Consider the following 128184-nt stretch of genomic DNA (forward strand, 5'->3'; position numbering starts at 1 on the left):
ACTTTATATATCACTGGACCTGCCCTCATGCCAACTATCCCTCTTACCCATGCAGGGCCATTCCCACGGTTCCTACACCAAACTTCATCCTCAGAAGTAAACTGTGTGTCTCTCTCGCTTAGCAGAGCCTTGTGTCCAACATTGGTATTCCTGATGCTGTTTCACCACGCTCAACCACCCGGCATTCAAGGAAGATCAAATTTAATCTGGTGCGGAGTCTTTTCCCCATTAGTTACTCTACTGGCGCTACCCCTGTAGTTGCAGAAGAGTAGTCCTATAATCAAATAGAAACAGGACAATTTGCTATCTAGTGAAACTGGTAAATGATGGCCCCTTACCTGTGATCAGCACTTCAAGAATTCCATGTATTGCAAAAATGTGCAGTTTTTCTATTATCATCACCGAGTTTGATAAATGAACTCTATGCATGTCCAACCACTTTGAGTGAGCATCTACAATAACTAAGAAAATTGAGGCCCATGAAAAGACCTGCATAGTAGATGTGTCACCACATCCAGGATGTTTCTTTAAGCCTGCCTTCAAACTTTGAACTGCTCTTTCTGCCAGACTGTTGGATGACAGTTGATATGGAGCTGCCCCTATATGTCAACTAGCATTCGAATTTAGGAAATACACAAATTCCCTGCTGGTAAATGATGGCCCTTTACCTGTGACCAACACTTCAAGGATTCCATGTATGGCAAAAATGTGCAGTTTTTCTGTCATCATCACAGAGTTTGATAAATGAACTCTATGCATGTCCAACCACTTTGAGTGAGCATCTACAATAACGTAGAAAATTGAGGCCCATGAAAAGACCTGCATAGTCGATGTGTCACCAAGTCTAGGATTTACCCAGCCACTTCTATGTACGTGGGGTGGTCTGCTGGTTGTAATCTTTGGCCTTATTCGCTCTTTGGACACTACCACACCAGTGTGGCTATGTCTGCATCCAATTCTGGCCACCAGGCATGACTTCTCGCCGACATCTTCATTTTGGAAACCCCTGGATGACCCTGTGGAGTTCAGCCATTATCTGGCAGCGATCTTTGCTTGGGACAATCACTCTTGCTCCCCACGATAATGTTATCCCCTACTGTGATCTGACCCCTCCATGAAACTTTCAATGCTGGTTGTGACGGCCCTTTGGCAGTCCATGGACATTCCTGAAAATCTTCCAGCTATTTAATTAGGACATCACTCAGGCTGCCATTTTCTAATAGAAAAACGTTGAGCCAATAAAAATGAATCTTTCTCAACAAATTTCACCCCATCAAGTTTGGACCCGAGCCTTTTACTGCAATCACTTGTAACCGAGCCAGCTGCTTCTCATAAGAGACTGAAACCAAAGTTATACCCTTAATCTATGAAGGTTGCCCTTCAATCTAGCTGAAGCCTTGCGCAAACATAAGGCTTGGAGTCCAGAGCGAATTTTGTTAAAAACTGGTTCTACAATCACTGAAACATCCACACTGGTATCAACCTCCAATAAAATTATGTGACTGTTTAACTAGACATCGATTTTGATTGGTTCTGATTTGGATGTCGCTAAGCAATTTAACTTCCAAACCAGATGTAGCTGGGCTTTCCAGGGTGTTTAGTTTCTCCAATATAGAGTAGGCCACATTGGGTGCAGTGAATGCAATACACAAAATTGGAGGAAGTGCAGGTGAAATGCTGCTTCACCTGGAAAGACTGTTTAGGCCCTTGGATGGTGAGCAGGGAGGTTGTGAAGGGCAGGTTTTGCACTTTCTGCAGTAACATGGGAAGTGCTGTTGGAAGAAGGGGTGGTGTTGGTGGTCGTTGATTTGCCTAGGGTGGCCCACAGGGAACACTCGTGGCAAAATGTGGACAGGGGGAGTGAGGGGAGGATATTTTTGGTGGTGGTGTTCTGCTGGAGTGGCCTGAAATTGCAGAGAATGATCGTTTGAATGGAGAGGCTGAAAAATGAGGACAAGGGGGACCCAATCACACTGTTGTGAGTGATTCCATGTAGCTTTGGGATCCTTGCAAAACCTTGTTGAAGGCCTTGCTAAGGTCCATGTAGATGATGTCTACAGCTCTGCCTTCATCTATCTTCTTGGTCACCTCTTCAAGAAACTCAATCAAGCTAATGAGGCATGATTTCCCACGCACAAAGCCATGTTGACTATCCCTAATCAGTCCTTGCCTTTCCAAAAGTGTGCAAATCCTACTCCTCAGAATCCCCTCCAACAACTTACCCACCAATGATGTCAGGCTCATCGGTCTATAGTTGCCTGTTTTTCCTTGCAGCCTTTCTTAATCAAGGCACAACGTCAGCCAAGCTCCGGTCTGCCAGCACCTCACCCGTGGCTGTTGGTGATACAAGTATCTCAGCAATCTCATCTCTAGTTTCCCACAATATCCTGGGATACACTTGATCAGGTCTCAGTGATTTATCTACCTTTATGAGTTTTAAGACCACCTCTTCTGCAATGTGAACTCTTTTCAAGAAATTTCTATGCAATGTTTTCTATATCCTAACTAGCTCCTGTGTGAAAATGTTTCTTTTTGGAACCCTGATCACCCTTGCTTTGTTTTGCACATCACTTTAAATCTTTGTGGTCTAGTTCCTTTTATGAGCAGGAACAGCTTCCCCTATCTACTCTATCCAGACTGTTCATGATTCTGCAAACCTCTACCGATTGCCTCTCAGCCTTCTCTATTCTAAGAGGAATCATCCCAATCTCTTTATTCTATCCCTATAATTGAAGTTGCTCAATCGTAGAACCATCCTGTAAATGCCGTTGAATGTCGTTGTGACTAATGGAGTCAGATCACAGTCAAAGTTGCTGAATAAAGAATCACGTACAGTTTCAATTGAAGGCATGCAATTAATGACCAGTGAAGAATCTGAACATAATACCTGCCTGAGTGAGTGCTTTCTTGGGAGGTTGAGAAAAATGGCTACTTCCCAAACTGGAAAAGCATTCCTGATCACAGTAATGCCAAACCAGGGAACATGGATTGCAGCTTGCTGAAAGCCAACTACCTGGTCTTGTGTATAACTCCCCCCGCACTCTGACCATCATCTTCCTCTGACATCCCACCTCCCCCCAGAAAAAAAACACCTTCTCACTGATGTCAGGCTGCATCTCTTGCTCCAGCTCCTTATGGTAACCACTGCAATCTGATTGGCCAGCACCTGATCGACTGGCAGATTCAGGCATGGCAGGGTCTTTCTCATCAGGCATCTGGTATGAGGAGAAGCCCACTAGTCAGTACTTAAGTACCTGATTGGTATTTGATATGGTGGTGGGGTGACGGTGTTAGTCACTGTTAAAGGTGTTCGCCAGCACAGTGGCAAAAGCAATGAATCCCGTTAACGCATCTACCTACGGGGTTGGGGAGGTGGAGCAGTGGCAGGGTAGGTAGCAATTTCAGGACAAGGGTGCGTGCAGACCCTGAGTATTCTATGCGATAAGAGAGACAATTACACAGTCCTTGTCCTTCCAGATTGTAGTCATTGTGGGTTTTGACTGTGCTGTCTAAGGATCTTGAGTGAATTTCTGCAGTGTATCCTGTAGATACACTGTAGTACACACTGCTGCTACTGAGTATCGGTGGTGGTGATATTAGTGGATTAGTGGCAATCAAGTGGGCTACTTTGTCCTGGATGGTGGCAAGCTTCTTAATTGTTGTTAGAGCTGTACTCATTCAGGGAAGTGGAAAATTTTCATCACATTCCTCACTTCAGCTTTGTAGATGGTAGACGGAATTAATGATGAATTCCTTGCTGCATGATTCCAAGCCTCTGATCTGCTCTTGGAATCATAGTAGCTAGTCAGGTTCAGTTTCTGATCAATGGCAACCCCAGGATATTGATCATGGGGAATTCAATGACAATAATGCCATTGAATGTCAAGACACAATAGTTAGATTCTCGCTTATTGGACATGGTCATTGACTGGCACTTTTGTGACACAAACACCATCTTAAATCTTGGTATTTCCTAGGACACGCTGCATTTGGACCTTTCATCAAGATTTGAGTGACTGTGAGGTTGTGAGGATGTAGGCATAGCTGGCTGGGTCCAGAATTTATTGCCCATGCCTATTTGCCCCTGAGAAGGTGGTGGTGAGCTGCCTTCTTGAACTGCTGCAGTCCACATGCTGTAGGTTGACCCGCAATGCTCTTTGGGAGGGAATTCTAAAATTTTAACCCCATGTAAAGGAACAGCAATAATTTCCAAGTCAGGATGTTGAGTGGCTTGGAGGGGAGCTTTCAGGTAGTGGTGTTCCTATGTATCTGCTGCCCTTCTCCTTCTAGATAGAAGTGGTCATGGGTTTGGAAGGTGCTGCACCCATCCAGAAAAGTGGGGAGTATAACATTGCATTCTTGACTTGTGCCTTGTGGATGATAGTCATGTTTTGGGGAACAAGGAGGTGATCTGCTGTTATGGCCACTCTGTTTATGTCGTGAGTCCAGTTGACTTTCTGGTCAATGGTAACCTGCAGGATGTTGATGGTGGGATATTTAGTGATAGTAACATAATTGAATGTCATGGGGAAGTGGTGTCTCATCAGTGATGGTCATTGCCTGCCATTTCTGTGGCACATATGTTATTTGCGATTGGTTGAATCTTATCCAGATTTTGTTGCATTTGAACACGGACTACTTCAGTATCTGAGGAGTTGTGAATGGTGCTGAACATTGTATAATTATCAGCAAACATTCCTACTTCTGAACTTTTAGCGGAGGGAAGCAGCTGAAGATGGTTGGACCTCAATTACAATTCAGCTGCTGTTGACCGCCTACTGTGTCTCATGGATGCTAGTCACGAGTTGCCAGATCCGTTCGAAGTCTATCCTATTTAGCACGGCAATAATGCCACACAATAATGCCACACAAAAGAGGGTATTCTCAATGTGAAGGGATGACTTTGTCTCAGCAAGAATTGTGCAGTGGTCACTATTACTGGCACGGTCATGAGCAAATGAGTCTGCAGCTGGCAGATTGTTAAGGATGAGGTCAAGTATGTTTTCACTCTTGTTGGCTCCCTCACCACCTGCCGCAGACCCTGTCTAGCAGCTATGTTCTTTAGGACCCGACAAAGCTTGTTCAATAGTGCTGCTGCTGAGCTACTGTTGGTGGTGGACATTGAAATCCCCACCTAGAGTACATTTTTGTGTCCTTGCCATCCTCAGTGTTTCCTCCAAGTGTTTTTCAAAGTGCAAGATTCATCAGCTGAGGGAGAAAAGTACATAAAAATCAGCATGAGGTTCCTTGCCCATGTTTCAACCTGGAGACATGAGACTTCATGAGATCCAAAGTCAATATTGATGACTCCCAGGGCAGCTCTCTCCCAACTGTATACCATCCTGCTGCCACTTCTGCTGGGTCTGTCCTACCAGTGGGACGGGACATATCCAGGGATGGTGGTTTCTCAGACATTGTAAGGTATGATTTTGTATGTGTGACAATGTCAGTTTGTTGCTCGGCTAGTCTTGGGAGACAGCTGTCCCAGCTTTGGCAACAGCCCCCTCCTGTCTGTAGGGAGGTCTTTGCAGTGGCAACAGGGCTATTTATGCTGCTGTCTTTTCCAGTTCCTAGGTTGATGCTAAGTGGTCTGTCCAGTTTCATTTCTTTGTGGAGACTTTGTAGCAATTGATACAACTGAATGGTTTGCCAGGCACTGTCCGCAGGCAGTTAAGAGTCGACCACGTTGTTGTGGATCTGGAGTCACTTATAACTCAGGCCAGGTAAGGACAGCAGGTTCCTTCTTGGAGTACATAAATAAGTCAGATTAGTTTTTCTAACAATCAACAAGATTTCATGGTCATCAGTGGATTCTTAATTCTTGATATTTTTGATTTAATACATATTCTACCATCTGTCAAAATGGGATCCAAACTGAGATCCCTGGAACATTTGTGCAGAAAACCACTTCAAATAGCCATTGTATAGAGTAACATAGCTGATATTCTTCTTTTGCGTGTAATAAACTGTTACGCTATCTTATTAAAAGTACATTGGCAGTCTGTAATGAATAGATTCAGTGATTGACCACCACAATAAACAGAAAGAAAGTTAAACTTATGGTCCACCAAGATAGGCTGCACGCTGTGGTTTAACTTTGCAGTATCGCCATCAGCTATAGCTCTAATAATTTCTGGATACTAATGACATCAAGGGATAATGCAGGAAAGTGGAATTGAGGTAAGTGGTCAGCTATGGTGTAATTGATTGACCAGGTTGGCTGTATGCAATGGCCTACTTCTGCTCCTATGTTCCAATGGCAATTTCGATCAGTAGACATTGGGTAATCTCTCACTTCCAGTTCTGGCACTGGGACTTCAATGTCCTACATTAAATTCCACGGACTGTTTCTCACTTCACAGATAATGTATAAGCTGCTATGCTCTGATTTTCTTACAGATGTAAAATATATGTTAACATTCCATTTTTATGCTTGAACCTTAGATCTGGAACAGCTTATTCTAATAAACACTTGAGAATAATAAACTCACGCACAAAAACTGAAACATAATCCTCCTCTTCCCTTATTGGTTTAACATTATAGTTTCTCAAAGATGACTACATTAACACTTTTATTTAAATTCAAAAGCCAGCTGTCCTGCAAAACATTTCCAGTTTCTGTCAAAACAACACTTGCTCCTTCCACATTCAGTTGTGTCAAAAGCCACATTTATAATAAGAGTTTTAAGCTAAAGTGCAAGCTTTGTAAAGTGTTATGAAAGTGGATGGCACCCCAGCTACCTGTAGACACAAAACTGTTTAATAATCGCAGATACTTTCAATTATAATCATACAAAGGTCAAATTTCTTCATGGACAATGTACCTTAGCACTGAGTTAAAGTTTTTGCATCCAATAAGCTTTATGTATTATGTTAGTAACATAAGCTACATAGTGTAAACAGTGCTCAAAACTGTAATAATTTCTTAGAATTCAAACTGTATGTCCTCATTAGATGAAGCATGTTTTCAGTACTTTTTTTTTATGAGCAGACAACCGACCATACACTCACTGTTTGCAAACACACCCACATTTTCATTCTTCACAGGGTCACGATTTTCACAGAAGTCAAAAATTAGCATAAATACTTAGCTAAGCATTTGGGAATATTTGCGGCGAAAATAAACAGTGTCACATTAATTCTAATGCAGCAGGATATGAGAAACAAAGCAGATGTACATCTGCTTCAATGTCATCCATGTCCAAGGTGAATATTTGCATCACACAGTACATAGTAATTTGCCTGGCTGCGGTATAACTTGCACATATCTGTAAGTGCTGAACACAACTGCATTTTTCCAGAGTGGTCCGTATTTGACTAAGCCAGGCTTGCATATTGGTTTTGGCAATCTTCAAGAATTGCAAGGTCAACCATATACAGGGCTTTCTGTTGTCACAGGTTTTGTTCTATTCTCGAAACATCAGGGACCTTGGAGGCATCCCAGTCCTCTAAGTGAAGTGCCTGACAGGATATGTATTTGGACTCATGCCAATATCATACTGGTACAGCACTGGCTACATTTCACAGTTGCTGTGCTTGCAAATAAGGAGGTAGAAATTCATGTCCAGTAATATTGAATCAGCCACATAATATGCACCATTCAATATTTAATTCCAAAGATGACAATGAACTTCAGCTGCCTGCAGGCTAGTTGCTGGTTTCTTCCTGTCCATATTGTTCCAAGTGGCATACATCCACAGGGAATGGTGTGAGAGGTGCTGAAAGACATTTTGCTCACCAGAAGTCTTCTACTCAAACTATTTGCACCCATACACACATGATCAAACAGGGCTTCCACTTTCTAATGAGCACAAGAAGGAGAATGAGCACAGGCTAACCGAATATGGGCAAGCTGACTAGTCAAGCAGTAATTTAAAGGGTTGAAATGCTCTCTGCAAAGTGTATTATCAACAGAAGGTCTTCACTAAGCAAATTTGTGAGAAAACTGATCGCAGCAGGGTGTTGACATCTTGGGGGTCCTTTAGATAATGGAACCCAGAATGCTAACTGTCTACCTTCCAACGGCGGCACTCAAACAGTAGGTTAGTATCTTGTCAGGATGTTTCTTGTCCTGGAATGAAAGCTGAGACATTAGCCATCAGTTATTGTATCATGATTAGATCTATCAGTGTGCTGAAAGAGTTGGCCAAACATTCCATGCTGGAAAGGATAAGATCCAAAAGATGTGTCATACAGCGTAAAAACAGACCCTTCGGTCCAACTCATCATGCCATCTAGATTCCTAAATTAATCTAGTCCCATTTTCCAGCATTTGGCCCATGTCCCACTAAACCCTTCTGATTCATGTACCCATTCAAATGCCTTTTAAATGTTGTAATTGTATTCTCCTTCATCATTTGCTCTGGCAGCTCATTGCATGCATGCATGACCCTCTGTGTGAAAAAATTGCTCCTCAGCACCCATTGAAATCTTTCCCCTCTCACCTTAAACCTACACCCTCTAGTTTTGTACTTCCCCTATCCTGGGGAGGAGACCTTGGCTAATCACCCTATCCATGCCCCTCATGATTTTATAAACCTCTTTATGGTCATGCCTCAGCCTTCAAAGCTCCAGAGTAAATAGCCCCAGTCTAATCAGCTGAAACCCTCCAATCCCGGTAATATCCTTGTAAAGCTTTCAAGTTTAACAACATCCTTCCGATAGCAGGGAGATATAAAATTATTTGCAGTATTCCAAAAACTGCCTAACCAATGCCCCATACAGCCACAACATGAAATCTCAAGTCCTATACTCATTTACATACGAGATGATCAGAGGATTATATAGGGTGGACAGTGAGAGTCTTTTTCCGAGGATGATGACTTCAGCTTGTACAAGGGGGCGTAGCTACAAATTGAGGAGTGATAGATTTAAGACAGATGTCAGAGGCAGGTTCTTTACTCAGAGAGTGGTAAGGGCATGGAATGCCCTGCCTGCCAATGTAGTTAACTCAGCCACATTAGGGGCATTTAAGCAGTCCTTGGATAAGCATATGGATGATGATGGGATAGTGTAGGGGGATGGGCTTAGATTAGTTCACAGATCGGCGCAACATTGAGGGTTGAAGGGCCTGTTCTGCGCTGTATTGCTCTATGTTCTATGGTCTATGCACTGACCAAAGAAGGGGAACCAGTCATATCAGTTATATCTTCATATCTGAAGCTGAAAATCTCAGAAATTTTGACTCATACACAATTAGGTTGAGGAAATAGACCTGATCAGGTCTGTCTGGAAGACCCAAGGCAACTTTATAAAGAATTATAGAATAGATAGAACTCAGGTGGAGACCTTTCAGCCCATTATTTGTTGTGTTAGAACAGGAATTCATCTTGTGCTCGAGACAACTTTCAGGAGAGTGAGTCACGAGGGATCATCATTGTACATTTTTCTTTGTGTTCAAATCTAATAGGCTGACACAAGGGGACAGATTTTGAAGTAGGAAACTGACAAAGTCTGAAGTGTTGGTTCAAAAACTTTAATAAAGCATCACATGGCATAGGGACTGAGCTGCCAGTCATTACAAATCTGAGTCACTGACAACTTCAGATTCTGAACTGAAAGAAAAAGAGAGGCTGTTGTTCGACAGCAATCATTTACCCCATATACATTCTGTTGTGATCCCAGCTGATGATAATATTGGATAAGGCAGGTCCCAAGGTGAAACTTGGATTGATAAACCATACACTTTGTTTTTCTTTACATTTACCATGACAGGATAGAGTGGAAAATGTGAGGCTTTTACCTAGGGTGGAGGGGTCAATTACTAGGGGACACTGGTTCCAAGTGCCAGGGCTGTGGGGAGTTTAAAAAAGATGTGCGAGGCAGGTTTTTCACATAATAGTTGGTGAGTGTCTGGAATGGGCTGCCAGAGAATGTGGTGGAAGCACACAGAATAGCCACATTCAAGAAGCACTTGAATGAATACATGAACCAAAAGGGAATAGAGATATATGGATCCTGTAAGTGAAGACAGTTTTAGTATGGAAGGACAAAATGTGTTGGCGCAGGCTTGGAGGGCCGAATGGCCTGTTCCTATGCTGTATTGTCCTTGGTTTGCTCTAGTCAGTCACTGAATGCATTCACAAGAGGCTGCCAATGAATTTTAACAAAAGAACACGTCAAAGTTAATTATACTCAGAAGGAAAAAGCACAAACTATTTTACACTGTACAGGAACTATCTGAAATAATCTTATTATAAATAATGGAAGCATTGAAAGCAGCCTTAGAGAATCAAACTTACAGACCTTGAGAGTCAAGCCTCTGTGAACAGTTACCCTGTCTTCACTTCAAAGTTCCTCCATCAGGTTCCTCATTGGTTTCTGGAGCTTTCGTTCTTAATGGTTTCTAGATACTTTTAGAGCAAACACATGGGTTTCCTAAACACAACTTCTAGCCATTTTCTGGCTCTGAGCTTTTATTCTAAACCACTCAAAACATTTTCCTAAACTCTGACTCTTTTGAAGTCTCCTAATCTAACAGCACCTTCTGCGCATGTTATCTGGACTTCTGTATGATTTTGCATTTCCTGTCTCACAGTGTAATAGTTTTTCCTTCTCTTCTTCCCTTGTTTCTGGTGCGTTGAGCTGTTCACCTTAAGCTCTACTCCTCTCTCATTAAAAATGAACATATACATACTTGAAACACGCAGCACTGCTCATAGAACAATTCTAATATGAAACCAAAACTACGCTCTTTTCTTCTTAACACACACAGTATAGAAATGCAAACCAAACGTATATCATCAGGACATCATCCAAGCAGGTGGATACGTTTATTGATGGACGGCATTCTATTCTCTCACTGGGAAGCTAATCTGTGACCATAGGAATGAAGCGCTAAAGTCATGGAAATATAGAAAATAGGAACAAGAATAGGCCATTCAGGCCTACGAACCTGCTCTGCTATTCCATATGATCATGGCTGATCATCCAACTCAATACCCTGTTCCCACTTTCTCCCCATGGCCTTTAATCCTTTCAGTCCTGAGAACTATACTTCACTCCATATTGAAAACATTTAATACTTTGATCAAAATTGTTTTCTGTGGCAGAGAATTACACAGCTTCATCATTCTCTGAATGAGGAGCTTTCTCCTCGGCTCAGTCTTAAATGGCCTACCCAGTGTCCTGAGGCTGTGACCCCACCCCCTCTTCCTGTCCCAGTTCTAGAGGGTTACAAATGAACCAATGGATCTAAGTGGCAGGGGCTACACACTTTGCTCACGGCTGGTGCTGCCATTAGGAAGGAGGAGACGTTTCAAGTTTGTAATGGCACAAGAAAGAACATTGAGACATGCTGAAGATGTGTGTCCATTGTCTACATCATTCTAGGGACTGCTCTCCAATTAACCTGGTAAAGGTGCCATAGATAGTGGCTATGTGATTTGCACTGCACAGCATCACCATACAGACGGCTAATAACAAGAAGAAGAAGAGGTATCTGATGAGGAGCTCAGGGAGACACAGTCACATTGACCCATTAATGGGCTGCTGCCACAGAAGTAAATGCATGGGTGTCAGAGGCCCACTTTACACTGACCTGCCTCCAAGCACGTGGGCACTGTCAAGTGACATAAAACAAGGCTTATGCATTTTCCACGCATGGCACAGTGGATGCACCTGAAAACTCACAATGCTCTTCCTCAACCATCATACAGAGGCCTGCATCTCAATCTCTGAGCAAGCAGCTGGTATCCCTTAACCCATGATGTTACTCATACTGTCTGGAAGGGGAAAGATCAGGGGTTCCTCACACTACCTAAAAATGCACACGCTGAATAAATCAGGACAATATTTTAATGTGGCTCTAATATTTCTTCCTTAACATAATGAACATCAATATTCCATTACTGTGTGAAAGTGACCTGCCTGAAATGTTTCAGTGTGCTACCGGGGTGCTTCTCCGACGTGTACAGATGTGTTGTTGGGAGTAGCTACTGATCCCTTTCTGCTCAATCTGGTTTGATGACCATGACAGGCATCTTCTGACAATCCAGGGCTTAGCTGGGCCAAGAAGTTTAAATCCTCTGCAGCTGTTGTGGGTCATTGACAGATGTGTTGGGGAGATCCTACCAACTTTCGGAGCACCTTTCTCTGCAGTGTGCCATGTTGCTTCTCCCCTCCACTCCTCCAGGCCTCTCCGTGCAACATGGTCTTACCATGCTTCCCATTGCAACTGATGGAGTTTCCAGGCAGACTGACAATGCCCTACCTACAATAGCATTGTTGCAGTGAGCACCAGGACTTGCTGAAGGTTTGCAGCATTTTGTCTCCTAGGCCTGTCTCTCCAATAGGTCAGTTAGAAAGTTGGGCAGAGAAAATGAAGATAGAGTTTAATCCAGACAAATGTGAAGTGATGCATTTTGGGAGGTCAACCGCAAACTGTAAGTATACATTAAATGGCAGGACCCTTCAGATCACTGATAGATGGAGGGATCTTCCATTGCAAGTCCATAACTCCCTGAAAGTGGCAACATAAATGGATAAGGAGGTAAAGAAAGCGTATGACATGCTTGGCTTCATCAGTTGGGGGCATTGAGTATAAAAGTTGCAAGTCATGTTGCAACTGTATAAGACTTTATTCTGGTCACTTTCAGAATATTGTGTGCAGTACGAGCTCAGCACACTTTAGGAGGCACACAGAGGCTTTGGAGAAAATGATAAAGTGGTTTACTAGGATATTGCCTGGACGGGACCGTTTTAGCTATTGGAGAGGTCAGACTAACTTGGATTGTTTTTGCTAGAGAGTTGGAGGATGAGGGGGACCTGATAGAAGTACACTGAATTACGTCAGGCATGGATAAGGTGGATAGTTGGAGTCTTTTTCGGAAATACTAGGGAGCATAGGTTTAAGATGAGAGGAGAAAAGTTTAAAGGAGATGGGCAATGCAAGTTTTTACACAGAGGTTGGTAGGTGCCTGAAAGGCATTGCCAGGGGTGGTTGTAGGAGCTGATACATTAGCAAAATTTAAAAGGCATTTAGAAACACATATGAACAGGCAGGGGATCGAGAGGTATGGATAAGCGGGATTATAGAGTCATGGTGTCATCGAATCCTACAGCAAGGAGACAGGTCCTTCAGGCCAAATGGGTACATGTTGACCAAAATGTCCATCCACGCTAACCTCATTTCTCTGCACTTGGCCCATATTCTTCTAAATCTTTCCTATCCGTATATTTGTCCAAATATCTTTGAAATGTTGTTAATGTACCTGCTTCAACCACTTCTGCTGGCAGCTCTTGCTATGTGTGTTCCATTGTCTTTGTAAAAAAATTGCCCTTCAGGATCCCATTCAATCTTTCCCCCTTACCTTCAACTAATCCCCTCCAGTCCTCAATTACTTATCCCTGGGAAAAAGGCTGAGTGCATTCACCCAATCCATGCCTCTCATGATCTTATAGAAACTTCCACAGTCTAAGATATGCCCCAAAGTGATGCCTCTCCTTCTCAGTCACCCTCTGGATGGTCTTCCTGCTGCTGATTGCAGGGAGCTGTTGCCAGATGATCCACTCTTCAGCACGGGTGACTGTTTCCAAGACACAATGCAATGCGCCAAAGCAATGCCTCTCCCTCTCAGTCATCCTCTGCTGAATCTGTTTATAACGGAATCGTGGTTGACACAGACATGGTGGGCTGAAGACCCTGTTCCTGTGCTGTATTGTTCTATGTTCTAGTTGCTTTCATCAACATGCAGAATTGAATGCTGTTGGAGAGTGAGGGGTACTCAGAGGTCTTTTGCATTACCTGCCTGTTCCTTAATGATCATCCTTCGACACTTCTGCCATCTACAATTCGACCCCACCACCCAAGACATTTTTCCATCCCCACCCTTGTCTGCTCTCCGGAGAGACCACTCTCTCCGTGACTCCCTTGTTCGCTCCACACTGTCCTCCAACCCCACCACACACGGCACCTTCCCCTGCAACCGCAGGAAATGCTACACTTGCCCCCACACCTCCTCCCTCACCCCTGTCCCAGGCCCCAAGATGACTTTCCATATTCAGCAGAGGTTCACCTGCACATCTGCCAATGTGGTATACTGTATCCATTGTACCCGGTGTGGCTTCCTCTACATTGGGGAAACCAAGCGGAGGCTTGGGGACTGCTTTGCAGAACACCTCCACTCGGTTCGCAATAAATAACTGCACCTCCCAGTCGCAAACCATTTCCACTCCCCCTCCCATTCTTTAGACGACATGTCCATCCTGGGCCTCCTGCAGTGCCACAACGATGCCACCCGAAGGTTGCAGGAACAGCAACTCATATTCCGCTTGGGAACCCTGCAGCCCAATGGTATCAATGTGGACTTCACCAGCTTCAAAATCTCCTCTTCCCCCACCGCTTCCCAAAACCAGCCCGGTTCGTCCCCTCCCCCCACTGCACCACACAACCAGCCCAGCTCTTCCCCTCCACCCACTGCATCCCAAAACCAGCCCAGCCTGTCTCTGCCTCCCTAACCTGTTCTTCCTCTCACCCATCCCTTCCTCCGACCCCAAGCCACACCTCCATTTTCTACCTACTAACCTCATCCCACCTCCTTGACCTATCCGTCTTCCCTGGACTGACCTATCCCCTCCCTACCTCCCCACCTATACTCTCCTCTCCACCTATCTTCTTTTCTCTCCATCTTCAGTCCACCTCCCCCTCTCTCCCTATTTATTCCAGAACCCTCACCCCATCCCCCTCTCTGATGAAGGGTCTAGGCCCGAAACATCAGCTTTTGTGCTCCTGAGATGCTGCTTGGCCTGCTGTGTTCATCCAGCCTCACACTTTATTATCTTGTTCCTTAATGACTGTCTAGTTGTCACCCATTCTTGCATATTCTTTGGCAGATCGCATCCATTAATTCTACAAAGCTCTCAACTTCATGGTTTTTCTGTTTTGAAGAAGAGTCACTGGACCTGAAACGTTAACTCTGATTTCTGCCCACAAATGCTATCAGACCTGCTGAGCTTTCCCAGCAATTTCTGGTTTTCTCTCAAACTCACGGATGCGTCAGAGTGATGTCAGCTGCTGCTGAAACTCCAAAATTCAGGGATCAAGCTGCTGCAAATGGCAACATTTCCTGCACGTGAGTGTACAGTGCACAGAAAGCATTTTGGAGTTCCCCCAAGGCATAATATGTGCACCACTTACCTGAAAATAAATCTTGTCACTATCAATAAATATTCTTGCCACTAATAAAACTAACATGCTGTATTGTTGAAATCTGAAAGATTTCACACACTGTGCAAGGATCATTAGCTTCCTTCAAAGGGACAACACGCTGGTGGTGTTGTCAGTTCCTTTCTTCCAATTGATATCTGTCCAAATGATGTAACATGATTTGCAAACATTTTGCATGCCCAAATAGATATTGGTTTTAATGCTCAAACAAGCCCCTCTTTCTCATTCTGTTCTTAGCATCAGTAAACTTACGTTGGTGTTTTGGTTATGAACCTGTCTGGTCGGCTTTGCTGCATGAGGGTTGTTTTCAAGTTTCATTTCACAGGCAAGACTCTAAAGGGTGACTTCACCATTGATATCAAAGTACCTCAGATTTAGTGCTCACTACAAGCTGAATTTTGGCATTTTTTTGCTCATTAGGAGATTTTGAACTTGTCACTTAAACAACAAGGAGGAAGTGATTCTAAATTTCATGCCATATTTTCCCACATTTTGCTATTGCTCATGCCCAAGGGAGCAGAAAGTGCCGTCCTGCTGATACAATGCAAGTGAAAGCCGATTCTTGCTCTTTGCTTCAACATGACCAAACAGCCATTGATTGAGTTTGCATAGAGATTTATACTCTGACAACAGATTGGGCAAGAATTGACTAGGTAAACTCATAAATCGAGAAAATTATTGAACCGCCTTCATATCTGTTGGCTTCTGCATAATACTTCACATAATTGGAAATGTTATAGCACACAAACAGGCCAGTCAGCCCATCATGCTTGCACATTATTTTTGTCCACTGTCCTTTGAATGCCTAATTGTACCTGCCTCCAACACACTTCTAGGCTTTTCATTCCATACCCTAATTACTTGCTGAGTGCAAAAGTACTTCCACACTTCACTCTTGTTTCAATTGTACATCACTTTTAAATCTATGCCCTCTTGTTCTTTTTCCTTTTATGGACAGGAACAGTTTCTCCCTATCTACTCCTTCCAGCTTGCTCATGATCTTGAAAATCTTTACCAGATCACATCTACTTGGCATCAGTTATCTTTGGCAGATTTTTCTTCTTCATATTCATCTGCTAATCTAGAATGCAAGTGCAGCAAGCAATTAGAAAGGCTAACAGAATGTCACCATTTAGTACAAGGGGAATTGAATACAAAGTTTGGGATGTTAAGTTTCAGCTGTACGGGACACTGGTGAGACCACATTTGGAGTATTGTATTCACTATTGGTCAACTTATTTAGGAAGTAAATTTGCTGGAAGCAGTCCAGTGAAAGTTTACCAGACTAATATCTGAAATAGAGATATTGTCTTATTAGGAAAGGTTCAATACGCTAGGCTTAAATCCTCTGGAGTTTAGGAAAGTAGGAGTGGACTTGTTAAAATCCTGAGGGGTCTTGATAGGGTAGATTTGGAGATAATGCTTCTCTTATGACAGAATGTAGAATGAGAGATCACTGAGTCCTTTAAAAATAAGAGCGCACATTTGAAACCAAGATAAAGCTAGTTATTATCTTTTAAAGGGTGAGCTTTTACATCTCGCTTCCCAAAAAGCTGGTAGACTTAGAGTCTTTGAAGGTATTTTAAAGCAGAATTTGATAGATTTTTGCTAAGTAAGGAGGTGAAAGGCTATAGGATCATGGATTTGATGTTACAGATCAAGCATGATCCCTCTAAATGGCAGAGCAGGCCTGAGGGATAGAATAGCCTCCTCCTTTGTTTTCCATTGATAGGATATGGGCTTCACTGGCTAGGTTAGCATATATTCCCCATTTCTAAATGATCTTGAGAAGGTAATGGTGAGCTGCCTTCTTGAATTTTTGCAATCCGTTTGTTGCCATTAGGCAGAGAGTTCTAGGCTTTTGACCCAACTACAGAGTTTTATATCTGTAAGCAATCTCTAGCATCAGATTATAATCATGATATGTGATGGCTTTTTGTGATTGTATCTACGCATCCACAGAACAACAGGTCATCCCCACACAATGGGGAGACGATGGCCTTATCGTATTACTGCTAGTCTGTTAATCCAGGGACACAGGTAATGTTCTGGGGATCCGGGTTCGAATCCTGCCATGGCGGATGGTAGAATTTGAATTCAAATACTGAATTAAAAGTCTAATACTGACCTTGAATTGATTCTGTGGTAGGTTCACTTGCCAGGCTGGTTAGTTTGCAGATGTTTCATTGCCCTGCTGGGTAACATCATCAGTGCAGCCTCCAATGAGGTGTTGTTGTACTTTCCGGTAGCTATTTAAACTCTGGGGTCTGTTGGAGTTGAATACCTCATTTCCAGTTTTGTTTTACTGTGATATGTATATAGGGTCTAATTCTATGTGTTTATTGATGGCCTTCTTGGTGGAGACCCAGGCCTCTAGAAATTCCTGTGCTTGTCTCCAGTTGGCCTGTCCTAGGATCCTGACATTATCAAACTGGTGGCTCTCCTTGGCTGTATGTATGGAGACAAGTGAGTATCAGTCATGTCTTTTCTTTGCCAGTTGGTGTTCATGTATTCTTCCTGTGGCACAAACATTACGTTGGACAGACATGGAGAAAACTGGTTGCAAGAATTAATGAACACCAACTGGCAACAAAAAGACATGACCGATACTCACTCGTCTCCATACATACAGACAAGGAGAACCACCAGTTCGATTGGGACAACAGAAAGGGCAAAGGCCAAATGGAAACAAGCACAGGAATTTCTGGAGGCCTGGATCTCCATAAGAAGGCTACCAACACTTCCAAAACGGCATCCTGAACATAGTCAGAAATCTATTGTTTTCAACTAAGTTCTTCGACCAAAATCCATCCTTAGCATCCACCGTAGTATAGTAAAGACTTTTGACGTGGTGAGTTTCAACAGAATCTCTCAATGGTCGGCAATGGGGCCTCTTTAACTCTTTATTGAGTTCATTTGAATCTATACACAATCTCAGATTTCCAAGAATTGTCACTGCTGCTATATTGCTAATCAATTCAAAAGGAATTATCTCTTTGTTGATTACTCCCTTCTCACCAATCTCCTTTATCTTGTCCTTCTGGCTGGATTTGAGGACCGATTGACCTCTCCTCGGGACACATTTGTTTCAGTATGGCACTTACCAAGACCTGTGAATGCATCTTTATGTTCTGTTCACACGTTGTTGAACACCCCATGCCTTGGTGTCATGGAAACTACTCTGTCTTGTCTTGTATATGGAGGGTTACCAGTACAACATTTTAACTTGGTTCAACCAAGACAAGAGGTTTTTGTTTTGTGTTGACTGAAACTCTCTCTTTCTGCTTTATTAGACTCTCAATTTAGCTTGTCCTTTTGATGTGGTCATTGTTCCCTGACAGAACATCAACTTTATCTTTGATGCCATGATGTTCCACACAGTCTCCATCTAACACTCCACAACAATTTGATGCTCTTCTCATGTATTTGTCATTGCAACAGTCACAAGTCACAGCCTGCTCTAAAAGGTAATGGCATCAAAATGTTCTAGAATGTAGAGTAATTTGTCATTTGATCATCATCCAACATCTAACCAGCAATGGTCTTGTGTGCATTTTGTTTGCTTCTACTTAGCACAACACTAGCAAAGTGGTTTAGCTACTTGGAGTTTGAGTAGTGCTTTTCCCACATTGATCTGATTATTTTTCTTCAACATAAACACATTTTTCTTGCACAACATAAACATCCTGTAACTCTGGTATTTGATCTTTTCCCCGGCCCTTTTGAAAGGTGTCCACCCTTTCATCGTTGACTTGCACTTTTAGCTGGCTTGGATTGCCACAGTGCACGGGTTCATCAGTCCTCACTTTGATATTCTTCAACTGTTGACAAGCTACATTAGAATTTCTGCACATGCAAATAACTTCCTTGAGGAGAGACTTCTCTTCTCTCAGCAGACAGGCTCTCACAGCAGAAACCTTTGTTACTAAAATATTTCTATCTCTGCTGATTTCATCCTTCCATGGTCTGAATTCACAAGATACAGCTGGATACCTCAGTGCCATCACGTCCTGCTCAATATTCTCCTTCTCTTCCAGAGTTCTACTGTTCAACATATAACATTCATAAATGACATCGGTTGGGAGCTCAAAGTCTTCAATGTCTCAAAATTTCAATGTCTGGCTTTTCTACTTTTCAGAGAGATCTAGACGCAGCACACCTTGTAGAATGCCTACCCCTTCAATGATAACAGTTGCTATCCTTGTTTGTTTGAGCTTCATGTTCAGAACATAGAACATAGAAGAGTACAGCACAGTACAGGACCTTTGGCCCACGATGTTGTGCCGAACTTTACCCTTAACCTACGATCTATCTAAACTCCACCCCTACTTTATATTATCATCCATATGCCTATCTAATAAACGTGTAAATGCCCCTCATGAGGCCGATTGCACTACCCTCTCTGGCAATGCATTCCACACCCCTACCACTCTGAGTAATCAACCTACTTGTGACATCTCCATTATATCTACGGATAATAAAGTGTGAAGCTGGATGAACACAGCAGGCCAAGCAGCATCTCAGGAGCACCATTATATCTACATTCACTCACTTTAAAACTATGTCCCCTTGTAATAGCTACCTCCACCCTAGGAAAAAGTCTTTGGCTGTCCACTCTATCTATACTTCTGATCATTTTGTACACCTCTATCAAGTCAACTTGTGGCAAACTTATCATTCTGCCATCAAGACTGAAAGAAAATACCAATGTTATCTCAAATTTCCTTTCATATCCCTCAAAGCCACATTGGAAAATTCAAAGTCAAAATGACTCACTTGGTTGGCGATATCCCATACCAAGTTTCAGTCCAAAACTTTATTTATCTTTTGATATTTTTTGCTTGGTTACTAATGCCAGCTCAGTCATCGCTAACAAAATCCATTCAATCTCTGTTACTCTCTCCTGACACCATTTTCCAATTGCTGAGTGAAATGACTTATGCTGAAAAAGATAAAAGGTCACAAGATTATGACAAGTTGAAGATACTAAAATTTATGTCCAAATAATCTTCACACAATTTAGGGAGTGCTATTATTTTAGCCCCTCAGTGTTCATGAATGCAGATGCAAAAACACCATCTTTCCTTAGGGGATTATTATAACAGACTTCATTCCTCCCTAACCTCTCACAACCTCTTTCCATTTAATTATTAACAACTGATAACATCTACAGGTCCATTTGCAATTGTATCTTAAAGATTCTCATAACCAAACTACGAACACTGGCCACCGGAGGCTAAGAACCCTAACAACCAGTATATGAACCGGGTAAATGGCAGGAAACAAACCAGAGAACATCTTTCCCCTCATTCTAATGAACAACCCATTTGCATAGTGGAGATAACAAGGTGTAGGGCTGGATGAACACAGCAGGCCAAGCAGCATCAGGGGAGCAGGAAGGCTGACGTTTCAGATCTGGGCCCTTATTCAGAAAAAAAATTGAAGAAGGGTCCAGACTTGAAACATCAGCTTTCCTGCTCCTCTGATGCAGCTTGGCCTGCTGTGTTCATCCAGCTTTACACCATATTATCTCAGATTCTCCAGCATCAGCAATTCCTACTATCTCTGAATCCATTTACATAGCAGTTGTCTTATGGAAAAATTGTACAATGTATACATGCTGATGCCTTGTGTGATTTCAGGAAGGAGTTGACTACAGCTAAAGGGATCAAAGGATATGGAGGGAAAATGAGAACAGGGTATCAGTTTGAATGATCAACCATGGCAAGAGCAGGCTCAAAGGGCCGAGTAGCCTGTTCCTGCTCCAGTTTTCTATGTTTCTATGAAGCTGCTCGATGACTACATGGTTTGTCACCATTGTCCATCTGCTCCCTGACAACATGGAAGTCGCAGTAATGACAAGTGGCTTCATCACTGACGCATTTCTCATTTGGACCGGTGTCAAGCAGGGCTGCATCATTGCCCCAACACTGTTCTCAATCTACCTCATGGCAATGGTTCACCTCACTGCTAGCATGCTCCCTGCTGGAGTGGAGCTAACCTACAGAACCAGCAGGAAATTATTGAACCTCTGCTGAAGCCAAAATCATCCCAACCAGTGTCATCAAGCTGCAGTACACAGACGTCGCTTGTGTGTATTTGCAAGTTCAGAGGATGTACTCCAGACCATCATCAGCACCTTTACAGATGCATATGGCAGCAGGGGTCTCACCCTGAACATGTGCAAGACAAAGGTCCTCTACTAACCTGGCCCAGCATTGTGGAGTGAACCCCTGATCATCGAGGTCCACGAGAAAGCCTCAGAGAAAGTTGACCACTTCAAATACCTCAGGAGTGTCTTGTCGGCCAACGCAGGTAGTTACAAAGAGTTCCAGCACCGCCTTCAGTGTGGTAGCATCGCCTTTGGCCACCTGAGGAAAAGGGTATAAGAGAAAAATAACATTAGATCCAACACCAAGCTCAAGGAATACAGAGCTGTGGTGGTTCCCACCCTCCTATATGGCTCTGAGACGTGGACTGTGTACAGCAGACACCTCAAGGCACTGGAGCAGTACCACCGACGCCACCTCTGCAAGATCCTGCAAATCAACCATCCATGACAGCTACGATCGGCTGAGATGTAATCCACATGACTGACACAAGACTTCCCACATGGGTGCTGTACTCCCAGCTTCAAAATGGCTGGGGAACCCCAGGCAGTAAGGGTTAAGGTTACGGTTAGGGTTAATCTGGCATTCCCACAGACATCTGGGAATCACTGGCCCAAGATCATCCAAAGTGGAGGAGGAGCATCTGGGAAGGTGTTGAGCACCTTGAGGCTTGCTATTGGGAGAAAGCAAAAGCCTTGTAAAAACAGCAAAGGGAGCATACTGCCACATCAACGCCTCACCCACCCCTTCAGCAACCACCTTTTACCCAAGTGTAACAAAGCCGGCATTGGTTTGTACAGCCACCCACACCCGGAGAATGGGACACAGTCATCATCGCCTGCGTCCTGAGAATGGAAGAGAGTCATCCTTGCCTGCGAGGGACTGCCAATGCTGGTGATGACTCAGTGAAAAGTATCCTGGAGCATTATTCCTGGCAAATCAACCCCTCTGGATCTCCTCCAAAATCAAAAGGGAAACACATACTGAAGATGTTGGAAATCTGAGCCAAGGATGGACCCATCTACCACCATCTGTCCACTACCTCACCTTGGCACCTGGAAATGCTGACTACCTTCTTTTTGTCTGCTGAGTGATTTATTTCCCTGAAAAAGCTGCAGGGACATGGCTTAGAATCCAGATGCTTTTGTGTCACTGTGCTATGAATTGTGAGCTTCTATTTTGTTCATAATGTGTCACTGGGCTTGGATGGTGTCGCGAGATTTGCTGAGGCGTTGGAAGAAAGAGCAAAAGTCCCGCTATTTATAGGAGGAACTGCTGTCGTGGTTCTACTTCACTGTACTACTTCACTAAGCCAAATCCTCCCGCCAATATTAACCCTCCAAGACTGATCTACCAGTCGAGTTTAATTGAAATAGATCCACACAACAAACATTTTACAAACCAGTCTTATCCATCAGCAACAAAAGTGACTTGAAGCAAGTGTGGAAGGGAATTTCAAAATTACAAGGTAAAAGTAGAGTTTCAAACTTATATTTGACGCTCTGCGCGCACTTTCGGGCTATGATGTTTAAATGATGCTTTTGTTACATGTCTGATTTAACATTTCTCTTCATAAAACTCGAAGATTAGGGGTGTAATTGTGTCAGAGAATGGAGAGGTCGGTTTTGGAAGAGGAACTTGCAGCATTTTAGAAAAGATGTGGGCAGCTGCAAAATTGGATCTTTTTCTTCAAAAAAATTATTTTTTTTTACAATTCATTTAATTAACTACAAATGCAGTAAATATATAAGAACCCACATTTTGCAACATACAGAGGCGGGAAGTTGAGAAATCCTAACGTGTTCCATGTCGGGAGTGGGGGGGGGAAACGTGAAGATCAAACACCACGTTTTCATTGTCTTACTGTTTTAAGTTTAATCATACCTAAAGGAATATTTGAGGAGAGGGATGGCAGCTTCCATGTTGTCTCTCACAACCTGAGGATCTTTCAGTGGGAACTCCAGGATGGGTGAAAATTTCAGTTTTTTCCATCATCGCCAAGATTGGAAACGGTGATGTGTGTTGAGCTGTTCTCCATGACGCAATATTCGGCAATTCAAATTTCTTTTTTTTCAAACTCTTGAGCTCGTTTGAAGATCCTTTTATAAGCAGAGCGACAGATTTTACTGCATTTTGGGGTCAGAGCAATTCGCCAGATTCTGTACATAGGGACCTTTCACCACTGGGATACATCGATAATTTCACATTTCTTTTGTATTTTTGTGTCTTCCTCTGCACCAAATACTTGTATTCTCTCCCCTGAGAAAATGGGATACACTCCGAAGAGATAGCAAGGTTGGCTGGGGACAAGGAATGACAGATTTCAGCTATGTGGATAGATTGAAGGAGCTGGGATTTCCTTTTCCTTAGAGCAGGGGGAGTTTAAATAACCATTTGCTAGAGGTGATTTTTTAAAAATAGATAATTAATGGGGAGTCGGCATCCTGTTTCCCTATCTCAATTTTCCCTACATAGCTTGCTCAGCCATTTGATAGAGCAGTTAAGAGTCAACCACATTGCTGTGGGTCTGTTGTCAAATATAAGCTGGACCAAATAATTCTGGTGGATTTCCTCCATTGAAGGACCAAATGGCTTTTCACAAGAATCAACATCATGGTCATGATTCCTGAGTCTGGCTTTCAATGCCAGATCATTTTAATTGAAATTAAATTGCATCAGAACCTATGTCCCCACAGTATTAGCCTGCACTTCTACATATGTTGTTAACATTGCCACTTCATCACCACCATTCCTGAACAGCAGCATTTCAAGTCATGAATGGCTCTGATAAAAAGAAACTGGGCCAGATTCTCCAGGTGGTAATCTCAGCCAGATTGTCACTGCACCCCTTTTTTCCCTGATGACAGAAGGTAGCTCTGCTCTTTTTTTCCCTTTTATTCGTTCACGGGTTGAGGGCGTTGCTGGGTCGGCCAGCATTTATTGCATAGAGGATAGTTATGACGCAACCTCTTTGCTGTGAGTCTAGAGTCACATGTAGGTCAGACCAGGTAAGAACAGCAGTTTCCTACCCTAAAGATATTAGTGAACCAGATGGGTTTTTCCGACAACGGGCAATGGATTCATCATTAAATTGTTAATTCCAGACATTTCTGAATTCAAATTCTACCAGCTGCCATGGCTGGATTCGAACCCAGGTCTCCAGAACATTACCTGGGTCTCTGAATTAACAGTCCAGCGATGGTACCAGTAGGCCATTGCCTCCCCAGGAAGAGATTCTGCTCAGATCTCCCTCAGAAATGTAGATCCGTTCTGACAGCTCTTCCCTAGTATAGAACTGTCTGAGGAAGGCTAACCGCAGTCTTTTTGTATGAAATGTAAAGGCCTTGACAACCATTTTGTGTGCTGCTGTCAAAGGGCAAGTGTTCTAAGGTAAGTATAGTTTTAGGATGCTGGGAAGGTAGGGTGCCCAATGAGTAATGGGTAAAATGCCAAGTAAGTAGGGGACTACTGGATAGGGTGTCAGATGGTAAGGGGACAGGTGAGTTCTACAGTATTTAGGGTTGGTTATGATGGTGGGCATGTTGGGTCTGGCTGGGTGTGAGGATGGTGAATGACGTGTCTGGTGCTGTTTGTGTCCAACAGTGACAGGCTGGATTAGGTTCAGCAAAGGGAGGGAGCTTGTTGGATTGGACTGGGGAATGGGTGGTTGTTGGGTAAGGGGAATATTGGGTCAAGTGGCAGCAGTGAAGGCAGGCTGGTTTGGGCGTCCAATCCAGGGGAGAGGGGTTTTGAATGTGGATTGAGGTGGAGGTATCAGCTGTCCAGGGTTTGTAGATTCTGGTTGTCAGATCCTGGGAGGGGATGTCAAGTCACAGTCTGGGACCTGGAAGGCGTCTAGGGAAGATGTGGTTCCATATGTGTTTTGTAAGTATGGAGTCAGTTTAACAGTCTTAAATACCCATTAGAAACTATTTTACTTAATTTAATCAGAACCCTCTGATTTGAATGGAGACTTACAGAGGATTCCAGGGGTACAGGAATTGCCCAGTGGAAGATTCAATTTCCCAGGCAGCTCCTCCAGAATGTGCTACGGTGGGGATTCTCCCCATGTGCAACTCTCATCTACACTGGAATAACAACTGTCTGGCCATTGTGAACACTGCAGCACTGTTTAGACTGGCAGGAATGTTAGTAACCGGAGGAAGCAAATTCAGGCTGTACAGCAAAACAACCATGAGTGCATTTTTTTTACATTCAATGGATGGGTATTCAAAGGAGGGTCTTAATTAATTTCAAAAGTAATATGGATTATTACTTGAAATTGATTTTGAAAAATACAGGTGCTCCAGGAAAATAGAACTAATTGAGCAGCTCTGAAAAGAGATGACACATGCACAACGGTGTAATGTCCTTCTAAGCTGAATCAGTATATGGTATCAAAACTCTGTACGCTTTTGTAGCAGGTTTATGAAATTAAACCTCAGATAGGAGCTGATTCAACATCTTCACCATCTTTATGGCAAGGAAGGAGCAGTTTTTCATCTCCGACTGAAGGGTAAATGCAGCATAAGTGTTTTGTTTGGATTTCATAGCACATATTTTATGTTATGAAATTCAAGCTTTAGAATATCTTTTGATTCATATATGTTCATTTATCATACAGAAGCTCTTGCTTACAAATGAGGTAGTTATGGGTGGAACTACTTCAGAATAAGACATTGCAAAAAAAAAAATTCCTGAAGAAATGATTATGTAGAGTGCTGGGACTCAGATTGCATCAGATCATCTTGTTTCGTTGTATCCATTCGGCTCTTGAAATGTTGAAACTATTTTCACTGGAGCAGAGCTCAGTAGAAGTGTATCTCATAAAAGAGTTTGTAAACTTTTGTTACTCTTTATGGGGTGAACGGGAAAAGGTTACTTTAAGAGGGATTTCTAAATATCCCTGTTATGAGGTCAGCAGAAAGTTGTTTGTGCAGTGTAGATAGAGTAGACAGGAAGAAACTTTTCCCCTTGATGGAGGAGTCACAGACGAGAGATCCTAGATTTAAGGTAAGAGGCAGAAGGTTTAGAGTTGATGCGAGGAAAATCTTTTCACCCAGAGGGTGGTTGGAATCTGAAACACACTAACTGGTAAGGCTGGTAGAGGCAGATGCCCTCAAAACATTTAAGAAGTATTTAAATGCGCATGCCAAGGCGTACAAGGGTATTGGTCACGTGCTGGAAAATGGGATTAAAATAGTTGGTTCGTTTTGACTGGCGCAGACCTGATGGGCTGAAGGGCTTTTCTTTCTATGCTGTAGATTCCTAGGATTAAATGAGCATTGTTAAAAGCATGCAAAGGAGATGGGAAGACAGAGACCATTGTAACTTTTAAGAGGAGAATGATAAAAGTAGAGTAGAGACTGTTGAAAAAGACGAGATTACCACTCTCTCCGTGACTCCCTTGTTCGCTCCACACTGCCCTCCAACCCCACCACACCCGGCACCTTCCCCTGCAACCGCAGGAAATGCTACACTTGACCCCACACCTCCTCCCTCACCCCTATCCCAGGCCCCAAGATGACTTTCCACATTAACCAGAGGTTCATCTGCACATCTGCCAATGTAGTATACTGCATCCACTGTACCCGGTGTGGCTTCCTCTACATTGGGGAAACCAAGCGGAGGCTTGGGGACCGCTTTGCAGAACACCTCCGCTCAGTTCGCAACAAACAACTGCACCTCCCAGTCGCAAACCATTTCCACTCCCCCTCCCATTCTCTTGATGACATATCCATCATGGGCCTCCTGCACTGCCACAATGATGCCACCCGAAGGTTGCAGGAACAGCAACTCATATTCTGCCTGGGAACCCTGCAGCCATATGGTATCAATGTGGACTTCACCAGTTTCAAAATCTCCCCTTTCCCTACTGCATCCCTAAACCAGCCCAGTTCATCCCCTCCCCCCACTGCACCACACAACCAGCCCAGCTCTTCCCCCCCACCCACTGCATCCCAAAACCAGTCCAACCTGTCTCTGCCTCCCTAACCGGTTCTTCCTCTCACCCATCCCACACTCCCACCCCAAGCCGCACCCCCAGCTACCTACTAACCTCATCCCACCTCCTTGACCTGTCCGTCTTCCCTGGACTGACCTATCCCCTCCCTACCTCCCCACCTACACTCTCTCCACCTATCTTCTTTACTCTCCATCTTCGGTCCGCCTCCCCCTCTCTCCCTATTTATTCCAGATCCCTCTCCCCATCCCCCTCTCTGATGAAGGGTCTAGGCCCGAAACGTCAGCTTTTGTGCTCCTGAGATGCTGCTTGGCCTGCTGTGTTCATCCAGCCTCACATTTTATTATCTTGGAATTCTCCAGCATCTGCAGTTCCCATTATCTCTCACATTTTATTATCTTAGATTATTTGAATGTCCTCCATTAATCTTGTAAACGTTTGAGTTTTTGTGCTTAGAAGTGGAGCAACCTTCCACTCCATTTCCCACTCTAAGTTCTCTCTTCAAAATGAAACTTCTCGCTGCCCACATAGAAAAGATTACTCACACAGTAAGCATTAGTTTCAATGAAAACTTCCGTACACCTCAACACAAAACAGTTCTCCCCAACTGACATAATAAAATAAAGGTAGTCGTAATCAAATTAAACTTTGTACACATCAATATGTATCAAAGTCTTGCATTTAGCTTGCCACCAGCACACTTCTAGCTGTGTATGCAGTATAGAAAAATAAAGCAACAGTTTTCTGTTTGGTTTCCTGTTCTTGGTAACCCGAGCCTTTCTTAGAGATTAAGAATTCGTAGAAATGCTCTTCAGACTCTTAGAAACAAAATTTAACTTAACAATGTTCCAGGAAGGGGACGGTGTCCAACAGCAGGCAGGCAGCCCAAAAGTACAATGCAGGCCTGGTCACTGCATTTGGATCTAACTCCCGGATTTGACCCAATTAAAATGAGCAAGTTTGATGATGACACACTTGACTAACATTCAGCTGCACTATTTTAAGTGAAACTGCAAAGATATTAGTTGTTGGATTGCAGAGATGGGATGGGGTGGGGGCAGGTGGGGTGGTTGAGGGACCAAGTGAACTAAGTGTTGTTATGAGTTTTACTGTGCTGAGTATATGCCTTGTTTCACTGATGCCTCCCTGAATTTAATGCAATAGTGTTCAAGTCCCTGTAGGACGTCCTCTTCCCTGTTATTAGGAGAAAATAGCCTGCCACTGAAAGCAAGAGTGTAGCAAATGATTGCTTAAGAGATCAGTAGCAGAAGTATGCTGCCACACTCGAGATTCAATGCTGAAAAATTTTGATGGCCGAAGTGGGTCAGGAAACTGTGTGCAATTAGTACATTCAGCCGCATCTTGGCACCGCACTCCTGCTGCACATCTTTTGATCAATATTTTACCAAGCTTTAATGCTTCCTCTGAATCACTTTACAATATCAATATCCTTTATATTGTCACGTGCCCTATTGTCCAAGTACGCTGAAAAACTTTTATGATTTCTGCCTTCTTATGGCGACATCTTAGGTATAATTCTCAGATACAGCAGAGGGATAACAGTAATTGCTTAATTACATAGTTCAAAATAAGTTAAATATAGGAATATATTAAGGGGTTAACATTACCATGTTCTATGGTAAGGATTGCCCCCATAGTCCGGTCTCTGTCCAGGACTCACTGCCTGTGTGTTGCTCCAGGGGCTGCTTCCCGTGTGCTGCTGTGGAGCTTCTTCCCCGCACTGCACCAGGCTCACAACCCATGTGCTGCTCGTGTGTCCTGGGGCTCACGGATGCACCTCCAGGCCCCAGTGTGCAAGGGCACACAGCTCCCGCCGGTTCTCCGCAAGTCTCGGCCTGCTGGCTCCAGTCCTGTGCAATTCCACACGCTTGGGGTGAAAGGGAAACAGAGAGGGAAAGCAAGTAAAGGACCTGGCGAGCAGAGGAGCTCCAACCAGAACATCCTACTCTGTCACCATCTTGGAAATGAATACTTAAACCTCCTCACTCAGCCTTCAGAAGACAACTGTATTAGAGGTAATAGGAACTGCAGATGCTGGAGAATCTGAGACAACAAGGTGTAGAGTTGGATGTACACAGCAGGCCAAGCAGCATCTTAGGAAACTGAAACGTCAGCTTTCCTGATCCTAAGATGCTGCTTGGCCCGCTGTATTCATCCGGCTCTACACCTTGTTGTCTTGCACTATATTATTCCACTCAGCAACCTACATTGCATGGGATGATTGTTTAGGACTGAGGTGAAGGTACACCTCTTCGTTGAAAAGCTTAGTGACATTCTATCACAGAAAGTTGAGGATGCTTCGTTGTTGAATACATTTCAGGCTGGGATAGATGGACCTTTGGACTTTCAGGGAATCAGCCCATCAGGAAAGGGTGGGAAAGTGGAGTTGAAGCCATAATTGAGTTAAACAGCAGAGCGACCTCGATGGCTCAAATCCTGCTCCTGTCTCTTGTGTTCTTGTAGTCTCATTTTCGCCTGCTGCCTTGCAGTGGTCTTCTCAACATTGATACATGATGATATGTTATGCTAAGCAATGGTTTGCTAGAAAGGGATGATTGGGGGATTGTAGGCCTGCTTTGAATTGATGGAAGAAATTATTGTGGAGGGGGGTTGTTGTATGTGTAACAAATGGATGCAAACCAAACGCTACCATTATATGGTTACCCTGACAATTACACATACCGTAGTTCATACATTGGCTGTGGGACATTCCTTTTCTGGCGGGACTCTGCACTATTAACTTCTTGTGAAAGTCATAACCTGGATAGGTTCCTGTGGAATGCAAGCCCTCATGACCATGCTGGAGGGCTTGGCTGGAGCACACTGAGGGACACCAACATGTCTGTCAACATACGCGAAGCACATCTTCAGCATCCCGATTGCTTGCTCAATAACATATCAGATCGTCATCTTGATCGCATTCTCACACTCCTGGCCTTTTCTATGTTCAGGTTCCTCATGTGCCATCAGCAGCTATTTTCTGTAAGTGTGTAAAAATATCAGGGAGAGTGGACTGAGGCAAAAGCTTCACGGAAGGTAGTTGGGAATGTCGTGTACGCCTCCATAATCAGGATTGCACGCTAGCTGTACGTTGATGGAGTAGAACCTCTTGCATTTCACAATCAAGCTGGAGTCACTGGGAGTGGTGGGGGGGGTGGTGGGTTGACCTTCATTGCTGGGCATATGCAATCAGTGATGCCCATCATCTGTGGGAAACCAGCCACAGCTTCAGACATCACTTGTTCCTAGCATCATCCTGGTATCATCCCTAGCACAGTGTAATCATTGTTCAGCCCTGGAAAACATGACAGTGGGCACCTGTTGATGCATCTGTGGGAAACCAGCTGTGAAATCCTGCAAATATTACTAGCTTAGAGCTAGCCAAGAACTACAGATGCTGGAGTCAGAGACAACACATTGAGGAACTGGAGGAACACAGCAGGCCAGGCAACATCAGAGGAGGAAAGTCGACGTTTTGGGTCAGGACCCTTCCTCAGAAATGGGGAGGGGAAAGGGAGCTGGGAAATAAATAGGGGAAAGGGGATGGGTTGGGGGAATGTAGGTGATATAGTGATATGTGGGTGCAGGTAGAGAGTGGTAGAGGTTGGTCAATGGGATAGATGGGGCAGATAGATGGGAGAGAAGATGGATGGGTTGTGTCAGGTCAAGGAGGCGGGGATGAGAGGGAGGATTGGACATAGGATGAGGCCGGGGGTGGGGAGATTTGAAACCTGGTGAATTCTAGTTTAGGCCATTGGGATAATAGGAATAGGTGGAATATGAGGTGCTGCTCCTCGAGTTTGTGTGTGGCATCACTGTGGCACTGCAGGAGGCCCAGGAAGGATTTGTCACCCAGGGGATGGGAGGGGGAGTTAAAATGGTTGGTGAGCCAAAGGTATTGTCAATTATGGTGTATAGAGCGCAGGTGCTCTACAAAGCAGTCTCCGAGTCTCTGCTTCATCTCACCCATATAGAGGAGGTCACGTCGGGACCAACAGATACAGTAGACCACACTGGAAGCTGTACAGGTGAACCCCTATTGGACTTTGAAAGTTTGCTTTGGGCCTTGAATGGAGGTGAGAGGAGAGGTGTAGGGGTAGGTTCAGCACTTCCTGTGTTGCAGGGAAAGATGCCAAGGATGGTGGGGCTAGTGAGGAGTGTGGAGTGGACAGGGAGTCACAGAGAGAGAGATCCCTTCAGAAGGCAGATAGGCTTGGGGAAATGTATCTTTGGTCTTGGGGTTGGATTGTAGGTGGCGGAAGTGGCAGTGAATGATACACTGAATGCAGTGGTTGGTGGGGTGATATGTGAGGACCGGGGGATTCTGTCTTTATTTTTGTTAGGCGAAGGAGGAGTGAGGACAGAAGTGCAGGAAATGCAAGTGATGTGGTTGAGGGCAGTTTTGATCACCAGAAGGGGGATGTTGTGGTCCTTGAAGTAGGAGGACATCTAGGATGTCTGGGTGTGGAATGCCTCATGTTGGGAGCAGATGCGGTGGAGACAGGGGTTTGGGAATAGGAGATCACATTCTTTCAGGAGGGTGGGTGAACGGAGATGTAGTCAAGGTAGCTATGGGAGTCCATGGGCTTGAAATAGATGTCAATGCAGAGACGGTTACCGGAGATGGAGACGGAGAGATCCAGGAAGGGGAGGGAGGTATCGGAGATGGTCCAGATGAATTTGAGGTTGGAGTGAAAAGTGTTAGTTACATTGATGAACTGTTCAAGCTCCTTATGGCAGCACAAGGCAGCACCAATACGGTGATCAGTGTAGGGGAGGAAGAGGTGGGGGATGATGCCAGTGTAACAGCGGAAGAGGGACTGTTCCACATATCCTACAAAGAGGCAGGGGATTTCACAAGCTTCAAAATCTCCCCTCCCCCTACTGCATCCCAAAACCAGCCCAGCTCGTCCCCGCCTCCCTAACCTGTTCTTCCTCTCACATATCCCCTCCTCCCACCTCAAGCTGCACCTCCATTTCCTACCTACAAACCTCATCCCACCCCCTTGACCTGTTCGTCTTCCCCAGACTGACCTATCCCCTCCCTACCTCCCCACCTACACTCACTTCTACAGGCTCCATCCCTGCCCCTTTAACTTGACTGTTTCCTCTCCACCTATCTTCTCCTCTATCCATCTTTGATCTGCCTCCCCCCTTTACCTATTTATTTCAGAACCCTCTCCCCCTCCCCCTTTTCTGATGAAGGGCCTAGACCCAAAACGTCAGCTTTTGTGCTCCTGAGATGCTGCTTGGTCTGCTGTGTTCATCCAGCTCCACATTTTGTTATCATAGTTTGGACCCATAAAGGTGTCCATAGCCACCCTCTTAGTCTGTAGGAAGTGGGAGGAGTTAAAGAAAAAGCTGTTAAGGGTAAGGATGACTTTGGTTAAGCAGATGAGTGTGTCGGTAGAGGAGGACTGATCGGGCCTGTGAGGAAGAAATAGAGGGCTTTTAGGCATTGGCATGGAGGATACAAGCATTCAGGGATTGGATGTCCATAGTGATGATGAGGTTTTGGGAGCCAGGGAATTGGACGTTTTGGAGGAGGTGGAGGGTGTGGGTGGTGTCCCACACGTAGGTGGGCAGAGGGGGGAAGACAGAATCAAGGTAAGCCGATGTGAGTTCAGTGAGACAGGAGCAGGCAGAGACAATGGGCCGGCTGGGCCAGTCAGGTTTGTGGATTTTGGGGAGGAGATAGAACCAGGCGGAGCAGGGTTGGGGAATGATGAGGTTGGGTACGAAGTCACCTGAGGTGATCAGGTTGTTAATGCTCTGAGAGACAATGGTTTGGCCCCAGCCCTCCCCTATTTATTGCAGAGCACTGTTCCCCCTCCCCATTTCTGAAGAAGGGTCAACTTTCTTGCTCTTCTGATGTTGCCTGGTGTGCTGTGTTCTTCCAGCTCTACACTTTAGATCTGAGGACAATGATGACTTTGACAGCTCCATATAATGTGCACCCATCTGATCCACTTCTCTGTGAGCCTTTGCCTAGCAGGCTACGAATGTCTGGCACAGAGCCGTGAGACCCTGCCAGGTCCACAAAGATGACCTTCTGTCTGCACAGGCCATTTTATGGATATTGACTCTTGTGGCCTGCACATCTTTGCTCACTCCTTCTCCGCTGTGGAGTGGCAAGTTAGAGGACATGTCTTGTCCTCAATGAGAAACCAAAGAACTGCAGGTGCTGGAAATCATAAACAAAAACAGAAATTGTTGAAAAAAACTCAACAAATCAGGAAACACCTGTGGAGAGAAAGCAGAGTTAACATTTTGGGTCCAGTGACCTTCATAACTGATTGTGGCTAGGAAAAGATTGGTATATATGCTAAAGAAGGAGTGGGATAGTCAGGAGGAGTAAATGATAGGTGGGGATGGAGCCCAGAGATAGAGAAAAACAGCTGGGCAGACAATGCAATATGACGACTCAGCCTGGGAGAATGAATACTTGCTAATGGGGAATGCTAGTGGCTAACAATGGGCTGGCTATAGTAGCAGCCCATATGATAACAAGGCTTGGAGTGTAAGGGTTGTGATAAGGACACGGGAGGAGGTGCTCAGGCCTTAAAATGATTGAATTCGATACTGAGTCCAGAAGGCTGCAGGGTCCCCAAGTGGAAAATGAGATGCTGTTCTTCCAGCTTGCACAGCTTCACCAGAGCACTGCAGCAAGCCTGAGACAGAGACGTTAGCCAGGTAACAGTGTGTGGTGAAGTGGCAGGCAGCTGGAAAATCGGGGTCATTTGTGTGGACAAAAAGTAGGTGTGCATTTTATGTTGCTGGCTGATGGTCTTCCTACTGTTTCTGATACCTTTTTCTGCTGTTCTTGCTACTAACAATTATGTTGGTCATCTTGCCCATTACCCAAGGTCCAAACTAACACAGCACAATCAGCATACATGCTGATCAGCTATTTATGATGGCAACCCCAAGAACAGACATACAGACATCCCACGTGAAAGTAACTTACAAAACAATGAAACAAGCAAAAGCAATTATCAGAACAAGCATTATGAATAGAAACTCTTCACAAACTAGGTGAGGGTACAGCTAGAGGATTTAATTTCTTTTTTTGCCAATCATTTCTTCAGCTATCTCACATTATGCTCACCGTTGAGCTCCAGAAAAGTCCAGGAAACTTGTATAGCCATAATTGAATCCCAAAGTCCCTGTTACGAGAGCTCGTAATAAGTTATTAACAAATTTAACTCTCTACTTGCTCTCTTGAACGTGTTGCTAGCATGCTGTCTAATGTGCTGTGCAGGCAAATGCAAAAATCAACAGAATGATGTCAGCTTTCCAGGTGCATTGTCAATTCTGTGCATTTAACGCCATTCCCTCTTAAACCACACACACTCCACTTCTCCAAGTGACCCCACTGCCTGTCTATCTCCTCACAAGTGTGAATATGAGTAACAATTTTACAGGGTAAAACTCCATCTTTGCCAAACATACAAATAAACTTTAGACTTAGAACTTCTTGTGAACAGATTCACTGGAGATCAGCTCCAAACTGCACATATCCTGGGCAGTTCAGTTGTGAGGCTTAAGCTGTGTACTGCACTGCTCTTCAAAAACATTTCAAAGGTTGTTCAGTACATTGGCGTATCCTAAGGCTTATATAGTACAGTTATTTAGTAAGTCACTATGTAACCATACGTCTTTCTTGCTAACATAATTAGTTGGTGTGTTGGGAGTTTATACTTCACTTTTTAAAAAGCCTGTACTTCTTGCTACGATTGCAATACATAAATTATTGACTTTATTACCCCCTTCAGGAAGTGAGTTCAGATCCCCACTACTCTTTGAGTGAAAAAAAGTTCCTCAACTCTCTTCGATAACAAAGCGTGGAGCTGGATGAACACAGCAGGCCAAGCAGCATCTCAGGAACACAAAAGCTGACGTTTCGGGCCTAGACCCTTCATCAGAGAGGGGGATGGGGAGAGAGAACTGGAATAAATAGGGAGAGAGGGGGAGGCAGACCAAAGATGGAGAGAAAAGAAGATAGGTAGAGAGGAGAGTGTAGGTGAGGAGGTAGGGAGGGGATAGGTCAGTCCAGGGAAGAGGGACAGGTCAAGGAGGTGGGATGAGGTGGTAGGTAGGAAATGGAGGTGTGGCTTGAGGTGGGAGTAAGGGATGGGTAAGAGGAAGAACAGGTTAGGGAGGCAGAGACAGGTTGGACTGGTTTTGTGATGCAGTGGGGGGAGGGGAAGAACTGGGCTGGTTTTGGGATGCAGAGGGGGAAGGGGAGATTTTGAAGCTTGTGAAGTCCACATCGATCCTCAACTCTCTTTGCTCCTTAGCTCTCCCCTCAGCTTTCCATCATTTAGCTTAAATTCATGCTTCCTAGTTGCTGGCCCATCTGCTAATGAGAAAAAAGTGCCTTCCTATCTGACCTATCTAACCCCTCATAGTTGTACACACCCCTATCAGGACCCCTCTCAATCTGCCCAACTCCCAAGGGAAACAACCCTGGCCTTTCCAATCTTTCCTCACAGCTTAGACTCTCTAGGTAACTTTTGCGCTCTCCGTCGTGCAATCACATCCTTCCAATAAAATGGTGACTGGACTGCATACGGTACTCCCGTTGTGATCTAAGCAGCGTTTTGTGCCATTCGAGCATAGCCTCTTTGCTGCTACAACTGTGGCATTGTTTCACTCATTGCTCTGTTATATCAATTTACTATCACTCTTAATACAATAAAGAAAAGACTGAAAGCTGAGTGGTGCCCTTTCTTTTCTTACTATTTCCCCCTGTCTCATGCATTTTTGATAATGGGAACTGCAGATGCTGGAGAATCCAAGATAATAAAGTGTGAAGCTGGATGAGATGCTGCTTGGCCAGCTGTGTTCATCCAGCTTCATACTTTATTATCATGCATTTTTGATCAACCTTCAGAGAGCAGTCATACATTTTGTTTGGGACTGGGAAGATAGTTCTGAGGCCAGATTCTGCTCCTGTTATTAATCCTCCCCTTGGACTGAACAATGTTAAAAAAACACACACACAATAAATTTACTGGGCATACATCAGACAGGCAAGATGGACTGCATGATTCCATGATGTAGTCATATTATAGTGTCATACATCACAGGAACAGACCCTTCGGTCCAACCAGTCCATGCCGAGCGTAATCTCAAAATAAGCTAGCCCCACATGCCTGTTCCTGGCCCATATTCTTCCAAACCTCTCCTATTCATGTACTTATCTAGGTGTTTTTTAAGCATCGTAACTGTACCCACATCCACCACTTTCTCAGGAAGTTCATTCCACACATGAGCCACCCTCTGTGTAAAAAAATTGCCCTCATGTCTTTTTTAAATGTCTCATCTCTCACTTTAAAAATGTGCCCCCTTGTCTTGAAATCCCCCATTCCAGGGAAAAGGCAACTACCATTAACTCTATCTATACCCCTCATCATTTTATAAACTTCATAAGGTCATCACCTAACCTCCTACGCTCTAGTGAAAAACTTCCCAACCCATCTAGCCTATCATAACTCTGACCTTCCATACCCGGCAACATCCTGGTGAATTTCTTCTGAACCCTCTGCAGTTTAATAATACCCTTCTTATAACAGGGCAATCAGAACTGGATACAGTATTCCAGAAGAGGCCTCACCAATGTTCTGTCCAATCTCAACATGACTGTACAATTCCTATACTCAAAGGACTGAGCATTGAAAGGAAGCATGCTAAATTTTAACAGTGGGTGCTGGCATAAATTGCGCACTATCAACTTGTCTGTTACTAAACATCCCCTGAATACCGGGTGGAATTTGTTTTTACTTTCCTTTGGAAGATTTAGTGTCAGTATTTTCACACCAGCGATTTTACAGCCCCACATCTCCGTTAAAAACTGCCTTAAAGATGGGATGATATGATGGTCCCGCCTGGCTGCCTGACTCTAGATGTAAACTTTGAGCTCACTGAATCTTTGGCAAAAATCCCTTTCTTATCCTGCCTGCTCTCGATTAAAACAATTCATGGGCCCACGAAGCTTAAAGAAACCCCCTCATTCTGAATCCAAACCATTAGTCATTGGGTATTTATGGCACTGAAAGAGGCCATTTGATCCCATCAGGTTCATGCTGACTTTTTGTAGATTGATCTAGTTATTCCCATTTCTCATCTGTCCCTCTAACCTTACAAGTTATTTCCGTCCAGACTGCTGATCTGATTCTCTTTTGAAATTATTAACTGTCTCTGCTCCATCACCCTCATTAGCAACAAGTTCCAGGTCATTACTGTAGACTGTATAAAAACATTTTCCCTCACATCCCTCCTGTGTCTGATAGCCAAAACCTTGCATCTACACCCTTTAATTCTAGGACCATCAGCAAATGGGAACAGCATTTCTTTGTCTGTCTTATGTAAACAACTACAGTGTCCCAAACCTAACCTTGTCATTAAAGTCCCTCACTCTTGGAACAGTCTGGTGAATCTCCTTTGTAGCCTCTCAAGGATCCTCACATCCCTCCTAAAATGTGGTGACCAGAACTGGACTCTAGTTGTGGCCTGACTAGAACTTTATAAAGTTTCAATGGAATGTTCTTATTTATGCAGCCCAAGATCGCACAAGTTTTCTAACCATCTCTCAATATATCGTGGCACCTTAGAGTTAGGAGCATGAACTCCCAGGTCTCTCTGTCACTGCTCATTCTGTGGAATTGTACTGCTAACTATATACTTTCTCTCCCTCTGCCTTCCCTTCTGGGGTACAGCAATGTCCACCATCCTCTAGTCTGAAAATTCCCTCCTGTGAGTGACTTACATTGGTGGGAGTGTGAGAGTCAGGAGGTCATGTTTGATTTACGATCATACAACAGTACGATCTAGTGGTATTATAATATTATTATATCATTTTTGATCTGGACCAGATGCTCACACAAGTCTTTCCGATGTTTGCTGCCTTAATTTAGTCAAGACCAAATGAGCAAACATCTGGCCAGACGCCACACACACAGATAATTTATCTTTATATTACAAGGGGAAAACACTCAACGAATATTGATAAAAGGCTCCCATTAGCACAGAGTTTTCATTTATTACTTTAAATTGTATAGAATGCCAAACAAAATATTATCGTTTTGCTTTTTTTCTGTTGCAAAAGTTATCATTTCCACCCATTTATTATTGATGTGGAATTTCCCTGCAGAGCTTGCATATTATAGTTTCACAGAAGTAAAAAGTAAAGTTGCCATAGACTTACTGAACCATAAGAGTGTTCTGTCATTAGAGGGTAATGATTGGCAATGATTTCACGTCGGCCAAGGGGAGAGGTTGAAAAAGAGAGTCCATCTGAGTGGCATCAGCTAGTGTGGGAATCAAACCTGCACTGTTGGAATCACTCTGTGTTGCTAACCAGCTGTCCAGCTAACTGACCTCTCATACAAGAGTAGAGTGGAAATGTTTGTTCTTATCGGGCAATCCTCTGACTTTCCGAGACACTGAATTTGCTTCCAAACCATTAAACAGCAATGAGTATCACAGCCACACACAACGTCTCAGCTATGAATAGCATATGAAGTGTGGGTCATTGTCATTGACGAAGTGCACCGCTACAGTTTAAATGTTTCCACAGTACAAATATCCCACTTTATCCCTGCATTTCAGTCTAAACTGATTCAATTTATCATGTTATTTACATTTAATGTCTCCATTGAAGCATTACTACCCATCAAATATTGCATTTAGAAATTTATGTATATTTGTAATTATGACATTTATTTTAGACTGCCTATCAGAAGTGGAATTAGAGATTTATATATGTAATTATGACATTTACTTTAGTCTATGCATATTTCAGTTTTGCTTACCAAAACAAACAAGATTGTAATGTTCAACTTTAATAAAAGAGTCATCAGTAGATTTACTGTTCAGAACTGTTATCGCCAATAGACGTAAACATTGTGAATTTAGGGGACGAGAAAGCTGAGATTCAAAGACTTAGATATGTGGGCGGACGAAAGTAAGCAAAGCTAAACTTATGCAGGTTGCCATGTGACGTGGGGCTCAGCAGGGTGCAGATGAAAATTTCAGTGATGTATCTTCCTGTTCCACGTTAGTATGTGACGGCTGAAAAACCCCAGCGCCGATAGGGGAGAGAAATTTCCAAAACAAGGTGCTGGCCCCTGACAGCGGGGAAGCTATGCTTTGCAGCGTTTAAATGGAGCAAATGAATGAGTTCATCTTGAGATTGTTGCTAATTTTAGATTGTTACATTAGGAAACAAATTAGTCACATGATTGGTTAGAGTAGTGGTGATACGGTATTATAGTCACATTTTGAATACAGACTTTATAACCATACCTATTTGTTTATAGCGAATAACCATAGCAATCTATTATGTAGTGGCATTATTAAACTGAGTAACTTTCCAGTAGCATTATTCATACTGCAGTGCCAACATCTCTAAATATTCACACCTCATCACCAGTTTCAATTTTAGCTTTGCTTACATTAGTCCCCCTTCCTAATTAAAATCTCAATTTCAGTTTTAGGTCTATAATTTCTCTCCTCCCAGCTTCACATTGGATGTAATTCAAATGAAAGCAAAATCCTCTGAAACAAACAGAATGCCAGAGAAGTTGACCAGTCTAACACGTGTGAAATGAGAAACAGACTTAACATTTCAATTCTGGTATGACTTCTTCAGGATTGAGAGTCACATCAGACTCAAAACACTAACTGTTTCTCTCTCCACAGGTGCTTGCTAGACCTGCTGAGTTGCTACAGCAATCTGTGTTTAGCAATGTTTATGTTATTTGCATATAATGTTTTTGATTGGTAAATCCACCTTTTTTAACTAAAGTTTAACATTACAATATTGTTTGTTTTGATAAGCAAATGTGAAATATGGAATGGGCTAATATAAATGTCATTGTCACAAATATTTGTGAATCTTTCAATGGACTGCCCGATGACCAGTAATGCATCAATTAAGATGCATAAATCTAAATAACAGGCTAAATTGAATCAGTGGAGACTTGAATGAAGGAATGGATGAGACACCTGTACCATAGCAACGTTTTGTTTTGGCTATGGGTCTACAGGTTGCCATGCCATTGTTACATTGTCTACAGTGAAGCATGTGTTCTACATTTCATATGCTGTGCTGAGAATTGGTGTTTAGCTGTAATATCTATTGAAGTTTAATGGCTCGGAGGCCAGAATATGTCTTTGTATAATAAAATGAAACACGGCAGTGGTTTTGACATACTGCAAATAGAAAAAAAAATTTGAGCAATCACAGTGCCGTTGCCTGCATAGGAACACTATCCATTTTTATTCACATTTCAATCTGGATGGTAGAGGTTTAGGTTTTGGAAGGTACTGTCTTTGGAGATTTTCTGCAATGCATCTTGCAGATACAGTCCACACAGCTGCTACTGAATGTCAGTGTTGGAGGGAGTGGATGTTCAAGGTCCTAATCAAGTGGAATGCTTTTTACTCTTCTCGCAGTAATCCTCACCGAAATGAATGGAGGCATCTGTGAGTCGGCGGTTCCTGGCTTTATGTTGAGGGTCACCTCCCATACCAATCCAAGGTGTTCGGCTGTGTGTTCTGGTTCACGGGCACTTTGCCTTTGCAGTCTGGGTACTGACTCACAGCCAGTCCTATAGGTCTATAACAGCCAGTCTGATGGCTGGGGTGGGCTAGGGCTAACATAGTCAGGGTGATGTACAGCTATTGGTCAGTGGTTTGGCCATTTCATGCCTGGGGCTGTTTGGGTCAGTTTGTTGAAGAAGATGGACCATGGTCAATCTGTTAGGTCTGCTCCTGCCCCTCCCTGTGCAGGGTGACAAAGTCCCTGATTGCCAACCCCACCTCTCCTGCTCGGAGCTGAGCAAGTAACTGGTCTGTGATGGTCCTCCAAGTGCCAGCAATCTGGGACAACCTGCAGAGCTGTCCCAGTGAGGAGCTTCTACATTTTTGAGGACTTGTGCTCCAGAACCTGCCACTCCCCTAATCAAGCTCTCCCAGTACCGTTACAACACTGTATTTGGAGTGACATGGTGGCTCAGTGGCTAGCACTGCTGCCTCACCTGGGTACAGTTTCAGTCTTGGGAGACAGTCTGCGTGGAGTTTGCACATTCTCCCCTGTGTCTTCGTGGGTTTCCTCCGGGTGCTCCGGCTTCCTCCCACAGTTCAAAGGTGTGCAGCTAGATGGATTGGCCATGCTAAATTGCCCACAGTGCCCAAGGATATTTACGTTAGGTGGGTTAGACATGGGAAATGTAGGGGAATGGGTCTGGGTGGGATGCTGTTCAGAGGGGCGGTGTGGACCTGTTGAGCTGAATGGCCTGATTCCACACTGTAGGGATTCTATGACCTACCTGACAATATGGAAAATTACCTCATTATGCCACATACACAAAAAGTGTACCTGAGTCCACACACCCTGATCTTTGTCATTCATTTCTCTCATTGCACCTTATCAAATTCTCTCTGAAAAGCCTTATGTACCACACCACTGTATTGTCCTTCTTCATGTTATTTCTTCAAATAATTCAGTAGGCTTCAATAAACATTACATTTCTTTTGGGAAATCCATTGTATTTGATTTTGTCCTTCTTGAAGTGTTTTGCTAACTGATATTTTTCTAATTTACCTTCTAACACTGATATTAAGTTAGTTGGTCCAAGACTTCCTTAGCTTTGTTTCCCTTACTGAAGATATCAACTGCTTGACCTGTTCTCCAGCCCATTAACTCCGTGTTTCTTTTTCTGGTGAAGTTTTACATGTGGATTCAAGTCGAGTACAAGTGATTATTTTGTATTCATCAGTGGAATGTGGGTATTGCAGGCAAAGCCAGTGTTTATACTTCATCTTGAATTGCCTTTGATAAAATGGCGATGAGCCACCTTGTTGAACTGCTGCTCTCAATATGGTAATAATGCTTCAATGGAGCTGTTAGTTAGGGATTTTGAAGGTTTTGATCCAGTGACAGTGGAGGAATGCTAATAAATTTTCAAATCAGAATGTGGGTACGAATCAGAGGTGAAAATTGCAGGTGGTGGTGTTCCAAGCATCCTTTGCCTTTGCCCTTCTCTGTTAAGAGAGAATGGGTTTGAGAGATGCAATCAGAGGAGCTTCACTGAGTTGCTGCAGTGCATCTTGTAGATAGTACACATGGTCAGTGATGATGGAGAGGGTATAAAGTAATGAATGGGGTTTCAATCAAACAGGCTGCTTTGTACTGGGAGATGTTAAGCTTTGTGAGTGTTATTAGAGCTGCACCCATCAAGGCAGGAATGTATCTCACTATACGTCTGACTTATGCCTTGTACATGATGGACAGATACTGGGGAGGCAGGAGATGAGTAAATTACTGGGGAATACTCATCCTCTGAACTGCTGTTGTGGCCGCTGTAGCTGTGTGCCTGGTCCACTTCAGTTTCTGCTTTTGAGTGACTAAATTGATGCTTTTCTTTTCTGAAAATTTCTAGGCATTTGCCCGAATTAAAAGGAAACAATAAACAGGTTTATTATAGAACATAGAACATAGAACAGTACAGCACAGAACAGGCCCTTCAGCCCACAATGTTGTGCCGACCATTGATCCTCATGTATGCACCCTCAAATTTCTGTGACCATATACATGTCCAGCAGTCTCTTAAATGACCCCAATGACCTTGCTTCCACAACTGCTGCTGGCAACGCATTCCATGCTCTCACAACTCTCTGCGTAAAGAACCTGCCTCTGACATCCCCTCGATACTTTCCACCAACCAGCTTAAAACTATGACCCCTCGTGCTAGCCATTTCTGCCCTGGGAAATAGTCTCTGGCTATCAACTCTATCTATGCCTCTCATTATCTTGTATACCTCAATTAGGTCCCCTCTCCTCCTCCTTTTCTCCAATGAAAAGAGACCAAGCTCAGTCAACCTCTCTTCATAAGATAAGCCCTCCAGTCCAGGCAGCATCCTCGTAAACCTCCTCTGAACCCTCTCCAAAGCATCCACATCTTTCCTATAATAGGGCGCCCAGAACTGGACGCAGTTTATTTCAATGTAATCTCTGCACATTGTTCTTTGAAATGCTGAACATTTTTGTTAAATCCTTTGCAGTTCTTACATTCAGCAAAATTGTCATTCAGCAAGTATACAGAATAGATGCTCCTAACCTATATGTTTAACAGTTGTACGAATGTGTTGTCGGCTGTTCCTCATCTCTCTTCCTAAGAGGATATTCTGCTGCAGAGAATCATCTGCACATTCCAGCAAACCAGAGTGATTTAGTCAAATGTTAATTTTGGGTTTCTTGTCTTCTGAGTCTTTAACTGAAGTTCTGTTCCACTGTTATTTTCATTTATTACACAGAAGAAAACAGATTATTAATAGAAAGTTTGATCTTACTCTGACTAGCCAAGAGATGACGCATTTCTTTTAAATGTGCTGTTTCTCCTTTCACTGATTAATGCTGTCATGTGTTAGTCTGAACAGATTGAAGTAACTGCAAGACCAAATTGAAAATTTTTGGTCAGACATCTGCAGTTTTCCAAAGGCTGAACTGGACGTTGGAATGGATAACCTGGAATCTAAAGGTGGCTCCAAAATCAATGACTCTACACTGGGTGGACTGCAAAGGTACATATTTATCATCTACTCTTTATATGCGACATAATTGCTAATGTCTTCACATGATTTGATCATTGTTGCCAATTCTATTTATAATTTGTCTAATAATATTCATATCAGATATCAAATTAATTTTATTGAAAAGAAAGCACCAGTTATTCAAAATTGTACTGCTCTAGATTCTCAGAAAAGTTAGTTTCATAACATGGATACTGACTTAATCATTTTTAACAGAATTGCTTTGTTTATTATGGAATGAGAATTCTCAAGTTATTTGTTTCTACCTAACAACGATGCTAAGCTAATTAATATTCAGAGAGTTGGATTTTTTAATTCATTCATGGGATGAGGGTACTGTTGGCTAGTCAGCATTTATTGACCAAATAGAAGTTCAGAGTCAACCATATTGTTGTGGGTCTGGAGTCACATCGAGGCCAGACTGGGCAAGGATGGCAGTTTCCTTCCCTAAAGGATATTAGTGAGCCAGGTAGATTCCCACCCCCCAACAATCAACAATCAGCAATGTCACAATTAGACTCTGGAGTCTTCTTTCCAGAGTTTTATTGAATTCAAGTTCCACTGTTTACCATGATAGGATTTGAACCCAGGTCCCCGCAGAACATTACCTGTGTCTCTGGATTAGCAGTCCAGTGATAACACCACTAGGCCATCACCCCCCCCCACCACCCCCGAGTAACCCCCATTATGGAGGACGTATGTTGCATCTTTTTCAGTTATGTTTTCTTATTAGAGTTTTAAAACAGTGATTTAAAACACCGTGGTATATGATTTAGTATGTTATGTTAGAATTGCCAGTTCCCTTTTGAAAAGATTAAAGGATTTGTCCAAGTTCAGTGTTATATTATGTCATTTGCAATCATTTAGGGACATCTAAAATGCAGTTTAACTGATAATTAGGGCTGTTAAAAGATCACATTGTGTAATAGAACATGGATTTAAGTGATCTTTTTATTTTGGTGTTCCAGAAAATGTGATAACGCTGATTTTGAACGTACAGTGTACCATACAAGCAGTGATGAAGGAAAGAAGGAAAATGTAAGTAGCCAATGATCTCGAAAACAGGGTGTCGGAACACATTTGCCACCTCCAAAGGGGAGGTTGCAAAGTCAGGCAGTAGTGACATAGATATTCCTTAAGGGAATGGTTGTATTGCAGTTATATTACCGGACTAGTAATCTGTGGTATTTTCCCAGATGATCACTTGTCAGTATTTGCCACTTCTACCTGTGGTACTGGATAAGGGTTGTTTGAGGTACTGTGCTCCCACCTTTATCTTTGCTTTGTCTTGGGTCTATCTAGTGATTAATGGTAGAGGATATTAGTCTGCTTGAAACTTGTTGGTCTTCCCACGTGAAGAGTGTTGCAGACTGCCCCATTCCAAGGTCAAGTTCCATGCTGAGAATCGTATTAAAGCTCGGGACAGCTGCTGCTCAGGTGCAGTGGGAAAAGATTGCCTTCTAGGGCCTTTCTGCCAACATATAATGGGGGCCTGTTATGTTCTTTTTTCAACAAACTCATAGCCTTAGTGGTAATGTAAACAGTTTCCTTCCATATTTATAAAATGCCTTGCTTTGCTGCAACTGGATTAATGCTATAACGAGGAATGGCAGAATTCCACTGGATTTTCTGTAAAGTCTGGATTCAACTGTTTGGACCCTTTGTATTTATTTATGGATAATTTATGAATAAAGTATATTTTTGCAAAAAGAAACAAGTATCAAACAAAGAGGCACTGTTAGGAGTTGATTAGGTTTATTGAATGATAGCAAGAAGTACAATATTTGGTCAGGAATAATTACCAGGACCTTAGGGAGCTGGTACGGGTAGATGCTCACAGACTGTGTGTGACAACAGTCAAATGGGTGGATCCAGTGTAACATGAACAGTAACCCCTTCAGAGCCATTACTTTACACAACACAATGCAGAGCCCTGGACAAGCAATATGGGTGTCACAGAATCCCTATAGTTTGGAAAGTGGCTATTCTGCTCATTGAGTCCATACCAACCCTCCAAAGAGCATCCTACTCAGATCCAATCACCATACTTACCTTGGCTAACCCATCTAACCTGCACATCCATGGATGCTGCAAGGCAATCTTGCATGACCAATCCACCTCATCTGCACATCTTTCGTCTAAGGGAGAACGCCAGAGTACACCAAGGAAATCCACATAGACACAAGGGAAATATGCAAATTCCACACATAGTCACCCGAGGTTAGGATTGAACCTAGGTCCCTGGTTCTGTGAGGTAGCAGGGCTAACCACTGTACCACCCTGTTTTATGGCCTGCTCATTAACTCACATGGTGCTAAGGATGTGGAAACATTGCCGTTCTTAACACTGAGGTATTATTTCAACAAAGGAACCAAGAGTCCTGTCCGACAATCAGATCGGATTAACCACCTGGTCATGACAAGGGTTAGGAGATCACGGGAGGAATCATGTTTGAACACTCCCCTGTTAGTAAGGGACCTGGCAGTGAATGGGACAATTTGTAAATGATCCAGCAGAGGGGTGTGAGGGAGATGCTGTACATGTTTACGAAGGTGAGACTCTGCACTTAATTGGAATGTAGGAGCAGAATTTCTACATTATTGCAGAATGGCGAGATTCTTTCCTTGATCCAGTGAGTGGGAGAATCTGAAGATATTTGAGGGGTAGGAGAACTCTGCATGCAATCAAAGTATGGGAGAATTGTGTAGATGATCCAGAGTGGAGGAGCCTCTGTAGATGAATGGGGAATGCAGAGTTATTGATATTCTGCTCACTTCTTTTACTGATCTTGAAATCTTGAGTCATGCAGACCTTTGCACTGCCACCAGCTAAAGCACCCTTCCAGCAGCACAGACTTTAAAAAATCCTCAACTGTGATCGGTAAGACCTAATACAATTAACAATCCAAATTCACATAGAACAGTGAACATTGTAATTGCTAGCTATCTTATAAAACACACAAAAAATGTTGCCCTAGTGCTAAAGTTAGTTTCTGAATCCTTTTCATTGTTCTGTAAATTGTTCACATATGTAAACAAATAGAGGTTATAGCATGTTCTTTATAAATTATGTATCATGCAACAGAAGATGGATTAACCCTTCATGCAAATCAAATATTTAGTTGAGATATTACACTGAACCTACACTAGAATGTTCAGTTTGCTTTAATAATTTAGTTACATTTCATGTAATTTACAATGTTTAAAATTAAAATTTAAGATGTAATTGTGTCAGTTTATACATGAGAGGCTTGTTGAGCCAAATCCTATTTGTTAGACAAAGTCACATTAATGCTCAATAACAAAATGTGAGGCTGGATGAACACAGTAGGCCAAGCAGCATCGCAGGAGCACAAAAGCTGACGTTTCGGGCCTAGACCCTTCATCAGAGAGGGGGATGGGGTGATGGTTCTGGAATAAATAGGGAGAGAGGGGCAGGCGGACCGAAGATGGAGAGAAAAGAAGATAGGTGGAGAGGAGAGTATAGGTGGGGAGGTAGGGAGGGGATAGGTCAGTCCAGGGAAGACGGACAGGTCAAGGAGGTGGGATGAGGTTAGTAGGTAGGAGATGGAGGTGCGGCTTGGGGTGGGAGGAAGGGATGGGTGAGAGGAAGAACAGGTTAGGGAGGCAGAGACAGGTTGGACTGGTTTTGGGATGCAGTGGGTGGGGGGAAGAGCTGGGCTGGTTGTGTGGTGCAGTGGGGGGAGGGGACGAACTGGGCTGGTTTAGGGATGCGGTCCAATTGGCCTGCTGTGTTCATCCAGCCTCACATTTTGTTATCTTGGATTCTCCAGCACCTGCAGTTCCCATTATCTCTGACACATTAATGCTCTCTCTGTTTTCTTCAGTATGCAGGATCAACTTCCATGTATATGTCTGTGTTTAACCTGAGCAATGCTATCATTGGCACTGGGCTCTTAGGCTTGTCGTATGCAATGGCCAATACAGGGATTGTACCATTTGTGTAAGTATCAAATGTAATTGTTGTCCTTCATTCCTTTGGATGATCAAATTAACAGTTCCTATTATTTTAGTACAATCAGAAAGAAACATGATCTGTTCAAACCCTCAACTCACAGCATTACTTTGTTGTTTGGTGAAGAGGTTATTGTATTTTTTTGTGATTGATAACGTTTGCTCATTGGCAAGTTTTATATTTTTTGATACCATGGCTTTAAGTCACAAACTGTATCTGAAATTTTCAGAATGCATTTTGAGGTGCTGTGTAGATCAAGCACATTGCATTCACAGCTCTGCGCAAACAATTGCTTGCTTGCTGGTCCTGCATATGGTTGGAAAACCTGTGATGTTTTGGGGGCGATTCCGTCTGCTCAGGATCGAGAACCATCTTGGGTGTGGATACACTAAATGTCTCAGGTGTAGAGTCTGCTGACAAAGTATGGCAGCTTTTCTTTCTCATGATGAATTACAACAAGGCATCTTTGAACTGTGTGAAGGCCAGTCAACACATGGCAATCCAATTTGCTGAATTATGCCACAGCATATCACAGGTAATCCTAGTAAAGTGAAATAATTTAAAACATGTGTGAAGGTTAAGTTTTAATTTAATAGACAGTATTCCATTCATTTAATTTCTGAATATTTTAATGAGAAGTGGTACTTGAAATTTACTGAACTGTTCCAGAGATGCTGATTTAATCAGTAAATTGCTTAGCAGATGATAGAGTTGTCAAGACACATATAAGAAACAAATGAAGATTGATGAATCTAAATTATTTGAATGTTGAGCATCTTAATAAGTAACATTAAATCCAAAGCCGGAAAGTCCACTCAAGCTTTTATCATGATGAAGTACGTAAAACAAACAACACATCTTGCTATTTATGGAGAAAGTGAAAGCCTGCATTCAGAGCTTGCCAACACATTATCATAACTGACCTTGAACACACTTGGCTACCTGCAGACTAGCTGTTAATTCTCCTTCAAGAATTATGGGGGATTAAACAAAGGTTTATCTCTTTAAACTTACCATAGTGTCTAGGCCCTTGGTAGAGCAAATGCCTTCAGGTCACCTACGCATATCTGTTATTGTTTTAAGAATGAAGGTGGTGAAAAAGGCTGTTTAGCCTATCTATTCTGATGTATTGAGGATCCCATGACTATCTTTGACAATTTCCATATTATTACCACTTCCTTTTGCTGAATCTAATGTTGAGCCAGTTCCCCTCTTAATGTTCAAACAGCTCCCATCTGTGATTTCACTGTAACAACTCAGAAGGCAGAATCTTACTGACAGAACTGTGAAAAATGCTTCAATGTATTTATATTCTAGGATCTAAATTGGCATCCCACGGTATCTTATTAGGTTTTGTGACAGTTATTCAAGTCAATACTTCTGGTATAGTGTTTGTTTTAAAGCAGCTCATTTTAATATCAAAACGGATGTATAGCTCATGGTTATCAGCTTTAATTACCATGCAAGATGTTTATATTCACCTATTAAATGTCTAGAAATCTTTATAAATAGAAATATTAAAATAGGAGCAGGAGTAGGCTATTCAGCCATTGAGCCTGCTGTACCATTCTTTATAATCATTGCTTGTTATCCAACTCTGCCAAACTTGTTCCTGCTTTCTCCCCACACCCTTTGATCCTTTAAGCACTACAAATTACGTCTAATTCCTTTAAAACACGCATCCTTCTGGCCTCAACCAGTTTCTGTGACAGGGAATTCGCAGGCTCATCACTCTCTGGATGAAAAATTTTCTCCTCAACTCAGGCCTAAATGGCCTATACCACCAGCACCATCCACCACCCCGCCCCCCCAAACAGGTTCTGGACTCCCCCGTCATCGGGAACATCCTTCCTAAATTTTCTCTCTGTAATCATGTTAACATTGTATAGGCTGCTTTCAGATCCCCCTCATTCTTTTAAACTCCCATAAATATAATCCCGACGATCCAGTCTCTCTTCACACATGTAAATGCTGCCATTCCAGGAATCGGCCTGGTGAGCCAGTGTGTCACTCCCTCCAAAGTCAGAACATCGTCACTGGATATAGAGATTTAAACAACACACTCGGCGTGGTTTCACTGACACCTATGCAGTTGCAAAAATAGATCCCTACTCCTGTACTTGAATCCTCTCACTGTTGAAGGCCAACATACCATTTACCTTTGTCACTGCCTGCAGCACCTGCAAGCTTACTTTCAGTGCCTGATATACAAGGACAAGCAGGTCTTCTTACAACTCCCCCTTTCCCAATCTGTTGCCATTCAGATAATACTCTTGTCTTCCTGTTTTCTGCTACCAAGTAACCACACATTTATCCACATGATACCTGATCTGCCTTGTGTTCGCCCATTTATTCATCTTGTCCAAATCACATTGAACTATCTCTGCATTTTTGTCACAGTTCACCTTCTCACCGGCTTTATGCCATCCACAAACTTGGAGATAGTACATTTAGTTCTCACATCTAAATAATTAATATGTATCGAGAACAGCTGGGACCCAAGTGCAGATCCTTGCGGTACGCTGTTATTCACTGGCTGAAATTCCGAAAAAGGCGAGTTTGTTCTTACTGTTTGTTTCCTGTCTGCCAACCATTTCTCTCTCCATGTCAGTGTACACTACCTCCAAAATTGTGCACATCAGTTTTAAATGCAAATGCAGTGTTCCACTAAATCTTAAACTTTATTTTGCAGATTAATATGTATATAGCCTGCAAACATAGACTGTCTGTTTCTAGTATCTTGATCAGAATTATTTGTCAGTATTACAAGGAACAGGGCAGAATATGATGTACGAATAAAAATATAAAACTGCCTATCTAAAACTGTGCCATTAATAACAAATGCACTTGTTGTTTCCCTTTATTAACTCTTGTTATCCATGAATTATTGTCTACAATCATGGTAAATGTTATTTTCCACAATAACCCAGTGCCTTTCTCTTGATAGATATTAGTGTGAGTTGGGAACAATTGGACCTATGTTCCTGATATTTTAAATTAATTGTAAAGACAGCAATTCCCAATCATCTGTTCTAGTTGATTCAAAAAATCAGTGCTCCCAGTGAGGGCCAGCCCTTCAGGGAATGTATTTTGGTTCTTTGTGGCAGTGCCTTGGATGATTAACCCTCCATGATGGGAATACTGTATCAGATAATCATCTAAATTAATAAACAATAAAAATTTACACCTTTCTTTCCTGCAGGCTGCATTGCCTAAGCTTCCTGCTGAACGTATTTCAGATTTTCATCTGATAAATATTCAAATGCCCCAGTTTTACCAATAGTTTCATCTGTGAATCTCTATTTTCTACATGGAATTTAAGGCATGTGGATGCATCTTTGTTGAAAAAAGGCTTATCAATTTTCAGCGGTGAAGGTGTCATAAAAAAGGTATCAGTACTAATTTTAAGGAAAGATATTCATGTATTGGAAGTAGTTCAGAGAAGATTTACCAGACTAATCCCTGAAATGAGCAGATTGTCTCATGAGGAAAGGCTAGGCAGCCTAGGCTCTGGAGTTTAGAAGAGTCAGAGGGGATTTAGTTGAAACATATAAGACCCTGAGGGGAGTTGACCAGATGGATCTTGAAAGCTTGGGGACCGCTTTGCAGAACACCTCCGCTCGGTTCGCGATAAACAACTGCACCTCCCAGTCGCAAACCATTTCCACTCCCCCTCCCATTCCTTAGACAACATGTCTATCATGGGCCTCCTGCAGTGCCACAATGATGCCACCCGAAGGTTGCAGGAACAGCATCTCATATTCCGCTTGGGAACCCTGCAGCCCAATGGTATCAATGTGGACTTCACCAGCTTCAAAATCTACCCTTCCCCCACCGCATCCCAAAACCAGCCCAGTTCGTCCCTCCCCCCAGTGCATCACACAACCAGCCCAGCTCTTCCCCTCCCCCCACTGCATCCCAAAACCAGTCCAACCTGTCTCTGCCTTCCTAACCTGTTCTTCCTCTCAGACATCCCTTCCTCCCACCCCAAGCCGCACCTCCATTTCATACCTACTGACCTCATCCCACCTCCTTGACCTGTCCGTCTTCCCTGGACTGACCTGTCCCCTCCTTACCTCCCCACCTATACTCTCCTCTCCACCTATCTTCTTCTTTCTCCATCTTCGGTCCACCTCCCCCTCTCTCCCTATTTATTCCAGAACCCTCACCCCATCCCCCTCTCTGATGAAGGGTCTGGGCCCGAAACGTCAGCTTTTGTGCTCCTGAGATGCTGCTTGGCCTGCTGTGTTCATCCAGCCTCACATTTTATTATCTTGAAAGCATGTGTGCTGTTTTTGGCAGAATCCAAAACCAGAAGTCATCATTTAAAAATAAGATGTTACTAATTTAAGTCAGAGATGAGGATCAAAAAAAACCCTGAGTTTTGTGAACCCTTGGAATTCCCTTCCTCAAAAAGCAGTCAATGCAGAATCTTTGAATATTGTTAAGGCAGAGGTAAATGGAATCTTTTTTACCAAGCAAAAGAAAGATTATTGGGCGATATGTAGGAATGAGGTTAAAATAAGATGGTGCTGCAGGTTCAGAAGCCAAATGGCCTGCTCTTGTTCCTTGCTCATGTGCTCATTAAAAGTGTAATATTTGCACATACCTCTTCTTTTTCTGCTCTGTAGCTTTATTGCTTTTAAGGGCCCCAATTATTCTTTGTCTGTTATTAACATATTTAAATTTTTGTGTTTTATTGTATCTCTTGCTCCTTTTTACATTTCACCATAGGTACTCTTTCTGGCAATTTTAACATTTTGATGCATCACTTGATCTCTCATCCTTCCTGTTCATAGTCACAGATTCGTACAGCACAGAAACAGACCCTTCGGTCCATCCGGTCTATGCTGACCATAATCCCAAACTAAACTAATCCCACATGCCTGCGCTTGGCCTATCTCCTCCAAACATTTTTTATTCATGTACGTATCTAAATGTCTTTTACATGTTATAACTGTACCCACATCCACAGCTTCATCTGGAAGCTCATCCCACACACAACCCACGCTGTGTGAAAAAAAATGCCCCTTCTGTCTTTTTTAAATACTTCTCCTCTGTTCCTTAAATTTTTTTAAACTTTTTTTTCTCCTATTTGGGCCTATATTTGATCAGGTTGAAGGATTTAACTTGTTTTGATTTTGATTGATTTGATTTGTTATTGTCACAAGCATCAAGATATTGTTTTGGTGCTATCCAGATAAATAATACCGCACATAAGTACACCAGCGTAATAGAACAGAATGCAGAATACGATGTTACAGCTACAGAGAAGGTGCAAAGAAAAGCCACCTTCAAGAAATGAGAGGTCCATTTATAAATCTGATAACAATGGGGAAGAAGCTGTTCTTAAATCTATTGGTACATATTTTCAAACTTTTGTACCTTCTGCCTGATTGAAGAGGGTGGAAGAGAATATAACCAGGGTAAGCGCGGACTTGATTTTGTTGGCTGCTTTCTGAAGGCAGTGGGAAGCATGGACAGAGCCAGTGGAAGGAAGGCTGGTTTTTGTGGTGGACTGGGCTGTGTTCGCAGTTGTCTGTAGTTTTTTGTAGTCTCAGGCAGAGCAGTTGCCATACCAAGCTGTGATGCATCTGGATAGGATGCTTTTTATGGTACATCTATAAAAATCAGTAAGAGTGATTGTGGACATGCCGAATTTCCTTAGCCTTCCAGAAAAGTATAGGCATTGCTGTTCTTTCTTAATGATAGCATCAACATGGGTGGACCAGAACAGATTGTTGGTGATAGTTACTCCTAGGAACTTGAAGCTCTCAACCATCTCCACCTCAGCAACATTGATACAAACAGGAGTGTGTCCATCACTCCACTTCCTGAAGTCAATGATCAGCTCCTTTTTATTTGCTGACATTGAAGAAGAGCCTCTAAGGTCTCTATCTTCTTTCTGACTCAACCTCATTGTTGTTTGAGATCTGATCCACTACAGTGGGGTCATCAAATTTGTAAATGAATTTGGTGAAGGATGTGGCCACATGGTCATGAGTGTAAAGGAATATAGTAAGGAGTTGAGTACCCAACCTCGCAGGGCACGAATGTTGTGGGTTATTGCAGAAGAGGTGTTGTCACCTCTCCTTACTGGTTGCAGTCTATTGGTCAGAAAGTCAAGGATCCAGTTGCCGAGGGGGAACAGAGTCCACAGTCTCAGAGTTTGAAGATAATCTTTGGTGTTAAACCAAATAACTACTTGCTTATATTTCATCTGCATTTTTTCAAATATATCCTCAAAAGCATACTCTTTTTGGTTGACATTTTCCTTCCTGTGTGTTTTCTCAAAGCGTTCTTTCTATTTTAACCCAGGTGAGTTCACAACCAGCCTGCCTAAAATTTAGCTGTTTTCTTACAAATTCAGCTGGTGCTGGCAACCACCAGCTTTTTTTGGCTAATACTGATGACAGTTGTCAGGATGCCTTTATCTTGTAGCAATCCTACACACACACACACACACACACACACATATACACACACACACACACACACTCACACGGTAATAGTGCAGAAAATAAGAGGCTGATTGTTGAAAATTGCTATCTCCGAGCTCATCATTTCAGCCTGAAATACTGTACAACGGCCTTCTCATTGACTCCAATAGCTGACCCATTCACAATTGCCAATGAAAATTATCACAAATTACTCAACATATGAACAAGGTTCAAGAGCAGGCCACACAGTCCTGGAGCTTGCTCTGCCATTCTGTAATATCATGGCTGATCTGATTTCAACCTCAACTCTACATTCCTGCTTACCACTGATAATTTTTCCCCTTGATCAATAAAAATCTATCTATGCCTTAAAAATATTAAATATTTTGCATCTGCTGCCTTTTGGGGAAGATAGACTCACAATCTTCTGAAAGAATATTTTTCCCTTACCTCTGATTTAATTGGGCCACCCTTACTTTTAATCAGCATCCTCTAGTTCTAGATTCTTCAACAAGAGGAAACATCCTTTTACAATCACCCAGTCAAGTCTACTCAGGATCTTACATATATCAATTAAGTCACCGCTGACTCTTCTAAACCCTAGAGGGTCACCTGTGTAGCCTTTCCTCATAAGGCAATCCAGTTATTCCAGGTATTAGTCTCTGAATTGCTCCCGACAAATTAGCATAATTCAGTAACTATGGTGAACAGTACAATACACATTATTCCAGATATGGTCTCACCTGTATAACCTTCCTACTCTTGTTTTCAATTTGTCTCACAACAAAAGAAAGCATTCTGAGTTTTCTTGATTACTTGCTGTACCTGCATACTAATCTTATTCAATTCTTGTTCTAGAACACCCAGAGCTCTCTGCATCTCAGAGCTCTGCAACCTCTCACCATTTAGATGACATGTTTCTATTTTATTGCAGCTATAAATGAGCAATTTCACACTTTCTCACATTGTACTCAATATGCTTTGTGTGTGTGTGGTCGCTATACTGACTTGTACCTAGATTTCAACTTTAAATTGAACCGCATTTTATCTTTTACCGTCAATGTGAACACTTTACTGTTTGGGGTGTCGACACTTCCAGCATCATTGCTTTGTAGCTATTTGTGGATTTTTTGTCTTTAGTTTAAGTTTAACACATAGTGTAAGTGTAATTATAAGATGCAAGACAATGTTTTTAAAAAAACAGACGCAGCTACTATTTCATGATTAAAGTAAATCTACCACCTTCTGCTTGTGACGGTGTCAAGGAGGAGATTTCCTCTGTACCTTTAATAAATAAGTCACTATTCTGAAATGCACGACATTGACAATTGACAACCAAATTTAGGAGCTATCCTTAGAGAGTAGCACCCATTCAGATTTTTTTTCGTCTTCACCACATGTTAATCCAAGGGATGGGATTAAAATCAAGCCAATTTTCATTAGCCTGAAATCAATGTAGAATAGGAAAGCCATGTGCTCCACCACTGAGGGTAAATCTGTGTGTCTTTACCAGTTGTATCCAGAGAGAATATCAGCATGTTGCATTGTAAGGTACTTGTTAGACCATATCCGGAGTACCATGAGCAGTTTTTGTCCCCTTTTTAAGGAAAATATTTCATTCCAGGCAGTTCAGAGAAGGTATGGAGGGATTGTCTTATGAATAAAGATTAAACAGGTCCGGACTGTGCTCACTGGAGTTTAGAAGAATGAGACGTTATATCATTGAAACACGTGTCTGTCTAAATGCCTCTTAAATGTTTGAGACAAAAGTCTATCTCCCACTGTCTTTCTCTGTTGCAATGTGAACAAAGTCTCAGATTTTACGATGTAATTCATTAGAGCAAGCAATTATCCTTGTGCTGTGCAACAACAAATAACACAGACTTTCCATTTGGCTGATATTTTGTCCTTTTAGTCAAGAAAATTAGCAGATTTGTATCATGGAATTCGGAGTATTTTGTTTGTGTTGGATAGGATACAGTGTTAAAAGTCTGAATCGTGGTTGCAACACACCTCAAACCTGTCCATCTTCAGTTTTAATGGCGATAGGATGAGAGCCAGGTGATTTCCACGCCAAGGAGGCAGGTACAGAGCATACATGCCTCATTTTTATTCACAGCTTGCGATTTGACACTGGAAGGCAAGGTTCCTCAGGCCTTAGAAAATCTGTCTTCCACACTGAGCCTGAGAGGGAAAAATTACAGTAATAATTGGAAATGAACTTTCTAGTCATACTAGACGTCCACTTGGAAGTATACAACACTGCTGAGACCAGTCAACGTCATTTGATGGTTTTTACTTTCTGTTTGTGCCAGCAAACAAGATCAGCAAGTAAACACTGTTTCACTTGCCTGAAAAATCCACTATGTTTGCTTGGACAGCCATCAATGACCAGATTCGTCTCTGGTTCCCCCTCCCACCACCTATGACACCCTCCCCCACTAAGTCCCCAGACTTCCCACTCCAGCTTTCCCTGGCAACCAGTTCCAGTTACTAAAGTGTGAAGCTGGATGAACACCAACCTCAGGGAACCTCTCTCCTACTGCAACTCCCTTGTAATCTCTTACCTGTCCGTCTTCCCTGGACAGACCTATCCCCTCCCTACCTCCCCACCTATACTCTCCTCTCCACCTATCTTCTTTTCTCTCCATCTTCGGTCCGCCTCCCCCTCTCTCCCTATTTATTCCAGAACCCTCACCCCATCCTCCTCTCTGATGAAGGGTCTAGGCCTGAAACGTCAGCTTTTGTGCTCCTGAGATGCTGCTTGGCCTGCTGTGCTCATCCAGCTTCACACTTTATTATCTTGGGTTCTCCAGCATCTGCAGTTCCCGTTATCACAGTTCCAGTTACTGTTCCCTAGTGCCTGACCTATCCCTAGCCACTATCATGCTGCCCCCCAAACCCGCAAACTTGCCCCACCCTTGTATAACTCCTTGGAATCAAAAGCCTGGTGCCTGCAGTCAGAACACAGACCCGTCCAGTTTGGGTCTGGCATGCACTGCCTGGAAATGTGGTGAAAGGAAGGCATTCAAGGAGGCATTTGGTGATTATTTGGACATAAATAATGAGCAGAGATGTGGAGGAAAGGCAGGGAATTAGCACTGGGTAATAGAACCAGAATGGGCATGATGGACTGAATGGTCTCCATGTGTACCATAACAATTCTGTGGCCCTGCAGTCTTCTCCAAGCTACCTCCTGACACTGCAGAGTGAGCCAGATGTCCAAGTTCCACATGTTCTGTGCCCCAGTATCCACCTGAAGTGAGAACCATAGGTCTACTGCCTCATTAAAGAGAGTCTGGTGGTGGTTTAACCTGAGGGTTACCATGCACCTATTGCTTGGATGGCACAGTGGCTCAGTGGTTAACACTGCTGCCTCATTGTGCCAGAAGGGCAGGTTTGTTTCCAGCCTTGGGCGACTGTCTGCGTGGAGTTTGCACATTCTCCCCCTCTCTAAGTGAGCTTCCCCCGGTTTCCTCCCACATTCCAAAGATGTGCAGGTTCTGTGGATTGGCCGTAGTGCCCAGAGATGTGCAGGCTAGGTAGAGATGCAGGGTGGGAATGTAGGTCTCGGTGAAATGCTCTTTGAACTGTCAGTGTGGACTTGATGGGCTGAATGGTCTGCTTCTACACTGTAAGTATTCTGTTCTATGCTTCTACTGTAAACACACCAAGTGAGTTAAAATTTTTCTTTGTTTCAGAAATTACATTCTGGTCTCATTGCTTTTTCTTTCACATTGTATTAATGAAAAGAAGTTCGCCAGAATTCAGGAATAGCCCTTTCAAATTCATCCAGAGGAGAATTATAGCAATTATTTGGCAGTGATTTTAACTTTAGCCAAAAGTAGAAATTGTTCAATATCAAATCATGCACTTGCCATATATCTCTTTTCATTTTCATTTCAGAAAAGTGAAATGAAATGGGTGGTTGTTTCTATATTACACATGTTGACATTGTTGTCCTAAGTCAAAATTACCCCATGTTTTCTAAATTGATTGCTAAATGAGGCATGTTTTCATTCAATGCTTAAAATAGAGGAAGTTTAAAAAAAATTGAGCAAGTGCTGCATAGCTTCATTCATGATTTAAACAGAATTTGATTCATTTATTTTCTTTTACAGGTTCCTTTTAACCATTATCACCATGTTGTCACTTTATTCTATTCATCTTTTGCTCCAGATTTCAGTTTTAACAGGTAAGACAAGTTAAGTTTCTGTCAGTGTTTGGCATCAGAATTAATTGCTAAATTGCTTGGTGCCTTCATCTTTCTATGCTATGACAAACTACCACTAAAACAATCTTCAGTTCTGGCTTTGAAAATTGCTGATTCATTTTGGCCATATGTGGCAGATATTCGCATATTTTAAATTCCTGTCAGGAAGCACATTGCCTACATTCGGAGTTGCACACATTTAATATATGACAATGGACAAACGTATGTCAGAGTCTAAACGTTCTACATTTTCAGGCACCACAATCAAAAATATTGTTCATGCTGTCATGTTTTTGTTTTTGATCTGTGGTGGTGATTGGAATGAGGGCCAGGTGGATCTCATTGAATATGAGATCCTTGATTAGGGCTGGTAACCTGGTCCAATCAGGGAGCCCTGGCTGACAGATATAAACAGGAGATTCAGCGAGCCTCTTCATTCTGCAGACTGGCTTTGAGCAGGGTGGTCAGAGCCCGTGTACTATACATGTGTAAATAAAGGGTGACTTGGTGATGGGATACTGGCCTCTGTGCAGTTACTTCGGATCAAGAATGTGCAATAATAATTTTGTTTTCCCTTTAAATAACTAACAAGTTAAATTAACCTCTGAAGGAAAGGCATGCAATAAAGAATAATAGAAACTCATGTTTCTGAAACTATACTGAATTATTCCTAAATCAGTTCTGAAGAACAGTCATACCTGACTTGAAATGTTAACGCTGTTTCTGTCTCCACAGATGCTGCCTGACCTGCTAAATTTCTCCATGAATTTCTGTTTGTTTTTTAACTGCTTTTATAATATGGTTGAAAGCACTGAAACAAAGTACTTGCTACAAATTAAAATCACAAATGTATTGTAGGGGATAACATATTAGAATGGATAGAAGATTGGCCAGCTGGCAGTATACAGAGACTCATAACTAGGCCTTTTTCAGATTGGCAGGACATTATGCGTGGAGTCCACAGGGGTCTGTGCTGGGGCTTCAACCTTTTACAATTTATATCCTGGATAATATTCTGGGGACCTGGGTTCGAATCCTGGCAGGGCAGATGGCGGAAGTTGAATTCAATAAATATCTGGAATTAAGAGTCTAATGATAACCGTGAATCCATTGTAAGCCCCTCTGGTTCACCAATGTCCTTTAGGGAAGAAAACTGCCATCCCTATCTGGTCTTGCCTAGATGTGACTTCAGACTCACAACAATGTGGTTGACTCTTAACTGCCCTCTGGGCAATTAGGGACGGGCAAAAAATGCTGCCTGGCCAGTAACGTCCTTTTCCTGTGAATGAATAAAATAAAACACTCTTCTGGCAAAAAGGGGAAAGGGGCATTTTCTTCACTATTCTTAGTGAAATTATTGAAATGTGGAGCGGTTATGTATATAATCTGTGTAGTCTGATGTCATTAATGTAAATGAAAAAGTACAATAAGTCATAAAATGACATCAATAATATATCAGCAGTGATCCTTTGGAATGGCTGGGGGGGCCAAACAAACTGCTCTTGTTCCTATATCTTATGGTCTGACTAATGAGGCTGAAGCTGCCAATTGTTGGAGAAAATATCTGAGCATTTTCATATTTGCGCCAAACATTTAACGTTTTTTCCATCAATGAAACTGTTCTTGCATTTAGGTTCCATGGTATATGAAACATTGGGACAACGTGCATTTGGCAGACCTGGGAGACTAGCAGTATTTGGATCAACGTCACTACAGAATGTTGGAGGTAATGCAGAATTATAGACATTTTAGACACTGGTGTTAACATTCAGATCTCTATTTGTTCAGTTTTGTTTCAGTCTGCTGACTATTGTGCTATGTATTCACATTCTGTACTTGGCACATCAAGGGCTTTCTAGCATCTGATTTTAGGAGTGGCAGTTTAACCTAGATAAATGTGAGGTACTGCATTTTAGAAAGGCAAATCAGGGCAGGACTTATACACTTCAAAGTAAGGTACTGGAGAATGTTGCCTAACAAATAGACCTTGGAGTACAGATTCATAGTTCCTTGAAAGTGGAGTTGCAGGTTGACAGGGTAGTGAAGAAGGCATCGGGTATGCTTGCTTTTATTGGCCGGTGCATTTAGTATGGGAGTTGGGAGGTCGTGTTGTGACTGTACAGGACATTGGCTAAGCCACTTTTGGAATACTGTGTTCAGTTCTGGGTCTCCCTGCTATAGGAAGGTTGTTGTGAAACTTGAAAGAGTTCAGAAGAGATTTATAAGGACGTTGCCCAGGTTGGAGTGTTTAAGTTAAAGGGAGAGGTTGAATAGGTGGCGCATTCGAAGCTGAGGGGTGACCTTATAGAAGGTTGGACCAAAGGGTCTATTTCCGTGCTGTATGAGTCAATGACTGTATATGGCATGGATAGGAAGAATAGCCAAGGTCTTTTCCCTAGGGTAGGGTAGTCCAAAACTCGAGGGCATAGCTTTAAGGTGAGAGGGGAAAGATTTAAAAGGGACCTAAGGGGAAACTTTTTCACACAGAAGGTGGTGCGCTTAGGGAATAAGCTGCCAGAGGAAGTAGTGGAGGCTGGTACAATTACAAAATTTAAAAGACATTTGGACAGGTACACGAATAGGAAAGGTTTAGGAGGATATGGGCTAAATGCAGGCAAGTGGGACTTGTTTAGTTTGGGAAACTTGGTCAACATGGTTAAGTTGGACTGAGGGGTCTGATTCTGTGCTGTATGACTCTATGACTCTACTCCACTCATTTGGAGTCATAGAGACATATACCATAGAAACAGACCCTTCAGTCCAACTCATCCATGCAAACCAGACATCGTAAATTAATCTAGTCCCATTTGCTAGCATTTTGCCCATATCCCTCTAGCCTCTTTCTACATATTTCTAAATCTTTCCTAAATCTTTCTCCCCTCACCTTACAAAACATTCCGTCTACTTTTGAACCACCCCACCCTCATGAACAGACCTTTGCTATTCACCTTATCTAATAAATCATTATTTTATAAACCTCTATAATGGTCACCCCTCAACCTCCTACACTCCAGTGAGAAAACTTCCAGTCTATCCTTATAATTCAAACCTTCCAGCCCCAGCAACATCCTGGTAAATCTTTTCTGAACCGTCTCCAACTTTATAATCTCCTTCCTATTGCAGGGCGACCAGAACTATACATAGTACTCTAAAAGTGGCCTCACCAACATCCTAAACAACCTCAACGTGACGTCCTATCTCCTATATTCAATGTTAATGGAGTTTAACCTGCAGGATTCTGTAATGATCTCACAGTGAAAGCAGCATTAAGCTGGGAACAACCACAGTCTGATTGAGGTCTACATTTGGTTTGCTAGGGAGAAAAGTATTTTAATCTTAAATAACAGCACTTGTGTGGCAACAAAAGCTGAATGATTGATATTCTAGGCTAGGCTATAGATCAATCGAGAAGCAATGGCAGACATTTAACGGATATTTCAGAACATTCTTATTTTCAAGAAAAATTCTAACAGGAGGACCCAATATCCATGGTTTATTAAAGAATTTGAACAAGGCATCAGACTTGTAGAAAAAGCATATAGAACATAGAACAATACAGCGCAGAACAGGCCCTTCAGCCCTCGATGTTGCGCCAACATAGAACAGAACATAGAACATAGAACAGTACAGCACAGAACAGGCCCTTCAGCCCACAATGTTGTGCCGACCATTGATCCTCATGGATGCACCCTCAAATTTCTGTGACCATATGCATGTCCAGCAGTCTCTTAAATGACCCCAATGACCTTGCTTCCACAACTGCTGCTGGCAACGCATTCCATGCTCTCACAACTCTCTGCGTAAAGAACCTGCCTCTGACATCCCCTCTATACTTTCCACCAACCAGCTTAAAACTATGACCCCTCGTGCTAGCCATTTCTGCCCTGGGAAATAGTCTCTGGCTATCGACTCTATCTATGCCTCTCATTATCTTGTATACCTCAATTAGGTCCCCTCTCCTCCTCCTTTTCTCCAATGAAAAGAGACCGAGCTCAGTCAACCTCTCTTCATAAGATAAGCCCTCCAGTCCAGGCAGCATCCTGGTAAACCTCCTCTGAACCCTCTCCAAAGCATCCACATCTTTCCTATAATAGGGCGCCCAGAACTGGACGCAGTATTCCAAGTGCGGTCTAACCAAAGTTTTATAGAGCTGCAACAAGATCTCACGACTCTTAAACTCAATCCCCCTGTTAATGAAAGCCAAAACACCATATGCTTTCTTAACAACCCTGTCCACTTGGGTGGCCATTTTAAGGGATCTATGTATCTGCACACCAAGATCCCTCTGTTCCTCCACGCTGCCAAGAATCCTATCCTTAATCCTGTACTCAGCTTTCAAATTCGACCTTCCAAAATGCATCACCTCGCATTTATCCAGGTTGAACTCCATCTGCCACCTCTCAGCCCATCTCTGCATCCTGTCAATGTCCCGCTGCAGCCTACAACAGCCCTCTACACTGTCAACGACACCTCCGACCTTTGTGTCGTCTGCAAACTTGCTGACCCATCCTTCAATTCCCTCGTCCAAGTCATTAATAAAAATTACAAACAGTAGAGGCCCAAGGACAGAGCCCTGTGGAACCCCACTCACCACTGACTTCCAGGCAGAATATTTTCCTTCTACTACCACACGCTGTCTTCTGTTGGCCAGCCAATTCTGTATCCAAGCAGCTAAGTTCCCCTGTATCCCATTCCTCCTGACCTTCTGAATGAGCCTTCCATGGGGAACCTTATCAAATGCCTTACTGAAGTCCATATACACCACATCCTATGAACTAATCTAAGCCCCTCCCCCGACACTGTCCCATCATTATCTATATGCTTATCCAAGGACTGTTTAAATGCCCCTAGTGTGGCTGAGTTAACTACAATGGCAGGCAGGGCGTTCCACGCCCTGACCACTCTTACCTAATTGCACAAAGGTGAGTGGCAGGTCAGATGAGTGGACAGAACATAAAGAATGACTAAATCAGGAAAATAAATTAGAGTACAAGAGGAAGCTCGAAATGTAAAAACAGATAGCAAGAGCTTCTCAATATATTTATAAAGGAAAAGAACAAAACAACCAGGAACAGGAATAGGCCATCTGGCCCTTCGAGCCCACACCGTCATTCAATAACATCATGGTTGATCCTCTCGTGAGACCAGTTTCACTTATCCAACCTCTCACCATAACCCTTAATTCTTCTATTGTTCAAAAAATTACCTATCTTAGCTTTAAAAACATTCAAGGCAGAGGCCTCAACTACTTCACTGGAAAGGGAATTCCATAGACTCACTACCCTTTGGGTGAAGTTCCTCCTTAACTCAGTCCTAAATCTGCTCCCCCTAATTTTGAGCCGAGCCCTCTTGTTCTAATTTCACCCACCAGTGGAAACATCTTATTCTGCTTCTATCTTATCTATTCCCTTCATAATTTTATGTTTCTATAAGCTCCCCCCACATTCTTCTAAATTCTAATGAATAGAACCTGAGTCTCCTCAGTCCTGCCTCATACGCCAAACTTCTCAACTCCAGGATCAACCAAGTCAATCTGCTCTGCACCCCCTCCACTGCCAGTACATCCTTTCTTAAGTAAAGAGACCAAAAGTGAACACAGTGCTCTAGGTGTGGCCTCACCAGCACCAAATACAGCTGCAACATAACCTCCCTGTTTTTAAACTCAGCCCCTCTAGCATGAAGAACAAAATTCCATTTGCCTTCTTAATTACCTGTTGCACCTACAAACCAACCTTCTGCGATTCATGCACAAGGACACCCACATACCACTGCCCAGCACCATGCTGCGATATTTTACTATTCAAAAATAGTCCTTTTTACTGTTATTCCAACCAAAATGGATGACTTCACATTTACCAACACTCACTTGAACTATTTATATCCCTCTGCAAACTATGAGAATCTTCTGCACACTTTGCACTACCACTCATCTTAGTCACCCGCAAAGTTTAACACTCTACACATGGTTCCCAACTCCAAATCTTCTTTGTAAATTGTAAACAAAAGAGTAAATAAAGCAGGTGTTGGTCCTTTAGAGTGTGATATTGAGGAACTCGTAATAGGGAAATGGGAAGGAAGTACACATTCGTTTTGCTTCTGTCTTCCTTATAGAGATTATAAAAAGTGTTCCAGTAATAGCTGTAAATCAGAAAGTGGAAGAGAAAGAGAGGAACTTGGTGCAATTGTAATCACTAGAAAAGTGGTATTGCGTAAACCGATTAAATCGATGGTTAAGAAGCTCCTAGGTCCTGATGAATTCTCTCCTAGGATATTTTAAAAATTGCTAATAAGGTAATAGATACAATGGGGTTAATTTTCCAAACATCACAGGATTCTGGAAAAGTTTTATCAGATTATAAAGAACTTACTATAACTCTTCAATCAAGGAGGGTGGGAAGACGGAAACCTTCAAAATTTAAGCGAGTTAGCTTGATGCCTATAGTGGGTGTGGTGTGAGAATTGATCATTCAGGAAATTCTTGCTGGGCAATTAGAAAAGCTCAAGGTAATCAGAACGATTTAGCACGGAGTTGAGAAAGGGAAATCATGTTTAACCGATATATTAGAATTCTTTGAAGGAGTAACATATACTGTGCCTGTAGACATACTGTGTTTGGATTATTAGAAGGTATTTGAAATGATTCCGCACAAAACATATTGCACAAAGCAGAATCTCTTTGTAGGGGATAACAGATTAGAGTGGATAGAAGATTGGCCAGCTGGTAGAAAACAGAGAGATCCATAACTAGGTCTCTTTCCTGAATGGCAGGACATTCTGTGTGCAGTCCACAGAGGTCTGTACTGCGGCATCAACCTTTTACAATTTATATCCGGGGTAATATTCTGGGGACCCAGGTTCAAATCCTGTCATGGCAGATGGTGGAATTTGAATTCAGAAATCCGGATTTGGGAGTCAAATGATGACCATAAAACCATTGTCAAACATCTGAAAAAGCCATCTAGTTCTCTAATGTCCTTTACGGAGGGAAACTGCTATCCTCACCTGGTCTGGCCTACATGTGACTCCAGACCCACAGCAGTGTGGTTGACTCGTAATTGCCCTCTGGCAATAAATGCTGGCCTAGCCAATGATCCCCTCATCCGTTGAATGAATTTTTTAAAAAATCAGTGACTTCAATGAGGCACCAAAGACATGGTAGTTACATTTGAAGATAGTTAGGAAAGTATGTTGTGGAGCATAAGATGAATGCTGATGGATTTAGAAAAGTTCAGCAAAAATTTGGTAGGTAGGGTATGATGTCATACAATGCAAAGTCATTCACTTTGATTGAAGAGCCTAAAAAGCAAAGTATTATCTGTACAGAAAATAAATGCAGAATTCTGAGTTGCAAAGGGATCTAATTATTCTGATATGAATCACAAACAAAGAGCATACAGGTGCAGCAAGTAGTTAAGAAGACTAATGAATGCTATTTGTTACTAATTACAGAGTTATCGAGTACAGAAGGCCCTTTGGCCCAATGAGACTGTACTGACAAAACTATGCTAAATCTACTCTAGTCCACCACTAAGCCAAAAGCCTTGAAGTGGTCATCTAAATACTTTTTAAAGGTTGTGAGGTTTCCTGCGTCAGCTACCCTCCCAAGGCAAGGCATTCCAGACACCCACCATTCTCTGGGTGAAAAACATTTCCTCAACTCCCCTTTAAATCTCCTGCCAACAACTGAAAGGGTTTACTCCATATTTATTGGCTGTTCAACTAATGCCGTAAAGCTGCTTGCTGTTCACTCTTCATGCCTGTCATAATTTTAGACACGTCTGTTATGATACCATCCATAACATCCACAACCCAAACTACAAATTTACATTTAGACACCTCTGTTAGGAGCCCCTCAACCTTCTCTGCACCAAAGAAAACAACCCAAGCTTATCCAAGATAATAGGAACTGCAGATGCTGGAGAATCCGCGATAACAAAGTGTGGAGCTGGATGAACACAGCAGACCAAGTAACATCTTAGGAGCACAAAAGCTGACGTTTCGGGCCGAGACCCTTCATCAGAAATGGGGGGGAGAAAAGACGGTTCTGAAATAAATAGGGGGAGGGGGGAGGCAGATCAAAGATGGATAGCGGAGAAGATAGGGGGAGAGAAGACTGACAAGTTAAAGAGGCGTGGATGGAGCCAGTAAAGGTGAGCGTAGGTGGGGAGGTAGGGAGGAGATAGGTCAGTCCAGGGAGGACGGACAGGTCAAGGGGCTAGGATGAGCTTAGTAGGTAGGAAATGGGGGTGCAGCTTGAGGTGGGAGGAGGGAATAGGTGAGAGGGAGAACAGGTTAGGGAGGCGGGGATGAGCTGGGCTGGTTTTGGGATGAGGTTGGGGGAGGGGAGATTTTGAAGCTTGTGAAATCCACATTGATACCATTGAGCTGCAGGATTCCCAAGCGGAATATGAGTTGCTGTTCCTGCAACCTTCAGGTGGCAACATTGTGGCACTGCAGGAGGCCCAGGATGGACATGTCGTCTGAGGAATGTGAGGGGCAGTTGAAATGGTTCGCGACTGGGAGGTACAGCAGTTTATTGCGAACCGAGCATAGGTGTTTTGCAAAGCGGTCCTCAAGCCTCCGCTTGGTTTCCCCAATGTAGAGGAGGCCACAACGGGTCCAGCGGATGCAGTATACCACATTGGCAGATGTGCAGGTGAACCTCTGCTTGATGTGGAAAGTCTTCTTGGGGCCTGGGATGTGGGTGAGGGAGGAGGTGTGGGGGCAAGTGTAGCACTTCCTGCGATTGCAGGGGAAGGTGCTGGGTGTGGTGGGGCTGGAGGTTACATGGAACAGCCCCTCTTCCATACCCACACTGGCCCTAAACCCCACCGTTACATTGATGACTGTATCAGCGCCACCTTGCGCTCCCATGAGGAGCTCAAACAGTTCATCCATTTCACCAGCACCTTCCACCCCAACCTTAAGCTCACCTGGACTATCTCTAACTATCTCCCTCACCTTCCTGGGCCTCTCTGTCTCCATCTCGGGCAACTACCTAGAAACCGATATCCATTTCAAGCCCACCAACTCCCACAGCTACCTAGAATACACCTGCTCCCACCAACCTTCCTGCAAAAATGCCATCCCCTATTCCCAATTCCTTTACCTTCGCCACATCTGCTCCCAGGATGAGGCATTCCACTCCCACACATCTCAGATGTCCTCATTTATCAAGGACCGCAACTTCGCCCCGTCCTGCAGTGGCCTAGAACGCCCTCAACCATGTCTCCCACATTTCCTGCAACTCATCCCTCACACCCCATCCCCACAATAACCACCAAAAGAGAATCTCCGTCATCCTCACATACCACCCCACCAACCTCCAGATCCAACGCATCATCCTCCGACACTTCCGCCATCTACAGTCCAACCCCACCACCAAAGACATATTTCCATCCCCACCCTCGTCTGCTTTCCGGAGGGACCCCGTGACTCCATTGTCCGCTCCACACTCCCCTCCAGTCCCACCACACCCAGCACTTTTCCCTGTAACTGCAGCAAGTGCTACACCTACCCCCACACCTCACCCCCATCCCAGGCCCCAAGAAGACTTGCCACATCAAGCAGAAGTTCACCTGCACATCTGCCAATGTGGTATACTGCATCCTCTGTTCCCATTGTGGCGTCTTGTATATCGGGAAACCAAGCAGAGGCTTGGGGACCACTTTGCAGAACACCTACGCTCGGTTCGCAATAAACAATTGCACCTCCCAGTCGTGAACCATTTCAACTCCCCCTCCCATTCCTCAGATGACATGTCCATCCTGGGCCATCTGCAGTGCCACAACAATGCCAATGAAGGAACAGCAACTCATATTCCGCTTGGAAACACTGCAGCCCAATGGTATCAATGTGGATATCACAAGCTTCAAAATCTCCCCTCCCCCTACCGCATCCCAAAACAAGCCCAGCTCATTCCCGCCTCCCTAACCTGTTCTCCGTCTCACCTATGCCCTTCTGCCACATCAAGCCACACCCCCATCTCCTACCTACTAACCTCATCCCGGCCTCTTGACCTGTCTGTCCTCCCTGGACTGACCTACCTCCTCCCTACCTCTCCACCTACACTCACCTTTACTGGCTCCATCCCCGCCTCTTTAACTTGTCTGTATCCTCTCCACCTATCTTCTCCTCTATCCATCTTCGATCCGCCTCCCCGTCTCTCCCTATTTATTTCAGAACCCTCTTCCCATCCCTCATTTCTGATGAATGGCCTAGGCCCAAAACGTCAGCCTTCCAACTCCTAAGATGCTGCTTGGCCTGCTGTGTTCATCCAGTTCCACACCTTGTTAATCCAAGCTGATACACCTTATCTTCACAGCTAAAGCACTTCATCCCAAACAAGGCCCTAATGAATCTCTTCTGCACTCCCTCCAATGCAATTGCTTAGAGTGATGACCAGAACTGCACACAGTACTCCAGCTGTGGCCTAACCAAAGTTGTCTTCAGCTCCAGCATGACCTCCGTATTATTATAATCCTTGCCTATGAGAGTCAGAGTGTCATGCTTTGCTTATCCGGTCATTAGTGAGACTACATCTCAAATACATCTCATAGGGGAGGCAATGTTCTCATGGTATTATTGCTGGACTGATAATCCAGAGATCCAGATAATGTTCTGGGGACCTGGGTTCAAATCCACAGCAGATGGTGGAATTTGAATTCAATAAATATCTGGAATTCAGGGTCTAATTAAAGGACCATGAATCCATTGTCAATTGTTGGGAAAAACCCATCTGGTTCACTAATGTCCTTTACGGAAGGAAATAGCTATCCTTACCTGGTCTGGCCTACATGTGACTCCAGACACACAGCAATGTAGTTGACTCTTAACTGCCATCTGGGCAATTAGGGATGGGCAGTAAATACTTCCTGGTTAGCGACGCCCTCATCCCGTAAATGAATAAAGAAAATAAAATACTGTGTGCAGGCAAAATGTAAATGCATTTGGAGGTGGTTCCGAGGAAACTTTCTCAATTGATACTGAGAATGAGCAGTTTGTCAAATAAAGAAAGGTTGGAAGGACTGATGTCGTAATCACTGGAGCTAAGAAAAGTGTGGGATGACTTGATTGAAGTATATGAAATCCTGAGGAGTATTGGGAAAGAATGTTTCCTCTTGTGGTTGAGTCCACAGCTGCGAGACACTGCTTAAAAATTAAGGGTTGTCCTCTTAAGCCAGAGATAAAGAGAATTTTTCTTTTCTCTTTCTGGGTTGTGTGAATTTGGAACTCTGTCTTAAAAATATTCAGTGGACTCCATCACTTTTGGAAGTACAGAGATAGGTAAATTCTGGTTCATCGAGGAAATCAAAGGACATTAAGGAAAAGTCAGAATGTGGAATTCAAAGCACAAACAAATCAACTGTAATCTTATTGAATGGCAGAACAGGCTTGAAGGGGCTGAGTGGCCTACTCCTGCTCCTATTTCAAATGTTTATGTTTTAAAGCCATTCTCCATTTATTTTAGCCATCTTGAGTTACCTATTCGTTGTCAAGAAAGAACTACCTCAGGTCATCCAATCCTTTACAGGTCAAGACAATTCTGAGTAAGTGTACTTAGTTTATTTGTTTAACGTGCAAATCCAATCAAAGAAGTTGCTTCAGTAAATGCCACTGATATTAAAATGGGAAGTAAGTTCGGTGGAGTCATTATACAGGTTTTGCAACATAGTTTGTATTGTTAATAATTCAGGACATGTACACATAAAAAAATACACAGCACGTTAAGTGAGAATCAGATTGCAAAAGAGATAACTAGGTGTAGAGCCAGATGAACACAGCAGGCCAAGCGGCCTCAGAGGAGCAGGAAAGCTGACGTTTCACGCCTAGGCCCTTCTTCAGAAATTTCTGAAGGTACGTCACAGCACCATTGTTTCTCTCCTGGTGTGCTACCTGGCCTAATCCTCCATTCCTATTCATCCTTCCAATTTTTGTTTCTTTTCTTCACTGTAGGATGTAGGATTTTCTGACTGGACCAGAATTTATTTTCACCTTTAATTGACCTTGATAAGGTGGTACTGAGCTGTCTTCTTGAACCGTTGCAATCCGTTTACTCTAGGTAGACCAACAGTGCCATTAGGGAGGGAATTCCAGGATCTTTATCCAGTGACACTGAAGGAATAAGAATATATTTCCAAGCCAGGATGGTGAGTGTTTTAGACCATCAGATATAGGAGCAGAAGTAGACCACTCGGCCTATCAAGTTTGCTCTGCCATCCCAACATGACTAACATGTTTCCCATCCAGCCTTCTTCCTGTAACTATTGATCTGTTACTAATCAAGAACCTATCTCTGTCTTAAAGATACTCAATGACTTGACCTCCACAGCCCTCTGCAGCGATGAGCCCCACTAACATACCAACTTCTGGCTGAAGAAATTCCTCCTCATATCATTTCTAAGGGATCATCACTTCCCTCCGAGGCTGTGCCTTTGGGTCCTAGTCTCTACCACTAGTGGAAAGATCTTCTCCATGTCCACTCTGCCCTGCCCTCTCAGTTTTCTGCCAGCTTCTATTCGACTCCTTTCATTCTGATTTCCATCGAGTACTTAACCAGAGTCCTCAAGTGCTCCTCCTATGAAAGGTCCTTCATCCCTAGGATCATTCTTGTAAACCTCCTCTGCAACACCTCCAATTCAGCATATCCTCCCTTTAGATACAGGGCCCAAAACTGCTTACAGTATTTCAAATGTGATCTAACCAGACCCTTATACAGCCTCAGTAGTACATCCTTGATATTGTATTCCAGCCTTTTCCATTGAATGCTAACATTGCATTTGCTTTCCTAATTGCCAACTTTTGTTTTTCCTTTATTCATTCATGAGATGAGGGTGTCGATAGTTAGGCAGCGTTCATTCCCATCCCTAATTGCCCAGAGGGCAGTTAAGAGTCAACCTCACTGCTGTGGGTCTGAAGTCACATGTGGGCCAGACGAGGTAAGGATGGCAGTTTCCTTCCCTGAAGAACGTTAGTGAACCAGATGGGTTTACCCAACAATCAACAATGGATTCATGGTCATCATTGGATTCTTAATCCCAGATATTTTTTACTGAGTTCAAACTCTACTGTCTGCTGTGGCGGGATTCAAACCCAGGTCCCCAGAACATTATCTAGGTCTCTGAATTAACAATCCAGTGATAATAATTCTAGGCCATCGCCTCCCTGAACCTCCATAATAACTTTGAGAGAATCCCAAACTAGGACTACCAAATCCCTTTGTGTTTCAGATTTCGGAAGCCTTCCCCCGTTTAGAAGGTATTCTACATTTCTACTCTCCCTACTAAAGTGCATGACCTCACACTTTCCCACAGTGTATTCCACCTGCCACTTCTTTGCCTACTCTGCTAGCCTGTCCAAGTCTTTCTGCAGCCTCTCTACCCCTCAGTCTATCTTTGTGTCATCTGCAAAGCTAGCAACAATGTCCTCAGTTCCTTCATCCATATCGTTAATGTAGAACGTGAATAGTTGTGGTCCCAACACTGACCCCTACCGAACTCCAGTAGTCACTGTCTGCTACCCTGAAAAATACCTCTTTATCCTGACTCTCTGCTTTCAGCCAGTCAGCCAATCCTCTATCCATGCCAGTACCTTGGCACTAACGCCAAAGGCTCTTATTTAACTGCTTCTTGTGCAGCGGTTTGTCGAAGGCTTGGAGGGAACTTGTAGGTGGTGGTGTTCCGGAGTATCAGCTGCCCTTGTCCTTCGTGATGGTAATAATTTTGGGCTTGGAGGTGGTCATGTCACCTCTGATTTTTTGACCAATTACTGTAATGTTTGTGTTCTCTGGTTCCCAATCCTCCTGGCACAGGAGACAGTTTGTTTTTAATTTCATTTACAGAACTATTCAGTGCTGTGCACACCTCTGCGAAGATCTTCTGTGTGCTAGCCAGCAGTTAACAGTTTCTAACTTTGCAAATGAGCATGTCTGCAAGTGTTTTGAAGAAGAAAGGTAGCAGTCAGTTGCAAAATGTTGTTCACTAATGCTGATATTAATACCCTGTTTTATTTTATTTTCAGAGCATGGTTTGTGGTTGACCATAACCTTGTTATACTTGTGACTTTAATAATTATTCTACCCTTGTGTCTATTCAAGAACATTGGTAAGTACTTAATGACGCAGCAATAACATATTTCAATTTATCTCTGTAAGTGAAGACAAATTTATTACGATAACTGAGCATAATTCATCAGACTAGCATACTCGTGGGGTAAAGATTATTCCTGTGGCAATTAAGAGGTTCACCTTGGGGCTTATATCATAGCTTATCAAGTACACATGAATAAGGAACAAGGGTAAGTCACTCAGCTCTTAGAGCCTGCTCCACCATTCAATAGGATTATAGCTGATCTGATTTTAACCTCGATATTCCCGTGTATCCCCGATCATGTTTCCTCCCCTTGGTCATCAAGAATCGCTGTACCACTGCCTTAGGAAAATTTAAAGATCCTGCATCCATTGCCTTTTGAGGAAGGGAATTCCAAAGACTCAAAGCCATCTGGGAGAAAAAATGTTCCCTCATCTCTGTCTTAAATGGGTGATGCCTTATTTTTAAACTGCGACCAAGAAAAAAACATCCTTTTGAAACCCAGTGGGTCAAGTCCTCTGAGGATTTTAAACAGAAATTGCTGGAGAAACTCAGCGGATCTGGCTGCCATCTGTGGAGAAAAACAGAGTTCATGTTTCAAGTTCGGCGAACATTGTTCAGAACTGACTTTCTCCAGTAATTTCTGTTTTTGTTTCATATTTCCAGCATTTTAATTTCTTTGAATTCAAAGGCGTTATTAATATTAGTGTAATTCATCTGTTGATGGAAAGGTACTTCAGGATGTGAGGACCAAGAATGGAATTTCTTTCTTTATCTTGCTATTGTAGATTGCACCAATGTTCAAGATAATGTCTTCTCATGTTTTGTAGGGTACCTTGGATACACTAGTGGATTTTCACTTGCCTGTATGATTTTCTTCCTAACTGTTGTAAGTAATAAATTCTGTGTCATTCAGTTAAACCAACTACATTGGTATAAATAAAAACAGAAAGCATTGAAAGTAAGACTAGAAGACGTGGGAGCAGAAGTAGGTTATCCCCTGTCATTCAATGAGATCATGACTACATTTTTATTTTCTCCCCCAACTTGAAGGTTCACTGTGCGACAGTGCCATGGTCTCTTGTCCACACAACTTGTAAGAATATCATTACTGTTGGATAATTACAGGGACAGAGGCTCCTCATGAGCTGATCCTTGGGTCCCCATATCTGCCTTACTTGCACCCTCCTGTCCTTGATTGTAGACCAACATTTGAATGACCTAAACTAAGGAGTGTGGCTGCCTCAGCAAAGTGTCCAGATTTAAGGTTTCCCTTTTCTGGTGCAGTGCAATGTCTATAACCCCAACTCCAGATCCTCAACCCTGATCTGAAGTAGCTTGAGTTGGAAATTCTGCAATTACTGGCGATAAATGTGGAGGAAGAAAAACAAAGTCAACATTGTGAGTCAATTCCTGCATTCACAATATTTTGTTTTTATCATGTTGTTCTAAGACCATGCCTCAAAAATACATTACTGGAAGAATTGGAAAATGGTTGTGGAATTTATATAATAGATATCTAGATTGAAATGTGTGAAATATATTTTGGCAGCTTTGCTTAGAAACGTAAGAAACTGTGATTGTTTGCATTTGATTTCAGGTTATCTACAAACAGACCCAACTTTTCTGTGATACTTTGGTATCAGCCAATATTACAGACCTTGCTTGTACACCTGTGTGCACACCAGAATATTTTGTCTGGAATGATAAGGTACCAGTTTTTTGGTTTCATGATTAGTGTTTGAATTTGAAAGTATGCCAGGGTTTCTATTACTAAAGTAACAATGTGTCTCATTAGGGTATTTCCATTACTAAAAATACATATTGGGTACATGAATAGAAACGGTATAGAGGGATATGGGCCAAATGCTGGCAAATGGGACTAGTTTAATTTAGAACATCTGGTCGGTGTGGACGAGTTGGACCGAAGCATCTGCTTCAATGTTGTACAACTCTATGACTCTACACTGTATTACCATCGCAATAATATGCATTGGGAGAACTCACTGTCATTCTTATGGTTGTAAATGTTATGTCAATGTATGTAGTGTGAGGAAGATAACGTGAACTAGCCAACAATGCCCCAATGCATCGGCGTGCAGCAACATGGAAGATACTAAACAAGCAACTCCTAAGTTATCCCTTTTAAAATGCTGCTAGTGAACTGGTTGTACATCAAAATTAAAAGCACTCCACATTCAAATGAATAGGCTACATGCAAGACAAAACTTGGGGGGCACATGTTTAGTTAGTCTGTGGAGCTCCCTTAAGTCCTGCAGACATCAGTTCAAGAATGATGCTAGAAGAGATCCGGGTGCAAGAGTAGTTTGTGGTGGAAGGAGCCCGAATAGAACAAGGAGTTACAAATTTGTTAATAAATATAACATAAACTTAGCCCTTTTCTTCTTGCTGTGCTAAATCACATACATTTAATCTTAAATCTATGTTTCTATGCTGTAGACCTCCCAACGGCCAGCAAACTGAGCTGCTTTAATGGCTAAAAAAAAGACTCTTCACATCACTGCTGGCTTTTTACTAGTGGTAGCTGGGCCCTGTTGTCTGTGGAGATACTGCCAGGTGAATCTTGGAAGTTTTGATGGCACGGTGGCTCAGTGGTTAGCACCGTTGCCACATTTGATTCCCCCATAGGTGACTGTCTGGTTGGAGTTTACACAATCTCCCCATGTCTGTGTGGATTTCTTCTAGGCGCTCTGGTTTCCTCACAGTCCAAACATGTGCAGGATTGGTGGATTGGCCATGCTAAGTTGCCCATAGTATTCAGGGATGAATGGGCTAGGTGGATTAGTCATGTGAAATGCAGTGTGAGGATGGGTCAGGATGAGATGCTCTTTGAGGTAGACTCGATGGGCTGAATGGCTTGCTTCTACACTGTAGGGATTCTGTGATTCTTGAGGCCTTGGAAAGGTAGGGTTCACCAACTTATTTGGGCAGAAACAGCCCTTTACCCACTTGGTGCACACTGGACTAGTGCTGATAACCCCAGGCTTCACTTATTGAGTTGTCAGGACAATGTCCATAGTTGTGTTGTCTCAACCTGGAGCAATCCCAGCACTGGCCACCTCCTCCTGTAGCTCCAATTGGCCATCTGCTGTTGGGAATGGGCCGTTTCTTTTAAATGGACAAGTGCTTCGATAGCAACTACTTTGGACCTAATGGAGCTAAAATGTCTCTTCCAAACAACCAAAGATTTCTCTTATTCTTCCAGCTTATCACGGGGCTCTTGCTTCCCAAGTAAGTGTCACCCCAGCTAAGGATCTGTATAGTTTTTATAGAGATTCATCATGTTACCACATGTCAGACAAACCCCAATATTCCATCAACCTTTTCCTAAATGGCCTCTAAACTGAGTATGTTGCCTTTAGATGACCTCACAGATGTTTATAAAATCATGAGGGATATGGATAGGATGAATAGCCAAGGTCTTTCCCCAGGGTAGGGCATAGGTTTATGGTGAGAGGGAAAAGATTTAAAAGGGACCTAACGCAGAGAGTGATGCGCGTATGGAGTGAGCTGCCAAAGGAGGTGGTGGAGGCTGGTACAATTATAATATTTAAAGGACATCTCGATGGGCACATGAATAGGAAGAGTTTGGAGGAATATGGATCAAATGCTGGCAAATGGGTCTAGATTAATTTGGTGCATCTGGTTGTCATGGACATGTTGGACTGAAGGGTTTGTTTCCATGCTGTACATTTCTATGACTCTTCTGTAGCCACATGAACCTAATTGTGCAAATCCCTCTGATCTTCACCATCACCTGACATTCATTTATTGAAAGAATAATTGTTTAACACCAAACCAACCCACTCCACAATCACTAGAATCAAATCCTATCCCAACCTTTATTTGCTCATGCCACCACCTTAGCCGAATCAACTTTCAGCTTCCTGTGATTTTTCAGAATTATTTTCAATGTTAATTTAGTTGTGACTGAACATTTGGACACTACTCCCCTTAGTATGGACCTAATGTGTTTTTACAGAATAACAAGTAATCCATTTTTTATTTCAATTCATTCATTTGATGAGGGTGCCACTGGCTAGACCACTATTTATTGTCCATTCCTAATTACCCAGAGGCAGCCAAGAGGCACCCACATTGCTGTGGATCTGGAGTTGCATGTAGGCCAGACCTGGTAAGGACGGCAGTTTCCCCTCCCCAAAGGGCATTAGTGAGCCAGATGTTTTTTTTTTGTCCTGACAATTGGCAATGAATTCATGGTCATCATTAGGCTCCTAATTCTGGATTTTTATTGAATTTGCATTCCACCTTCTACCATGGTAGAACTTGAACCTGGTGACCCAGGATGTTACCTGGGTCTGTGGATTTACAGTCCAGTGATAACACCACAAGGCCGTCCTCTACCCCGGGTAAGTGGTTAATTTTGACTGATGCTAGAGGACATGTGACTGCCCATTTTTTCTCAGAATTAATAAGGCAACTTGCGCAATTTAAAATATTCTCAACAGAACCGTGTTTACTGTTTTAAGTGTTTGTGTCTTCTGTTTAAATGTGCGTGTGCTTTATTACTCTTAAACGTATTTTGTAGTTGATTTTGGTTTGCATTTGTGTATAAATTTGAACTGTTGTTTTATTTCCAGACAGTCTATGCTTTGCCCACTATGGCTTTTGCTTTCGTGTGCCATCCATCAGTATTGCCCATCTATCGTGAACTTAAAGAGTAAGTACATTCAATTAAAAATGTATTTAGTGTGAATTTGTAACTCTAGTGGTCTTGAACATAAATTGATTTTTATTTCTTTTTCAGTCACACTTGCAAAAAAATGCAGATTGTTTCAGTGATATCCTTCTTCTCAATGTTTGCCATCTACCTGCTTACAGCTGTGTTTGGGTATTTGACATTTTACAGTAAGTATGAGGAACAGCATTTTCAATATCCTACAATCAGAGAAAACCGAAAACACTGTGGATGCTGGAAATCAGAAACAAAGATAGAAATTGCTGGTAAAGCTCAGCAGGACTGGCCACATCTGTGGAGAGAAATCAGAGTTAACATTTTGGGCCCAGTGATACTTCTTCAGAATGTTTTGGGTACCCCTCCGCGGAGGCTTTTCCTGCTGAGCTTTTCCAGCAATTTTTGCTTTTGCTCCTGGAATCAGAGGATGGTTAAAGCAAAGAAGGAGACGATTGGTCCATCATGCTTGAGCTGTCTCTCTGAAAATGTAACTGAGTCAGACTCACTCCCCTGTACCTTCCCTTTCACTGTCCATTTTTCAGATTGGTCTTAAAGTGCTTTTCCGGTTTCCCTTTGAAATCCATGACTGAATTTTCCTTCACCTTCTCAGGCACACTGCATTCCTGATTTTAACCACTTTTGCATGAAAAGATTCTCTTATCATCATTGTTTCTTTTCCCTATCATCTTAAATCAGCGTCTTCTGATTCTTGACTCTCCTGTTAATGGGAAGTTTCTCCTGACCTGCTCTCTCTATCTTACATGATTTCAAATAATTCTGTTAAGCCTCTTCTCAGCCTCCCCTTTAGGGCAATAGATGATGCTGTCCAATCTATCCATATAATTGTGGTTCCTCAAACCATTTTCATCAATCTCTTCTTCATTATCTCTAAAGACTTCATGTCCTAGCGAGTTTTGAGAAGATTTGTAGCTCAGGTTGAGGTTCTGGATGTGAGTTTGCTCGCTGAGCTGGAAGGTTAGTTTTCAAACGTTTCGTCACCATTCTAGGTAACATCATCAGTGAGCCTCCGACGAAGCGCTGGTGTTGTGTCCCGCTTTCTATTTATCTGGTTAGGTTTCCTTGGGTTGGTGATGTCATTTCCTGTGTTGGTGATGTCATTTCCTGTTCTTTTTCTCAGGGGATGGTAGATTGGCTCCAAGTCAATGTGTTTGTTGATGGAGTTCCGGTTGGAATGCCATGCTTCTAGGAATTCTTGTGCGTGTCTCTGTTTGGCTTGTCCTAGGATGGATGTGTTGTCCCAATCAAAGTGGTGTCCTTCCTTATCTGTATGTAAGGATACGAGTGATAGTGGGTCATGTCGTTTTGTGGCTAGTTGATGTTCATGTATCCTGGTGGCTAGCTTTCTGCCAATTTGTCCAATGTAGTGTTTGTCACAGTTCTTGCAAGGTATTTTGTAGATGACGTTTGTTTTGTTTGTTGTCTGTATAGGGTCTTCTAAGTTCATTAGCTGCTGTTCTAGTGTGTTGGTGGGTTTGTGGGCTACCCTGATGCCAATCAACATCAACCTGGCCAAAGAAATACTGACTACACTATTAGAAAAACCGAAGACACATACACCAGACACCACCAACCTCATCAGCAAGGACATCATCATCAAGCTAGTGGACCCATGCCTCACCACCCACTTCACTTTCAATAACAAAACCTACAGACAAACCAACGGTACACCCATGGGATCTGCGATATCAGGGTTCTTAGCAGAGGCAGTAATGCAGAGACTCGAACAAACAGCTCTGCCAATCATCTAACCCAAACTTTGAGTCCACTACGTGGATGACACCTTTGTCATCACTAAACAAAACAAATTAGAGGAAACCTTCAAGACCATCAATAATACCCTTACTGGCATAACATTCACAAAAGAGGAGGAAAACAACAATAAACTGCCATTCCTAGATGTCACAGTAGAGCGAACAGCCAATGGGGAACTTCAAACCAGCGTCTACAGGAAAACAACACATACGGACCAAATACTGAACTACAGGAGCAACCATCCCAACACCCACAAACGAAGCTGCATTAGAACATTATTCCAACGAGCCACCACACACTGCAGCACAAAGGAACTATGCAGAGCAGAGGAAAATCACCTTTACAGCGTATTCAAAAAGAATGGGTACCCTATGAACACAGTCGGCCGATTCCTCAGCAATAAACCCAAACAAACAGACAAAACGGGCTCAGAAACCATACCACTCTCCCCTACATCAAAGACATTTCCGAAATGACTGCCAGATATCGGACCTCTTGGCATCAGGGTATCCCACAAACCCACCAACACACTAAAACAGCAGCTAATGAACTTAAAAGACCCTATACAGACAACAAATAAAACAAACGTCATCTACAAAATACCTTGCAAGAACTGTGACAAACACTACATTGGACAAATTGGCAGAAAGCTAGCCACCAGGATACATGAACATCAACTAGCCACAAAACGACATGACCCACTATCACTCGTATCCTTACATACAGATAAGGAAGGACACCACTTTGATTGGGACAACGCATCCATCCTAGGACAAGCCAAACAGAGACATGAACAAGAATTCCTAGAAGCATGGCATTCCAACCGGAACTCCATCAACAAACACATTGATTTGGAGCCAAACTACCATCCCCTGAGAAAAAAGAACAGGAAATGACATCACCAACACAGGAAATGACATCACCAACCCAAGGAAACCTAACCAGATAAATAGAAAGCGGGACATAACACCAGCTCTTCGTCGGAGGCTCACTGATGATGTTACCTAGAATGGTGACGAAACGTCTGAAAACTAACCTTCCAGCTCAGCGAGCAAACTCACATCCAGAACTTCATGTCCTTCCTAAAGTGCAGCACTAAAAATTCTACATTGTAGCCTAGTTGAGGCCACATCACTGTTTTCTGAAGGTTCATCATAACATTCTTGCTTTTGTAGCCTGTGCAGCATTCACCCCAACCCCTACCCAGCCTACCTTCTAAATCTTCTCTGTTCATGTCCCTTTTAGTTAATATTATCTCAGCTCTCTGCCTATAAGTTGATTTGCTGGTGAGACATTATCATGATTTCATTAAATTTAGGAAAATTGTAAAATGATTTCCAACACCACCACTGCATTCCACTGCTGCTCAGCATCAAAGCAAAGTTGGTTAAGATGCCAGTATTGCTAAAGTTTAACTTCTGAGAGTAATTGAAATGGCATCAGCTTTACCTCAAAGGCAAGCACCAGGATCACTTATTACTGCCTCTTCCTAGACATGCTCCAGTTACTTTGGATGATACAATTTTCCAAGTAATAAATTCATCAGTTCTAAACAAAAGGTGAATATTTATTTTCCTGAAACCACCAAAACAAAGGGTTGGATTTCAGTTTGCCCACAATTTTCTTTACTTTTACCGTGGGGATGTGGTAGAGTTTAAAAGTAGTTAAGAGTTAATATCATTGAAACTTAAAAAGTACTGAGAGGCCAGGGTACAGTGGACATGGAGAAGTTTCTGCCAATAGGAGAGGCTAGGACCCGAGAGCATAGCCTCAGAATGAAGGGGTAATCCCTTCGAACTAAGATGAGGAGGAATTTCTTCAGCCAGAGGGTGGTGAATCTGTGGAACTCATTGCCACAGAAGGCTGTGGAGGCCATGTCATTGAGTACATCTAAGACAGAGGTAGATGGATTTTTGATTAGTAAGGGGATGAAGGGTTACTGGGAGCAGGCAGGACAGTGTGCTTGAAAAACGTATCAGAACGATCGAACATAGAGCGGACTCAGGCTGAATAGAACAAAGAAAATTACAGCACAGGAACAGGCCCTTCGGCCCTCCAAGCCTGCGCTGATCCAGATCCACTATTTAAACCTGTCATCTATTTTCCAAAGATCTGTATCCCTCTGCTCCCTGACCACTCATGTATCTGTCTAGATACATCTTCAATGATGCTATCATGTCCGCCTCTACCACCTCCGCTGGCAGCGTGTTCCAGGCACCCACTGCCTAATAGCCTAACACCCAATAGCCTAATTCTGTTCCTATTCGTATGGTCTTATCATAAGGACTACTATCTGAGTGAGGTTATTGAGGCCAGTACTTTACTTTGAAATGTTGAGATGAAAACATAAGCACACAGAACATGAGCAGGCCACTCAGCCCTTCAAGCCTGCTTCTCCATTCAGTAGGTTCATGGCTGACCTGATTTAAACCTCAACTCTACGTATCCCTGACAATTGTTCATCTCCTTGGTCACCAAGAACTTATCTACCTCAACTGTAGAAATATTTAAAGGTGCTGCATCCATTGCCATTTGAGGAAAGGAATTCCAAAGACTCATAACTTTCCGAGAGAATTTTGCTTTCTTTCCTCACTGTCTTCAATGGGTGACCCCCTTATTTTCAAACTGTGCCTGCAAGTTCCAGATTCCACCACGTGATCCACCCAAACAAGTGCCCTCAGGATGTTCAAAATCTCAGTACTCTTACCGTAAAAACAAGAGGGATGGTAATTAGACTGACATTATTTTCGTTTCCCTGATGACTTCTTTAAAAGCTGACTTAGCATGTTGCCAAGCAAGATTTATATTTCTTTTATAATGGGTCACTTAATTGAACCTAGAAAGTAGGAGATTGGTAATAAGTTGTGAAACAGTAATAACTAGAATGATGTTTCAGAATTTTCTAGGTTTATTTGGAAATCAATAAACAAACCAATGACAATGAGAAATAATTATTCACCTGGTTGCCTCCTCTTTCCTCACACAGACACGGTCAATGCAGAGTTACTTTTATCTTATAGTGATCATCGTGACAAACTCATTTTGGTACTTCGCTTGGCTGTGATAACAGCTGTAGTTCTGACTGTGCCTGTCCTTCTGTTCACTGTGAGTATCACCAGCAAAAACTGAATCAGTTGATCAATTTTGTCTTAACAGACTTTTTTCCAGAATCAGTAGCGGTCCTCAGGTTGCTTTCCTTTTGTATACTCATAGAAAAATATTATTCTGTGCGATAACCTTCAACTGTGATGCTTCAGCAATGGAACTCTGTTATAGTGCAGTAGTGAGTAGCATGCTGTAATTTACGTCTAGTGTTAAACACTCAGTAAATCTGCAGTCTCACAGAGAATGTTGAAGAAATTCACATCTGCAGAAAGAGAAACAGTTAATGTTTCAAGTTCAGTGTGACTCTTTTTCAGAACATAGGGCCTCGGAGCAAGAGTAAGTGATTTGGCCATTCAGTAATTTCACAGCAATTGATTGTGGTCTTGATTGCACTTCTCTCAGCGGTGCCTTATTTCTCAACTGCCTTATTTACCAAAACTCTGTCTAACTCACAGGATTAACAAACTCTCTCTGTTACCCATTTCTACCCCTCAGTTAGGTATCTCATTGCTCTTTTACATATTAGACAATAACGTATGTGGTTTTTGAGAGTGTATATTCAGTAAATCTTAATGCTGGTGACATATCTTGCTTTTTTGTTATACAGAGCTTTTGAATTTGTCTTATTTGTATTGTTGGGCAAACTTAAATTTGGAATATCTCATTGAATTGAAAAGCTTGCAGTTCATAATTTACAGAGTTATAGAGTTCTTCAACACGGAAACAGACGCTTGTGTCCAAGTTGTCTCTGTCAACCAGATATCTAGTCCCATTTGGCCCATTTCCCTGTAAATACTTTCTGTTCATGTGTCCATCCAGATGCCTTTAAAATATTGTAATTGTACCAGCTTTCACCACTTCTTCTGGCAGCTTGTTCCATACACACACCACTCACTGCACAAAGAATTTGGCGCTTGGGTTCCTTTTAAATCTTTCCCATCTCACCTTAAACTTATGCCCTCTAGTTTTGGACTTCCCTACCCTGAGAAAAAGACTTTGACTATTCACCCTATCCACACCCTTCATGATTTTATAAACCTCTATAAGGTCACCCCTCAGCCTCCAATGCTTCAGGGAAAATAGCCCCAGCCTTATTCAGACTCTCCCTATAGCTCAAATCCCCCCAATCCAAGCAACATCCTTGTAAATCTTTCCTGAACCCTTTCAAGTTGAGAAAATTCGCAAATCTGGGAGTGTTGATCCAGGATTCTCTAAAGGTTAACTTGCAGGTAGAGTCCATAATTAAGAAAGCGAATGCAATGTTGTCGTTTATCTCAAGAGGGTTGGAATATAAAAGCAGTGATGTGCTTCTGAGGCTTTATAAGGCTCTAGTTAGGCCCCATTTAGAATACTGTGTCCAATTTTGGGCCCAACACCTCAGGAAGGACATACTAGCCCTGGAGTGTGTCCAGCAGAGATTCACACGGATGATCCCTGGAATGGTAGGTTTAGCATATGATGAACGGCTAAGGATCTTGGGATTGTACTCATTAGAGTTTAGAAAGTTGAGGGGAGATTTAATAGAAACTTACAAGATAATGTATGGTTTAGAAGAGGTGGACGCTAGGAAGTTGTTTCCGTTAGACAGGGAGACTAGGACCCGTGGGCACAGCCTTAAAATTAGAGGGGGTAAATTTAAAACTGAAATGAGACGACATTTCTTCAGCCAGAGAGTGGTGGGCCTGTGGAATTCATTGCCGCGGAGTGCAGTGGAGGCCAGGACATTGGATGCCTTCAAGGCAGAGATCGATAAATTCTTGATCTCAAAAGGAATCAAGGGCTATGGGGAGAGTGCAGGGAAGTGATGTTGAAATGCCCATCAGCCATGATTTAAATGGCAGAGTGGACTTGATGGGCTGAATGGCCTTACTTCCACTCCTATGGCTTATGGTCTTAAGTTTTACAACATCTTTCCTATAGCAGGGAGACTCATTCATTACCCTGTTTATCTACAACTCTCTACTTTCAGGGAACTATGCACCTGCATTCCTTGGTTCTTTAGATTGGCCACACTCCCCAGGGCCCTATCATAAACCGTACAAGTCCTGCCCTGATTCACCTTACCAAATGCAACACCTCATGTTTATCTGAATTAATCTCCGTCTGCCACTCCTCGACCCATAGGCCCATCTGATCAAGGTCCTGTTGTACTCTGAGGTAACCTTCTTCACTGTGCTCTAAACCACCAATTTTAGTGTCATCTGCAGACTTAATAACTATAACCTCCTATATTATTTAGTAAGTGACTAAACTTTAATTGCATTCAAGTGCTGTGAGTTGCTTACAAAGTGATAGTAATGACTGCTATGGAGTAGCTAACAAGCCAAGACCATTTGTAGCAGGTAAAGGATTTATGATGATGGGCATCTTTCTTGGGGCACTTTGTCATTAGGCTATTCGACGGGTTTGCTTACAGTGACCTTCAGGGAAAGCCTTTTTTAAAGATTTCTGACGGAGAGCAAGACTTAAGAGTTCTGTAATATATATTTTCAGCTAAGCTAGTCCTGGAAACATAGAAAATAGGAGAGGAGTGGACCATTTAGCCCTTCAAGCCTGCTCTGCTCATCCAAATCAATAGCCTGTTCCTGTTTTAAGAGCGTAGAGCTAAAACAGTATGGCACAGTCCAGGCCCTTCGGCCCACAATGTTATGACAACCTATTATCCTACTAAGATCAATCTACCCTGCATACGCTACATTTTACTATCCTCCATGTGCCTATCCAAGAGTCACTTAAAAGTCTGTAAAGTATCTGATTCTGCTACCACTGCCGGCAGTGCATTCCTCACGCCCACCACTCTCTGTGTGAAGAACCTACCTCTGACATCTCCCCTATGCCTTCCTCCAGTCACCTTAAAATTATGCCCCCTTGTGATAGTCATTTCCGCCCTGGGAAAAGTCTCTGACTATCCATTCTATCTATGCCTCTCATCATCTTGTTAACCTCCATCAAGCCATCTCTCATCCTTTTCTGCTCCAATAAGAAAAGCCCTAGCTCCCTCAGCCTTTCCTCATAAGACCTGCCCTCTAGTCCAGGCAGCTTCCTGATAAACTTCCTCTGCACCCCCTCTAAAGCTTCCTCATTTTTCCTATAATGAGGTGACCAGAACTGAACACAGTATTCCAAGTGTGGTCTAACCAGAGTTTAATAGAGCTGCAGCATGACCTATGGCTCCTAAGCTCAATCCCCCTGCCATTGAAAGCTAACATACCGAACACCTTCTTTACAACCCTATCAACTTGGGTAGCAACTTTGAGGGATCTATGGACGTGGACCGCAGGATTCCTCTGTTCCTCTACGCTACCAAGAATCCTGCCATTAATCTTTTATTCTGCATTCAAATTCGACCTTCCAAAATGAATCTCTTCACACTTCTCTGGGTTGAATTCCATCTGCCACTTCTTTGCCCAGCTCTGCATCTTGTCAATGTCCCATTGCAACCTACAACAGCCCTCCACACTGTCCACAGCTCCACCAACCTTAGTGTCATAAGCAAACTTACTAACCCACCCTTCCACTTCCTCATCCAAGTCACTTATAAAGACCACAAACAGCAGACGTCCCAAAACAGATCCCTGCAGAACACCACTGGTCACCAAGCTCCAGGTTGAATACTATCCAACTACTACCGCCCTCTATCTTCTATTGGGCAGCCAGTTTTGTACCCAGACAGCCAAATTTCCCTGAATCCCATGCCTCTTTGCTTTCTGAATGAACCTACCATGTGGAACCTTATCAAATACCTTGCTAAAATCCATATACGCCACATCCACTGCTCTACTTTCATCAATGTATTTTGTCACATCCTCAAAGAATTCAATAAGGCTTGTGGGGCATGACCTGCCCCGCACAAAGCCATGCTGGCTATTTCTAATCAAACTGTGCTTTCCAAATAATCGTAAATACTATCTCTCAGAATCCATTCCAATAATTTGTTCGCCACAGAAGTAAGACTGACCGGTCTGTAATTTCCAGGATTATCCTTATTCCCTTTCTTGAACAAGCGAATGATATTTGCCACCCTCCAGTCTTCTGGTACTACTCCAATATCCTGTGATCCTTTTAACACTAAGTGCTTCATCCAACTCCTTCATTCTTTATCACTTATAGAGAAAGTTATGGAGAAGTCTGCAACATGAGAGAGACTTAATGAAAGATATTTGGCTATGCTACTGACTATTTTAGTAGAATTTGCTAATTACAGGTGTCATTTTTATTTGCACAGGTCCGTTCTTCAATTGTCTTGCTGGTATTTAAGGGGAAATTCAGATGGCTCCATCACTTTTTGATTACAGTCCTTCTTCTCGCTGGCAGCAACGTTTTGGTGATATGCATTCCAACGATAATGGATGTATTTGCTGTTATTGGTAGGTTGAAGTATCTATTTTAGTGTATGCCAATTTGCAATGTTTTTATTTCATTATTTCATTTTCAGTGCACTGTGTTTGACATCCATTTCAAATAATCTTTGTTTTCTGTGACACAGGCTCGACTTCTGCTAACATGCTGATCTTCATTCTTCCTGCTTCGTTATATTTAAAACTTGTGAAGAATGAGCCTCAAAATACCTGGCAAAGAATAGGGGTACGTACATTGATGGATGAACACAGCAGGCCAAGCAGCATCAGAGGAGCAGGAAAGTTGGCGTTTCTCGTCGAGACCTTTCTTCTGAAATTTCGTCAACTTTCCTGCCCCTCTGACACTGCTTGGCCTGCTGTGTTCACCCAGCTTCACACCGTGTTATCGCAGATTCTCCAGCATCGGCAGTTCCTATTATCTACGCACATTTGATGTTATGTTTTCATCAGTTTTATGACTTCTACATGTGAACATTATGGTCTAGATTAGTTCTGAAAAATAATCATATTGCAAGTCTGCTTCCCCTTGCCACTTCCTTCTTTTGAGAGCCTACCTTTCCATGCAATCTTCCTATTCTGAAATAGAAGTAAGCTATTCTGCAGCTAAAGCAGGAATCCACTGGTTATTTCACTAGGCTGCATGGCTGGTTTGTGATGCTGAATGATTCCAATAGAGTGGGTTCAAGGACTCTCAACATTTAAAAACCAAAAGAACTGAAGATGCTGTAAATCGTGAACAAAAACAAAGTTGCTGGAAAAGCTCTGCAGGTCTGGCAGCATCTGTGGAGGAGAAAACAGCGTTAACGTTTCAAGTCCAGTGGCGTTAACTCTGTTTTCTCCTCCACGGATGCTGCCAGACCTGCAGAGCTCTTCCAGCAACTTTGTTTTTGTTGTTGTTGACTCTCAGCATTTCCCCTTTTGAGTTTTGGTGATCCTAAGGTTAAACCACCAGCAGTCATTCCTCTCTCTAATGAGAGAACAGCTTTATGCTGTGGTAATACTATGGTGACTCTAGCTTGCAGGCAATGGATAGACCTTTGAGACATATCTAGCTCAAACAGCAGAAGGTTCAATGCATAGGTGGAGGCAGGAAGGTGATAACCGGGTATGCCCAGCATTCCTCTAACTTACTTTCATACTAGCAGTGGGAAGCCTGGTACAAAATCAAATTAAAGCTCTTGAGTGACCAATTAAAGGTCTTTGCTCCCCCTTTCCTAGCATTATGTTATCACTTTAGGAACCTCTGCCAGGCAGTGGGACTGATCTGGTCTGCGAATTATGGTCTGAAACCTGCTTTTCACACTCACACGCACTCACACACATGGTCACTCTTTCAGACAGACAGACAGACACACACACACACACACACACACACACACACAGACTCTCTCTCTCTGTCACTCACTCACTGTCACACACACACACACACGCATTCTCTCCCTCTCTCTCTCTCTCTCAGTGGTTAACACTGTTGCCTCAGACCCAGTTTCGGTTCCAGCGTGGATTTTCTCCAGGTGGTCTGGTTTCTTCCCACAGTCCAGAGATGTAGTCTACATGGATTAGCTGTGGGTAGGGGTTTGGGTCTGGGTGGGATGCTCTTCAGAGGGTCACTGTGGACTTGATGGACTGAATGGTCTACTTCCACACTGTAGGGATTGTATGATTCTACCCCATTGCCATACCCAGCTTCCCAGAGAGCAATGCCTGCTCCCCCTGGTGACAACGGTGCCATCTGCCTCAGCAACTCTGTCCTCCCAGGGCCCTCAGCAAGTTCTCAACCACCAGGTGTAGCTCCAGCAGAATCCACCATTGCTGGTGGCACTGTTGAGCTACAGGCCCTCTGATTGGCCAACAACACTGGTGCACATAGCCATCGTTGATGGGATGGCAGTCACTTTATCGATTGCTGCTGAGGAGAATTAGCCATGGGTCACACTGACTACTGAAGCAAGTTAATGCCTGCTTTATGCCCCCGTGGTGGGACCAGCGCTGGCACCTTATAATCCATGCTGAGCTGTTATGTAGCTCTGAATAGATGCTGCAGTCCAACATGCAATATTGGATCAATTCTTAAGCTTTCAACCTGACGAGTATTTGACGAGAGAATTTATTGTTTTTGACTTTTTTTTGTTACAAATAGAATCCATGTTGCCTCTTTAATGTATTTCCAGCTGTCAATTTGTCCTTGTTGCTTAGTCTGAAATGCTTTTCCTGTATTCATTCATGGAATATCGGCATTACTGGCTAAGTCAGCATTACTCCCTGTCCCTAAGTGCCCAGAGTCAACCACGTTGCTATGAATCCAGAGTTTTCCTATAGGCCAGACGAGGTAAAGGCAGTAGTTTCCCTCCTTATAGGACATTAGTGAATCACTTGAGTTTTTTCTGACAACCAACAATGGATTAATGGTCATCATTGGACCCTTAATTCCAGATTTTTATTGAATTCAGATTCCACCATCTGCCAAGGAGGGATTTGAACCTAAGTCCCCAGAACATTACCTGGGTCTCTGGATTAATAGTCAAGATATAATACGACTAGGCCATCACCTCTCCATGTACATTATTCTAAATCTGTAGTAATAGCATTTTGAAATGATCGTGTATTGTGCTGTGGCATCTTACTGATGATGGTGCTCTTAATGCTCATTCTGCTAAAATGTCTGTCAAATCCCATCAGAGTGGTGTCAGCCACATCTCACAGAAATGCAGGCTGCTGATGATTTAAATGCTGACCATCACTTACTTTAGTGAAAGAGAGATAATTTACCTGTGGTCGTTTTTACTTTATCCAGGCTATGGCCTTTCTGGCTGTTGGGATAATATTCATGTTCGTCACTGTGCCACTGATCTTTGTTGAATGGCACAAAAGAAGCAGCAACAGTACCAGCACGGGCAGCTGCTCTGGTCAACATTGATGTTAGTAATGGGATGAAGACAAGGCAAGCTTTCTCAGCAACACAAGGCCTCTGAAGACGCTTTGTTCAAAATGTTGTTTGGATCATCAGAAGTTACGACACTTCTTGGACTTTTTTATTTGCAAAATTGTCATTGCAGGATAAGGCAGCCATATTAAAATTTGGATAATGTGACTGTACACTCAGACAGTTCTGAAGCTGCAATCTTCATAGATGGATGATCATAAGTAAATTTTAGTTTTGCTCTTGTCTCAAAATTTCATATCTGTTTTGAAAAGAAAAAGCATTTCCACTATTATATTTGAAGTTACTAATGAGCTCCTTGGAGTGTCAAGTATTTCTCAAAAATCTAATTGTCAATGTATTTCTTGAATTTTTTTTGCAGATTTTTGGCAGACTATTTCATTTTGATTAGACATTTTAAAAGTAGATTTATTTTATTTGACCAATACAAAGCCTAAACATTATTTAGTTTAATATGACATTGTTGTGCTTTGGAGAAATTAGTAATAGGAACCAATAATAAAACATGGTTGAAATTATGTCCTGATGCACAAACGGATGAAAACTTAATACAGTCCTCAAAAATGCCTCTCTTTATAGTATTGGTGGAGACAAGACATTTCTAGATGACAATTTGACTGTTACTGAATGTCCCCATTGTTAGTGGAGCAGGTTAAACTTAGAATAGTTATGGCACTGAAAGAGGTCTTTTGGGAAAGTGAGAGAGTCTAGGATGGAATAATGAGGAGATCACAGATTTAAAACAAAATAGGAGAAATTTCTTCTCTCAGAGGGTAGTGAATCTGTGGAATTTTTTTCCCACAGACGGCTGTAGAGGCTGGGCCGTTAAGTACATTGCAGACTGGTATGGATTCCTTATCAGCAAGGGCATCTAGGGTTACATAGAAAAGGTAGGTGGAATTGAAGATTATCAGATCAGTCATGATCTCATTGAATGGCTGGCTTGATGGGTTGAATGGCCTACTTCTGCTCCTGTGTCTTACAGTCTTGGCCCTTCATATCTATACTGGTTCTCTAAAAGAGCAGCTGAGCTGGACCCACTCCCTTGCCCGTTCTCTGTGGCCCTGCATTTTTTTTTTCTTCAGACACTTCTCTAATTCCTCTTTGAGTCGTCTTCCGTCACAATCTCAGGCAGTGCACTACTGATTCTATCCACCCACAGTGTTACCAAGAAGTTTAATGTTGTCTTTGCTTTTTTTTTGCTAGTCCCCACAGGTTCTCAAACCTTTCACTGATAGAAACTATTTTTCTCTACCTCCTGTGCCTGGATCTCTTATGACTGTAAATACATTGATCAAACCTTTTCTGAACATTCTCTGGAAGGAGAATACATTCAGCTGCTCCAATGGCATTTATGTCAAATATAATGCTGCAGATACTTTCACTGCCTACAATTATCCTCCTGATTTTAAGTGTTACTTTTATATCAGTTTTCTTTAGTTGTACTTGAATATGAACATTTCTGGCAAGGCCAGTATTTAGTGCCTGTTGTTGACTATCCTTGAGAAGGTGGTGGTGACAATAAAGTTCATGAAATAGTGTAGAAAAATAATCTCTACAGTCACAATCTTGGCTTAATATTAGCTGAGACATCATGTTGAAGTTTGTTTCAACACAAAGACTGTTTCAAACAGTGCACAACCCAGCAATATGCTATTACAGTGGAGTGTAAATATTCTGCACCTATGACTTAGATGTACAGTTTAAATCTGTATTTTTTTAATCTACATGAAACAGTATTCATATTGGAACAACTTTCTTCTGATAAGTGTACTGTTCACCTTACAGTGAGTAAGGTGGTATCTCTCTGCATACTTTGTAATTTTTTTAATGATATGAGTTTAATCTGTGAAATAATGAATCTTATTTTAGCAAAAGATCCTAATTCATGACCTGGAGTCAAAAGTTTGAAATGTTGCCATGTACTTGAATTTTATTTATGGCCAGTACATGTGCATCAAGAGAACGATTCTGGATTAGGAAAAGCTGTGATGCAGAGGTGCTGGCATTGGTCTGGGTTAGACAAAGCCAGACATCACACCACACCAGGTAATAGTTCAACAGGTTTATTTGAAATCACAAGCTTTTGGACAGCTGCTCCTTCATTAGGTGAATTCTGATGTTGTTCAAAAAAGCTGGCTTATTTCATTAAAACTGAGCAGTTTCCTTTGATTGTGGAATGTAAAATGCAACAAAATTATGGCTTTATTATAAATCAGAAGTATTATGTTTTTTGTGATATGAACAACAAAGATAAACTGTAAATAATGCAATATATAATACAGTAAGGATAAATCTCCTTTCTTCTTCTTCTTACCTTTTAATTACCTTGACATCTCTGCGCATTTCTTATGTACATTTCTTACGTGCATTTCAGCCCTGCTACAGGTTCATTCAACCACATGTGTGTTTGTGTCCGTATCCAAACAATTTACCTTATTTTTCTTGCTTCCTTTCATCCTCTTGGGCTCATGTGGGAATTCCCAGATCAGCTACAAGGCAGTCAGACTTATGAGATAATAAAATGTGAGGCTGGATGAACACAGCAGGCCAAGCAGCATCTCAGGAGCACAAAAGCTGACGTTTCGGGCCTAGACCCTTCATCAGAGAGGGGGATGGGGGGAGGGAACTGGAATAAATAGGGAGAGAGGGGGAGGCGGACCGAAGATGGAGAGTAAAGAAGATAGGTGGAGAAGGTGTGGGTGGGGAGGTAGGGAGGGGATAGGTCAGTCCAGGGAAGACGGACAGGTCAAGGAGGTGGGATGAGGTTAGTAGGTAGCTGGGGGTGCGGCTTGGGGTGGGAGGAAGGGATGGGTGAGAGGAAGAACCGGTTAGGGAGGCAGAGACCAACCTGTCTCTGCCTCCCTAACCGGTTCTTCCTCTCACCCATCCCTTCCTCCCACCCCAAGCCGCACCCCCAGCTACCTACTAACCTCATCCCACCTCCTTGACCTGTCCGTCTTCCCTGGACTGACCTATCCCCTCCCTACCTCCCCACCCACACCTTCTCCACCTATCTTCTTTACTCTCCATCTTCGGTCCGCCTCCCCCTCTCTCCCTATTTATTCCAGTTCCCTCCCCCCATCCCCCTCTCTGATGAAGGGTCTAGGCCCGAAACGTCAGCTTTTGTGCTCCTGAGATGCTGCTTGGCCTGCTGTGTTCATCCAGCCTCACATTTTATTATCTTGGAATCTCCAGCATCTGCAGTTCCCATTATCTCTGATACTATTTTAACCTCACTGCGAAGCCTCTTCCAGGGATGCCTAACCTGAAGAAGTTACCCTCCTCCCTCCGGACCAACCTCAGGGAATCTCTCTCCCATTGCAACTCTCTTGTAATCTCTTCGGCCTTGAAACTGCTCGACCATGTCCTGAAGCAAACCAGGTACCACAGCCACATCACCTTTCTCAGCACCTGCCTACGGAACCAGATCATCCCCAAGGGACTACAGTCCACGTTTCAGCCTTCCCAATTTGGCCCCAACCGTGACCACCTCTACACCCAGAATATTCCCCAGAGGAGACAGCCACCCTGAGCCCTGCCGAATCTTCACCATCCCCCCAGACCTTCCACTGACTGAGAACGAACGGTCAGTCCTGAGCAAGGGGCTCACCTTTGTCCCCCTACAACCACACATCAACGAATACCAGTCACGGTCAGACACAGAGCAGTTTTTCCGCCGTCTTCGCCTCCATGCCTACTTCTTCAACTGGGAACCCAACCCTCCTTCCACTGACCCCTTCACCCGCTTCCAACACAAGTCCTCCTCCTGGACACCACCCCCAGGCCTCCTACCCTCCCTCGACCTCTTCATCTCCAACTGCCGTCGAGACATTAACCGCCTCAACCAACCTGTCTCTGCCTCCCTAACCGGTTCTTCCTCTCACCCATCCCTTCCTCCCACCCCAAGCCGCACCCCCAGCTACCTACTAACCTCATCCCACCTCCTTGACCTGTCCGTCTTCCCTGGACTGACCTATCCCCTCCCTACCTCCCCACCCACACCTTCTCCACCTATCTTCTTTACTCTCCATCTTCGGTCCGCCTCCCCCTCTCTCCCTATTTATTCCAGTTCCCTCCCCCCATCCCCCTCTCTGATGAAGGGTCTAGGCCCGAAACGTCAGCTTTTGTGCTCCTGAGATGCTGCTTGGCCTGCTGTGTTCATCCAGCCTCACATTTTATTATCTTGGAATCTCCAGCATCTGCAGTTCCCATTATCTCTGTCAGACTTATGACATTAGTTTTCCGTTACTTGAAATTGGAACAGTGAAAACCACTGGACCTGAAAAGACTATGATGTTTGTATGACAAGTTTCATAAAGCATTTAACTGCAAAGAGGAAACTTTGTTTATATGATTCATTTACAACTTCAGGAAATCCTAAAATACCGTTTCTTTAAATTCATTCATGAGATGAGGGGTACCGCTGGCTAGACAGCATTTATTGCCTATTCCAAATTGCCAAGCGAGCAGTTAAGAGTCAACCACATTGTTGTGGGTGTGGAGTCACATGTAGCCAGACCAGGTAAGGCTGGCAGATTCCTTCCCCAAAGGACATTAGTGAACCAGATGGGTTTTTCCAACAATCAACATGGATTCATGGTCATCATTAGACTCTTAATTCCAGATTTTTACTGAATTAAGATTCCACTATCCACTGCAGTGGGATTTGAACTTGTAAGTCATTGTTGTGAAGATGAAATGCAGTTTCTCCTTTGTACATAGCAAGATTCAATAAATAAGTAATGATAATTACTAGATTAATCATTTTTTAGTGATGTTGGCTGAGGGATATATTTTAGTCAGGACTCCAGTTAGAACTCCCCAAGATTTTTGAACTAGAGACCTGGCATTCTTGGGTCTAACTTTTATATTCTCCTGCTTTTACACCCTTCCCAAAGTTGACATCTCTGAGAATGGAGCCCTCAATACTGCAGCAGAGTGTTGACCTAGACATTGGGAATGTGAAGTTCAGAACACAGACGTTGAATGGCAGAGTAAACTAGATGAGCTGAATGGCCTTTTTTTGTAGAGTGTTAACCTAGACATCAAGACCCTTGAACCTACAGCCTCATATTCAAAGGTGAGAGTGCTAATAATCAAGAACCAGTGCAACAATTATTGGCAAAGACCTTTTATACTGCGGGAACGTAAGAGTCAGTGACTAAATACCACCCAGTTCTTCTCTGGTGAATTGCTTGAATACAGTTGGTTGGTACTCAGGTTGCAGCTCATAACCAGACCATGCAACAATAATACGCTGGACTGTACAGACCACCAGTGGGTGGGAAACAGGCAGGCAAACCTGTAAGTAGGATACCATGTCATTTTACAAGTGGCATGGGAAATGTCTAAAGCCTACTGAAGGGACTCATCATCCTGCTGTTCAGATTTAACCGGTGAAGGGGGATGCCTGCATCCAGTATGCAGTCTGACAACGTTGCCCTTGATCAGTGAAAGGGTCTTGCTTTTTTTGTGTCTCCAGTGCCATTTATAGACAGCCCCATGCTTCTCCCCCAACAGGTTTTCGTCCCTGTGTCCACCTTCCCCTCTTGCCCATCTGATGTGCCCCCAATTCCCTACCCACATTAACATGACCTGGCACTAGACTCTACCGGGGGTCTGGGCATGTCACTGAACACAGCGTACTGGGTGTTGGCATTACCAGCACTGCAGAGCTACCAACGGTCCCTTTATTAGCAAACAGTTCAATCAGGTGGAACCTTTTCTTTGAGAATGGCAGAAGTTTCACCTCATAATAATTAAAGTTCCATCAGCCGAAAACTTTATGTGGGACTAAACGGCCAAGTGGAAGTAGGTTTGTCCCTGACATTTATAGGGAGCCTACCTTCCGCAAAGCATGATCTAGACCATGGCGTTATATACAATCAGTTCTGCTATAACGCAATGGTTTCATTCCTGTGTACCATTGCATTATAGAAATAACAGGGCCCATGGGAAAAGTGGAGTTAGGATCAGACCACCAAACAATATCACTCAAAAGCCTAAAACAAAAAATATCACAGTTTGTATAAACGTTTAATTTCTTTCTAATAATGAAATAAAAGTAAATTTAACACCTTACCTTGAAAAAACGTCAAGATGGCTTGATGTCAGAGGAAATTTTGAGTTTAAAAACCAAAAGAACTGAGATCCTGTAAATCAGGAACAAAAACAAAGTTGCTGGAAAATCTCAGCAGATCTGGCAGCATCTGTGGAGGAGAAAGCAGAGTTAATGTTTCGGGTCCGCTGACCCTTCCTCAGAACTGCTCTGAGGAAGGTTCACCAGACCTGAAAAGTTAACTCTGTTTTCTCCTCCACAGATGCTGCCAGACCTGCTGAGCTTTTCCAGCAACTTTGTTTTTGTTGTTGAAGTTTTGAGTTTGTTCTATTTTTAATCTAGGGCCTGAGGGTCATCATCATCATCACCTTTGGGTGCAGTTGTGGTTGCAGGGTTAGGGTGAAAAATGGTTAACCCAGAAGTGGATGGTTATGTTTCATTGTGATCTGACTGTTTCTTTGGGGTTGGCTTAAAAAAAGGCATCCAGTTTTTGCTGATTTGCACTTTCTTCTTCCATGAAGAAGCTGTTCATAGGGTGCCACATAAGATCTTATTCCGTGAATTGCTACCCTGCTGCATTCTGTTTTGTAATCATTGTCCTCTGAGAGCTGCAATTGCTTCTCAATTCCCCTCAGGATAGAAGACAAAACAGAAGGGGAAAGCTCTCTTGGTGCTGCATTCCGGACTTCATCTTCTTCATCTCCAGCTTCCACTTCCCTCTCAGTGACAAGTTGCTGTAGATCAGCTGTAGAGTGATCTTCACAGTGGGACTCAAGCAGCTCTTCAACATCTTCACTCTCCAAGTCGTGAAATCCAACTTGCTTTTCAAGATCAATACAATGTCCTTTGATTCTTGAAAGGTCTTCTTAACAATCAAAGCCTTTAAAATTTAGAAAAAAATCTGGTCGAAGCTTCCACCAAACTGCATTCAAGCAGTCCTTACTGACGTCACCCCAGGCTTCCATGATAATATCAATTGCATTCTTAAAACTCTTCCAAAATTGAAGAACACTGCCCTTATCCCCTTCAATAGCTGCAGTCAGCCTTTTAAATGTGCGCCTTCAATAATAAGTTTTACAAGCTTCTTTTGCACCCTGATCCATGTGTTGATGGGGAGAGGTTGTGTTTTGGAGTAGAAATAGCATTTTGATATTTTCAGAAAGCACACCAATGGAGAGAGGATGGTTTGGTGCATTTTCCAGGATGAGGAGAATCTTGAAATCCAATTTTTTACTTCCTAAAAATATCTTCCAAAACATCCACAATAAGGTCAGAAAAAAATCGCCCCATCATCCAACCTTTTCCTTGACCTAAAGTAGAGGCCTAGACTAGACTTAAGGTAACCTACCAAGGCTTGTGGGCTGGCAGAGTGGTACACCACCGCGGGCTTACGTTTTACGTCTTCACTGGCATTGACATCCAGCAGTGCAGTTATATGATCCTTTGCCACCTTAAAGCCTGGAGTGTGTGCTTCATTCATTGAAATGTAGGTTCCTGATGTCATTCACTTCCAGTATAAATCTGCCGCATCCAAATTGAAAACTTGATCTAATTTGTAGCCTTCTTCCTCAATTTCTTTTTACAATGGGAGGAAATGCCATTGCATGTTCCTCGTCTCCACAGGTAGCTTCATCATGTGACTTGATGATATGAAAAGCATAGCAGTTCTTCAAACCAGCCATTGCGAGCACTAAAGGCAGGTACATCTGCAGGATTTTCAACATTTTTCTTGTTAGATCTTCATAATTTGATAAGGCTTTCTGTTTCATGGTGAGAAAACTGATCCCAGATCACTTTATCGTTTGATCTTCTATCCACACACTTAGAAGCTGCTTCATCTCCTCAAGCTCCCTTGGCCATGATCTCACAGTTTTGCTATCACTCAGAATTATTCCAGCAATGTAGCTTACTTTAATCTTTTCTGCATTGTCTCTAATAGTGCATAACATAGACTCCTTCATTCCTGTTATTTGAACTATATCACGTTCTCGCATTACACTCATCACACTTTGTAATATCTAGCTTCTTTTCCAGTATTTATTCTATGTTCACCACCCGCAATTTTATCTCTACGATGTTTCTTGCTAACATTCTTGTCACTTTGTCCTTGTGTTGTTGTGGGGAACACAGCAGAATTTGCAAAAAAAGAGAAAGTCACACAGTGGTGTACCTCTCACAGAAAGCACTTCGCAGTAAAGTCTGTGAAACGATCATGTGGTGTTGGTGCTGAGACTCTTTTGGTGCTAATATTGTGCGTATTCAGGACAAAGCCTGCGAAATGATCATGTGATGTCAATGCGCACGCCTTCATGCCCCGATGGAATCGCGCTATAGCCAGTTTTAGAAATAGCATTTCTATTTGTCAATCGCATTATCGCCAATTCAGATTGTTGGAACATGCGTTACAGCAGAAGTGACTAGAACTTCTAATGTTGTGACGTTTCAAAATGGGAAAAAGGAAAAGAGAAAGAACAAAAGGTTTAAGGAGGACATTCCAGCACTTGGGGCTTAAATGTCTACCAATGATGAAGCAAAGAAATTTGGGAAAAGAAATTACAAGGCCATGGGTTTATTGATTTTCATATACTACAATGCTGCTGCTGCCTCTGGTCACCCACGGTCCCTTACAGACTGCAAAAGACAAGTCTCTGGTTCTGTTCTGAATTTATTCCCTTTACCACGCTGATGGAGCTCCATAATACAATATCCTCACCATCCCAACAGGACTGTTAGATTGCTCGGGACATGATGAAGGAACTTTTTCCCTTATAGTGGGTCTTTCACCACTTGCTATGCGGGAGTGCTGCCACCTGAATGGCTTTTGGTGAGTATGGTCACTGTTTGTGTCTACCTCATTTGCAAACAAATGTGTTTTACGTTTCGGGTTTTAAAGGGATATGGCTCAATTTGTATAGCAGTTCTGAATAATCTATTTTTGGATGAGTGAATGATTTATTGTCACATATATCTAGGGAGATACAGTGTCACAATCAGGCACCATTTTGACGTACAAAAGAATAAAAAGAAAGTACTTGAAAAGAGATAGTGGGAACTGCAGATGCTGGAGAATCTGAGGTAACAAGGTGTAGAGCTGGATGAACACAGCAGGCCAAGCAGCATCGGAGGAGCAGGAAGGCTGGCATTTTGGGCCTAGACCCTTCTTCATGTACTTTAAAAGAGGTTGTCTTCATCCACCAGAGTCCTAACATGGCTCCAGGTACCCACTCCAGGCCTACTAAAGCCAGGAGCTCCTCATCTGAACACCAACACTGCCTTAGATGATAACCCAACACCGCCAAATGAGTCCATGCTCCGGCCCAGTGTAGCCAGGAGTCCCTGCTCTGCCATCGCTGCAGCCAAGCCCTGCTGCCCTTCATGGAGTCACCACTGTTACCACTCCAACCTCCCTACGACACCAGGTAGATGAAGAAATGAAAAAGAAAAAGATGAAGGGGAGAGAGAGAGAGACAAAGAATGCAGCCAACCTGGAGCAAATAGGCTTAGTCCAAACACTACCTACCATGCCAATGTCGCCATCTTGAAATTTAGAAGAACAATGTTTGCCATTTGTTAAAGAATGATTCTCTTTTACAACAAATGGAGTTGTTTTCCTATTCATGATGAAACCTGGTGTGAATCACTTTTATCCTGAATATCAGCCAGTCCTGCAAATTGACCTATTTGGTGGTTTATACTTTTTTTTATTCACTTGTGATATGTGGGTGTCCCTGGCTGAGCCAGCATTTACGGCCTTTCCCTAGTTGCCCTAAGAATGTGGTGGTGATGACCTTCTCGAACCACTGCAGTTCCCATGATCCATAATGCCCTGAGGGTGGGAATTCCAGGATTTTGACCCAGCGACCGTGTAGGAACAGCAACATATTCCCAAATCAGGATGCTGAGTGGCTTGGATGGGAATTTGCAGGGGCTGGTGTTCCCAAGTATCTGTTGCACTCGTCCTTCTCAGTAGAAGTGGTCATGGGTTTGGAAGGTGCTGTCTGAGGATCTTTTGTGAATTTCTGCAATGCAGCAGAAAGTACACACTGCTGCCCCTGACCATCAGTGGTGAAGGGAGTGGATGCCTGTGGATGTAGTGCCTATCAAGCGGGCTGCTTTGTCCTGGATGGTGTCAAACTTCTTTAGTGTTGTTGGAGCTGCACTCATCCAGACAAATGGGCAGTATTCTATGACAGAATAGATGATGAACCGGCTTTGGGGAGCCAGGAAGTGAGCTATACACCACCGTATTTCTAGACTCTTACCTGCTCATCTTGCAACTGTGTTTGTGTGGTGAGTCTAGTTGAGTTTCTGGTCAATGGTAACCCCCCAGGATGTTTGTAGTGGGGGATTCAGTGATGGTAACACCATTGTATGTCAATGGGCACTGGTTAGATTGCTATTGCCTGGCATTTATGTGGTGCAAGCATTAGTTGCCAGTTATCAGCTCAACTGTTTGTGATGGTTTGTGGAATAGTGCAGCTCAATTATTGCTGCACTTTTCTGAAATGAGCCATGACATTGCACATGCGAAGAAATGGAGCATTTCATCCAAGTAGTTACAATCGTATTTGCTGCAATTCAGATCTCAATCTCAGATATAGATTTGACGGGTTCGCAGTGTTCATGTCAGTAGGAGGGAAGAAAATTGTTGAGAGAAAATTCAGTTATCAGATCGAGGAGCATGGTCTGAAAATTAGGGCTAGACCATTCAGGAGAGATGTTAGGAAGCACTTCTACGAGTAAATGGTGGTAGGTGTGTAGAATTCTCTTCGGCAAATGGCAGTGGATGCTAGATCAGCTAATTTTAAATCTACAGTTTTTGTTCAGCTAAGGTATTAGGGATATGGACCAAAGACATATAGAACTAGGTCACAGGTCAGCCATGGTCTCATTGAATGGCCTGTTCCTGTTCTTATCATTCGTGCTGTTGGGATTGTTTTCCTTGGAGAAAAGGAGATTTGACTGAAGTTTTCAACATCATAAAGAATGGAGGCAGAGCAGATAGGGTGAAACTATTCCAATTCGGAACGGGATTGAGAACCAGAGGGCATAGATTTAAAGCAATTTGCAGAAGCAAATTTGAGGTGAAAGACAACTTTTTCACATAGCAAGTAGTCAAAGTCTGGAATGCTCTGCTTGGAAATATGGAGGAGGTAGGTTCAACTGAGACCACGTGCAGGGACATGTGGAGAAGATGTGAGCGTGGCACTAAGTCATAAAGCTCATTCAGAGATTCTGAGCCGACACAATGGTGCTGAATGCCCTCCTCCTGCACTGTAACAATTCTGCGATTGCGACAGCCTTGATTAGAGTGTGAATGAAAAGGACTGATCTGTGATGGCGAGCAGAGAAACTAGGCTGCAATTACCATCAGCCTGCATTTAATTTATAAGAAATGTCCACACAAAGCACTGGAGCCTATAATTTAAAAAAGTGAGAATATGTGTACTGCAGCAGGCTGGAACTGTCAGGTATTAATGGGGCAACAGGCTCATCACTTCTAAACTTAATAAATCTCATATATAAACCTTTTAACCTTCTGAACAAAACAACCATACTGTTGGACCTCATACAAGCCTTACGAAAAGTTGAAAATTTAAAGCATATTTTTGGAACACTCATCCTTTACAGAAGCAAGACCATGGTAATTATTTATGTATTTATCCAAAGCAATCTTAACCTTAATTCATCTCGAGTGCATTACTCTTTTTAAATTATTGATTAACGTTTACTTTAGCACAGTCTCAAGCCAGCTGCTCATCTCTCATCTGTTCGATCTTGTGAGAGACATTTGTGCAAACTGAACCATTGGCTCGACAGAGGGTTAGCCTCGGATTAAATTGAAATATGCAGCTGTAGGTTAGTGGCTTATGAGCATTGCAGATGATTGTGGCAAAAATGATTGCATTGGTCAACTTGGTTTATCAATTTAATCACAAATGTCGTGTTTTTTTTTACAAAGTATCATTGCTCTATCACAAAAGTACAAAGACCCACAGGCACAACCATCTGGACCATGTTCTTAATCCTCATACTGAGGTGTGACTTAACTTGTAGCAAGTCCCATTAGTCAATTAACTTTGTGCTTTCTGAACCACATTATCTCTGAATCAAGCATCATCTTGACTTGAAAATTCTCATTCTTGTTTTTAGAATTCCTCCAGGATCTTTCCTTTTCCTCACCTTTGTAATTTTCATGCCTGTGATCTCTCTTGGTTAAACCCAAAGTTAAACCCGACAGGAAAATTGAGAGCAGAACAGTGAGCAAGTGGCTGATTGAGTTGCACTCCCAACCAGACATCTCCTCTCTCCTCATCTTGCTGCTCCTCCAGAGACAGAATCTCCTATTGGAGGAGCCAAGCGGGTGGGATAGAAGGAGGGAGCCAGCTACTGAAGGGCAGTGGGTGGTCATTCTGGCCAGTCCCACTGTCGATGTGCAGGAAACATTCAACTACTGCATCACTCATCGCTTTGACTAGACACTTGACAAATTCACATCTTCCGAGTCCTCCTTCCATGATACTGAGCACACAAAGCTGAATAAGAACACAGGAGGCAGACTATAAACCAAAATCCAAAACACCACCACCTGCAAGTTCCTGTCTGTAATAACTCAGGAAGCCCAGCTGGAAAAGAACATCATTTATTGTTGAACACCAAAATTTAGACCCCATTCATGGTTTGCATAGGCTAGTCCCAGCCCAGGATGAACAGAGACATCTGTAGAATCATCCCTGGGTCTGCTTCTTTTTATACTTGAAAGTGTTAACAGACAAAACTGACTGGATCTCCTGTATCATATATTCTAACTAACTATTTGGAGATGCTATTACACACCTCTGCAGCAGGTGGGACTTGAACTGGGGATTCCTGGCTCAAAGATAGGAATACTATCACTGCACCTAAAGAGCCCACCCAGATCTGCTTTTTTTTCCCTTTCTTTTTCTTCTTCCTTTTATTCTTGTGCCCACATCTGTCTCAAGGCATTGGGAGCATTGATGGACACAGTGTGCCCCCTTTCCAATGACCTGGGCTTGAACATAACTCCAGAAGGGGGCAGTCAACAGAGATGACCCCCTTCCAGAGCCCACTGCCTGCACCTGTTCTGGGTCTACTTTTCTTTTTATTAAACTATTTTTCTAATCAACCTGTTCAGATATGTTATCACACACCTCTGGAGCAGGTGGGACTTGAACCCGAGTTTCCTGGTCCTGGGGAGGGACACTACCACTGCTCCAGAGGAAGGCACTGGAGCTGCTTTATAAAGGGGTCAGGTGATGAGTTCTAGCCGGGCAGGCCATTGCCTGTTACCAAGGGAACTCATACTCAATGAGCTCCACATGGAGATTAATTAGTGATTCCTCATGGCCCTTGCGAGGGTTATACAACCTTCAAACCATTCCCATTCCTGACTTAGTATATGTCACCATTCTTCAGTGTCATTGAACCAAAATCTTGGAATTCCTTCCCTTTGGGCATTGTGGACTAACTGCAGTACATGGACTGCAGCGATTCAAAAAAGCAGCTCACCTCAACCTTCCCAAGGGCAACTAGGGGCAGACAATAAATGCTGCCCCAGCCAGTGAGGCCTGCAGATGAAATAAAAATAGATGTTGAGCTACAACTGGTAGGTCTGCCAGGAAATTTGGCTTTAAAGAGGGTATAGGGCTTATTCAAGCAATTGGTAAATCTGCAGAGGGCAGACTTTAAAGTTGCTATTCAGGAAGGGAGAGACTAAATGTTCTGAAGAATCAGCTTCTGTCAAAATTACTCTTACCAAGTCCGTTGCCCTCATGCAATCCTTTGTTCTAATTTGTCTCATTTTCTCTATGAGTAACCTTTCAGAACAGAAAGAGAATGTCAACATCTTTCATGACAATCACAATTGAGACAAATTTCTTTCAAAGAGAATCCTTTAAAATTAGCAAATGACGAGGACAACAATTAAGATAGTCAGATAGTATCACTGAATAGCTGCTTGCTTGAGTTTCTATTTAATTGTAGGGAGAATACTCTAATTCTATAAAAAGTACCTAATTAAAACGGGTGTCTTTTTAAAAATTTATTCATTCACAGCATATGGTCATTACTAGCTGGGTCAGCATTTATTGCCCAGAAACAGTTAAAAGTCAACCACATTACTGTTGGTCTGGAGTCACATGTTTTTATTTCTTTATTCATTCGTGGGATGAGGGCATTGCTGGTTAGGCCAGCGTTTATTGCCCATCCCTAATTGCCCAGAGGGCAGTTATGAGTCAACCACATTACCGTAGGTCTGGAGTCAGATGTAGGCCAGACCAGGTAAAGATGGCAGGACTTTGTGAACTGGGCAGGTTATTCTAACAATCAGAAATAGTTTCATGGCCATCATTTGACTCTTAATTCCAGATTTTTTATTGAATTAAAATTCCAACGTTTGCTGTAGCTGTGATTCAAACCCAAGACCCTAGAACATTACCTAGATCTCTCAGTTAATAGCCTAGTGATAATACCACTAGGCCATCACATAAAGGAAGAACTAAAGGAAGCTTCTAACAATCTCATGAGACGATGGAGCCATTCTTGCACTTTCAGTGTGGGTGGTATTTTTACAACAAAAGTTACAATTTAGCTTGTAATTCCTTGAATGAACCATGAGCACTGTGAACGCACAGACACTTGAGTGATGCTGTTCCTTCCCAATATTTTATAATAGACTTTATAATTCACAAACTAAATCTATATTTTATCTGTATGGGTGTAAGTACATGTTTTTTTCACAGACCTCACATTTGTCAAACTTCTACGGTTTGGACTCTTAGAAAAACCATACTTCTAGAGGAAGTGGCTGTGGGTTATTTATTGCCACATTCAATTTAATCTTTGTGGTTTGTCGCAGCCATGCAGCTATTTTGACATCAAAAAACAAAGATTAGTGAAAAACATCTTGACTTAATTTTGATCAAAGAATAGTAGGACAGAAATGGAGCACTCAAGCGATCTATCCCATTCTGCAATTGCTTACTTGTTCCACATTCCCATTTACTTCCTTTACCTTTAAACACTTTTACAACCTTACCCAACAACAAAACCTGTCAATTGCAGCTTTGAACCTTTAGATCAACCGACCCACAACAGCTTTTCAAGGAACAGACCTATAGATTTCTATTGTGCTGTTGCCCAGGAGTGTTGGCTAAGCTAACAATAATTGTAAACAGAGGATGTGGTATAATCTTACCTTCCTAATCAAGTACTACAAATAATTTTAAACACTCCCACAAGCATAGTCTATGCAACTGGGCCTCCTAGCTTAACCCATTAGCTCCAGTATAGTTCTAATAAATCTGTGTTGCAAGGCCAGTTTTAAATATCTTCCTGATGTATAGTACACAGAATTGAGTGCAATACTTAAAATGTGATTGACTAGAGTTTAATACAAACGTGATACACTTCCACCCTCTGATAGTCCAGGCCACTTGGGTTAAAGGGCATCCTACTTTCCATTTTAAATATTTATTTATCCATGTCAATCATCTTTTGGTAGTTTCTGCAACTGGACACTGAAATAATGTTGTGCCATCACAGATCCCAGCTTTTACCAATTAGAAAATAACTTATTCTGTCTTACATGCAAGATGGATGGCTTCCCATTTCCCTACTTTGAACTGGATCTGCTCAATTTTCCTACCAACATCCATCAAAGCTCATTTGCAAATTTTCTGCTCCATCTACGTTATTTGCTGTTCCACCTTAACCTGCTAATTTGGAAACCTCATCACCTCAGGTGACCTCCCACCCACAGACTCCAACCTCATTGTTCGCCAACCCCGCACTGCCCACATTTATCTCCTTCCCAAAATCCACAAACCCGCCTGCCCCGGCCGACCTATTGTCTCAGCCTGTTCCTGCCCCACCAAACTCATCTCCACCTATCTGGACTCCATTTTCTCCCGTTTGGTCCAGTAACCCCCCACCTACGTCCGTGACACCACCCACGCCGTCCACCTCCTCCAGAACTTCCAATTCCCTGGCCCCCTACACCTCATTTTCACCATGGACGTCCAGTCCCTATACACCTGTATTCCTCATGCAGATGGCCTTTTGGCCCTCCGCTTCTTCCTGTCCTGCAGGTCTGACCAGTCATGCTCCACCGACACCCTCATCCTCCTAGCCGAACCCGTCCTCACCCTCAACAACTTCTGTTTCGCTTCCTCCAACTTCCTACAGATGAACGGGGGTGGCCATGGGTATCCGCATGGGCCCAAGCTATGCCTGCCTCTTTGTAGGTTACATGGAACAGTCCCTCTTCCGCACCTACACTTGCCCCAAACCCCACCTCTTCCTCCGTTACATTGATGACTGTATCGGCGCCGCCTCTTGCTCCCCAGAGGAGCTTGAACAGTTCATCCACTTCACCAACACCTTCCACCCCAACCTCAAGTTCACCTGGACCATCTCCAACACATCCCTCACCTTCCTGGCCCTGTCAGTCTCCATCTCAGGTAACCACCTAGAAACTGATGTCCATTTCAAGCCCACCGACTCCCACAGCTACCTAGAATACACCTCCTCCCACCCACCCTCCTGAAAAAATTCCATCCCCTATTCCCAATTCCTCCGCCTCTGCCGCATCTGGTCCCAGGATGAGGCATTCCACTCCCGCACATCCCAGATGTCCACGTTCTTCAAGGACCGCAACTTTCCCCCTGCAGTGGTCGAGAACGCCCTTGACCGCGTCTCCCACATTTCCTGCAACACGTCCCTCACACCCCGCCCCTGCCACAACTGCCCTAAGAGGATCCCCCTCGTTCTCACATACAACCCAATCAACCTCCGGATACAACGCATCATCCTCCGACACTTGCGCCATCTACAATCCAACCCCACCACCCAAGCTATTTTTCCATCCCCACCCTTGTCTGCCTTCCAGAGAGACCACTCTCTCCGTGACTCCCTTGTCCGCTCCACACTCCCCTCCAACCACACCACACCCGGCACCTTCCCCTGCAACCGCAGGAAGTGCCCCCACACCTCCTGCCTCAGCCCCATCCCAGGCCCCAAGATGACTTTCCACATTAAGCAGATGCTCACCTGCACATCTGCCAATATGGTATACCGTTTCCACTGTACCCGGTGTGGCTACCTCTACATTTGGGCAACCAAGCGGAGGCTTGGGGACCACTTTGCAGAACACCTCCGCTCGGTTCGCAGTAAACAACTGCACCTCCCAGTCGCGAACCATTTTAACTCCCCTTCCCATTCCTTGGATGACATGTCCATCATGGGCCTCCTGCAGTACCACAATGATGCCACCTGAAGGTTGCAGGAACAGCAACTCATATTCCGCTTGGGAACCCTGCAGCCCAATGGTATCAATGTGGACTTCACAAGCTTCAAAATCTCCCCTTACCCCACTGCAGCCCAGCTCGTCTCCTTCCCCCACTGCATCCCTAAACCAACCCAGCTCGTCCCCACCTCCCTAACCTATTCTTCTTCCCACCTATCCCTTCGTCCCACCTCAAGCCGCATCTCCATTTCCTACCTACTAACCTCATCCTGCTTCCTTGACCTGTCCGTCTTCCCTGGACTGACCTATCCCCTCCCTACCTCCCACCTATACTCTCCTGTCCACCTGTCTTCTTTTCTCTCCATCTTCGGTCCGCCTCCCCCTCTCTCCCTATTTATTCCAGAACCCTCTCCCCATCCCCCTCTCTGATGAAGGGTCTAGGCCCGAAACATCAGCTTTTGTGCTCCTGAGATGCTGCTTGGCCTGCTGTGTTCATCCAGCTTCACATTGTGTTGTCATTAATTTGGAAACCTGGCTCCTTATTCTTTCATCTATGTCATTGATCAAGCATATTGAAAAACTGAAAACCAATACAGATCTCTGCACGACACCATTAATTGTATTGTGTTAACTGGAGATATTAATCATTGGTAGTTCTTATACTGCATTATCTTCCTTCCACTCTGCCGTGTACCCATGGACAGAAATTGCCCATAATTTGTGTTAATCTGGTGTTACTTCTTCAAAGCCTTCTGGAAATCCATACATATAATATCCAGAGACATTCTCTTATCTGCTGCATTCGTCTCCTGCATAAATTCAACATGGTTCGTTAGACATGATTTGCACTTTACAGGCTAGATGTGGGAAGAATGTTCCTGAAGTTGTGCGAATCCAGAACAAGGGTTCACAATCTAAGAATAAGAGATAAGCCATTCAGAACTGAGATGAGGAAGAATTTCTTCACTCAAGAGAGTTGTGAACCTGTGGAATTCTCCACCACAGAAAGCATTTGGAGCCGGTTCATTGGATATATCGAAGAGGGAATTGGACATGGCCCTTGTGGTTAAAGGGATCAAGGGATACAGGGAGAAAGTGGGAATGAGATACTGAGATTGCCTGATCAACCATGATCATATTGAATGGTGATGCAGGCTTGAAGGGCCGAATGGCCTACTCCTGCACCTATTTCCTATGTTTCTATGAATCCACGCTGACTTCTCCTGATCAGTTAATATTTGCCCAAGTGTTCAGTCAGTCTGTTAGTTAGAATCAAATTGTAGAATACTCCTTGGTTACTCAACACTAATATTCAGTCACCCAGTTTCTAACATAGAGTTTAAAAATCTTGTTTTGAAATATGTTCAAAACAAGTGCAGGTGTTCCTGAGACAGTAGGAACTTCCAATGCTGGAGAAGCTGAGACAACAAGGCGTAGAGCTGGATGAACACAGTAAGCCAAGCAGCATCAGAGGAGCAGGAAAGCTGACATTTCGGGTTTGGACCCGAAACACCAGCCTTCCTGCTCCTCTGATGCGGCTTGGCCTGCTGTGTTCATCCAGCTCTGCGCCTTGTTGTTGCAGTTGTTCCTGTTTGTCCCTCTGGTCTAGTGGAATCCCCTGATAAAATGAGTTGAGGGAGTTTAATTGTTTTCAACTCTTTTAGATGAACATACAAATAAATGTAGGATGCATGTTTCTCTGATGGTTTAGAGGTATTATTGCTAGCAGATAAATCCAGAGAATTGATATCTGAAGATGGGTCACTGGACATGAAGTGTTAACTCTGTTTTCTTCCGACAGTTGCTGACAAACCTGCTGAGTTTCTCCAACAGTTTTTATTTGTTTCATATCTTCAGAACCTGTAGTTCTTTGCTTTATATTAATCTAAGAGATTCAGTTAATCTTTTTTATTTACTCATGGGGTGTGGGTGTTGAAGGCTAACCAGCATTTGTTGCCCATCCCTATCTGCCCTTGAACTGAGTGGCTTGTTAGCCCTTTTCAGACGGCACTTGAGAGCCAGCCACACTGCTGTGGATCTGGAGTTACATGTAGGCCAGTCCAGGTGAGGATGGCAGACTTCTTTCCCTGAAGAACGTTAGTGAGCCAGATGGGTTTTTCCAACATTTGGCAATGGTTTCATGGCCATCAATAAATTCATAATTCCAGTATTTTTGTTAAAATTGATTTCAAATTCCACCATCTGCCACACTGGGACTTGAATCCAGGTCCCCAGCACATTAGCTGCGTTACCACAATTAATAGGCTAGCGATAACACCACTAGGCTGTCACCTCCCCTTAATGTTCTCATTATAGCAGATGGTGGCATTTGAATTCAATTAAAATCTGCAATTAAGAGTCTAATGATGACCATGAAACTAAAATCGATTGTCAGAAAAACCTATCTGGTTCGCTAATGCTCTTTAAGGAAGGAAACTGTCATCTTTACCTGGTCTGGCCTACATGTGACTCCAGACCCACAGCAATGTGATTGATTCTCAAAAGCAAGATAATTAAATGTGAGGCTGGATGAACACAGCAGGCCCAGCAGCATCTCAGGAGCACAAAAGCTGACGTTTCGGGCCTAGACCCTTCATCAGAGACGGGGATGGGGTGAGGGTTCTGGAATAAATAGGGAGAGAGGGGGAGGTGGACCGAAGATGGGGAGAAAAAAAGATAGGTGGAGAGGAGAGAATAGGTGGGGAGGTAAGGAGGTGATAGGTCAGTCCAGGGAAGACGGACAGATCAAGGAGGTGGGGTGAGGTTAGTAGGTAGGAGATGGAGGTGCAGCTTGGGGTGAGAGGAAGGGATGGGTGAGAGGAAGAACAGGTTAGGGAGGCAGAGACAGGCTGGACTGGTTTTGGTATTCAGTGGGTGGAGGGGAAGAGCTGAGCTGGTTGTGTGGTGCAGTGGGGGGAGGGGACGAACTGGGCTGGTTCCAACCTGCCCAGTTCATCCCCCCCACCCACTGCATCCCAAAACCCGCCCAGCCTGTCTCTGCCTCCCTAACCTGTTCTTCCTCTCACCCATCCCTTCCTCTCACCCCAAGCTGCACCTCCATCTCCTACCTACTAACCTCATCCCACCTCCTTGACCTGTCCATCTTCCCTGGACTGACCTATCCCCTCCCTAACTCCCCACCTATACTCTCCTCTCCACCTATCTTCTTTTCTCTCCATCTTCGGTCCGCCTCCCGCTCTCTCCCTATTTATTCCAGAACCCTCACCCCATCCCCCTCTCTGATGAAGGGTCTAGGCCCAAAACGTCAGCTTTTGTGCTCCTGAGATGCTGCTGGGCCTGCTGTGTTCATCCAGCCTCACATTTTATTATCTTGGATTCTCCAGCATCTGCAGTTCCCATTATCACTGATTCTCAAAACCATCCAGCTGATTAGAGGTGAGTAACAAATGCTGGCCTAGTCTGTGACACTCACATCCTGTGAACAAATAAATAAAAAGACTTGACTTTCCTCTACTTGGTAAGACAATCCAATAAATTCAGGAAAATCATCCCCCAAAATAAAAATGTACCATAATCCTCAGATACTGAAGCATTCCATGTCCAAATGCAGAATGGCCTGGAAAATATCCACGCTTGACCTGAGAAGCCGCAAGTAAAATAATCCTATGGTCATTCCTGTAGATGCACCATCTACACCCCGTAAACCCACGACACATAAGCTGATTTGTTGCTGGTTCACAGTTGGTTAGGTAATAGAATAGAATATTTTCACATGTACTACAGTACAGATGTATAGGAGTACAGTGAAAAGTTTTTACAATGGCTGCCCCTTAATGGTGCCATCTCAGATACAAACACTTAGGTACAAACCTTACAAAGTAAAAAAAAATGGTCTTACACAAAGAGGATTAAAGGAAAGCATAGACAACACTTAACAGAGGTAGTTACAACATAGTCACAATGTTAAACCTGGGGCCGTACTCTTTTCTTTCAAATCTGCTCACTTGTTTGGAACCAACCAGTCAGGTTCTTGGTCATTACCACTCATGTTCTCTGGCCCACCAAACCAAATCAAGAAACATAAATAAGATTGAAGTGACACAGGACTCGTCATGAATCAGTGTGGGAAATATATCAGAGATAATGGGAACTGCAGATGCTGGAGAATTCCAAGATAATAAAATGTGAGGCTGGATGAACACAGCAGGCCAAGCAGCATCTCAGGAGCACAAAAGCTGACGTTTCGGGCCTAGACCCTTCATCAGAGAGGGGGATGGGGAGAGGGAACTGGAATAAATAGGGAGAGAGGGGGAGGCGGACCGAAGATGGAGAGTAAAGAAGATAGGTGGAGAGAGTGTAGGTGGGGAGGTAGGGAGGGGATAGGTCAGTCCAGGGAAGACGGACAGGTCAAGGAGGTGGGATGAGGTTAGTAGGTAGCTGGGGGTGCGGCTTGGGGTGGGAGGAAGGGATGGGTGAGAGGAAGAACCGGTTAGGGAGGCAGAGACAGGTTGGACTGGTTTTGGGATGCAGTGGGTGGGGGGCAAGAGCTGGGCTGGTTGTGTGGTGCAGTGGGGGGAGGGGACGAACTGGGCTGGCTTAGGGATGCAGTAGGGGAAGGGGAGATTTTGAAACTGGTGAAGTCCACATTGATACCATATGGCTGCAGGGTTCCCAGGCGGAATATGAGTTGCTGTTCCTGCAACCTTCGGGTGGCATCATTGTGGCACTGCAGGAGACCCATGATGGACATGTCATCTAGAGAATGGGAGGGGGAAAGATGACATGTCCATCATGGGCCTCCTGCAGTGCCACAATGATGCCACCCGAAGGTTGCAGGAACAGCAACTCATATTCCGCCTGGGAACCCTGCAGCCATATGGTATCAATGTGGACTTCACCAGTTTCAAAATCTCCCCTTCCCCTACTGCATCCCTAAGCCAGCCCAGTTCGTCCCCTCCCCCCACTGCACCACACAACCAGCCCAGCTCTTGCCCCCCACCCACTGCATCCCAAAACCAGTCCAACCTGTCTCTGCCTCCCTAACCGGTTCTTCCTCTCACCCATCCCTTCCTCCCACCCCAAGCCGCACCCCCAGCTACCTACTAACCTCATCCCACCTCCTTGACCTGTCCGTCTTCCCTGGACTGACCTATCCCCTCCCTACCTCCCCACCTACACTCTCTCCACCTATCTTCTTTACTCTCCATCTTCGGTCCGCCTCCCCCTCTCTCCCTATTTATTCCAGTTCCCTCTCCCCATCCCCCTCTCTGATGAAGGGTCTAGGCCCGAAACGTCAGCTTTTGTGCTCCTGAGATGCTGCTTGGCCTGCTGTGTTCATCCAGCCTCACATTTTATTATCTGGGAAATATATGATACTTGATCAAAGATTCGTAGAAGTGATCGCCAAAGGAAAGGGCAGAAAATGAACAGCCCATGTTCTAGAAAATTGAGAACAAGCATCTGGTATCTTCCCACAATGACAAAACTGTAATGACTGTTTATTTCTGGTACAATGTATCAACAATCATTCTTCCCAGGACAATCTTGCAAAGGCACAAGCTGCCTTAGGAAATAAACATAGCCCCATTTTAAAATTATTTCCGTTTTACCATTTTCATTATCAGAATTGCCATCGCATGAGGGAAATCTCTCCGCTGGCTGGAGTCGTACCTGGCCCAATGAAAGATGATCATAGCTGTGGGAGGTGAGTCACACAACTCCATCTCCGCGGGAGTTCCTCAGGGCAGAGTCCAAGGCTCCGCCATCTTCAGCTGCTTCATCAATGACTTCCAACGTTTCCAACCAGGGAAAGGGATGGTGATTGTTGACAGACCACTGCTCCTAAGCTAAGACTTCAACTCTGCCCCGGCCTCTGATCTGCTCAGAGTAGCCCCGCCCTCACCTTCTGATTTGAAGTCAGTGCGCCCCCTAGGGCCCAGGACCAGTTATTGGACCCTGATGGACATCACTGTCCCATGCCATGCATCCATCATGGGGTAGAGGTGGAATGTTGACAAATGATTGCATGACCCTCAGCACCATTCTTGACTCTTCAGATACTGATGTTTGATTGCAGTAAGGTCTGGCTTGAGTTGAGAAGTGGCAAGTAAGATTGTATCATACAAATGCCAGGCAATGACCATGTCCATTAAAACAGAAGCTAACCACTGCTCCTTGACATGCAAAGGCATTACCATCACTGAATTCCCTACTATCAACATGCTAGGTGTCACCATTGAACAGAAACTGAACTGATCTCTCCATATAAATACTGTTGCTACAGTAGGTCACAGAGGAGGACACATACATTTAATTACACTTTCAGTTTCTGAACACTTTTCTGGTATTTATTTAAGAACAACGAAAATTATAGCACAGGAACAGGCCCTTCAGCCCTCCAAGCCTGCGCCGTTCCAGATCCTCTATCTAAACCTGTCACCTATTTTCCAAGGACCTGTATCCCTCTGCTCCCTGCCCATTCATGTATCTGTCTAGATACATCTTAACTGATCCTATTGTGCCAGCCTCTACCACCTCCGCTGGCACCGGGTTCCAGGCACCAACCACCTGCTGCGTAAAAAAAACTTTCCATGCATATCTCCCTTAAATTTTTCCCCTCTCAGCTTGAAATTGTGAAGCCTAGTAATTGATCCCCACTCTCAGATAAAACTTATTGCTATCCACCCTGTCTATACCTCTCGTGATTTTATAGATCTCAATCAGATCCCCCCTCAACCTTCGTCTTTCTAATGTAAATAATCCTAATCTACTCAAACTCTTTTCATAGCTAGCACCCTCCATACCAGGCAACATCCTGGTGAACCTCTTTTGCACGCTTTCCAAAGCATCCACATCCTTTTGGTAATGTGGTGACCAGAACGGTATGCAGTATTCCAAATGTGGTCGAACCAAAGTCCTGTACAACTGTAACATAACCTGCCAACTCTTGTACTCAATACCCTGTCTGATGAATGAAAGCAGACTGTGTGCCTTCTTGACCACTCTATCGACCTGTGTTGCTATCTTCAGTGTACAATGGACCTGAACACCCAGATATCTCTGTGCATCAATTTTCCCTAGGGCTTTTCCATTTACCATATAGTTTCTTCTTAAATTGGATCTTCCAAAATGCATCACCTCGCATTTGTATGGATTGAACTCCATCTGCCATTTCTCCGCCCAACTCTGCAATCTATCTATATTCTGCTGCATTGTCCAACAGTCCCCTTCACTATCTGCTACTCCATCAATCTTAGTGTCATCTGCAAATTTGTGGTCCCAACACAGATCCCTGTGGAACACCACTGGTCACAGTTCTCCATTTTGAGAAACTCCCTTCCACTACAACTCTCTGTCTCCTGTTGCTCAGCCAGTTCTCTATCCATCTAGCTCGTACACCCTAGACCCCATGCAACTTCACTTTCTCCATCAGCCTACCATGGGGAACCTTATCAAATGCCTCACTGAAGTCCATGTATATGACATCTATAGCCCTTCCCTCATCTATCAACTTTGTCACCTCCTCAAAGAATTCTATCAAGTTGGTAAGACATGACGTTCCTTGCCCAATACATGCTGCCTATCACGAATAAGCCCATTTTCCTCCAAATGTAAATAGATCCTATCCCTCAGTAACCTCTCCAGCAGCTTCCCCACCACTGACATCGGGCTCACCGGTCTCTAATTACCTGGATTATCCTTGCTACCTTTCTTAAACATGGGGACAACATTAGCAATTCTCCAGTCCTCTGGGGCCTCACCCGTGCTCAAGGATGCTGCAAAGATATCTGTTGAGGCCCCAGCTATTTCCTCCCTCACTTCCCTCAGTAACCTGGGATAGATCTGCAGACCTGGGGACTTGTCCATCCTAATGCCTTTTAGAATACCCAACACTTCCTCCCTCCTTATGCCAACTTGACATAGAATAATCAAACATCTATCCCCAACCTCAACTTCTGTCATGTCCCTCTCCTTAGTGAATATTGATGCAAAGTACTCATTAAGAGTCGCACTCATTTTCTCTGACTCCTCGCATAACTTCCCTCCTTAGTCCTCGAGTGGACCAACCCTTTCTCTAGTTACCCTCTTGCTCCTTATGTATGAATAAAAGGCTTTTGGGATTTTCCTTAACCCTGTTTGCTAAAGATATTTTATGACCCTTTTAGCCCTCTTAATTTCTCATTCCAGATTGGTCCTACTTTCCTGATATTCAGTCGCCTAGACCTTATGTATGCTTCCTTTTTCCTCTTTGCTAGTCTCACAATTTCACTTGGCATCCATGGTTCCCTAATCTTGCCCTTTCAATGCCTCATTTTCACAGGGACATGTCTGTCTTGCACTCTAATCAACCTCACTTTAAAAGCCTTCACATATCAAATATGGATTTACCCTCAAACAGCTGCTCCCAATCCACATTCCCCAGCTCCTTTCAAATTTTGCTATAGTTGGCCTTTCCCCAATTCAGCACTCTTCCTTTAGGACCACTCTCGTCTTTGTCCAGCAGAATTCTAAAACTTCCAGAATTGTGATCACTGTCCCCAAAGTAACCCCGTACTGAAACTTCAACCACCTGGCTAGACTCATTCCCCAACAACAGGCCCAGTATGGCCCTTTCCTGAGTTGGACTATTTACAAACTGCTCTATCAAACCCTCCTGGATGCTCCTTACAAATTCTGCTCCATCAAAACCCCTAACACTAGGTGAATCCCAGACAATGTTGGGAAAATTAAAATCTCTTGTCACCACCACACTGTTGCTCCTACATCTTTCCATAATCTGACTGCATATTTGTTCCTCTATTTCATGCTCGCTGTTGGGAGGCCTGTAGTACAGCCCCAACATTGTTACTGCACCCTTCCTATTTCTGAGCTCTGCCCAAACTGCCTCACATCTCGAGTCCTCCGTAGTGACCTCCTTCAGCACAGCTGTGATATACTATTTGACCAGTAATGCAACTTCTCCACTTCCTTTTACCTCCGTCTCTATCCCGCCTGAAGCATCTATATCCTGGGATATTTAGTTGTCAATCTTGCTCTTCCCTTTGATGAAAGGTTCCATTACCTTTTCCATTGCCAATAGTAAATTAAATGCTCTTTATTTCCCTGATTTGCTTCTACTCCCTACTTTAAAGCTAGGAATGTCATTTACTAACTTCCAGTCAACTGAGGCTTTCTTTGTTTTTCTGAAGGACTTTAACATAATTTAATTATGCCACTGCCACTTCTTTTGTGATTTCATTGAATATAAACAAATGTAGTCCACCTGGATCATAGCTGTTCCAGTCTATCCTACTGCTGAAGTCCTTGCTTTTGTAAATCTCCTTTATACTTTCCCTAAAGTTTGACTTTCTCCCTAAAGCCAAGGATTGGATGATATTCCAGATGAACCTGAACCTATATCTGAAATATATGGTGCCAAAGTTGAGCTAAAATTGGGGCTTCATTGCATTACTCTGCAATACTAAAGCTCTACACAGTTGGCTTACGCCGTTTTCTAACTTTACACTCTCAATATTGCTGTGACCACGTAAATAGAATTTAAAAAGAAAATCTTATGTAAGCCAAAATCATGGTTATAATAATGTGAAGATGAAAGTGGATTTTGACACCTAGTGGTGCCTGTGCCTGTGGTAGTGTGGTTGAGTGGTCTAAGGCACTGGATTCAGGCTTTATTTGCCTTAGAGGCATGGGTTCAAATCCCACTGCTGCCACTTGTGCTGGTAGCTTGTTGTGTTGGTTGGTTCTTATGCTGAAGCTTGGTAGGGATGAGCTGTGTTTAAGGGTGGGACTATGGCTCAGTGGTTGGCACTGCTGCCTCACAGCGCCAGGGGCCGGGTTTGATTCCAGCCTCGGGCGACTGTCTGTGTGGAGTTTGCACATTCTCCCCGTATCTGTGTGGATTTCGTCCGGGTGCTCCGGTTTCCTCCCACAGTCCACAGGTGGATTGCAGGAGTTCGGGTCTGGGTGGGATGCTCTGAGGTTTGGTGTGGACTTGTTGGGTCAAAGGGCCTGTTTCCACACTGTAGGGATTCTATGATTGAGGAAAAAAGGATATTCCTGTGGTCCACTACATTCTGGGAGAGTAAATTCTATACATTCATGACCCTTTGAGAGTAGTAATTTCCCCTCATCTGTTTTAAATCTTAGCCTCAAACTATGTTCTCCCATTCTAGATTGTCTCATAAGAGGGCAACATTACCAAGGCTGGTGAATGACCAAAACACTCCTACAAATATCAAAACCGTAAAAAAGGAAAGTGCACAGCAGAGCAACTGGAATGTTAAACGGAAAGAGAGATTCATTGCCCAAAATTCAACAACTGACAAAATAAAAACTGAAAGAACTGCGGATTTCTGGAAAGAAATTTCTGGAAAAGCTCAGCAGGTCTGGTAGCATCTGTGGAGAGAAATCAGTGTTAACATTTTGGGTCCAGTGACACTTCCTCAGTCTGTTTTCATGCAATGACTGATCTCAGAGATCCAAAGGGTGTCTTAGGACATGCACACATTCCTCGTGCAAGTTACACTGATGCTACATAGTAAGGGATTTGCGTCAAGGGCCTACTGTGGATCGGTCACATCTCCTTTCTGTTCTACCTTTTAACATCAAGGCCTCCAAGTGCAATGTAAAAAGCCTTGCATTCTGCCTGTGCTATGCTGTTGTTGAGAGTTCACCACTTGCAAGTCACTTCTGGCACATGTTCCCGTCACAAAGTTCACTTTCTTTAAGAGATGCAGACTAACCGGCACCCAGGCAAGCTCGCTTTACCTCTTGCCTGTTTTGTGGGATTTTGCACGTGTTGCTCAAGTGGGCAGCGACTCAGTGGCTGGCTGTGCTATATAATCATTTAAATTAACACACGGTCCTAAACTTGGTAGCTATCTACATTAGCACCAACAGACACGTTAATTGTGATCCTGTTTTCAAGCCCGATTGGATTTTGCAGCCGACATACCTTAGGCTTGCAAACATGTATCACATATAATGCTGCCTTGACAGAAATAAATCTAAAAATACATGTTTTCAAACTGCAAATGTCTGGCTGATGCAAGAGGGATTATAGGAAGAATATAATAATAAGATTGGAATGCTACTTTCAAAAGGGGTCATTAATCTGTTTTAACACTCATGCCAGGGTTAAGAAAGCAATTCAGTATGGATAGAAAGCAGTAAATATAGTAACCCAAAGGATCCTCATCACTCAGTGATACAAAAGGCAGATGATCATCTTACCCTAATTTCATATATCTAACTAACACTTAGAATGCATATTTGGAAAAAAATGTCATATAATCAATACCTTCAGGGTTGTCCTAAAGTCTGAGTTCAACTGTATTTCATTCTTGACAGCAAAAAGAATTCACAAGTGTCTATCATACAATGACAGACATTATTTATAATCCATGCAGGACCTCAGGACATTTTAAAATGCTTCATGAAGAGTGAATTACTTTTGCAATGTCCTCCAATGTAGAGAAGTGCTACAACCAATTTCATGGATTAGAAGGTGATAATCCCATGAAATATGAAATAAATTGACCTAATAATGTGAACAGAAGCACTTAGACCCAGGCATTGTGTCTTTTAGCATCTCTTTTCAACAAGGTGGTATGGAAGAGAACTGTGCACTGTAAAGCATAAATAATCATGTTGAAATAACTTGGGAATTCCCAAAAGCAGACAAGTTTTGTATGTTTTGAGATAAACAAAGATCTTTTTCATATTGCACCATGGGAGGAGCTAAGCCTATCTAAGAAAATAGGTAGGGGTGTGGTTTAGCACCTTAACCAAAGGGTGTGGAAGTGCCAGTGTTGGACTGAGTGGATAAAGTCAGAAGTCACAGGGCAGCAGGTTATAAACCAGCATGTTCACTTGAAATCACAATCTTTCGCAATGCCACAGGCAGCACCTTGAATGTTTGGCTCTGTGATATGATGGCTCTAGATTTGGCTCCAAATTGGTATAGACTTATCTGATTCAAGTTGTAATGGTTAGTGATCTATAATTGGTGCCTCCAGGTTGAAAGAAACACATGTCATCAGTTGTGGTCCATCCTACCGATTACAAGGTCAGAAGTCACATGACACCAAGTTATAGTCCAACAGATTTACTCGAAAACACAAGCTTTCAGAGTCTGAGTCCTTCTGAAAGAATTTATAAGTAAAAGATCAAAGGTTCATGCCATTGATGAGGATGTACTAAACAAACCTAAGATGCTGCTAAATCTTTAAACAGTTGGAAGGTTTTCGTTGATTAATATGTACATGTAAATCCCCAAATTCCTTTCAAGTCAGATCCCTGAGAGAACAAAGTTCTCTCAGTGTGAAGAAGACGTGACATTTCGGAAAATGCATATTAGGTGTAAGGCCTTGTTTAGAATCTGTTTGTGTTTTGGTTTGGAGTCAGATTGGTTTTATTTCTAAAGCAGTCATTTATAAAATGCCACATTGACTGACTGTCTTTAAATTGTGTGCTTTTTGAACAAAATAAAATGTGTTTGCAAATACAAATTCACCCCATACATTCACGTGTGTGTGTGTGTGTGTGTGTGTGTGTGTGTGTGTGTTTGTGTGTGTGTGTATGTGTGTGTGTGTGTGTGTGTGTGTGTGTATGTGTGTGTGTGAGTGAGGGGAGTAGAGAGAGAGTGTGTGTGCATGTGCTTTTGGGAGAGAGAGAGAGTATATGTGTATGTGTTTGCGGGGGCAAGAGAGAAGAGAGAGAGAGTGTGTGTGTGTGTTAGAGAGAGACAGAGAGAGGGAGAGATAGTCTGTATGTATGCATGTGAGAGAATGTGTAGTGTGGTGGGGTCACCTGCAGTGCAACATGATTGCAGACACAGATTTCTGCTGCAGGCACCTACATACAAACATCAGAGAAGGTTCAATGAGAGATATAGAGATGTACAGCATGGAAACAGACTCTTTGGTCCAACTCGTCCTTGCTGACTAGATATCCTAAATTAATCTAGTCCCATTTTCCAGCATTTCACCCATATCCCTCGAAACCTGTCCTATTCATATACCCATCCAGATACCATTTAAATGTTGTAATTGTACCAGCCTTCACCACTTTCTCTGGCAGCTCATTTCACATCACACCACCCTCTGCGTGAAAAAGTTGCCCCTTAGGTCCCTTTTAAATCTTATCCCTGTCACCTTCAACCTACTCCATCTAGTTTTGGACAGCTCTACCCTGGGGAAAAGACCTTGGCTGTTCACACTATCCAAGCTCCTCATGACTTTATAAACCTCTCTAAGGTCACTCCTCAGCCTCTGAGGCTCCAGGGAAAATAGCCCCAGCCTATTCAGCCTCTCCCTATAGCTCAAACTCTCCAACCTGGCAATGTGCAGTTCCCATTATCTCTTATCCTTGTAAATGTTGGATGCTGATATAGTAGTAAATGTGATTGGGTAGCTGCATTTTCAGTGTTAATTATGGGGATAAAAGTTTGAGGAGAGATGTTGTATTGGATAATGGTTCCGATAGAGTTATGATGCCCTACATGATCCACCAGCCATGACCTAGACTCTCAGATAAATTTTCATCCTTTAGAGCTTTCAATAGCCATGAAACTATGTTGTAACATTAGTTTAACTTGAGATAAAGGGGTGAGTATTAGGAATTTCTTTCAAACCACCAATGAGTCTAACACATCAGTGCACAAGATAAGGCTGAAATTTTTGCATCCATTTTCAACCAGAAGTCCTTCTACTGAGATTCTAAGTATCACTGCTGCCAACCTCTAGCCAAGTGAGTTCACTCCATATGAGATCAGGAAACAACAGAAGTCACTGGATACTGTGAAGGCTGTGGGCTCAGACAACAGGCAACAGTACCAAAGATTTGTGCTCCAAAACTAGCCACGCCCCTTGCCAAACTGTAGCCATCTACCTGATGGACAGTGCACAATAAATGGGACAATTGAAACCCAGCTAAATATCACTCAGTAGTCTAATCTTGATCATCAGCGAAGTGATGGAAGGGGTCACCCACATTGCAATGAGGTGGCACTTGCTTAGCAATACCTCCTCGCTGATGCCGAGGTTGCGTTCCACCAGGGCCACTCAGCTCCTGACCTCGTTATAGTCAAAGTCGAAACATGGACAAAAGAGCTGAACTTCAGAAGTTATGAAGGTGACTGTCCTTGACATCAAGGCAGCAACCAAGTGTGGGTTAGAGGCGCTCGAGGAAAACTGGAATCAATACAACCTGGGTTGAGGAGTTGGAATCTCTCTCCAGTTCGAGTCATAACTACCTCAAAGGAAGACGGTTGTTGGAAAGTCATCTCACCTCCAGGACATCAATGCATGAGTTTGTCAGGGTAGTGTCTCAGGCTAACAGAGGTAGGTTCTTAACTCAGAGAGTAGTAAGGGCGTGGAATGCCCTGCCTGCAACAGTAGTAGACTTGCCAACTTCAAGGACATTTAAATGGTCATTGGATAAACATGTGGATGATAATGGAATAGTGTAGGTTAGATGGGCTTCAGTTTGGTTTCACAGGTCCGTGCAACATTGAGGGCCGAAGGGCCTGTACTGCGCTGTAATGTTCTATGTTCTATGTTCAGCTGATTCATCAATGATCTTTTTTTCATCATGAGGTCAAAAATGAATATGTTCACTGACTGCATAATTGTCAATACCATTCAAACACTCTCATATAGTAAAGCAGTCTGCGCCTGTATACAGCAAGATCTAGACCAACATCCTGACTTGGACTGATAGTACAATTTGTGTTGCACAAGTGCCAGGCGATAACTGCCCTTGATGAGAGAAAATTCAACCATCGATGGCAACACTTTGATGTTATCAGCATTACCATCACTGATTCCTCCACTATTAACATCCTGCACTTAATATTAAGCAGAAACTAAACTGAACTAGTCATGTAAACACTATGGCTACAAGAGCAAGTAAGAGGCTTGGAGTCCTGCATCATGTAGGTCAGGTAGATTAGCCCTGGTAAATGTAGGGTTATGGGGATAGGGTAGGGGAGTGGGGTGCTCTCCAAAGGTTTGGTGCAGATTGAATGAGTCAAATGGCCTCCTTCCGCACTGCAGAGAGTCTATGATTATGTCACTGTTCAACAAAGTAAATAATTCCACTGTAGTTTCTTTAAATAAAATGACATAACTATCTTTTGAAATTGACCTACTTAGTTTAACGGGCATTTAGACAGACACATGAAGAGGCAGGCAATAGAGGAATATAGAACGTGTGCAGGTAGATGGGATGAATTTAGAATGGCACCATGGATGGCACAGACATGGTGGGCCAAATGGCCTGTTGCTGTGCTGTACTGCAGATGCTGAAAATCTGAAACAACAACAGAAATTGCTGGGATATTCAGCATGCTGACAGCATCTGTTGAGACAAAGCAGAGTTCCCAATTCAGGTCCAGTGACCCTTCTTCAGTTTCTCCAGCAATTTTTGTATGTTTTGTACAGGGATAGGGTGGGGTCTGGGTCTAGGTGGGATGCTCTTCGGACCATCAGTGCAGACTCGAAGGGCTGAATGTTGTCTGTTGGGATTCTATGTTGTTTGAACCTGTTTCTCTTTGTGAACTATCAATAGACATGGGGGCAATATTCATCCATGTAGGAGCTGTTCCATGAATAAATATCTCTCCTTGAGACTCACTTCTATTTTCCTTTAAGTTGCAATCAATTTCCTGTGATACAGTTAGTTTCCAAAATTGTCCCACACTAGTCAACATTACATCAATGCCCTCACATAGCCTCTCAGCCTGTATTGTGCATGAGTGAAACTGCACAGTAAACAGTATAAAACAACTCATCATCACCTTGCACTCAAATCAGAAATGCTCCTGCTTACAAATTTCTTTATACTCAGTTCTTCCCAAACAAAGTAAGGGTTGTAAATTTTTCTACTTTGGAAGATAAAAAGGTCATTTCTTTGACGAACGGCAGAAAGCTTTTTCCTGACTTCATCCAATCACTGCCAGGTATCAGTAACGTGTGGTTATATAGCATCTGGGCCTGGATAGCTGAAGTTTCAAATGTTAAGCTAAATTTGCAAACATTTACTGATATCATTGCTATTGCTGTCCCTCAATTCAAGGGTGATTTGGACAAAGGAACTGAGGGTGTTGTTGCTAAATTTGCGGATGGCACAAAGATAGGCAGATGAATGGGTAGTGTTGAGAAAGTGGGAGACTGCAGAAGGACATGGAAAAATTGGAAGAGTGAGCAAAAAAGTGGCAGATGGAATAATGTGGGAAAGTAAGACCTTAAGACCAGAAGATATAGGAGTGGAAGTAAGGCCATTCGGCCCATCGAGTCCACTCCGCCATTTAATCATGGTTGGTGGGCATTTCAACTCCATTTCCCTGCACTCTCCCCATAGCCCTTAATTCCTTGCGAGATCAAGAATTTATCAATCTCTGCCTTGAAAACATTTAACGTCCCAGCCTCCAGTACGCTCCGTGGCAATGAATTCCACAGGCTGTGGACACAAAGGAAAAGGAAAGTGTGAGGTTATGCATTTTTGTAAGAAAAATAGAGATGTAGACTATTTTCTAGGTGGGCAAAGGCTTCAGAAATCTGAAACACAAAGGGACTGAGAAGTCCTAGTTCAGGTTCTCTTAGGGTGAACATGCAGGTTCAGTTGGCAGTTTGGAAGGCAAATGGAATGCTAGCCTTCATTTCAAGACAGCCAGAATACAAGAGCAGAGGTGTACTGCTGGTGCTGTGTAAGGCGCTGGTCAAACTGCATTTGGAATATTGTGAGCAGTTTTGTATCCCGTATCTAAGGATGGGTGAGCTGGCGTTGGAGGGGGTCGAGAGGACCTTCACAAAAATGATCCCAGAGAGAAAGGTCTTGTCATGTGAGGAGTTCTTGAGGACTCTGGGTCTTTACTCAATGGAGTTAAGAAAAATAAGAGGGGAATCTGATTGAAACTTACAGAATACTGAGAGGCTTGGATAGAGTGGATGTGGGGAAGATGTTTCCACTAGGAGGAGAGACTAGGACCCGAGGCACCAGCCTCAGAGTGAAGGGACAACTTTTCAGAATTGAGATGAGGAGGAATTTCTTCAGCCAGAGGGTGGTGAATCGGTGGAATTCATTGTCACGGAAGGCTATTGAGGCCAAGTCATTGAGTGTCTTTAAGACAGAGATAGAAAGGTTCTTGATTAGTAAGGGGGTCAAAGGTTACAGGGATACGGCAGTGATTTGGGGTTGGAAAACATACCAGCCACAATCAATTGGCAGAGCAGACTTGTTAGACTGAATGGTCTAATTCTGCAGCTATCTTAAGGTCTTATGTTGTCTGTGCAGGGTCACAAGTTTCAGGCATGGGTCCACATGTGACTCAACCTATTGTTATAGAGTCATAGCATCATAGAGATCTATAGCCCATCGTACCTGTACCAGTCAAAAATAACCTATGGTGGTGAACCCATTACAAATTGCCCACAGAGCAGTTGAGAATCCACCACATTGCTGAGGGTCTGGAGTCACATTTGGACTAAGCTGGCTAAGGACAGCAGAGAGGCCTAGGAATTCAGGTACATAGTTCTTTGAATGTTGGGTCACAGGTGGACAGGGTAGTTATGAAGGAGTTTAGCACTCTTGCCTTCATTGCTCAGACCATTGATTATAAGAGTTGGGACAACATGTTGAAGCTGTACAGGATGATGGTGAGGCCATTTTTGGAGTACTATGTCCAGTCCTGGTCACCATACTATAGGAATGATATTATTAAATTGGAGGGGGTTTGGAAAAATTTACAATGATGTTGCTGGGACTGGACTGTTTGAGTTGTAGCGAAAGGTTGGATAGAGTCATTGACTCTTAGAGTTACACAGCACAGAAACAGAACCTTAGGTCCAACTCATCTGTGCTAACCAGCTATCCTAAATTGATATGGTATCATTTGCCAGTATTTGGCCAGCATCCCTTTACCCATCCAGATGCCTTTTAAATGTTGCAATTGTATCTTCCCCATCACTTTGTCTGGCAGCTTGTTCCATACATGCACAACTCTCTGCATGAAAAAATTGCCCCTTAGGTCCCTTGTAAATCTTTCCCCTCTCACCTTAAACCTACACTGTCTAATTTTGGACTCCTCCATCCTGGGGAAAAAACTTTGTCCAATCAGCTTATCCATGCCCCTCATGATTTTATAAACCTCTATAAGGCCATCGCTCAGCCTCTGACACCCCGAGGAAAAATAGCCCCTGCCTATTCAGCCTTTCCCAATAGCTCAAACCCTGCAATCCTGGTATCGTTGTTGTAAATGTCTTCTGAGCTCTTTCATGTTTCACAAGATCTTTCCTGCAGCAGAGAGACCAAACTGAATGCAGTATTCCAAAAGTGACCCAACCAATGTCCTGTACAGCTGCAACATGAAATCACAACTTCTATACTCAATGCACTGACTGATGAAGGCAAGCATACCAAATGCGTTCTTCACTACCCTGTCTATCTGTGACTCCAGTCTCGAGGAACTACGCACTTGCACCTCTAGGCTGGGACTTCTTTCCATGGGCCGTACGAGGTTGAGGGGCATAGATAATGTGAATAGGATATGTCTTTTCCAGAGAGTAGGGAAATTCAAAACTGTGGGGAATATTCTTAAGAGGAGGGGAGAAAGATTTAAAAGAAACCTGAGGGGCAACTTTCTCACACAAAATGTGGTTTGTGTGTGGAATAAAATACAGGAAGAAGTGTTAGATGCAGGTGCCATTACAACATTTAAAAGACATTTGAATAAGTACATGAATAGGAAAATTTTAGAGAAATGTTGGTCAAACTCAGGAAAATGAGAATACGAATAAACAAAGTGTGGAGCTGGATGAACACAGCAGGCCAAGCAGCATCTTTGGAGCACAAAAGCTGACGTTTCGGGCCTAGACCCTTCATCAGAAAAGGGGGATGGGGAGAGGGTTCTGAAATAAATAGGGAGAGAGGGGGAGGCGGACCGAAGATGGATAGAGGAGAAGATAGGTGGAGAGGAGAATGTAGGTGGGGAGGTAGGGAGGGGATAGGTCAGTCTGGGGAAGACGAACACGTTGAGGAGGCGGGATGAGGTTAGGAGGTAGGAAATGGAGGTGTGGCTTGAGGTGAGAGGAGGGGATAGGTGAGAGGAAGAAGAGGTTAGGGAGGCAGAGGTGAGCTGGGCTGGTTTTGGGATGCGGTGGGGGAAGGGGAGATTTTGAAGCTGGTGAAGCCCACATTGATACCATTGGGCTGCAGGGTTCCCAAGTGGAATATGAGTTGCTGTTCCTGCAACCTTCAGGTGGCATCATTATGGCACTGCAGGAGGCCCAGGATGGACATGTCATCTGAGGATTGGGAGGGAGAGTTGAAATGGTTCGCGACGGGGAGGTGCAGTTGTTTATTGTGAACCGAGTGTAGGTGTTCTGCAAAGTAATCCCCAAGCCTCCGCTTGGTTTCCCCGATGTAGAGGAGGCCACAATGGGTACAGTAGATGCAGTATACCACATTGGCAGATGTGCAGGTGCACATCTGCTTGATGTGGAATGTCATCTTGGGGCCTAGGATGGGGGTGAGGGAGGAGGTGTGGGGGCAAGAGTAGCAGGGGTAAGTGCCGGTTGTGGTGGGGTTCGAGGGGACAAGGGAGTCCCGGAGAGAGTGGTCTCTCCGGAAGGCAGACAAGGGTGGGGAGGGAACACTGTCTTTAGTGGTGGGGTTGGATTGCAGGCGGCAGAAGTGTTGGAGGATGCTGCGTTGGATCCAGAGGCTGGTGGGGTGGTTTGTGAGAACAAGGGTGTCATCTTGGGGCAGTTGTGGTGGGGGCGGGGTGTGAGGAATGAGTTGCAGGAAATGTGGGAGACACGGTCAAGGGCGTTCTCGACCACCATGGGGGGATGTTGCGGTCCTTGAAGAACGAGGACATCTGGGATGTACGGGAGTGGAATGCCTCATCCTTGGAGCAGATGCAGCGGAGGCGAAGGAATTGGGAATAGGGGATGGAATTTTTGCAGGAAGGTGGGTGGGAGGAGATGTATTTCAGGTAGCTGTGGGAGTCGGTGGGCTTGAAATGGGCATCGGTTTCTAGGTGGTTGCCTGAGATGGAGACAGAGAGGTCCAGGAAGGTGAGGGATGTGTTGGAGTTGGCCCTGGTGAACTTAACATTGGGGTGGAAGGTGTTGGTGAAGAGGATGAACTGTTCGAGCTCCTCTTGGGAGCATGAGGCGGCGCCGATACAGTCATCAATGTAACAGAGGAAGAGATGGGGTTTGGGGCCAGTGTAGGTATGGAAGAGGGACTGTTCCACGTAACCTATAAAGAGACAGGCATAGCTTGGGCCCATGTGGGTACCCATGGCCACCCCCTTCGTCTGTAGGAAGTGGGAGGAATTAAAAGAGAAGTTGTTGTGGGTGAGAACGAGTTCCGCTAGGCGGATGAGGGTGTCGGTGGAGGGGGACTTGTCGGGCCTGCGGGACAGGAAGAAGCAGAGGGCCTTTAGGCCATCTGCATGAGGAATGCAGGTGTATTGGGACTGGATGTCCATGGTGAAAATGAGGTTTTGGGGACCGGAGAATTGGAAGTTCTGGAGGAGGTGGACGGCGTGGGTGGTGTCACGGACGTAGGTGGGGAGTTCCTGGACCAAGGGGGAGAAAATGGAGTCCAGATAGGTGGAGATGAGTTCGGTGGGGCAGGAGCAGGAGGAGACAATGGGTCGACCAGGGCAGGTGGGTTTGTGGATTTTGGGAAGGAGATAAATGTGGGCGGTACGGGGTTGGCGAACAATGAGGTTGGAGTCTGTGGATGGGAGGTCACCTGAGGTGATGAGGTTATGAATGGTTTGGGACATGATGGCTCGGTGGTGGGGTCATGATCGAGGGGGCGGTAGAAGGAGGTGTCGGAGAGTTGGCATTTGGCCTCGGCGATATAGAGGTCAGTGCGCCATACTACCACTGCACCACCCTTGTCTGCGGGTTTGATGGTGAGGTTGGGGTTGGAGCGGAGGGCTGCCCGTTCTGCAGGGGAGAGGTTGGAGTTGGTGAGAGGGGTGGAGAGGTTGATGCGTTTGATATCGCGACGGCAGTTGGAGATGAAGAGGTTGAGGGAACACAGTCGACATGGACGAATTGGACCAAAAGGCCTGCAGCCACACTATATGGCGCTATGACTCAATAACTCTATTAATGCATCAGATGCATTATTCTAACAGTTGACAATGACTTCACGGTCATCATTAGATTTTTAAGTCCACATTTTTATTGATTTCAAATGCCACGATCTACCATGGAACATTATCTGGATCTCTGGATCAACAGTGAAGCAATAATACCAGTGGGCCATCACCTCCCAGCAATATCACATAAAAGCAAAGAATATAGGAGCAGGAGAAAGCCTTCAACCCTTACAGCCTTCCTGCCTATTTAATATGATCATGGCTGATCACACAATTCAGCCCCTCTTCCTGCTTTCTCGTCATAC

The 128184-nt window shown here is 43.4% G+C and overlaps 1 protein-coding gene across 1 annotated transcript; it reads left to right on the forward strand.

Annotated features, from left to right (window-relative positions):
- The first annotated feature begins 22539 nt into the window (after window positions 1-22539).
- Window positions 22540-91977, forward strand: LOC125460876 (sodium-coupled neutral amino acid symporter 1-like). The gene is made up of 16 exons (XM_048549037.1): window positions 22540-22744; window positions 43697-43849; window positions 44827-44896; window positions 47706-47821; window positions 58395-58468; window positions 60120-60212; window positions 69957-70035; window positions 72506-72588; window positions 73404-73462; window positions 74174-74284; window positions 77196-77275; window positions 77363-77463; window positions 82050-82168; window positions 86394-86535; window positions 86655-86752; window positions 89321-91977. The coding sequence occupies exons 2-16, from the start codon at window positions 43785-43787 to the stop codon at window positions 89441-89443; spliced, it is 1413 nt and encodes a 470-aa protein (XP_048404994.1). The 5' UTR covers window positions 22540-22744; window positions 43697-43784; the 3' UTR covers window positions 89444-91977.
- The last annotated feature ends 36207 nt before the right edge of the window (window positions 91978-128184 follow it).

Source organism: Stegostoma tigrinum, chromosome 18 (assembly GCF_030684315.1).
Source record: "Stegostoma tigrinum isolate sSteTig4 chromosome 18, sSteTig4.hap1, whole genome shotgun sequence".
Classification (NCBI taxonomy): Eukaryota; Metazoa; Chordata; class Chondrichthyes; order Orectolobiformes; family Stegostomatidae; genus Stegostoma; species Stegostoma tigrinum.

What these genes read in the sequence shown, in the direction of transcription:
- LOC125460876 (XM_048549037.1), top strand. Translation starts at nt 43,785, where the DNA reads ATGGATAACCTGGAATCTAAAGGTGGCTCCAAAATCAATGACTCTACA. An exon ending in ACACTGGGTGGACTGCAAAG is followed by an intron (nt 43,850 to 44,826) that starts GTACATATTTAT and finishes TTGGTGTTCCAG; the next exon opens with AAAATGTGATAACGCTGATT. An exon ending in ATACCTGGCAAAGAATAGGG is followed by an intron (nt 86,753 to 89,320) that starts GTACGTACATTG and finishes TACTTTATCCAG; the next exon opens with GCTATGGCCTTTCTGGCTGT.